This window comes from Rhinolophus sinicus, linkage group LG13 (assembly GCF_036562045.2).
Source record: "Rhinolophus sinicus isolate RSC01 linkage group LG13, ASM3656204v1, whole genome shotgun sequence".
Taxonomy (NCBI): domain Eukaryota; kingdom Metazoa; phylum Chordata; class Mammalia; order Chiroptera; family Rhinolophidae; genus Rhinolophus; species Rhinolophus sinicus.
Genome location: NC_133762.1, coordinates 12,662,540 through 12,786,825, shown reverse-complemented (window position 1 = coordinate 12,786,825; position 124,286 = coordinate 12,662,540). Strand labels below are relative to the sequence as shown.

The window sequence follows — 124,286 nt, the reverse complement described above, 5'->3', positions numbered from 1 at the left end:
CAGTGAGTTGCCTTTTTTTTGCCTAGCAAATTGTCAACACTGAATAATATGCCAAAATCTGGGACCGAGAGAATGGTCAGACAGTCTGTCGGTGAGAATATATTAAATGATGGTGTAATCTTTTAGTATTAGGGGATCTTAATTTTCAAGACCCTCCATTAACAGGCTGATGGGCCAGAAAGTCTTAAAATGGAATTTTGGCACCTCTTTTCAGAGCTCCAGTACCTCATTTTGGAGACTTCTTGTTTCTTAGCTCTAAATAACCTTGGTGGCTTCTTTGGTGTCCCACTTCTTTCCTTGACCTCGGTCAAGAGGTGAGAGCTGAGGAGGCCCTGCCTGGGCCAGAGGTGTTGAGGACGGAGTTGGCTGGAAGCCTGTGGCCTCTGCCTGCAGACTCAATACTGAAGTGGACCCTGCACCCACCCTTGCTGCTGCACACCTCCGGCTTGCCACTTGGGGCTCTGGGCTCTGCATTTGATGGAGGAGGCTGGCTGGACAAGAGTCCATGAAGGGCTGTCCTCTGTTGCCTCAAGATGCCTTCCAGAGCCCACATTTTCCAAGAAACCATCTTTCCAGCAAGTCCTGACCTGAGTGGCCAGAAGAACCTTCTCAGAGTGAGGAGAGGAAATGGAGGGCCAAGTAGCCAGTAGTTGAGGCTGCTGTGATAATGTCCCTAGCATGAGGTCACCTTGCAGAGCTGGCGATGCACAAGAGCATCTGGAGGTCATACCCTTCCGCCTACAGCAGCTCTGGCTTTGAGGGGTGGGAGGCAGCCTCCACACAGCTGACACCGCAGATGTTAGGTCGCTCCCTGGCTCTGACCTCATTTATTCATTCATTCTTTCCTTTTCTGAGGCCCTCATCTGCCCGGATGCTGGATATAACTGTCCCCTCAGGAGTGCCCACTCTGCCTCTAGGGGCTCCCTGGGCAGTGGGGGAGACTGATGAAGGCAGCACAGTGGGAGCCCCCAGGAGGGAGTGCAGAGGCTGTGAGCAGCCAGCACCACCCACAGGCCTGTCACCTGTGCCCTTCACCACAGCCTTGAGGACAGAGCCCGCTTATCCCCTCCCAGTGGGGACCTGAGGCCTGGAGACCTTTGGCTAGCCCAAGGTCAGGTGGCAGAGCCAAGCCCCGCATCCAGCTCTTCTTAAAAATTCTGCTTGGAACAGGCTCTGTTCAATTCCTCAGGCCCTGGAGCAGACGCAGAACATGGAAGGGGCCACCTTCTTCAATTCAGCCTCCAGCTTTTCCAGAACCCCCGGAGAACACCCGCCTACACAGGGCAACCTCAGGAGGATAGAAGCACGCGGACTTGGCCTCTGGCAGCCAGAGACACGGTGACTGCAAAGCTGCTTGCTCTAGGCTGGGCCTGCTGGGAGCCCTTTGTGGGCACAGAAGTCACCACCACCGAGGAGAAGGGGAGTGGACGAGTCCACCAGGGAGTATCACCCTCTGGAGGGCCCTGGAAGGATTGGAATCTGACTCTCCAGCTGTCTACACCCTTTCCCACCGATAGAACTTGCCCAGAGAGCTGACGGGTCCTTGCTTTTCCCTCTAGGGACAGGGAACCCACTACCTCATAGGAAGAGCAGAAACTTGGACAGCCTACTCTGTGGCAAGGGCTGTTCCAGGAACTTCCACATAATTTACTTCTTGGATCCCTCCAACAACCCTGGGAGGCAGGAATGTGATGTTAGCCTTTTTATGCAGAAACCAGAATTCAGAGAGGTTATGTAACTGCCCAAATCCACACAGCTGGGAAGCTGTAATAAGTAGGGTAACACATCTCGGTTTGCCCTGAGGAGTCCCACTTTACATCTGCTGCCCTGGTGTATTAGTTAAGACAGCGGCCTTTCATTCTCCAAAGTGCTCCAGTTTGGACAATAAAATACAAGGAATCCAGGTCTGTGCTCTTTCTCGACAATCCAACCTCCTCTCCTAACCTCCTTTTTCCATCCAGAGCCCCAGGGACCACCTGCTGCCATCTGCTCAAAACTTCAGGCCCTGGGGCACGCTCCAGGGATAGAAGCTGTAGAATTATCGGCCAGCACAGCTGAGCTGCGGTTTTTCTCCAGAAGAGGAAGCGGAGGCTGTGGTCCATGCCTCCTTGCTCTTCTTAAGAAATTGCTGCTTCTCCTCCTCCAGCTTGGAGCTGCTCTGAGCTCCCGAGCCCACCCTATCCTTGGGAGGCTCCCAGAGGCCCAGCCGAGGCTCTGCATCTCTGAGTGGCAGCCATGGGGCTCAGCAAGCCCTGGGCTCCCACCCTGGCCAAGGCCTCTAGGCAGAGGACAGCAGCCTGTGGGCTGTTTATGGAGCTGGGGGGAATCCCTAAGAGGTTCCAACAGCCACTTCTCCTTCAGTGCAGCAGCTACGGCCCCCGCGTGGCCTAAGACAGGGTTCAGAGAAGCTGGCAGGTGGGACGTGCTTGGGGACCCAAGTCCTGAGCGACGTTGCTAGGGGCTCTGTGGGCTCGGCCCTCGGTTGCTGAGAGGCAAGGACTCAGTTTTTACAGCTGTGCAGGGCACCACCAAAGCTGCTACAACAAGCACGCTTGGCCATTAGAACGCTCCTGCTTTCCAAGCACTCATTCTTCTGTTCTTCCCAGCCCCAGAAGGGCTTTCCTCAGCCAGACTCATGTTCTCCGTTAGCCGGAGAGGAAGGAGGGAGCGAACAAAACCCCACAGTGGTTGTACTGGATTGCTGGAACCCCCTGGGCAGGGATGAGAGCCTGAGGCGGGTCCCTGTGGCCTGAAGGTGTGGAAGGTGGGGTTTTGTGTCATCGCAGCATGGTTCCACCATCCACGAGGTGCAGTGACCATCCGTGGCTCAGGTGGCCCCTAGGCCTAGGCCTGCTTAGGATGCGGTTCGCGCCAGTGGGCCTCTGTCTGTCCCTGTGGGTCCCACCCATGGGGCCTGGCACATGGGCTGCAGGCCTCACTCAGCCTGTCCTGGCCCCACGAAGTTCAGGCCCTGGCCCTTTGTACCCAGCTCTGGGTTGGAGTGGAGCACGCGGGTCCCTGCTTTCTACGGGAAGAGCCTTCAGGGGCAGAGACCAGAGCTGTGAGCCTTGGTGGCAACCTTTACTGCAGTCAGGAAGAGTGACGCGCCTCCATTAACACTGACATCCCAGTCTGGAAGGAAGCACTTCTGAGGAACTGAGACTAATGGCTGGCGTCCTGCTCGCACCCAGCACTGTTGGGCCTCTCCCACGGCGAGGGGCCCTGAGCCTCTCGTGACCCGGGAGGCAGTAACCCTGCTAACCTCAAGACAGAAGCGTGAGTGTCTGTGGTGGCCGTGGTTTAACAGTTAGTGCCAGAACGAAGGCCGCCCACGTGAGCTCCACTGCAGCTCACCGACTGCACGATTGCATGTGCGCTGCAGATGGACCGCACTGCAGCCGTCCCCTCGGTCCCCAGCCCCCAGCCCAAGGACCGTGTTCCTGCTGAACGAGCTGAGTGACCTTTGCCAGCTCCGGGGCTTCTCTGAGCCTCGATTTCTCTTCTGCAGAATGAACGTAATGCCAGGTCCCTGCCTCCCGAGGAGGTCGGGGCACCCTTTTGGTCAGATACTCTACAAACATTTGGTGGCCTGAACATGGACACCCCGGCATGGCCCCTGCCCTCTGCAAAGTCACAATCAGTCAGGTAAACAACCAACACTCCCTAATACCTTGGGAGGACAGAAACAGAAGGGTGTTGGGGGTGCTGTGGGAGCCCCCAGGTGAAATGTGGTCCAGTCTGGGGGTCACAAGAAGTGAAGTTGGAGCCTTGAAGAATGAGTTGAGAACAAGAGGAGACTCCAGGAGAAAGGGAAGCACAGAGGTGAAGGGCTGGAGATGGGACGGAGGAGGGTCTGTGAGGGGACCTCCCAGGGCAGGACAGGCTGAGAGGTAGAACAGCCAGCCGAGGTGGCCCTGGCTGGGGAGCGTGGACTGTCCCAACGGAAGGCACTGAAGCAGGAGACAGACACGATCTGATCTGAGTGTTAGAAAAATGGCTCTGACCACAGCGTCAGGAAAGGATTGGAGGGGGTGAGGCTGGATGCCTGCACACAGGCAGCTGGCTCGTGTTTGTCCAGTGAGAGACGTAGCAGCTTTCAGGATAACAGGGACAGGAGTGGACAGATCCCACTGGCCAAGGCACGGGTAAAGGGTAGGGGCAGGGCTGTCCACGTGCTTTGAAGACGTCCAGGGAGGTGGTGGTGCTGCAACAGTGACACCACAGTCCCCGCCCCTCCCAGGCAGGAGGCCCCTGTCCAGGCGCCATTTCAGCCCCTGGGCTAGGATCTCCTACAGTATGGGGTGTGTGTCTGCACGTGTGTTCTCTGCAGCCCACGCGGCCTCCTCCAAGCTTGGCAAGTCATTCCTCAAACGACATACCTCCCCACACACACAGAAAAGCCAACTCTGTGCCAGTTTATTTTTTACTTAAGAGCATGTGGTGAGTGCTCTGCTTATTGACCTAGAAAGTCATCCACAGCGTGTTGAGCAGGATGGGGGCCCACGGCCAGCACCCCTCCCATCCTGGGACCCTGGGTCCCACATGGGCTGCAGGGAGGGCCGTGCATACTACACTGGGTGCTCAGCAGGTGTATGTCTTGTAAAATGCAGCTCTACTTTTTTTTAAACCAGGCTATGAACAACATGGCTAGTGAAGATTTTATTTGTAACTTTACCTCTGTGTGTGTGTCTGTGAGAGAGAGAGATTGCTCACCAAAATATTAACGGTGATTTTTACTTTTCTAAATGCCTTGACTTTTTATAACAAGCTCTGTATCATTTTTATAATCAGAATAAAGCAAGGGGACAGCACCTGGGCCACTTTGGAGATCCCATTCCTGAGGAAAAAGCGGTGCTTCCCCCCAGGGCCACCCTCCTCACACAGCAGGTACCTGACAACATTGGGTGGGTGGGTGGATGGGTGAGTGGGTAATGAAGGAAACCATTGCATCTGCCCAGACTGTCCTCGTGGAGAGGATGGGGCCTGGGGCCTGCTGGACCTGAGGCTCTTGCAGCCCAGCAGGCAGGGCCAAGCCTGTGGAGCATGGGGTCAGGCCGGGTCACTGAAGGCTTTGCCCTCTCACCACTTCTGGCTTCACCAAGACAAACAAAAGTGATCTTCTGCTTGGCCTCCACATTTCCTTTTGTGTGCGTGCATTGATGTTTTTGGTTATTAGTGTCTTATGTGTTCTCAGAAAGCTAGGATTTCCCCATGTATTGATTCGATGATGCACCATTGACCACGTACAATCACCAGCGTCTGTTTTCAGCTCCCTGGTCTCCTGTGTATCGAGTCTACGCCCATGTAGGGAAGGCTTGGGAGGGGGGCCAAGATGCATGCTGGGGTTGCAATTCAAACTTTAGTCATTGCTACCTGTGCAGCTCTTCAGATCCCAGGTGAGAGGGCAAAGGCCCCAAGTAGTGGTTCTCAACGGCTTGGGCAAGACTGGAGGGCTGATAAAACGCAGCCTCGGAGCCAGCAGGTCTGGGGTGGGGTCCAAGGTTCTGCATTTCTAACCCGCTCCCTGCTGATACTGCTGCTGCCCGCCCCTTCAGCCCACATTTTGAGAACCATTGCCCACTGAGGAAAGGGCACTGGGTGTCAGCCCTCAGTGTGAATGCAAACCTCAGCGTCTGCGAACTTTCGCCTTGGGCTTTGGGTAAGGTGTCCTCCTCTTTCATCTTTGGTTTCCTCCATCCAAAGTTGGGTGAATTGGGACTTTCTGAAGGGTGTTTAAGAATGTGGATGTGGAACAGCCTTGCTTGGTGGGAGTCGTTTGCAGGAAGGCGTCTGGTGTCATGAGGAAACCAGGACGCTAAAGCTGCTTCCAGCACTGAAGTACATCTTAAAGAGAGAGAGACAGCCCCAGGGAAGCAGCAGCAGCAAAACCACCATTCCCAGCAGGTACTTGGCCAAGTCAACTGGAGACAAAGGAACCTCCTTAAAAATGGTGGAAATGAATGTAAGCTGACATTTCCCAAGCCTTGCCAGCCTGTGGGGTCAAGTGAGGTCACATTACCTCCAAAATTTCCCCGAGAGCAGAGTTCTTTCTCCCTACCAGGCCAGGCAAATGCCACTTCATGATATGGTCCGTTGGGGACCCTCAGACAGGGGGCCTAGGGGGCCATGTGTTACAGAGCCTTTCCAAAAAACACCATTTCTGTGTTTACTTAGAGCCTGCTCTGCCTAGACCCAACAGGACCCAGCTGCTGAGCTGGGAACACAGTCTCAGAACAGGATGGGGCCAGCCTCCCCCGGCTGTGAGTTCACAGGCAGGAAAACTATGGCTCTGGAGTCAGAGTGCTTGAGGTCAAAGGCCAGTTGGGTCAATTTATAGTGTGACCTTGAATAAGTCACTTAACTCCTCTGTGGCTCAGAGAGATCATAATAGCATAACTATGGAGTTGATTGTTACGAGGATTTCACACAATAATGCATGATCAGCGTGTAGCCATTATCGCACAGACACACTCTGTGTATTTGTTGTTTGTTGCATAAATTTGTGACTGGTGAATAAACTGGACGTAGTTCTCAGTGCGTTCAGCCATTCTCAATCCTTTTATAAAATCTCTCAAAAAAAGAAGCCTCCTTCAGGTATGGCCACACCCAGCTATCCAGCCATTATAAGCATCCAGATTCTGGGGTTCTGGAGACTGGCAGGCGGCACCCCATAACATAATGAGATCTCAATCCAGACTGTAGGAGCCCCTGGAAGATTGAGGGATGGACACAAGAAGGTGCATAAACCCCCAAATTGTACTATGCACTAATTTTGTGTCTGCAGATTTCTGGGAGAAGGACCATGACTTTCATCAGAAAGGCTAAAGATGGCCTCCGCAGGCTCCCCAGACAGTGCAGCCACTCCCAGACAAACTCAGGGCCTCCCCGAAACCTAAGCCACTGGGACACAGATGGGAGCAGCTCAGCTCTGCATCTCTCTCTGGGCTTCTCTCTCTGGGTGAGAGTCAGGGCTTCTCCAAAGTGAAGAGGGGATTCAACAATAAAATGGTGAGAGCACATTAGGAAGTGTAATACCCCAGTGTATATGATGTGTAATATGACAATTGGCCATAATAATAAGCTGCCTGCAATCTTATCAGGGAGACGAGCCTCATGGCGGAGCGCGCAGATCTGCCCTTTCACAGACCAAGCCAGGGGGATGGCAGAACTGGCCGTGAAGGTGTGTGCGGACGCCACGGTGCAGCACCTGCAAACATGGCCAAAGGAGCTGCAGGATGGGTGAGTGCAGGCTCTGTCGCTTATCAACCAGATGAGCCCTTCGCTTCTCTATGCCTCAGTTCTCCATCTGAGAAATAGGGTTCTGTGGGACGGTGGTGGCCGCCTGAGCTGTCTCCCTCCCAGGATGGCTGTGAAGAGCCATGAAAGTGGGTAATGTGTTTGGTGTCCGCTTCAGCAGCAGCTGGGCCGAGGTGGCCTGGCACTTCCTCCCTGGGTGCATCCGTCTGATGGGGTACTTGCTTCCAGTACTTCCCAGAGCATGACAAGCATAACCGTCATCATGCTTTACACACTCCTTGCTGAGAGCAGGGCTACCGGGCCGTGGGTGAGTGGGATGGGGCAGGCATGAAGGGCAGTGGGTCACTCCTCCTGGGAGGGCTAGGGTTGGTGGTTGCCTCCCCAATGCTGCTCAGAGTTTCTCAGGGGAAGGACCACAACCCTTCTTCTCCCTGAGGGCCAGCAATGGGAAGGGGGCACCTCATGCCACGGACAAAGACCTTCCTGCCCTCAGAGGAAGGCTACCCTGATCCCCAGGCCCCAGTCTGGGGTTGGCATCTCCAATTTTTCAAGCCTAATTTGCTCTGTGATCTTGGGCGAGTCATTTCCCCTCTGTGGGCCCCACCAATACAATGAATGATCCCATTTGCCCACCCCCTCAGACGTTCCAAAACTATAAAATGTTCAGAGCCGTATCCTTTTCCATAATCAGAGCTGCGTTCCTTTAATTTGACAAAAATGCGAGTGGCCCTGGTAGATGAGTCAGCAGTCCTCAGCCCCAGACCTGTACACCCACGTGGCTTTGGGCACCAGGGGCAAGTCCTACCAAGCCCCCCAGAATCAGAGTCTCTCTCGGCCTCTGGGCGGGCAGCACCTGGAGATTTTTAAGAGGCTACCAAGGAAAGGAGCTCAGACTATAGAAGGCAGAGGAGGGGAGAACACAGACTCTTCCCCACCCCAATACCTGACACAATGAGTCACAATGACAAAGTGTTTATGAAACGAATGTGCCAACAAACCAAGGGATAATCCCCACAGCAGTGGCCTCCAGGCCCTCTGTACTCATGGTCCTGGTTGCACTGGGTGTCGGACTAGAACACACTCCCAGCTGGGGGTGCAGGGTGTTTCAGAGATGGCAGGAAAGGGAAGACCTGTAGCCCCTAGCAAGGGGGGCCTCGACGGGGTGACTCTCCTCTCCCCTCCTCCCTGCACATTTGAGGGTAAGGCAGGCTGGTTCCTGTATTAGAACGAGTAGGGTGACTGCAGGAGTTGCTAAATTAACTGAGCAGGATGGGAAGAACATGCAAAGCCACCCTGCCTACTACCAGGAAAGGGAAGGAAATCACATGAGGGCACAAGCTGAAAGGGATCAAAGGCAGCATCCTTGCCACTAATGGCTTCAGGATAGAGACAAGTCAGTGAGAATATGAATCGGATATAAAAAGAGCACAAGGAAGAGACCATTTAAAAACAATGTCAGGAAATGCAAAGAGAGCTTGCCGAGGGGAAGATGCACATTAAAGACCAAAGCAGGACCACTGCACATCTAAAAACTGAGTTACGCTATGCTGCACATACATCTGAAGACCAAATTAGTAGCAGAGAGAAACTTGAAATCATCACAATGAATTCAGAGAAAAAGGACAAATACTTTCAAACAAGAGAGAAGATGATCGTCATGGAACCCAGACCTTCCAACACACGTGGGGGCAGAGTCCCTGAAGTCGATTATCCAACAGCTAAAGCAAAAGAATATTTCGAGAAACTCCCTGGAACGAAGGAAGAACCGAGTGTACGGACTGAGAGGGCACAAGACATGATCAGCATCAGGAACAGACTGAATCAGCTGGGTTACTGAAAACTCTTGAGGCACCAAGAGGAAACTCCAAGTCACAAGTCACCAACAAGGGGAGAAAAAGCCGTCTGGCCTCTGATGTTTCCACAGCAACCGTCAATACCAGAAGACAAGGGAGCTGAGTTGTCAAAGTTGTGTGGAAAAGCGGAAACCAAGACTATTACACCCACCAAGGTTGTTCCAATTCATGGACAACATGGAAAAGGTCAGGGAAAAAGAGCACCCATGAGCCTTTTTGAAACAAAAATTACTTGGCAATGAAATCTAGCTACCCTTTAAAAAAGGGTCAGCTTTTTTTTTGAAGGTATAATCATGACTCATACAGCATAAAACGAATACATGTCAACATTGCATTTAACTAGTCGAATAATTAGGGAACCAGTAATCTGTTCCAGGCGGTTCAAAGGAAAACTGGACCAGCATATAGATCCCTCGGCAGGTAAGGAATGCTCACGTGATTGTCCATGGACGTGCACAACTGATCTGTAGCCGCAGGGCAGCCATCATTGCGTTGCACTGGACGAAATGCGCTTACGTTTCTGTGGACAAGGATAATTTGCATTGCCACGAGTTTTCTACAACTTAGATTCGCCCAAAGACCAAAAACCACCATGAAAAGCATGGGTGCCTACATCCAGGACACCCAATAGTCTCTCTCCTTTTTTTTTTTTGGTCCATTTTTAAGTCTTGTCACTTTTTCCTGAACAACGAACAAGAGATGACTCCAGATGCAAAACTCTGGGACAAAATGTGCTTAAAATACGCGATGGAATCTGTTTAAACGCAGGACTGAGATAAAATTCTAGGAGAATTGTGGTTGCAGAACAGAGTAGAAGTGTTGTAAATCTTGACCAAGTGAACATACTGGAATCAAAATCAGGAGCTGGGGGAGGGTACGCAAGGGAAGTAGTCACCTTTTTCATCCCAAGAAATGAGTGAGCCTGCCTCAAGTGAACCAATTACTCTTCTCCCCCAAGACTCCAATCTCTTAATGAGTTTCATAATCTTTTTTCTTAACGTGAGAGAAATTCATTATGAACTAATCTCTCTTGTGGAGAGTAAAAATTTATCTAAGAGTCAGCAATTTTTCTGCCTTTTTTTTTTTTTCCTGTTAAACTCAAGAAAAACCAAATACTTTTAGTTTAAAATATAGCAGATGTGGTACAACCCCATCTTTTAAAACTATTTAGACCTACTCACCTTTCTCTCTACCTGTACCCCTCTCCAAAGTTCTCTGTGTATAGATGACATTCACCAAATGTCAATGCTGGATGGTGGGTTATATTATGTCAAGCATCTACTCTATGCCAGGAAGGTCTACGTACTGGGAAGACAGCAGAGAACAGAATGAGTGAAAATCCTGCCCTGCAAAGCGGCATTCTAATGGGGGGAGTTTGTTTCTTCCTTTGTTGTACTTCCCTGTATTGCTTGTTTTGTTTTATTTGAGAATGAGCATGTATTGTTATAAAAACAGTGGTTCTCTCTCTCTGTCTCTCTGTCTCTGTCTCTTTCTCTGTCTCTCTGTGTGTGTGTCTCTCTCTCTCTCTCTGTCTCTCTCTCTCTCTCCCTCTCTCTCTCCCTCTCTCTCCCTTTCTCCCTCTCTCTGCCCCTCTATCCTCCTCTCTCTCTCTCTCTCTCTCTCTGTGTGTGTGTCTCTCTCTCTGTCTCTCTCTCGTCTCCTGAAGAGCCAGTGTTGAGAGCCACTGCATTTTAAGCTATATGAATCGTTGATATTTTAGTGTAAATAAGATTTTCAGGAAGACAGTGTGAGGGTCTGCAGGTCCCAGCTGGGCGGCTAAATCTTGGGAAGAGCTAAAGAGGGAGTCCAGTCCCTCTCAGCTGGAAGAGCCACTGAGCTTGTCTCCTGAGCCCCTCTTGCCAGAGGTTCCTGTCCCGTGAGATAGATGCCCATTCTAGCTGGCACTGGACCCAGGCAACAGGGACCCAGCCCAGCTTTGTTAAGTACCTGGGACGTGCCTGGCCACGGCTCTGCTCCCTGAGCCCCATCTGACTCCCATCACCCTGATCTCTCACTCCCACCTCTTGGCGGAGCCCTGCCTGCTGCCCCTCTCCATCTGCACCCTCACTGCAGCCACACTGGCCTGAGCTCCCCTTTCCCTCACCACCCGGCCTTTGCACATGCTTCTTCCTCCACCAGAATACCTTTCTTTCCTGCTCTCCTTCCCTCACCCCCAGATCCCTTCCCTTCCCTCCTCTGGAAACCTTTCCTGCCATACCTCCGAATGCCGAAGGTCAGGCCCCTGCCACTCGCTAGGAGCACCCCCGTGGCCCAGTCCCCCATGAGGCCTTGGCGCTGGGGAGGCAGGAAGGCACCTGGGGGGGTCTGGGCCTTGGCCTCTGACCTGCGGGGCCGCGTCAGCCAGGTCCTTTGTCCTCGCTGACTGTTTCCTCCTCTGAAAAATAGGGACATGCTGAAGTCTTCTTCATGGGGTCCTGGAAAGGAAATAAAGAATACAATTATATTTTCATTTTAAGGTTTGTTAAAAGAATGACAGTGAGATATGAGCTTAAAGGAGGAGGGGGGGAAATGAAAAGGGGAAGTCATCAAGTCAGGGAAGAAAAGTGAGAAAAAGTTTAATTGGAAAAAAAGTCTAACTTTCCTAGGAGGACAGAGGTTCTCTCTGGATTCAGCGGAGGGTCTGTGTGCGCCCCACTCCTCGCAGAGCCTCGGGAAACGTTGTCCCACAGTGTCCACCAGAAGTTCCCCCCAATGATACTCTAGTCACATAGAGAGATCAAGGAGCAAACAGCGTCAGGGCAAATCCCCAGCAGCAGGGGGAGACCTGAGGTCGCCTCTACCCGCAGCCCTGCTGGGTGAATCTCGGGGCAGGCGGGGGTGACGGCCAGGGTTGTCACCACTGTCACCTTATGTGCCTCCTCCTCCCTCAGGAAATAGTGCTGTGAACTCTTCCCCTCGGGTGTGTCGTCTGTGGGGGCGGCCTGGGAATCCGCAGTTCGGTGCACCCCAACACCTACATGGAGCAGGTGACTGCGCCCCTGCTCCTCCCTGCTCCCCCCAGGGCCCCTCCTCCACCCAGCCCTACCTCCAGTGTGCACCCCACTGCTTCCCAGGGGGCAAAACTGGACGTCACAGTCACCTTTGCTGGAGGCTCACTCTGTACCAGGTATTCATTTCACCTGTGATGGGTCAGTTGTCCTCATTTTACAGATGAGGAAACAGACCAAGAACAGGGAATGAGGTCACTCAAGGCCACACAGGGATTGGCAGGCACACCTGGCACTGTGCCCCAGCCCCAGTGCCAGGCCAGGCACGGAGCAGTGCACACAGGGGGCCCTGAGTGAGGACGCTGGGGCGGGGGATCTCAGGGACGAGAGCCTCCCCCACCCAGGCATTTGTAGCAGCCTCAGGGCACAGGATGGGCAAAGCACCCACATGGGGCACATGGGGGCACAAGAGCTGCCCCTCCCATATGAACACACCAGGCCTTGAACCCCTCCCCCCACCCCACTGGACATGCAAACTAGTTCTGGCCTTTTGCTGAGACACGCGGTGTGATGACCACCCTGGTCCTGCATCCCTGTGCCTGCCTTGTGCGTAGGAGAAGTTCCCCCAGGGCTGGGCTCTGACCGGCCCCACAGAAGGGACACTGGCCTCTCACCCAGTACTGACCCAGGCCTGCAGCAGAGCCAGCCAGTCCCCAAGAGTCAGCTCCCCAAAAAGAATGTCAGGAACCACCAACAGGGCTTTCTTCTTTCCAGATCTGGGGTTGGCTGGTTGGGTTTCTTTGGGCAGTGCTGGGCTCCAGTCCTGGGTGCAGAAGGTACAAACCCGGTCTGGGCAGATTGTTACACAAATCAAAGGAGGAAGCAGAGCTTGGGGAGCAGTGGGATTTTGGGGCTCCCTCGCAGGGAAGAAGCTGATTGAGGAGCACACACATACACACACTCAGACACCCCACTTCCTGCAGGAGGCCTTGAGGGGTTCAGGGAAGGGCTCACTGACTGCCCGGTCCCAGGGAGATGGGTCCAGTTACTGCCCCACCTGCATTCCCGGAAGTCCATCAAGAGAATCTGTGAGCTCAGAGTCCAGTCTGAACATGGGGTGCCCACATAGTGACCCCCAGTGATGCAGGGACATCCTCGGGCCTCCTCTGTGCCCACAGCACCTTGGACGCCCAGCCCAGCCCTGGCCCTTCCGCATGGTAGTGTCTCCTTAACCATGAGCTCCATGCCAGCAAAGTGGGTCAGGGTTACCGCCTCTCCCCCAGGCACCCAGCACAGAGCCTGGCACATCATAGACGCCCAGTGCTGTGCAGCATGAACACCCCACATGCCCTACCAGCGATGAGCTGGGCACAGAGTAGTGCCTGCCTGGCCGAGGAGCCCCCCAAGCAGGGCCTGTCCTTGGGGATGACAAGTAAGGGGGCTCCACCATTAGCACTCCAGATGGAGCTGCCAGCAACAAATCGATAAGCGGGAAGAGAAAGAAATGGAGAGAGTCCACCCACCCCGCCTCCCAAACTTGAGGCTACGGGGCCTGAAGGGCTAGGGTAGAGGACCCCCAGCCAGTTTCCTTCAATGCTGGATATATTACACAGCGTTCCTAGACGGAGGGTCCAGCTTTTTGCCTCCTGTTCAGGAGTTTTTAGCTAATTGATTTAAGGGCTCTTATGTTGAGGATAGGCAATTCTAATAAGCATTTGTGGAATCTCCCTGGTTTCAGACACAAGGCTTCATGTGTCCCCGGCCATCTCTGCTCTTGGTGAGTTTTGCCTGCGTTTGTGCACAAAGTGAGCTCATTAAAGGAAGAGGCCCATAGCCAGTGCCTGCTCTCTGACCTGCGAGGGATGGCATCTCCAGTGGCGGCATCAGAGATTCGACAGATTCCACCGCAGAAGTGCATTGAGCTCCCTGCAAACACCAAGCAAGGTAACACCGAGTCACACAACCCATGGTTGTACGTGCCCAGCAATGCCTGGCAGTTGATCACCAGCGTGTTTTCATTTTACTCCAGCTTTCCCCACCCTTCATGAGGGGGGGCTGATAATCAGCCTGTTTCCACAGCTCCGGATGGTCTGCTCTGATAAGGATCCGGGTCAGGCCACCCATTGCTCAGTGGCAGTGCTGAGAGCAGGCCTCTGGGCCTTTGCACACATGTCCCTCTGCCTGGGGACCCCTCTCACTGTCATCCTTTAAAAAGAGATGAAATCACGACTATCAGACATATAAAAATGAACACATATTAAAGAGTCCAATGTTACTCCTAAATCAGTGAGGGAACCAGGCAGATATTATCTCCATTCCAAAGAGAATGTGAAGAACAGACACATTTATTGATCAGGAATATCGAATGTGCAAATGGAGGCAAAATTGGGGAGGGGGAAGTCAATTGGTGTTCCACAGGACAGCTCAGAATCTGCAGTCAATAGGCGAGAATGATTTTCCATCACTCACAGTTACCTACAGTCTGCAGAGTTTGCCCAATGGCCTTCCGAAAATGTGATCAGATAATCCAAGGAGTGTCCTGCAGAATCGAAGTAATGCATAGCTTTTCCGCAGATGTACAAATATTGTCCCAGCACCCTGACCACCAGAGTCCTCTCTCTGGCCACCTTAGCCCACATGTCTTCCAGGAGCCCTTCTTGCCTCCAGACCCGGGTAGAGCCATCCACTGGGCTCCCCCAGACCCTGAAACTTCTGATCACTGTTGTGTCTCCCCCATCAGACTTACAAGATTCTTAAAACAAGGTGTGCCTTCTCCACCTTTCACTGTGCCTGTTAGAACTCAAGAGACGTTTGGTGAATGAATGAATGAGAACAGAGGAACTGTACAGGACCCTAAAACCATGGGCGCCCCATGGACAGTAACAGACCTGAGTCAGCAGCTGGAGGTCAGTAGGGCTTTGCAAATATGTGTCGGTTTCAAGCTTGAACTTAATAAGGGCTCCTTAGCAATAAGGCTTCAAGAGCCAACAAGCTTAGAAATGCTGGGTTACACACCAACAGGTTGTTTGCTTTTTTTCCTTTTAACCACAGCACTTCTGAGAACCCTTATTATATCAGAATGCTCTATGACTCTCAGAAAGAGAATGCAATGTTCTAGTGTTTTCCGTGCTTATCTGATGGTGAAGCATTTTTTTTCTTTAATGGAACAAAGATGAAGGTTCTGGAGAATCCACACCGAGAAACAGCAGTATAATCCAAGCTGCCTGATTTGCTTAATAACGCATATATTATTATTGCCTGGGTCAGAACTCTGGCTCCAGCGTTAGTGTTCCTGTGACCTTGGACAAGTTCCTAATGTCTCCACAACTCGATTTCTTCGTCTATAAAATGGAACTAGAAAGAACTCGCCTCAAAGTTACTGGGAGGATTCAGTGAGTTACTGTGAGGAGAACACTTAGTTAGCATAGAGCTTGGTACAGTGTGTACTCAATAAATGTTAACTGTGTCATTATTATTTATGAAAACACGAGGTACCACTTATTGACTGCGAGTCTCTGCATCATCTTGCTTGAGGAGGAAGACGAGGCAGAGGAGGATAGGACACTTAGGAGATCAGGTCACTGGCCCCAGGCCTTGCAGCCAGCAAGTGGCTAGGTTCTTGGACCAGGTACAAAGCCCTAAGAACAAGCTAGCCAAGAGCTTGGCATAAAGTAGGTGCTTAATAAAGGCTGGTTTCTCCCACCCTACCACCCTCTCCTTCCCTTCCAGCCGAGAGTCATGCTGGGCCCCAGTCTGAAGGTCACCTCTGGCCAGGGTTAAGGCAGGATGGACAGTGCTTCAGGCCAGGGGCTCCCAGGTGCATGGGTAGGGCAGGGCCCAGGCTGAGCCTGGTTTCCCCCTCCGCCCTAGCTGAAATCCTCCCTTCCCTTTTCTCCCTCATGGCCCTCACACCTGACCCCTCTGCACCTCCCTCAGTTGTTTGGGGATTTGAGAACCCAGGGGTCCCTCCCTTCTCTTCAGCCATCTTGGTGACAGGGCTCCATTCGCAACACAAAGAAGGGGCTTAATATCATTGAATAAATGAAGGAAGCCAGTGCCCTGGGGCTTGAGTGGACTTGCCAGGCCACCTGAGGCTGTCCACAGGATAAACACAGGCCCACACAGAGCCCCACCCAGGCCCGACCAAAAATGCTGCCCCAGCTGAAGGCTTGCTCAGAGAAATGACTCAGCTCCAGTGCTCAGATACAATTTTCATGTTTTATGAACCAAAGGTGTTTTTGTTACAGCTGGGGTGATGAGCCAGCAGCAGACTGTAAACAGAGTGGTGATCTGGTCCAAAACGCTGGGTCTGAGCTCCTGCCCACAGGCAGGGCCGCTGAGGCTGTAAACGTCTCCAAGGCGGGGCCTCCTTCACGCCCAGCTGAAGCCAGCTCCTTGCTTCAGCCCTACAAATAGCATAGACCCCCCGCCCCCCAAAGTGACACACTCACCCGAGCCACTTCCTTCATTGAGGAGGGAGGCGCGTGACAGCCAGACCTGTAGCGTCAGGGGCCTGATTCTGTCCTCCCCAAAGGCCTCTGGCGGCTGGGAGACTATAAGCCTTCCATGGGCCCTTGTCCTGGGCCTCAGAATCTGGGGGCCCAGCGCTGAGCCACGGGGATGGGATGGGGGTGAACCACCACATAGCAGGGAAGATGTCCCTCCCCCTCAGCAATAACAGTCATGCTTAGGGACCATGACACATGCTCTGAAACAGCCAATAAGGTGAAATAAGGAGGGGGGTATTTAATCCTCCCTGAGTGCTCAGAGGTAAGGGCTGCAGGAGGTGGGCCAGTACCGCCCGCTCACTCACCCCCCCTGCCCACAGTCTGCATTCATTCTGTCATTTATTAGGCGCTTTCTAAGGGCCCACCTGTCAGCTAGCTTTACCCCAGGCTTTCCCGTCTCAGCAAATGGCAGCACCATCCTCCCAGCTACTTTGACCAAAAAGAAGGTACCATCTTTGATCCCAGTTTTTGTGATCCATCAGCAAATCCAGTCCGCTGTACCTTCACTACACATCAAACGTCAGCCCACTGCTCAGCCACCACCAAGGCCAAGCTGCTCACCTCTCACTTGGACACCATAGCAGCCACCTGCTGGACTCTTGACCCCTCCACCTTGGCCTCTAAAATCCATCTCCAACACATCAGAATGACCTTGTCACAGCATCATTCTGACCATACATTTCCTGTCTTCAAATCCTCCATTGGGTCCTACCAAATTTTAAAACTTTTTTAAAAATTAAGCAGCCCCGCTTTGGCATCAGGCTATAAAGAGATGAGATGAACAGAAAAAGGGCCCAGAGGCAAAACTGCATAAATGAGAACTTGCTATGACAGAGACGCGTCCCCAACCAGTGGGGAAAAGACAGGTTCATCTAAACGATGTGGAAACAAGTGGTGATCCATATGGAAAAATTAAAATTAGATCCCCACCTGCCTCCATACCTACAACTCCAGGTGGATTCAGGGCTTCATGTGAATAACAAAATTTTAACACATTTAGAAGAAAATCTAGGCGAATATTTATTTTTATGGCCTCAGAGTAAGGAATTACTTTTTTAATATATTTTTTTGTTGTTAATTACAATATGCATAGAAAAATGCACGTCATGAGTGTGCAGTGCAATAAAATCTCACAACGTGAACCCAGCTTTGTACCCTGTATGTGCCTCGGCAAAGAAATGGGACACAACCAGAAACCTGTAAAGTCCCTCATGCCTCTTGATAAGAAAGGATATCTTAGGTATGAAAAGCATCAGCCTTAAAGGAAAAGATTAATGAGCTTGACATTCACATTCTAATCTTCAGTTCAACAAAAACTACCGTAAACAAGATTAAAAGATGTGCCACAATCTGGAAGGAGATTTTTGTAATACATACAACTAGCAGGAGTATGTAAAGAACTTACGCAAATCAAGAAGAAAGACAACCATCCCCACAGAAAATTTAGCATTAAGTTGTGAACAAAATACCTCATGGAAGAAGAAACCTAGATGGCCAATGATCATGAGAAAAGGGCTCTACCTTGCTGCTATCAGAGAAATGGAAATCAACACAACAGTGACATATGTCTCACCCACATATCTTGATAAAAATTTAAAAAAAAAAGACTTGCCATGTTGGTGCCCAAGATGAGATGATAACTGAGCCTCGCCTGCCGTTCTGTTTCCGTTCTCTGGCCCACGCCCTCCTCCGTGCCCCATGGCTCCTCCTCGCAAAGGCCTGGACTGGTACAGTAGCCTCCTCTTTGGCCCCTGGCTCTTGTTCCCCACTCTGCACATGGCCTGAGAGGCTTCCTTAGCCTAGTACCGTGCTCACACCGCCTCCCTATTCACAAGCGTCCAGCAGCTCCCCACAGCTCCCAACTCTTCAGCCCAAACCCGTAGTGGTCAGTCTTCTACGAGTTACTCAAGGGAGTAAAACAGCTGTGACTAGGTTCACGGGTTCTGTGGGCCAAGAATTTGGACACGGCCTAGAGGGAACAACTTGTGTCTGCTCTGTGACATCTGGGGCCTTCGCTGGAAGACTTGAAAGTTGGGGGCTGGAATCCTGAAGGTTCCTTCACTCACAGGGGGTGATTGGTCAGCAGAAATCTTAGCTGGGTGTTGGCTGGAACTTCTACACGTGGCCCTGCCATGTGTCTTGGGCTTCCTCACAACATGGTGGATGGGTTTGGGGGGGAGGGCGAAAGAGAGAGAGAGAGAGAGAGGAGCCTTACCACCTTTTATGCCCTAGCAGTAGAGGCCACACATTTTATTCATCAAGGCAGCCACAAAGGCCTGCTCAATTTCAAAGAGAGGGGAAATGGACCCCACCTCCGGTGGGAGAACAGTAAGGTTGGAGAAGACCACATGGCCGTTTTCAGACAGTACTCATAGGAAAATAGTAATATTTCGAGCTGGAATGAGTCAGGGCAGGATCGCAGCATGCCTCGCACAGGAACCTCTCAGGTCATGTGCAGAGTGGGGAACAAGGCAGGGAGGCCAGCGCCAGGGCCACTGCACCAGTCCAGGCATTTGTGAAATGGGGCTACTGGGCAGGAGGGGAGCGCTCAACAGAAAGCCCGGAATTGCAGGCAAGGTTATCTCAGCTTAGTCACCAGCGCGGCAAGTCGTTTTCCTTCTTGGAACTTACCTTTATCACTTGTAAAATGAGCCCAAAAGTAAATAGAGGCGCTTTCTTACTCATATTGTGTACCCTTTGAGAGTCTGATGAAAGGAATGAACCCTCTCCTCAGGAGAATAAAGATGCACTCAGGCACATACATGGAAAACTGGCCTGAAAGCTTCAGAACCTTCAGAGTCAGCCTCGCCCTGTGTGTTAGGCTGGGACCTCTGGCCCCGAATGTCTGAATCCTGCCTGCACTCCTTACCAGGGAAGAGACACTGGGCAATTTACTTGCCCTCTGTGTGCCTCTGTTTCCCCACCTGTAGCAGTTAGGAATGCACTTGGCTGGAGGTAACAAAGAACCCCAACATTCAGTGACCACAGCAAAATGGAAGCTCTGTTTCTCTTGCCTGGAAAAGCCCAGATGTGTGTGGTTGGCGGTGCTCGTTCAGGAGCTCGGACAGAGGATCTTTATCTCGTCTCATAGAAAATCCCTTCGCCCTGAAGACCCCCCCTTAATCTCATTTCTCGGCGTGGAGACATGTGGCCACCCCCTCATGAGCGCGGGTGACGAGTGGAGACTGAGCAAAGTGGTTCTCAGTCAGGCCAGCATTGGGCTCTGCAGGATGTTTGCAGATGTGTGGGGACGGTTCAGGCTGTCGTCGTGATTTAGCACCTAATGGGAGGGGCTGCTACCATGCATGGGGCAGTCTCACATGAAGAGTTTTCCCCAAAAAATGCACAGAGCCACCCCCATTGCAAACCTCAGGAGCATTTCTGGTCTCTGCAGGTCTCTGTAGCAGAGGCAACGCGAAGGAAGGTCTGGGAATGAGGAGAATCAGCTCAGCCTACCCGTGGCCTCTACCACCATGTCCACCTCTGGGCTGCTCTGAGGAGACTGGGGCATTGCTCAGGTCAGTGCACAGCAAATGCTGGGATCCCCTGAAGGTCAAGAGACTAGAGATGAGGTAATCGGAGACCAGAGCATCCAGGGGCCCTGCGAGGAGACACTGCAAAGAGCCCCCCACAGGCCTGGGAGGTGGACGCGTGTGGGACAGAAGGTCTCTGCTTGTGCTCTGGTTTTCCTTGGAGCTTCTTGCTTCCTTTGAAGCCTGCCTGGCACTCAGGGGCTGCTCAGGGTGCCCTGCTACATCCTGCCATGTCATGCCACATCCCTCCCTCAGTCCCTAAAGGGACCCTGACTCAGCAGCAGACGCAGCAGGGCAGGTGAAAGGAAGTGGGGGAAACGTCATTGTTGCTTGTCACCACGTCCGTCCGCCTGGCCCAGTTCCCGGCAGGCAGGGAGTCGGCCCCCTGGTAGGTGTAGACCAAAGCCACAGCTACGCCAGTGGGTCAGCAAGGGGGTTGACAGGACTCAGGGACCCGAGAGGTCTGGATCTGACCCGCGGCCTGAGGGAGCTCCTGGGCTACTCCTCAGAGAGAGCGCGCCCTCATCCCTGCCCTTCCCCAAATTCAGGAGAAACCAATTTTCTCACTTGTCAAACTTGGCCAAGGTAGTTCAGTTCTGGTGACCACAGAGCCCGTGTGAGATGGGCAGTTTCCCACGGGAAGGTGTGGGTCACAGGCTGGGCTCTAGAAGCTGGAAGTCCTCAGGAGATTCCAGTGCCTTCCTTGAGCACTGGCTGTGTGCAGGCGTTGTGCCAAGCATTTTATAGAATTAGTTCATCCCATGCTTGTGACATCGCGGCAGGGGAGGTGTCATTATCCACATTTAATGGGTGAGGAAACTGAGGCTCAGCAAAGTTAAGCCACAGGTCAGCTCCCTTATTGATGGATCAAGCATCTGAGGCCGAGAGAGGAGATGCCCTGTCCAGTGTGGGGACCGTCCTAAAGCCAGGCTGTCCCCCTGGCTGGGCCTGGCTGCGTTGTTGGAGGGTATTGGGACTTGGTTGTGGACACAGGCCAGGGACTGAGGCTCTAATGGATATGTCGGGCCAGCAGGCATGTCCTGGGCACTGGGCCTCCCCAGCATCTGCCCACGCTGCCCGCTGACTCATGGAGCCCAGAACGTCCAAATTTTATAAGGTCAACCCAAGTGCCCTGGACTTTATGCTCTGTACTTGTTACATGTAGGACTGGATCTGCTTCTTCTGCTGGGCCTGTGGGCATGGGGCCACACACGAGCGCTCTGGCTCCTGGACCAACCGTCTCTGGTCACAGGTGACGGCTTCTGGGCCAGGAGTGGGAAGACCAGAGCTCCAGACCCGCCTTCCACACCAACGCCCTGTGCGACCTCGACCTGGTCTCAGTCTCCCTGTGCCTTGGTCTCCTCATCAGAGGAATCCTAACACTGTGATTCCTGAAGGGCAGGGATGGTGGACACACATTTCCTTTGCCCCACCCTCAGCGATGGCTCTTCCATCAGCAATAGCCATTCTGTCCCACCTCTGCGCGGATTCTGCTAGGTTAGCAATGACTGTCTGGGACACTGGGGAGAAAGACTCCATAGCTGTGTGGTGACGGATTAGCAGTGTCTTCCATGAGCAGAACCAAAAGGTGGTGGTACTTATGCTGTGTGTTTACTGTAACTGTGATCCCCCAAGCGTGCTGTCCCAAGTGAACCCTCAAGGAGTTCCCCAAATGCTCCCCAGAGGTGAGGTGCCCTAATAACCCCATTTCTGTGAAGACTTGAGTCCTTGGAGAAACTACGTAGCTCTTGAGAGGGGATTTTGCATTGGTTTATGCTTCTTATAGCCACTTCCTGTCCCAGATAACCGGTTCCAGCACCTGCTATGGGGTTTATCTGTGAGGCCACAACTGCTGCCTTGAGGCCTTCAATCTGAGGATTTCTGTCATGGAGAACAGTGCTCTCGGGCTGCCTACTTTCCTGGCAGTGCCCCTGGTTCTAAATGCCCCATTACCAAAACTCACACCCCCTCATGACCCATTCTTAGCTGACATGCAAATTTAGACCTGGTTTATATGGCTGAGGTGGCAGCCGCCCGGCTCTCCCAGGAGTGCGTTCTAAAAGCAGAAACTGAAGTCTCTCTAATGATGGAATTCCAGACATTGTGGCAGGTTGATGAGGACACATCTGAGGATGTGGGGGTGGCCTGACATTCCTCAAATCAGCCAGGCGGCTGAGTGTCCAGATTGGTTTGACCCCACCTGTCACTGTTTGCTGAGCCCTGAGCAGGTCTGCTGTGTTTCTTCCTGGAACAGACCTGTTTGGCCGCGATAGGTGATTCCACTCTACCGTGCTTCCCAAGCCTTCTGGGTCGTAGGGCTCCCCACCCAGTGCTGAGGCCCAAGGGGAAAGCCCTGTGCTGCTCGTTGGCTCTGAATCGTGGAGACTGACTTGGGGCGGTGGGGCGCATTTTGCAGGGTCCCAGAATTTTCCTGAGAAGGAACCCCGCCCCTACCCAGTACGCTTGTACTGTCCGTACCCCTCCCAAGTGGACGCTGAGCTTGCACTTAAATGCCGCCAGAGACAGGAGGTTCAGTTGAAAAGGCCGGAAATTCTAGGCATCTCTTATTTCTTTGTATTTTTAGGCACATTCAAGTTTTCTACAATTAAGTCATTCATTCCACAAATATCTACTATGTGCCAGGCACTGTTGTAGCCGTTGGGGATGCAGCAGTGAGCAAAGCAGACGAAAACTTCTGCCCGCATAGAGCTGACATGCTAGTGGGGAAAGAAAGGCAGCAAACAAACTAATAAGGAGAATATAGCGTGTGTCCAATGGTGAAAGGTGTTATGAGGACAAATGAAGCAGGGAGGGGGAGGGGGAGTGCTGTGTGTACATTGTAGCATGCCGTAGGCAGTGAAGGTGATATTCCAGCCAAGTCCTGAAAGAGAAGAGCAGGCTAAGGCTTATGGAAGAGAGGTCCAGATAGAAGGAACGGCTAGTGCAAAGGCCCTGAGGTACGAGTGCCTTGAGACAGAGAAAAACAGCAAGGAGGCCAGTGCATTAGAGCCAGATCAGCCAGCGGGGGATTGTGGGGGATGAGATGAGGGTGGGGCAGACGGTGCTTGCATAAGTATGGCTTTGTAATTCAGGAAGCCAAGTTTTTTGAGCAGGAAAGGGTTAGATTCTCGTACAGGCTTAAACCCAGACAAAAAGAATGCCCAAATCCGGTCAGGATGAGCCAGGTGAAGACCACACCAGGAACTGCATGATGGGACCAGCCTTTCTGGAGCTTTAACATGCCTGGCATATCACCTGCAGCCAAAGGGACAGAGTAACTTAGCTTTTGCTATCAATTGTATTGATCTGGGACAACAGAAACCAAATTACTATGTAGGGTAAGAGGCTTAACGGAAAGGGCTGGGCTTCCTGGGGCCTAGTGGGGGTGAGGGGAGAGTGTTAGTGTTTTCAGGCCTGGGTCTGAGGAAGGGTGCCCTCCCCTGCTCCCTGGGGCTTCTGAGCACCTCCCGGGACCCTTGGGAGGAGAGTCCTCGGCAGGCAGGGGGAGTCCCAAGGCACTTGTTATGTAAACCTCAGCATGAGTCAGCCCAGCATCCTGGCCTTCTCGGGGGGCCTGATCCCTGCAGCCAAACCCCAACCTGAGGTGGCCTTCAGAAGGAGGATAGTCAGCTCCCAGAGGACTCCACTCTGTCCCTATCTTCCTCCCCAAACTGTTCCTAGGCCCCTCGCCCAGAAAGCATATGAAGCTCAGACGTGCCCCAGGATATGGTAGCTAAGCTGGGGCCGAGGACTCCAGCTTGAGGCCTGCCTGACCGCTGTCTCTTCTGGACTTGGGGCTACAGGCTGAGGTTGACAGGGATCAAGGACAGCCCGGGATGGGATGAACCAATAGGGAGTAACAGGAGCGGGGGGCGGGGGTGGGGTGACGGAGGCAGGGCAGGAGTAGAGGGAGGTGATGGCCACAGCGGCTGTGCTTTCATCTTAAGTCCTGCCCAGCACAGCCGGCCAGGGCCGTGCAGGGACTTGCAGAACTCTCAGTCCTTCACCAGGGCTGCAAGTGTCATTGTTACAGTCACGGACGGAGGTCGGTATCTTCTAAATGGTATTTTTGGGGTGTGTGCGTTTATTCGCTTTGATACGAGGAGAGGGGAGGCAGGGTCACATGGCCAGGCCGAAGTGTGCCAAACACGTTCACCCAGGACTCAGAGAGGGTTCTGAGGGAGTCCAGGCCCTAAGAGTGACTGACCCCCATGCTCCCCTCCGCCCCAAGACCCCAAATATTCTGCCTAGCCCAGCCCAGCAGGGCAGAGCCACAGTGAGCAGTTATGGCCAGGAACTGGCGGCAAAGAGAATAGTAAGGTCCCTGCCCCAGCCACCAGCCCTTACAGTGGTCACTGGGGTGAGCCTGACACGGGTTCTGATTCTGACGGTCCCACTTCCTGTACATGTGACCTTGAGCAAGTTATTTAATTCGCTAAGACTAAGTGTTCCCATCTGTGAAATGGGCAGTGCTTACTTTAAGTGTTCTTTGGAGGATTATCTAAGACCCTGCATGTAAAGCCCTTAGCGTGGTGCCAGCGTGTAAGTTCTCAGGAAATGTCAGCCACCACGATTATTTTCATCTTCATTACTGTTGGCATGACCACCTGACAATCTACTGTTGACACAGGATCTCACTGCCCAAGTGTGCCTTTGTGTTTATGATTGTGTTGGCACCAAGCAGCCCTTTTTAATTGCTGCTAGTTAATAAGGAAAGGACAGAGGCGGATTTAATGCGCAAATGATGCGTCGAAGCCAAGAGGAGGCCAAATGATGTAACAGCCCACGGTGCAAACAGAAGTGTTGCAGTCATTCAAATAGAGGAAAGTAGTGGGAGAACTGAGTCACCCCCCAGCACATGGCAGCATCCGCAGGCTCGTCCAAGTCAGAAGGGGCCCTGCCCCCCGCTGTCGGTCCCGGGTTGCCACCAGTGGCACTTTGGTTTCAGTCAACTGCCTATTGAATTGTTCAGTCCTGCCTATTGAATTGTTTAAATGAATTGTGTTGGGTTTGTTGTTTTGTTTATATTATGTAAATTTCTCTAGAATGTATTGTTAAGTAAAAAAAAATGTAATATACTACCATTTGATCAAAAAGGGAAGTACTGTAAGAATAGAGAACTAAACTGTGTGCGTGTGTGTGTGTGTATTTTTTTCTTTTTTTGCAGAAACAAACACTGGAAAGATAAATCAGACCTAATAAAAATGGGTACTCAGGTGTGGAAGGGGACTTCATAGAAGGGACAGAGGTAGGAGCAAGATCGCTTTACGTGTATTTTTCTATATAGTTTTGACCGTTGAATCATTTTGGGGGGATGGTTGCATGAGAGCTATTAGGAGGAATGTGTACCTAATGGGGCAGAAATCATTTACCTTGGTCAGCGTTGGGGAGGCCATGAGAGTCTCTTTCCCACAAAGGCAATGAACAAGTCTCAGGTTAGAGACCCGGTATCGGGGGTGAAGAGCCCTGTTGCTTCCCAGACCATCTTCCTAGAAGACTATCTGGAAGGTATTCTCTCTAAGAACAAGAAGGTCAGGAAGACCAACCCTGCCAGGACTCTATGGGAAGACAATTTAGCAAGCACAGTGGTGTGGCCGGCGTCGGGAGATGGCACAGCCACCTGTCCCCATGTGGCCAGACTGCCAGGCACCCCGCAGAAAGCACTGCCCACTGGTGTCTCTGAAATGGGCTCTCGAGCCTCCAGCCCCCAAACAGGCATTAGGGTGCAGGGTGGCAGCTGCCAGCAAGGCCGGGTCAGCCTCCATCAGCCTGGTCCATTCGCCACAGCCGGCTGACCACACATTCTGTATGTCCCGAGGTGAACAAGTTGAGAAACACTGCCACAGAGGACTGTCAGCTGACCTCTGACCTTAGAACCAAGAGGTCAAAGGAGCAGACAGCTTGCGAAATGGGTACAAGGCACCTCGTAGGCCACCCAGGTACCAAACAGCAATGCAGGGGGGCTGGCAGCTCTCTGCCTAGGAAAACAATAGCCCAACAGCACCACAGGAAGAGCTGCAGTGAGGGCAGAGATTTCATCCAGGAAAGCCTGGGTTTAGGGCAGTGTGGAAGTATTAGAAAAGCCTCCACAGCCAGCCCCCTGGAAGAGCATTCCTGCCTTTACACGAGGGAGGCTGTAACGTGATCACACTGGCCATCATCGCTGGCCAGGCTGTGCTGAGCCCTCTACAGGTATCACCTGATCAGCTGGGTAGCTTGTGCCACCTTTTACAGATGAGGAAACTGAGGCCCCAGGAGGTTAAGGCATTTGCCCAGGAGGCATTCAAGCAGTTTCAGAGCTGGATTTGAATCCAGCGCTGGGCTGGTAACCTGCACACTGGACCACTGCCCACAAGGTTTGTGCAGGAGAAGGGGCAGGTCATCGGTTCAGTGGCACGCTCGTTACAGAAGTATCAGCAGGGACTCCTGGGAGGATGCAGGTGAACAGCCTCATCCAAGAAAATGTCAAATGTGAATCAGAGCAGAGTTGCCTACATCACAGTGCCTGAGGAGGGTTCGAGCTGCTCGATTCAGCCGTAGTTCTTCCTCTTCTAGAGGCAGAAAGCTTTCCATTCTCACTCCCGAGGTTCAAACCCTGGATCTTCTTCCTAACTCCCAGCAAGCTCTCAGTTTCCTAATCTGTAAAATGGGGATGATAACGGCCTGCCTTAGGGTTGTTATGAGCCATAAATGAGACCATCAGCGTAAAGTATTTAGCACAGTGCCTGAGACGAATGAGTGACTGAGCACTCTGAGTCTTAGCTGCTGACTCAAAGCACCCCTTGTTGCCAAGTTTTCTGCTAAAGACACCCACATACGTATGGATTAGGGAGAAGCATGTGAGCCCATCCAAGTGGTGGGGCAGTGGGACTCCGGGCCTGGCCAGCCAGCTCTCTGCCTGCAGAGGCTCTGGCTTCCCAGAGTGATGGGTGGCACCCCCTCCTTCCCAGGCCTGCTCAGGAGCCCACAAACCCAATTACTGGCTTATGAAAGTCACTCGATTTCCCCTATTCCCCAAGCCTGTCGGCCACCCGTGTGTAACATGCATGGGGGTCACTGTTTGTGTCTCCTGCAAAGGGCTGTGGGGGGGCTCCCACTCAGCCCCTATGTGACTCTCCACGGTAGTCAGAGGGGCCTTTCAAAAGGGTAAATGAGTAAAATTGTCCAAAAACTGTCCGCTGCTCCAAGAATTCAGTTCCACATCCTGAGAAGCCTGCCACATGCTCCATGATCTAGCCCTTACCTACCCCTCTCAGCTCACCTCTCCCCACTCGTACCCTGCACGCTGAGAAGTGTCTGCTCACCAAGCGCTGGAGCTCACACGGCAGGCCTGTATCCCCCTGGTTTCCCACGCCTGGGACACACTCTCCATGCCTCACGCCTTCACACCTTTGCCTCTTTCTTGAACCTCAGCTCAAATATCACCTCCTCTGAGAGGCCTTCCCTGACCACTGCAGGGGCAGTCGCCCTCCCCCTCCCCCGGGGCACTGCCGTATCACTTTTACATAATGTGAACTTCTCTTAGAAACAGGCTTATTTCCCTGCTGCCTCCCTCTGGAGCACTGGGCGAGGTCCTGCACCCAGCAGGTGCTCAGTCAGTATCTGCGGAATGAACGCATGAAATGCCTGCTGCACAGTCAGCCCTCCACAGAGGTTTTTATTGTCACACATAATATCCCCATCACAAGGTCTCTCGCTCCCCAGCCTCACTCAGGGGCTGCTGGGAACTTCCATGGAAGTCTCCTTCCACTAAAAGGCCCTGGAACTGTCAGTGAGGGGCCCCTCACTGTTTGCCACCCACAGTTCTTTCACCTAGCGTCTCTGGCACCCCTCTCTGCCAAGTGCACCCCCTTAGGCACCAGCGCACGGGCACCTTTAATGTGCAGGTGGCACTGGGCAGCCTGCTCCCCAGGTGTACCTTTCACCCGCCTCCTCCAGGTATTAACTGACTTTTCCCCAGCAATGTTTGTTTTAAGGATTAAAGTTAGTGAAGGAGCCTGTAATTCCCAGAATCATTTGTTCCTTTGCTGGCAGCCAGCACTACATTTGTTATTCCATTTTCCCAAGCCCCTGACAATACCGTTCCAGACACGTCCGTCGGTTTGATAGTATCATCCAACGGAAAACTCTGATGCTTCCTTTCCCTACCCGGCGGGCAGTCTCACTGGCTTCACGGAGGGATCCCTGGGCCCTGTGTTCTCAGCAGCGCTTTCCCTCCTCTCACCTCTCGCATCAGCCTTGAGGCCCATGATCATTTTCTCCTTTTTCTCTGTTTTTTGTTTGTTTGTTTTAAGTACTACCGTGACCCCACCACCATCAGCTTTATCTGGCACAGTCAAGAACCGGGCTACCTCATGTGAGTAAATTTTGAAAATAATGCCTTTCAAGCACTTAAACTTTATACATTTTAAAAACAGTTTTATTGAGTTATAACTGACACACGATAAACTGCATGTATTTCAAGTGTACAACTTGATCTGTTTTGACGTTTGCACACATCCGTGAAACCATCACCACAATCTAGATAATGAACATATCCATCACTCCCAAAAGGTTCCTCCTGCCCGCCCCCCCCCCCCCCCCGCCATCCCCCTTCCCAGCAACCACCGGTCTGCCTTCTAAACACATATTTAATGCAGAGCTGTCTCACCGACTTCCCCACTTGGAAACAGAGTGTGATCAATGTGATTGTTCCTTGATTCAGCATGATGGTTAACATTACTGAAAGCCATGTCCTCAGATGTCGTGAGAGACATAGGACTGTTTGCCCTGAACACTAAATGGCTCCATTGTTGCATTGCCATGCCTGGCTGTTTGGGGTTGGGGAGTTTCTCCCTCGCTGCCAGCTGTCTCGGTGCACAGTTCCCAGCAGACAACTCCTGCCACCTGGCACGCTGCATACCACCCACCTCCTGTGCCATTCCCATTCCTCACTCCAGATCAGTGGTTCTCAGCTAGGGACAATTTTGTTCCCCAGGGGACATTTGGCAAAGCCTGGTGACAATTTTGTGTGTGCTAATGGGTGTGGGGGTGCTGACACCTCGTGTTTTGAGACCAGGATGTTGCTAAACATCCTACAATGTACAGGATACTTCCCACGAAAAAAATGATCCAGCCCAAGATGTCAGTGTGCCGAGGTTGAGAAACCCGTTCTGGAAGACGGAACTGGTTGGAAGAGTCAACAAGAAGTCATGATAATTAGCTGTTTCACTTTTCTGAATCGAGGAAGGAAGGGCAGAGGCTTCCTGGAGCTGCAAGGCCACACAGTAGGACAGATTCAGGAAGACTCTGGCGGTCTCAGGTACCTCCTTCCGGATCTACCTGAGCGGGCTTCCTGGGGAGACACGCGAAGGCCCTCACTAGAGGCCCCAGGGCCCAGCACTCAGCACGTGCTCGATGAATGTCTGTCAGACTAGACTGCACCCAGCTCACCTGTTAGGTGCCCAGTTCTGGGTAGCACTAGCTGGGCATTGAAGGTGAGGCAGAAGACACAGAGGCAGAAGAAGGGAGCCATTAAAGCGACCAGTGAGTTTGGGACTCGGCAGAACCAGTTACTAAAAGGTAAGTGCAGACCCACCCCCTTAACTGGGAGAAGGAGGGCTGGCCATGCCAGGTGCATCTCCACCAAATCCCTTCTAGCTCCTCCCCCCGCCCACAGACACCCTGTTCGCCTGTCATACAAAGGAAGTTTTCCAAAGTGGTTTAGACAGAACTGGAAGGGTCCTGCCTTGGGAAGGGATAGGCGGGCCTGATGTGGCCCGGGGTGGTCAGGACGGACTCCAGGGGTGCTGGAGCTAACTGGTGAAGTGTGGCCATGCTTTATTCGATTTTGCATGACTTTGAGGTTTGATTCTTTTATTGCAAAAGAGATTATAGACATTCTTGAAAATGTGGGTAAGCAAGAAGAAAACAAAAAAGCTCGCAAATCCCACCCTTTCAGAGAAAACACCACTTAATGTTTTGTTGTGCGCCCTCCTTTGCGTGTATGCATGTGGTGTAGACATTTTGATGAAAACCAGGTGTGGGTGCTGCTGCGAAAGCTTTGTTTGAGGAGCCTGAAAGCGGGGAAGAGGTTTTGAGAGAAAGGGACCCCCCAAGAGCATTCCAGCGGGATACGGGGAGTTCCTGGAGTGAGGTTGACCGAGTAGATTTAACTATAGGCCTAGGGTTGCTCTTGGGAGCCTCCCAGGTCAGCCCCAAGTCCAAGGATAAAGAGGCATGGCTGGCTGGCCCCTTCCTCCCTGACCCCTGCTGCGAAGGTGGGAAGCCCTTCATAGCCCCTTCCTCCCTCAGGCCTTACCCAGCGGCCTGCTCCTGCCCACCAGTCGTCCTCCCTCCCTCTTGTCACCCCACGAGGTGTCCCCATCCTATGGACTGCTGTTAGATCTAATAAACTGATCCAGAGGCCCTTGGGCTCCTAAGTCAGGGGACCTGGGCTCCAGGTGCTTTTGCTCCCTCGGCCTTACGGCCTCAGATGAACCCTTGGGAGTGATAAAGAAAATAATACAGGACTTGTTCCAGTGGCTAGCAGTCACCAGACGAGGCAAGCTTGGTACTCTCCAGAGGGCTGTTCCCTCCAGAGGGGTCTCAAGGAGAGTGGCTTCCAAATTCTTTTTAGCAACAGAGTTGTAATAAGATACAATCACACGTGAAACCCTAAAATAGGAGAGGGACAAAGGTGGGAAGCTCAGGGCGAAGCAAGGCCCGGTGCTCACTTGCTCAGTGCTCTCCTCTCCCCTGTGATGCACCTCTGAGCAACACAGTTCAAGGATGCTGCCTCTGCCACAGGCAGCCTTGCCGGGCCAGCCTGGCGGGGATGAACTGGGAACTCCCATGTCTCTGCTGCGGGGTGGTATCCATCTGAGACAGAGCTCGCCCTTCCTCCTCAGACCCACTGCTCCCCTGCAGCCAGCCTCCAGGATGGGTGGGGCACCTAGAGGCAGCCAGTATTGCTTTCTGTCCGGGTTGACCTTTCTTCTAGGCCAAAGGACAAGTGGGAAGGGCACTGAAGACTCCGAGACTAGGTGGGGCCAGTCCTGTCCCACGTTTCCCTCAATGGGATTCTCTTGCTCACAGACTAAGGAGAAACCGTGACTCACTTCCTGCTTCAGACTATAGAAGTATTTTTTCCCAAGAGTGGCTGGCACTGTGGTGGGGGCTACCCCAGGGTGGCCCCTACGATCTTAGCTCCTTGTCAGGGAAAGTTCCCTCTCTCAGAGGGAGCCAACCAGACTTATGTCCCAGCCCAGCTTTCAGGACCCCACATTCTTCTGGAGTTTCCGGTTTTTGCAGCATTTGTAAGGGTGCCCAAATGGTATCTTAGCCCATTAGTTAAATATTATCTCCATTTTACAGAGGGGTAAGTTGAGGCCCAGAGTTAAGTACTATGTCTAAGGTGGCATAATAGAAAAGAGTGCTACAGGGATTTGAAACCAGGTTTGTTGGTTGACTTCTCACATAGTGAGTCCTTAGGAATATTACTTCAACTCTCTGGCCTTGGTTTTGTGCTGTGTAAAATGTAGACAGTGATACATCAAAGGTGCCTAAAGGAAAATGTATTTATACCCACCTCATGGGGGTCGTGGTGAGGAAGAAATGAGTTACATGGGAAGAGCTCAGAACAGCACCTGGCTCCTAGTAAGCACTGGGCGGTGTTCGTTTTTATCATTGTCCCCAAACCTGTGTTAAGGAGGCCACAGGATAATACTGTGCTGCCACGTTATCTCACAGTGAACAGGAAGGGATGGGCAGAGACTGCTCTGTGACCTTGGAATAACCTAGCCTGGGGAGCTCTTGGCCACATTTCCCCTCTTTTCTTTCTCAGCTCAAGCAAGGGCGGCCTCGCCAAGTAGCACAGACGTTTTCTAGGGCAGGAACCCAGGGAGGGAGGGGAATCGGCTGGTATATTCCAAGTACTGGGATCCAGACTCTGCCAAAGCCCCACACCTCTTCCAGGCTCTGAGGCTTGCTAGTTTGGTACCTTGGGCAAATTATTTAAGCTTTGTGCGCCTCAGTTTGCTTATCTGTAAAATGGGATTAATAATGTCAGCTTGAAAGGATTATGTGGATTAAATAATGTACATAAGGAGATAATATAAAGTGACTGGCCTGGTGCCTGACAGGCGGTTGGTGTTAAAAAAAAAAAAAAGTTAAAAGGAGGTGGGCTTGTTCTGCTTATCCACCTGTATATATAGATGCAAATAAGATCGTGGCTTTAACAGTAGGTCCCTTGGTTTGCTGGCTGCTGTGAAGTTCCACTGCAGGTGGGGTGTCCCACGTCTGTCATCCAGGGCACTTACCCAGTCATGCCCAAATTCACGGCTCAGGAGTGGGAAGTGGGGAGAGGAGAGGACCAGCTCCCCCAGAATCCAGCCGAGACTGGGCTCCGAACGACTCAAGCCCTTCCCTACCCAGGCCCCGGGTTCTAAGTTCGGGTCTCCGCGCCGCCCGCCCGGGAGTTAGCTGCGCTAAGAGCCGAGGGCCTGGGTGCGGGCAGTGGGGCCCGGCAGCCCCGCTTCCTACCCGCAGCTACCGCGAACCGGAGGCGACGGGCGCCCCAGGAGGCCGTGAGGCAGCCGCTCAGGCCCCGGCGGCATGGGCGGCGGGACCGGGACCGCCGCGGCCGGGAGCGCGGAGGTGGCGCCGCGCGGGGGAGGGGCGCGGCGGCGGAGGAGGAGGAGCCGGGGCCGCCGCAGCCGCTGACAGGACCGGAGTAAACAAGCCGCGCCGCCGCGGCCCGGCCGCTGCCCCCGCCCGCGCCGGAGCCCGAGCCCAGGCCGAGCCCTGCCCTGGTCGCCGGCCGGGCCGAGGCCGCGCCGCCGCGCCTCCCGCCTCCGCGCGGTGACGCTACTGCCGGGCGCGGGGAGCGCGCCGAGCCCAGGCCCCGCCGCCGGGCTCTCTGCTCGGCCAAGGGGCGCCCGAGCCGCCGCGGCGCTCGCCTGGAAAAGTTTCCCCGCCCGGGCTCCCCAGGGTAAGCGGCGAGGGCGCGGGGCCCGAGGAGCCGGAGCCGGGCCCAGGGGAACCGCTGGACTGGGCCCTCTGCGGGAGGAGCGGGCTCCACGGCCCCGGCGCCCGGCCGGGGAGGGTCAGAGGCGCTTGCGCGGGGGCCCCCGGGCCCGGCTGTCGGAACTGACTCCGGGGCTGGCCGCGAGGGTGGAGCCGCGGGGAACAGGCTGGGTGCCCGCAGCCCACCTGAGCGCGCGCCCGCCTGGGCCCCGGCCCTGCCCGCGCCGGTACTTTTCCGCTGGGGCCGGGGCGAGCCCTCTGACCTCAGGAAGCGCTGCGGGGCCCCTCCGGGGGCGGGATGGGGACAGAATTCCAGAGCCGCCCGGCGCTCCCGCCTCCCCGCCGTCCTCCGGGGGCCGCCGCCGACTCGCCCCCTCCGCGCCTGGGGAGGGAGGAGCAGCTGTTCGGAGGGCGGGGGGGTTGTTCCCGGCCGAGGCCTCGCCCCCGCCCGCACACCTGGGCGGCCAGAGACTCAGGTACGCGACCCGCGGCGCTGGAAGGCCGGCTCAGGTAGGTTCTGGGGCTGCCTTCCACGGAGGCCTGGCCGAGGCCCCTACTGCCCCCGTGGGGTGGCTGGGCTGAGGGGCGGCCTGCTTGCTAGACAGGTCTGACAGCAGTCACTTAGCTCAGAAGCTCTTTCCCGCCGTCCCCTACTCCCTCGCCCCTGGGGGATACAGATCCTCCTTAGGTGGAGGGTGTTGGAATTCTCTCTGACTTGGGCACTGCGAGGGAAATGCGGTGATGTGGGCTAGGAGCGCGGGGCAGCTGCTGGCCAGGTGTGGACAGGCGTAGGAGCGTGGCCACGCCTGACCCTGCTCGAGCGCGGTGGCCCCAGTGTTAGTATTTACTTACTATATCGGGCTTTCACATAAGATTTGATATATTAAAAAAAAAAGAAAGAATTATGTGGCTTTAAAAAAAGTTTGAAAACCTCTGGTCTAGCAGTTTTTACCACCAAGGAAACTGAGGCTCAGAGAGGAAGTGACTTAGATTACACAGCAAATGTGAGTCAACAGAGACAAGTCACAATTTCAGGGGAGCCCTTCAGTGCCTGTAATAGGACCTGGCTTGGTGTCCTTCTGCTGGAAGGACACACTGGATCGAGTTTCCCAGGCAGCTCTGTCTGCACCAGACCCCCAGTGTCTGGGAAGCAGCAGGGGGACCTGGGGGGAGGTTCTGTGTGGGTACCTTGGAGTGGCTGTGTCCCGAGGTTCCTGGGGCTGGGCAAAGGGCTTCTTTGCCTGAAGGAACACAGCCAGGAAGAGCACGCACAGCTCTCTCTGGCCACAGCCGGGAGCTGAGTCCCATGTGAGAGGGTATCACGGGGAGGCAAGAACTGGAACTCAGGGTGAGTCAGAGTCTGGGATGGGGGTGGGGAGAAGCCCATTCATTCATTGTTTTCAGCTCCTGCCCTCTTGGGAAGGGGGTGGTCGTGGCTCCCTCCAGGATGCTGAGGCAGGGCTGTGTGGGGGGCACCAGGGCTCTGTGGGAGCCATATCCCTCCTCCCATGGCTGGGAATCCTGCGCAGAGGGAGCACGCCCTTGCTTGGGGATTGTTTGGTTGTCCCTGAAGCCTGCTTCCTTTCCGGGTGCTGCAAGGTAATTAAATAGTTGGTTAATCACCTTTAAAACCAAGCAGCTGCTCCATCCACAGTCAGGCAGAACCTGGGCTCGACCCAGATGAACCCAGTCTTGGTTTGGGGGCTCCAGCAGGGCTCACAGCACCGTGGTGGTAATGGTGGGGCTTTGCATAACATCTGGACCCAAGAGGCAGCTATTGTGGTGGCAAGAGGGGAGAATAGGCCTCATTCCCATCCTGCTCTGCCCGCAGGGCTCCATATCTTCTGTTGAATGAGGGGCTTGGGGTTCCTTCACCCCCTAAGGCCAGAAATCTGGCTGCCCAGCCAGTGCTCAGACTGGCTTTCTGGAACTTGACCCCTGAGGCATCCTGGGGCTGTGGCTTCCAGGCCCCTCTGAGCCCTGTGGACGCTGCCCCTCGGGGTGAGCAGGAGCTAGCTGCGTTGTGAATGCCTGCTGCCATCAGCTGTCAGGTTATTTTGGTGTAAACTGAAAATACTTCAGGAACTGTGTTGAGTCCCCCCAGCCTGCATGGTAGGACCGCAGCAGGAGCAGAAGTACAGCCCCTGGAGAAGCAAGGGGTTCCCAGTTCCCAGGGCCCAGGGAGCTTAACTTTGCCGCCTGGCAGAATGGCCTCCTTTGGGACTGAGCCATGGGAGTGGTGGGGCAAGTGGGGCCCTGTGGCCAGACACTGTACAGAGACAGGGTACCCCCAGCAGTCCCGCTGGGACCTCCCCGGCTTCTCCCCACCCCAGGGGTTTGGCTTCTGGCTAGTCAGGGGCCCTATGTGGGGACAGTTATGTGGCCCCAGGCAGAGAGGTCCCACTCTCTGTTTGCTGAAGGAAGAAAAACAACACACGGACTATTGATTCAACCTCACCTTGGCGCTCCTGGCTCAGCAGCCAGTGTTTGCCCTGACTGCCCGGCTCGGATTACGCAAGGCTGGTGGGGGCTGGTGGGCGTGGCGCGAGCAAGGGGACTGCTGGGGGCCTCCAGGCCCAGGCCCAGGCCCGGGCGGGACAGCGCTGGGCGGCCCCAGCGTTCCCCAGGAAACAGTAAAAAAGAGCCTGGCCCCCTGACTTTGATGATGGCCGAGGGTCTAGGCCATAGTGGGAGGGGAAGGCACTGCGATCCCTTGTTCTCAGCCCCCAAAGCCCCTATCCCACCTAGGGTCTCCCACTTTTTCTTCCCAGGGGCTGTGTGTCTTTGCAAATAATTCTCTAGAGCTGGGTTTGCTTGGCTGAACCAGGAAACCTCTAGTGAGCTGTGTAGATGCTGCCAATTAAGAAACTTCAAAAAGCCAACATTTTATTCCTTTATAAAATATACTTAGGTAATTTGGAAAGCATACAGTGACACAAAGAAGAAAATAATTACTCGTAATTCTCACCGTCTTGGGAGAACCATTGTTAACATTTTAGTGTGCTTCTAGATTTTGGTTGTGGTTATATACAAATATACGTACATGTATAAATAGTTTTTTAAAAACAAGATGGAATCACATGTACATACTGTGATTCCATACACACCCATCTTTTTTACTTTGATTCTGGCAAGAATTTATTTAGTTTCTGATTTTGAGTGACTCAAGCTGTGATATTCTTCCCACTTCTGTTGAATGTAGCTGGAAAGTGACTTGTGTGCGTGTGGGGGGGAGGGAGGGGTCTATTTGCCCATCTATTCGGCTGACCTTGGGGTGCTGGGTTTTTAACCCTCTCCCCAGAGCCCCTTTTCAGTCCTGAATTGAGCCATGGCATGGGAAGGCAGTTTTATTTTAGCCCAAGGATGTGAGGGACTGACTGTCTTTTCCTTTTTCCCCCTGGTTCCTCTCAGAGCCGTCAACCCTCATCCTCCTGCCGCAGCCCTGCCAGTCTCGGCCCCATGCCCCCGCCAGTCAGCCCCGGGCCACAGGCAGTGAGTTGACACGTGGGAGCCAAGGCCCTGTGACCAGGCCAAGGAAACGAGGGCTCCGGGGTCCCAGCCACTTGTCCGCCCCCCATGGAGCTGAGGCCCTGGTTGCTATGGGTGGTAGCAGCAGCGGGACCGTTGGTCCTGCTGGCAGCTGATGCCCATGGCCAGAAGGTCTTCACCAACACCTGGGCTGTGCACATCCCTGGAGGCCCGGCTGTGGCTGACCGCGTGGCACGCAAACATGGCTTCCTCAACCAGGGCCAGGTAGGTGTTCTTAGCACGTGCTGGCCTAGGCCTATGACATTTCAGGAGGAGGGCGGGGAGTAGAGGCGGTGAGGGCAGGCGTTCTGGCACTGGAACGGGCTTGCCTTCTCGGGCATGTTCTGGGTGCCAGGGAGATGGGCGCAGTGGCTTGCCCTCTCTTTGGGCTTCTCGCATAGGACCAGCATCCCTCAGGAAGGTGGAGTCCCCCTTGGTCCCCTGCACCTTGCTGGGTCCTGGGCAGAGAGCAGATGACCCTCCCCATGCCATTGTGTGCCTCCCCTTGCAGCCTGTCGTCCTCCCCTGTCCCCCCTCCCCTGGAACTGACAGATGGAAAGCCCAGCTCAGTCTCCCTGCTCTGTTGCAGATCTTCGGCGACTATTACCACTTCTGGCATCGAGCTGTGACAAAGCGGTCCCTGTCGCCTCACCGCCTGCGGCACAGCCGTTTACAGAGGGAGCCCCAAGTGAGTGCCGCCCCAGCCCCTCCTGCTGCCACCTCCTCTTCCTGCTCTCAGGAGTGCCTCTCTCTTCCTCCCCCTCTGCCCACACCATCTTTTCCTCACCCCCTCACAGGTACTGTGGCTGGAGCAGCAGGTGGCAAAGCGACGGATCAAACGGGACGTGTACCAGGAGCCCACGGACCCCAAGTTTCCCCAGCAGTGGTATCTGGTATGTTGCCTCCTTGGGTCCTGGGTCCTCCTCTGTAGCTGCACCTACCTCCCCACTGAGGGGTCCCCTGGGTGCGTGAGGCCCCCTCTCATTCTTCTTTCTGTCTGCTGAGCAGTCTCCCCCTAGCCCTCCCGCTAAGCCTGGGGTGCCCTCCCAGAGTTCTTGACACTTCCGCCGAGCCCAGACAACAGTGGTGGCATGTTAGCAGCAGGGGTGGGTGGAAGAGGAGGTTTCGGGGATGTGAAGAGATTCTTCAAGGTACCCTGGCCTCACACAGCCCAGCATGTCTTGTAAGTGCCGGGTGATTGGGGGGGTGTCTCCACAGTCTGGTGTCACCCAACGGGACCTGAACGTGAAGGAGGCCTGGGCCCAGGGCTACACGGGGCGCGGCATTGTGGTCTCCATCCTGGACGACGGCATCGAGAAGAACCACCCGGACTTGGCAGGCAATTATGTGAGCAGGTTGTGGGGAGGCGGCGATCCCCAGTGAGCGTGTCTAGGGGTGGCCCCGTTCTGCCAGCCAGCTTGCTGAGGCTGCTCCCGGCAACAACCACATGCTTTCCAGGACCCTGGGGCCAGCTTCGATGTCAATGACCAGGACCCCGACCCACAGCCTCGGTACACACAGATGAATGACAACAGGTCAGAACCGGCAGTGCCTGGCCTCCGCCTCCCTCCTCCCCTTCCGCCCAGGGGGAAGGGCGGAGCCTGGTTTCAAACACATGCTGCTGTCTTTCCCGCAGTCCTGGTCTGACTGGGTCTCTATGGGAGGGTTTGCTCAGAGCAGAGGTAGCCACAGCCTGAGGAGCATGCGGCAGGGTGCTGTGCTCCCACGTGGGACAGAGGTCATGGGTGGAGTGGCCGCTGACTCTTCTCAGGCTGCACATGCCAGGCTCTGTCCACCATTAACGCTGTGCTTTTGGTCCTGGCAGGCATGGCACACGGTGTGCGGGCGAGGTGGCTGCGGTGGCCAACAACGGCGTCTGTGGCGTGGGTGTGGCCTATAACGCCCACATTGGAGGTGGGTGTGGGCCTCGGCCACCCTGTTGTTGGGAGGGGTTTCTCTCTGCCCACTTCCCATCTGGCCAGTGCCCATTTTCCCACTGTGGATCCTTTTGACCACATGGCTATTCCTTAGAAGATTCTTAGCAACTCAAAGAGCTGAACCACCCGTGCTGGTGGCCCTGTGCTGTGGGGTGGTGAGTGTTTCTTAGCAGGAGCCGCCCGACAACCTCACCGCCCACTCTGAGGCCTGACACGGCAGGCCTTCACCCGCACACTTTTGGAAGCCCAGAGATGTGCTCTGGCCCAGAATGTGTGGGTGAGGGCAGGGGTGTTCTCCTTTTCCCCTCCCTGGGTCTTGTCTTAGAGAGACAGAAGCAGGCCAGGCAGTTAGGGGTTTAAGGTGTCCCAGCGCCAGCCTGTGCCCTCCCCTTCCCATCCTCTGGGTGCAGGGCTGGGTGTGCTCCAGGGCTTGCCCCTGGTAGCTGAACCCACGTAGCATCCCTTTCCCCGCCCCCCTCTGCGGCCAGGGGTGCGCATGCTGGACGGTGAGGTGACAGATGCGGTGGAGGCACGTTCGCTGGGCCTGAACCCCAACCACATCCACATCTACAGCGCCAGCTGGGGCCCCGAGGATGACGGCAAGACCGTGGATGGGCCAGCCCGCCTTGCTGAGGAGGCCTTCTTCCGGGGGGTCAGCCAGGTGAGGCGGGGGTCCAGGCCCAGTCTCTGGGGGCGTGCTGGGCACTCTGTTTTCCATAGTTTTCTGCCTTGTGTTTTTCTGTTCCTGTTTATTTTTTTCTTTGGTTTAACCTTAATTTTACACAAAGCATATTAATTAAAACATTAAGGCACTCAAAGGACAGAAAAAGCACAAAATAATTTAAAATCACCCATAATTCCACTACCTGGAATCACCACTCTGAGCATTTTGCCGATGCTCCAGGTCTGTTTTTTGTGCGTAGACAGACACACTTGCATGTATACCTGACCCAGCACAGGCCTCACCTGGGGTGGGGGGTAGATAGAGGGTCCCTGAGAACAAGGCCCTAGCTTTTCCAGTCTCCACCAGTGTCTCTTCCCATCAGGCCTCCCCCAAGTCCTGTTCTCCAGTGACCCCAGCCCACTCTGTCCACAGGGCCGTGGGGGGCTGGGCTCCATCTTTGTCTGGGCCTCGGGGAACGGGGGCCGGGAACATGACAGCTGCAACTGCGACGGCTACACCAACAGCATCTACACGCTGTCCATCAGCAGCGCCACGCAGTTCGGTAACGTGCCCTGGTACAGCGAGGCCTGCTCCTCCACACTGGCCACCACCTACAGCAGCGGCAACCAGAACGAGAAGCAGATCGTGAGTTTCGCCCAGGAGCGGGCCGGGGTCTGGGCTGGGGAACAGGGCTGCTGGCTGGCTCCGCCCGAACCCGTCTGCCGCCCACGTCAAGTGGCTGGGTGACAGGGGCTCCAGCATCATGGACTGGGAGCTGGCGGGGCTCTTTATGACTCTTGGGGGCCATGGAGCCTTCTCGGAAACCCCTGAGAAATACAGACTCCCCTAAAAACGGTGGTTGCCCTTACTGATCTCCAGTGCCTGGTGCCATCCCATGTTCCTTGGGAAACAGGCCCAGAAAGGGCCAGACATAGGCCTATCTGCAGCAAGGCCACAGGGGCCGGGGCCCAGGGGCACTGGCCCTGACTCGCCACGCCAGCCGTGGTGCCAGGGCCTGTGGCTAGAGGGAGGGCAGGCAGGTCACCTCCCTGGTCCCCTCCACCCACCACTGTTCTCCGGGCAGGTGACCACTGATTTGCGGCAGAAGTGTACGGAGTCGCACACGGGCACCTCGGCCTCTGCCCCACTGGCAGCTGGCATCATCGCTCTCACCTTGGAAGCCAAGTAAGCGACAGGGGGTGGGGGGCTGAGGGGCAAGTCTGTCCTCATCAGTGCCCTGTGCAGGGCAGCCCTCGGTCCCCAGCTTCTCTGCACAGACCCTGACCCCAGCCTTCCCTGCTTTGCAGTAGGAACCTCACCTGGCGGGATATGCAGCATCTGGTCGTCCAGACCTCGAAGCCGGCGCACCTCAATGCTAACGACTGGGCCACCAACGGCGTGGGCCGGAAAGGTGGGGACCCCACTCAGTGGGCTGGGTGGGGCGCGTGGATGAGGGACACCCTGTGCCTCCCAGCTCACCCGCCTTCCCCACCCACAGTGAGCCACTCGTATGGCTACGGGCTGTTGGACGCGGGTGCCATGGTGGCCCTGGCCCAGAACTGGACGACAGTGGCCCCCCAGCGGAAGTGCGTCATTGACATCCTCACGGAGCCCAAGTGAGGGCCGCACCCGGGCTGGGAGGGGGCGGGTGGGGCCTGAGGATGCAGGGGGCGCCCGGGGGTCCCTCTGGCCAGGCTGACGGCCGGCACTGCTGTCTGCGCAGGGACATTGGGAAGCGGCTGGAGGTGCGGAAGACTGTGAGCGCCTGCCTGGGGGAGCCCAGCCACATCATGCGGCTGGAGCACGCGCAGGCACGCCTCACCCTGTCCTACAATCGCCGCGGTGACCTGGCCATCCACCTGGTCAGCCCCATGGGGACCCGCTCCACCCTGCTGGCCGCCAGGTGCTTGCCCTGTCCCCTGCCCAGCCCGTCCCCATGGCCGCGTGCGTTCATTCATCCACTCACACAGCCCGAGGGCCAGCAAACACTCTCCGTGGGGACACTCGGCATTTTGGGAAGGATGATTTTGTCCTGTGGGAGCCCCATATTGCAGGAATCCCTGATTCCACCCACCAAGTGCCACATCTGTGTGCCTTCCCATGCGCAGTACCCTTGCATATTTCCAGAATCTTCTGGTTAAGAACATCTGGCCTCCTGGGAATCAGAGCCAAGAGGCATTTCCAGCCCAGTGTGGGGTTGGTGCTGCACTGGGGGAGGGTGTGTGGTCCTTCTGTGGTGGGCGTGGTGTTCCCAGTGGGGTCCCCCAGAGGCCTCAGACGGCTGTGTGCACCCCGCTCCCCCAGGCCACACGACTACTCCGCAGATGGGTTTAATGACTGGGCCTTCATGACAACCCATTCCTGGGACGAAGACCCCTCTGGCGAGTGGGTCCTGGAGATTGAAAACACCAGCGAAGCCAACAACTACGGTATGGGTGGCACTTGAGGGCTGGGGAACCAGGAGGACAGCCAGCAGGGTCTGGATGCCCCCTCACTCCGGCCTCCTTCCCTACCCGGAATAGGGACGCTGACCAAGTTCACCCTTGTGCTGTACGGCACGGCCCCTGAGGGGCTGCCCACGCCTCCTGAGAGCAGTGGCTGCAAGACTCTCACATCCAGCCAGGCCTGTGTGGGTCAGTAGTGGGTGCTGTTGGGGTTTGGGGCTTGAGGCTGGACGTCAGAGGGTGCCTGTCCTGAATGCCAGCTCTAGGCAGAAGAGGGGTCTGGAGGGACACAAGGGCCCTTGGGTGACACGGGTCTGTGGCTGGGAGCTCCTGGGGACGGGGGACTGGGCTGCCCTGGTCCTGGGCTCATTGCCCCAGGGCTGTGGGCAGCTTCGCCAATGCCCGCCATTTCTCCCATGCCCACAGTGTGTGAGGAAGGCTTCTCCCTGCACCAGAAGAGCTGTGTCCAGCACTGCCCGCCAGGCTTTGCTCCCCAAGTCCTCGACACGCACTACAGCACCGAGAATGATGTGGAGATCATCCGCGCCAGCGTCTGTGCCCCCTGCCACCCCCTGTGTGCCACCTGCCGGGGCCCAGCCCCCACAGACTGCCTCAGTTGTCCCAGCCATGCCTCCCTGGACCCTGTGGAGCAGACATGCTCCCGGCAAAGCCAGAGCAGCCGAGAGTCACCACAGCAGCCGCCCCGGCCACCCTTGGTGGGGGAGGCGGAGCCACGACCTCGGGCAGGGCTGCTGCCCTCACACCTGCCTGAGGTGGTGGCTGGCCTCAGCTGCGCCTTCATCGTCCTGGTCTTCATCACCGTCTTCCTGGTCCTGCAGCTGCGTTCAGGCTTCAGCTTCCGGGGGGTGAAGGTGTACACCATGGACCGTGGCCTCATCTCCTACAAGGGGCTGCCCCCCGAGGCCTGGCAAGAGTGCCCATCTGACTCAGAGGAAGATGAGGGCCGGGGCGAGAGGACCGCCTTTATCAGAGACCAGAGTGTCCTCTGACGAGCGCCTGTGGCCGCCCCTTCAAGCCCCCCCCTCCTTGGGCACTTTTTAATTCACCAAAGTATTTTTTTATCTTGGGACTGGGTTTAGAGCCCAGCTGGGAGGCAGGAGGGGCAGAGACAGCTTCCCACCCTACTCTTGGGCCTCCTGGCTGCCTGAGGTGGGGCCCCAGGACCAGCTGGGGGACAGGGGAGGGCCTCACCCCTCCCCAGTACCCCCTCCATGTGGAGAAAGGAGTGAAACCTTCAGGGCAGCTTTCTAGGGTCATCCAGACCCCAGCCAGAGTTCCTTGCAGAGTGAAGAGGGGTAGCCCTTTTGGGATTCCTGGCTCGGCTGCAGCTCTGGCCCCTTCCCTGTCCCTCTAAAGCAATAACGGTCCCCATCCAGGCAGCAGGGAGGCTGGCCTAGGGGGGATGTGAAGGAGGAGGCCACCTCTCCAAGGGCTTGTGCATCCCTGACCCGGACCCCCACCTCTGGTGACCCTCAGGCAGAAGCAGTGATGGAAGGAAGGGACCAAGGCCAGGCAGGTGCTTCCAGGGTGTGCGTGTGACACATGTATGTGTGTGTGTCCCTTTCACTACAGCTGGTTGCCCGCTGAGCGAGGCTGGCCCAGGTGAGCCCCACGCTGGCGTCCTGACCGTCCTCCCCTCCCGCCAGGGCCCAAGTCCCTGTTTTCTGAGCCCTGGGCTGCCTGGGCTGTTGGCACTCAGTCCTGGAGCCCCTGGGTGGGTGGTGGGGAGGGACGGTGGCCCAGCCGGCCTCTCCCGCCTCCCACCCGATGCTGCTTTCCCCTGTGGGGATCTCAGGGGCTGTTTGAGGATATATTTTCACTTTGTGATTATTTCACTTAAGATGCTGATTTTTTTTTCTTTATTTTTTTTTTGTTTGTTTTTTGTATTTTTCACGGGGGTAGCAGCTGGACCACCCACCTTCACACGCCCACTGTCCACCCTGCTGTTCCCCCGGCTGCCCTGGCCCTGAGGTGTAGGGGGGCTACAACATGTTGCTGGGGAGTGAGGAGAAACTGAGCCCCAGGTTCTGATGAGGCAGGCCAGTTAGGCCCTAGGAAAGGGGGATTGCTGTGGGAGAGGCGAGCGGTTGTCCGTGTTTCAGATGGGGCTCGTGCCAAGGGCTCATGGGTCACTGGTTCTCCAAGTGCCAGGGGTGGGCAGGCGGTGGCACTGTGCCCCCTCCAACACTGTGCCCTGGCGGAGAAAGCACTGACCTGCCCTGCCTCCCAAGTTCCCCTCTTCTGACGTGCCTTTTGCACCCCTCCCATTAGGACAATCAGTCCCCTTCTGTTTGGGAGCCCCCTTTCCTTTCTCTCCCCGAGCCCCTCCTGGCACCCACTCACCTGCCCAGGGGTGCCCTCTCACCCCCACCTCCTTGTGGCCAGCCCGGCTGGTTTTGTAAGATACTGGGTTGGTGCACAGTGATTTTGTTTCTTGTAATTTAAACAGGCCCAGCATTGTTGGCTCTATTTAATGGACACGAGATGATGTTAGAGGTTTTAAAGTGATTAAACATGCAGACTATGCAAACCAGGCCTGGTCTCCAGTATGGTGCTGCTGTTCTTTCCAGGACCCTGGAACTGCATCCGGGGTGGAGGTGGGGCTGGGAGGGCATGAGATGCCCACTGTGATGTCCTGCCTGCCTCAAGATGGGCCCAAGTAAGGGCTTCAGAGTCTGTCTGCTGAGGGGTTCCAGGGCCTCCTTCAGCAAGCAGGGGGCGCAGAAGGAGACAGCAGCTTGGAAACAAGCCCCAGGGGTTGGGACAAGCTGAGTACATCCACCCCCACAGCACTGGTCTCAAGCAGGGTGGAGAATAACAGCCTGTGTTGTGTCCCCATTGCCCAGGGTCTCCCTTGACTGAAGTAAGTGGCCTGGCCTCCAGCTGTAGGGCCAGGAAGGCCTGGGTGCTCTTTGCTCTTGCTGGAGAGAGCCTGAGTCCCGGAGTGTAAACTCCTTTCCTCTCCACTCCCCAACCGCACCCCTCAGGTTTCTCTTGGGGCAGGAAGCCCCTGCCTAGGGTAAGGGAGTGGTGATGGTCCATTAGGACTTGCGCGTGAGAAGCAGGCCTCTCCCAGGTAGACGAAATTTTATTCAAATAGAGACTGGTGTCTGAGCTCGTCCTGGGGAATCCATGGAGTGGGGAGGACCTGGGCCAGGCTCTGCCTTACTCTCTGGGGTTACCAGGCTGCTGCTAGGACTCCCCACCTGCCACTGGACCCCCAGGCTCAGAGGCCCAGCTTCTGCCCGCAGGCTCACCCTGTGCCCAGGCACCAACCCTACCCCCCACTCTACCTCCCCCACCCTCCTGTGTCCCTGTCCCAGGCCCTGGGGAGTGCTGGCCCAGGCTGCCCTCCTCCGGCCATTCTTCCCCTGCCCCTCCTCCCTTCCGTTTCCGTGGCCTTGCGGGCAGGAGACAGTGGGCAGGGGGGCCGGCAGGCTGGAGGCTCCTGCCCGCCCCTTCCCCTTCGCTGGCCCGCCCCAGGGCCTGGGCCAACTGAAACCACCGGAGGAGGAAGCATCGAATCAGGAACTGGCCGGTTGGCTGGGCCTGACTCGGTCCTAGGTGGCCCCCGGAGCAGCTGCCCCAGCAGTAACTCCTGCCAGAGGCCCAGGAGGCGGTGGGCAGGGGCCAGGCAGGCGGACACCAGACCAGGTGGGGCAGGGGTGGCCGTAGGCTCAGGGCCCAGGCTGTGGCTGCCTGGGCTGCCCTCTGGCTGGGGCAGGCTTGGCCCTACCAAGGGCCCTGGGTACACACGCCCCTGCAGCGGGTACTGGGAAGGGCCCAGGGAGGGAGCCTCTGGGTGGTTCCTGTTCCAGGGCTGGGAAGGGGAACCCTGGCACCAGGCCTCAGCCTGGGACACAGGAAGCAGTGAAGGCCAGTCCCAGGCCAGGCCTGCGTTTTATACCTGCGGCTGCATTTCAGCAGGATAGGCCCCCACCTTCTGCCTGTCTGCAGCTCCTGTTGGCCCCAGCTTCCCTGCCCTACCCCCATGTCTCCAGCAATGGCCTGTCTTCTCTCTGTTCCCAGGACTGCGCTATGGGCTTCTCTTCGGAGCTGTGCAGCCCCCAGGGCCACGGGGCAGTGCAGCAAATGCAGGACGCCGAGCTCCGGCTGCTGGAGGGCATGAGGAAGTGGATGGCCCAGCGGGTCAAGAGTGACCGGGAATACGCAGGGCTGCTGCACCACATGTCCCTGCAGGACAGTGGGGGCCAGAGCCGGGGCGGCCTTGACAGCCCCATCAGCCAGGTGAGGTTCCGTGGGGCCTTAGGCCTCCTCACCTCCTTCCTGCCCTTGCCCCAGGAATTCCTGAGTGTTCCTGGGATATCTGCCTGCCCCTTCCTTTTCCGAAGCCCCCTGGGGAGGGTTGGAGATTGGACAGGCCCAGGCCTGGGAGCCATTGCCCTCTGCACCCTATCGCTCCCCTACTGCCGCAGTCCTGGACAGAGATCACCAGCCAGACGGAGGGCCTGAGCCGGTTGCTGAGGCAGCACGCGGAAGACCTGAACTCGGGGCCCCTGAGCAAGCTCAGCCTGCTGATCCGGGAGCGGCAGCAGCTGCGCAAGACCTACAGCGAGCAGTGGCAGCAGCTGCAGCAAGAGCTCACCAAGGTGGGTGGGTGGCCTGGGCCTCCACCAGGTCGTTTGTGCCTGCATTTTGAGCCTAAAAGGGCTGCTTTTGCACAAGGGCCCCTGGATTCACAGGGAAGTGGAAGTCCTGACCGCAGGGCTGCCCCTAGGGCCTGCTCCAGTCCTGCCGCAGCTTCCTTCCCGCCTTGCCCCACTTGGGCTGGCCTGTAACAGGGTCTATCGTGTGCATTTTCTGTCACCCTACTGTGTGCCTGGGCAAAGTGTGGGGTGGTCCAGCCATTGCCTGGGAGGATCACGGGATCTGTGACTCACCTCCCAAACCAGCTGGCTCTAGGGGCTGAGCGACCGAAAGGAATGAGGGCTAATCTGTCTTCCCTTAGCCTAGGTGGGCCCCTCCATGGGCCCCCAAGACACCACAAGACAGTGGTGTGGCCCTAACAGAGGTTAAAGACTACGGCTGTGAAGTCGCCCTGTCTGTATTTGAATCCTACCCAGCTCCTCAGTCTAGAGGCTGTGTGATTAGAGCTATATATGTGCTTCAGCCTTAATTCAACGTGTTGGTCAGCGCCCCCCACCCCCACCACCCCATTCAACCAGCGCAAAGCCTTGCCTTGCCACGGACCCACAGCGGCCCCTGGTGGCCAGTCTCCGCCACGCCTCTCTCCCCCCAGAAGCTTATCTAAAAACAGGGTGGGCCTGTGTTTATAGGTAGTTTTACTAGGACACAGCCACGCCACTTGTTCTCACATTACCTATGGCTATGTGTTCTCACATTACCTATGGCTATACTATAGAGTTACGGTGGCAGAGCTGAGTAATTGCAGCGGAGGCTGTATGGTCCATAAGCCTAAAATGTTCGCCAGCCAGCCCTTGAAGAAAAAGACTCATCTAGTCTATACATTTAGCTCAGTTACAGACACGGAAACTGAGGTTCAGAGGAGAGGGATGGAACCGGCCCAGAGTATCCCAGTGCATACGCAGGGGAGCGGGGATGAGAACTCTGGTCTCGATCATCTGTTGCTCCTGCCACCAGGAACCATTTGCAGGACTCAGTGCAAAATGAAAATGTGGGTCCCTTGTCAAAGATTATCGAGAGTTTCAAAATGGCTTCAACAGAGCATTGCAGCAAGCACAGAGCCCTTCTAAGTGTGGCGCTCTGTACACAGACCACACAGGCCACACACCTGCAGCTGGGCCCTGCCTGCCACCACATACCCTTCGAGGCCCAGGAGGGGCAGTCGTAGCCACCCCGTCCGCTCTTCGCCTCCCTCAGGGGCTTGGCGTCTATCCCGCTCCTCTGACCCGAACCTCAGCAGCAGAGGTCAGGCCCCAGAAGGCTCCAAGGTCTTCTTGGAGACCGGGCTTGGATGTGCTGCCTGTGTCCTGCAGGACCTGTCCAGCACTTCACCTTGGGCAGGACTCTCCCACGCCCTGGGGGACCTGCTGAGCACACTGTCTTCTCTCCACCCAGACCCACAGCCAGGACATTGAGAAGCTGAAGAGCCAGTACCGATCCCTGGCACGGGACAGTGCCCAGGCCAGGCGCAAGTACCAGGAGGCCAGCAAAGGTAGGTGGCTTCCCTCATCAGCGGGGAGAGTCCCAAGCCAGCCCCACGTATCCGTAGGCGCCCAGGCCGCTGTGCTGCTACCCACACTCCTGTCCTCTCACCTCCCAGACAAGGACCGCGACAAGGCCAAGGACAAGTACGTGCGCAGCCTGTGGAAGCTCTTCGCTCACCACAACCGCTACGTGCTCAGTGTGCGGGCCGCACAGCTGCACCACCAGCACCACCACCAGCTCATGCTTCCGGGCCTGCTCCAGTCGCTGCAGGACCTGCACCAGGAGATGGCGTACATTCTGTGAGCCAGGCCCCACCCCACCCCGTCACCCTGCCTCCTCACCCAGGGCCAAGGTCCATATCTACCCTCTAAGATTGTTCATGTTAGTGGAGAGAGAAAAGAAAGTCAATAAGTAAAACAGAAAGCGTGTTAGAAGTGATAAGTGCTGTGGAGAGAAGTAAAACAAGAAAGGGGGATGGGGAGGTATTCCTAAATAGAGTGGTCTGAGAAAGCCTCAAAGGTACAGGAGTGAACCAGGGGATGTTGGGAGAAAGGCGATTCCAGAGAGAGGGAACAGCAAGTGCAAAGGCCCTGAGGTGGGAGAGTGCCCGAAATCGGAATAGCAAGGAAGCCGGCATAGCCTGTGCGGAGTGAGGGAAGGGCCGAGACAGACAGGAAGCCTGAGGAATCCAGGGGCTGCTGGATGATAGAGGGTCCCACAGGCCATTGTGAGGACTTTGTCTGTATTGAGAATAGACTTCATGGGACAAGGACGAGGGCAGGGAGACCAGACAGGAGGCTGCTCCGGGAATCCAGACCACAGCCCACGGCCACTGAGACCCTATGGAGGGAAGAAATGATCAGGTCCTGGATGTATTTGAAGGTGGAGCCAGTGGGATTTCCTTACAGACCGGAAGTGGGGTGTGAGAATGAGGAGTCAAGGATGACTTCGCGGATTTGGCCTGGAGCACCTGGAAGAGGCACCAGCCACTAGCTTATGTGGAGAAGGCTATGGGAGAAATGGGTTCAGGAGACAAGAAAAGGCATTCTGTTTTCACCCAGTGGAGTTTGGTGTCCAGTGGGACGTTTTGAGTCGGTGGATAGATACTTGCAAGTAGAGCCCTGGGGAGGTGCTAGGACTGGAGACGCACATGTAGGGTCACATCGATGGCTTGTGTGTGTTGGAACCCCGGAGCCTTGCTGTTGGGCTGGCTGCTCAGGGCAGGCACGATGGTAGCTTGTGTTTAACTAGTACGTCGTGTGTACTACACACTCTGCACACAGATCTCACTGGGCCCTCATTACAATTCCCAGCACCCCTATCACACATAATAGGAAGTGAAGATCAGAAAACACTCAGTCATTTGCCTGTGGTTATTTGGCGGGTAAATGATGAGGTGGGGGTTCAACCCCAGGGCTGAAGTCCGAACCCATTGTCAGGGGCCTCGAGCTCCCCAGCCTCAGGCCCTGCTGACCAGGGGTTCTGTCTGGGGCAGGAAGGAGATCCTGCGGGAATACCTGGAGATTAGCAGCCTGGTGCAGGACGAGGTGGTGGCCATTCACCGGGAGATGGCTGCAGCCGCCGCTCGCATCCAACCCGAAGCCGAGTACCAGGGCTTCCTGCAGCAGTATGGGTAAGCCCCTCCCTGCCCCTGCTGAGCACCAGGGATGCTGCTTGTTCACTGACAGGGTACTGCCCCCACCGCAGGTCCACTCCTGACGTCCCACCCTGCGTCACCTTTGACGAGTCACTGCTTGAGGAGGGTGAACCCCTGGAACCCGGGGAGCTGCAGTTGAACGAGCTGACGGTGGAGAGCGTGCAGCACACGTGGGTGGCGTGGCACGGGGCCAGCCGTGGACGCTGTCCACACCCAGCTGGGGTCGGGTGTCCAGGCTTGGCTTGGCTCTGCAGGGGTGCACTGAGGGGCCGGCTCTAACACTGCCCTTCCTTCGAGCACAGGCTGACCTCAGTGACAGATGAACTGGCTGCGGTCACAGCAGTGGTGTTCAGCCGGCAGGAGGTGGTCACCCAGCTGCAGCGCGAGCTGCGGATTGAGGAACAGAACATCCACCCCCGGCAGCGGTCAGTGGGTCCCACCTGCTGTAGCCTCGTGCCCACTCCCCGCCCCACACACCTGCCCTGCAGCCAGCTGCAGGCTGAGCCCTCTCTCTGCCCCTCCCACGTCCCACCTGCCTGTCTCCTTTCAGGGTTTACCTGCTGGGCAAGAGGCAGGTATTGCAGGAGGAGCTCCAGGGGCTGCAGGTGGCACTGTGCAGCCAGGCCAAGCTGGAGGCCCAGCAGGGTCTCCTGCAAGCCAAGCTGGAGCAGCTGGGCCCCGGCGAGCCCCCGCCCGTGCCGCTCCTGCAGGATGACCGCCACTCTACCTCCTCCTCGGTGAGTGCCCTACCGCCTTCCGTGGTCACTTTGCCGCCAGCCCAGGCTGTGTCCTCATTTTCGCCCTCCCCCTCCCCAAGCCTGGCCACCCGCTGACGTCTGTCCCTGGCCTCAGGAGCAGGAACGGGAAGGGGGAAGGACGCCCACCCTGGAGATCCTTAAGAGCCACATCTCAGGAATCTTTCGCCCCAAGTTCTCGGTGAGTGGCGCCTGTCCGGGCCTGCACCTCTGCCCTTCTCCAAGGGGTGGACCGGGCCAGGGGTCTCAGACATGCTCCCACTGCACCCCGCCCACATGGTGTTCTGGTTAGCCCCTGCGTTGCCCTAAAGAGGAGGCTCTATCCACGCCGCTTTTATTGGGGTGCCAAGCACCGATGTCCCCAGATCCTGCCACCCTCACACCCCCTTCTTCTCTGCTATCATATGTGCTGAAGGGACTCACAGCCTTAGTGACCCCATGGCTCTCCCTGCTTCAGGAGTGGTTGGGGGGCTGCAGCCTGGTGGAAAAGGCAAAAGCTTGGTTTGGGACCAGTCAGCCGGCCCCCCATCCCAGCTGTGCCTGGGCCAGTCTATGGTCTGCTCTAGAGGCCTACACACCGCTCTCCCTGCCCCTCGAGTGGTTTGGGGGACTGAGGGGCATGTGAAAGACACCCCACTGACCCCTAGCTGGCCTAGTGGCCTCCCCTGATGAGCTGGCTGACTGCCCCCCCCTCGCTCCTCTCTGTCCCTGCCCAGCTCCCCCCACCGCTGCAGCTCGTGCCAGAGGTGCAGAAGCCACTGCATGAGCAGCTGTGGTACCACGGAGCCATCCCACGGGCAGAAGTGGCTGAGCTGCTGACGCAATCCGGGGACTTCCTGGTGCGGGAGAGCCAGGGCAAGCAGGAGTATGTGCTGTCTGTGATGTGGGATGGCCAGCCCCGGCACTTCATCATCCAGTCTGCCGACGTGAGTGGGGCGGGACCCGAGCCCACCCCGCCCCACCCTTGCCTGTCACCAGAATGACCTTGAGAGGGTAGGAAGCAAGGAGCTGCTAGTCTTAGATGCTAGTCAGAGCTGCAAGGGGCCATAGAGACCACTTAGTCCCTACAACAGAACAGGCGTAAGTAGCATGGGGAGCAGGTGTGTTGGGCGCCATGAGGTCGTGCCTTCCTGCAGTCTCTCTGCCTCTCGTCCCAGGCAGGCCCTTTCTCCCTGCTACTCTCCCTCTCCCCTCCCAGGGCTCAGGCCCCCTCAGCAGTAGAGGCTGCTGACCCCAAGTCACCCTACCCTGCAGAACCTGTACCGACTGGAAGGTGATGGTTTTCCCAGCGTCCCCTTGCTCATCGACCACCTGCTGCACTCCCAGCAGCCCCTCACCAAGAAGAGCGGTATTGTCCTGAGCAGAGCTGTGCCCAAGGTGAGCCTGCACCCCGCCGGCCCACACCACCTACCACAGGGTTTGGGGAGCACGGCTTCAGGCCCACAGAATCAGGGCAGGAGGGGCTTTCCAGGTCTCTGGTCTACGGTCTGGGTACCAAGTGACTCCTCACTCTCCAAGGGGGCAGCTTCCTCCTAGGTTTGGAATCCCAAGGCCACTCCCATTCCACAGGCTGGCGCTCACCCAGCAGGACCCCTGCCTGGTCCCTGAAGTCATCTGAGTGTAATCCAACCCCCATTTTACAGACTAACAAACTGAGGCTCCACGAAATGAAAGATGAAGCCTTGGTAGGGGACGCGTGGTCCTTCCCAGGGCATAGCATGCCTCTGTTTCGCTGACTTCTGACCCCTCGCCCCTCGCCCCTCTTTCCCCCAGGACAAGTGGGCGCTGAACCATGAGGACTTGGTGTTGGGGGAGCAGATTGGGCGGGTGAGTTGAGCGCTCTGCCAGCCTCCTGGCTGCCTGCGTGCCTGCTCCGCCCCCACCCCCAGCACTGCTGCTTTCCAGCCCACCTCCCGAGTCACACCGAGGCCCCCCTCAGATAGCTCTTCTGCCTGCCTGTCTCAGTCTGAGTTCCAGCTTGTACCCAGCTTCGCTCCTGGCCACCGCCATACACCGTCCTGCAGGAAACTGCGGGAAAAGTACCTGCCACCAGCATCCCCACCCCACCTCACCCCACCAGCCCTTGCCTCCCCAGGGAGCTCTCGTGTGTATGGGGAGACGTACTCTGTTTCTGTGAGCTATAAAACACCTGCTTAGGAAAGAAGTCACTTTCCTGAAAATTGCATTGCTTTTCCAACCCAAGTGAAAGTCATTTTTGGATTTTCCATGTCACTTCTCTCAGTGAATGTGGCATGTCAGAGGTGGCTTTCCCTGCCTGCTCGGGGAGGGTACCTGCCCGGTTCCCCAGCTGGGGGTAAACTAGAGAGCCTGAATGAGCAGGTCTTATTGTGGGCACAGTGGGTGAGGACAAGTGGGGACAAGGTGGGCTGTCCCCTGAGACAAGGGGACTGTGGTCCAGGAAGACGGTTAGGAGCCCAGGACCATTTCAGGGGAACTTTGGCGAAGTGTTCAGTGGACGCCTGCGAGCTGACAACACCCTGGTGGCCGTGAAATCGTGCAGAGAGACACTCCCGCCTGACCTCAAGGCCAAGTTTCTGCAGGAAGCGAGGTAGGTGATACAACAGTCATGGCGGTTGTCCCCACGAAGGGCTGCGTGTGCCTGGCGCGATGTACAGTGCTTGACTTTTTTGGTGTCATGGGGTCCCACAGCCCTCCGTGCAGGCTGTACCCCCACCCGCAGGGCAGAGGGCTCAAGGCTCAATCAATGACCCACCTGAGGTCTGCTGGTCTCAGAGGCCACGCTCGTCTCTTCTGCTGCCCTTCTCCCATCCTCCCTTGGGTTCCCTGGGGATCCCTGGGGTGCCCGGGGCTGGGAAGGGGAGATGGAGCCCCCAAGGTGGGAGCCTAAGCAGCAACACCCTCCAGGATCCTGAAGCAGTACAGCCACCCCAACATCGTGCGTCTGATTGGTGTCTGCACCCAGAAGCAACCTATCTACATCGTCATGGAGCTCGTGCAGGGTGAGTCGCGGGGACTGATCTCCAGCGGGGGGGCCCTCAGCCCAGCTGGGTCTGCACCCCTGCATAAGGCTCAATAAGGCTTCCCTGGCCCGCTCCCAGGGGGCGACTTCCTGACCTTCCTGCGGACAGAGGGCGCCCGCCTACGGATGAAGACTCTGCTGCAGATGGTAGGGGATGCGGCTGCAGGCATGGAGTACCTGGAGAGCAAGTGCTGCATCCACCGGTGAGTGCGGGCACGGCCCTGTGCCGCCCACGCCAGCCCCCAGGGACCCCGTGCTGTCACCCCGTGCCCCGTCTCCCAAGGGACCGTGAGTCCTGGGCAGGGAGCGGCCCTTGTTCATGGCTATGTGTGGAGTGCCCAGCTCAGGGAGGTGACAGGTGCGGTGGCTGATGGCTGAGTGAGCTCTTTTCCTGCTTCATCCAGGGACCTGGCTGCTCGGAACTGCCTGGTCACGGAGAAGAACGTCTTGAAAATCAGTGACTTTGGGATGTCGCGGGAGGAAGAGGATGGGATCTACGCCGCCTCGGGGGGCCTCAGACAAGTCCCCGTGAAGTGGACTGCACCCGAGGCTCTGAACTACGGTACCTGGGCCCTGTCTACGCTGGGCTGCAGGGCTGAAGCTGGGCGTGCCTCTGGCTGATGGACATGGGTGGCCCACTCACGCTGCCTCACCTCCTTGCAGGCCGCTATTCGTCCGAGAGCGATGTGTGGAGCTTTGGCATCTTGCTCTGGGAGGCCTTCAGCCTGGGGGCCTCCCCCTACCCCAACCTCAGCAATCAGCAGACTCGGGAGTTCATAGAAAAAGGTAAGGCAGCCCCACTGCATGACAGCAGCCCAAGCCACACGCTCATCCCAGTGCTATACCCGGACTCTTCCGGGTCCCCTAACCTTCCCACTGGGGCAGAATAGGAATAATCCGGTAGCTGCCACGAAGTGTGCCAGGCCTTCCATTACTTCATTTACGTCTCACAACAGGTGAGGTAGGGATGAGTATGGGGTAAGCATGCCCATTTTGCAGAAAGAAAAACTGAGACAGAGGTCATACAGCTAACGCATGGTGGCTTTGCAATGAGGACCTCTGTGTCCTTGGGGCTCTCTGGGAGAAGAGTGGCTCCTTAGGAGCAGTGTAGCTTCAGCAGCTCCTCTTACTCACGGTTGCCTTCGGGGGCTGCCTGGAGGCCTCAGACTCCCTCCTCATGCCAGGGTGCCATGCCTGTCCTCACAGGGGGCCGCCTGCCCTGCCCCGAGCTGTGCCCTGACGCTGTGTTCAGGCTCATGGAGCAGTGCTGGGCCTACGAGCCCAGTCAGCGACCCAGCTTCAGCACCATCTACCAGGAGCTGCAGACCATCCGAAAGCGGCATCGGTGAGGCTCGGTCCGCTTCTCAAGCCAGTGGCTTCTGTTGGCAAGATTATACCTCCTCCCCAGCTCCAGCTCACACCGTGGGACGGCCCTTCACAGTCCTGGACTCCGGCCGCCGACATCCATGCTGCCAGGGGGGATGCAGCTCCGTGTCTGCTGTGCGTCCCCATTCCTGCCAGGGCCTCCTCTTCCGGGCAGAAGTAATAAAACCACTGTGGCCGTCCAGTGCTCTTGGCACGTGCAGTCCTCTGGAGGGCAGGTCTCAGGAGTAGAGGGCCTATGCTGCGTCCGTGGGGAAGAACAGGGCAGAACTGACGTGGTTCGGTAGCCGTCGGATGTGAGATGCGGGGGAGAGGGAGAAAAATCAGGACGATACACGGGCTCTGACCAGATGGTGGTATCCTTCCGGAAACAGGATCTCACGCAGAGGAGCAGAGCTGCGGGAGAAGGGTGAATTTGGAGATGTGTTTGAGGGGCCTGCGGGGATGTTGAGTGTGACATATAGATCTGGAAGCCCAGACGGAAGAAAAGGCTGGCACTTCAGGCCCGAATGGCATTAGCTTAGAGAGCAGCTGACACTACGGGTGTGTCCAACAGTCACATGAGATTCAGGAGAGAGGAGAGAGTTAAGAAAAGATAGAGCTCCACTCAAAGGAGACGAGTAGCTGAAGGGAAAGGAATTGCTTCTCAAGGAGTTTATCTCTCAGACAAGCTTACTGAGCAATGAGGGAGCAGAGCGTGAAGCCCTCCCCTCCTCCCCTCAGTCCCCCTGAAATCTATCAAATTATCTGAAACTTTTCTGGCAGCAACAGTGAAGGTCAAGAAGTATGAACAAAATGAAAAACAGAAACAGGAAAGATGTGTAGCATCAAAAAACAAAGCAGTAAGAACCTGGTGGCAAAATGGCTATCCCTCCAGAAAGTTGGGGAATTAGCTGACATCTGTTTTCAAAGACATAAAAGCCCTATAACTTCTTTAAACAACAAGAAGAAACAAGTTAGAGTGTGACTAAATGAAAATATTAAGGAGTCAAATCGTATCTCTATTGGAAGTGGTAAAAAGCAGAACTGAAGAACTTCTGCTTCTGGGTAGGATGTGGTAGGTTTCTGCAGGCACCACTCCCATTGCCACAACCAAGGGGAAAGAAATAAGATTAAAATCATTGTTTTTAAAGAGAATGGAGAGCGGTGGAAGAAATAAGAACTGGACAAACAAAGATATCAAGGAGGAAAGGGCCCCTCCCAGGTGAATTGATGATGGGCGACTGTTTTCTTCCCTGAGACATTTGCTGATTTGGGACATCTCTAATGATCAAAATTGCCCCAAACAGAGAGGCTCTTCTGGGGAAAAGAAAAATTAACTGTTTCTGGGGCTTGCCAGGACTGTGCTATGGATTGGGCACAAGAGGAGCCCAAAATGCAATGCTAGTTTTCCCCATGGAACATTTGATGAGTTCTGGAGCCATGTGGGCAACTGGGAAGGGGCTGGGCCAGGAATGGCAAGTCCCACAGTCTTGCAGTGTTTAGGAGGAGGGGGCCTGAAACAAATAACTGGTCTCCCCCTCAAGATATCAGCCAGATCTTGAACCTTTGTGGATTGGGAGGCTAAAGAGCTAACCCCCAAATCACCGAAGAGCAGAACTTGAATGGCTGGGAGAGACAGAGACTGGCCAGGCTTTCAACCCCAAATCCAAGAGGGCCACTCCTAAGCGACAGGGATACTCCAGAGGAGAACTGAGTTTTACCAAAACTAACTGCCCCAACTCAGCTCAATGCTTCGTTCCATCCAGCTGACGAGCTTCTCTGGGGTGGGGGATAGGGAAGAGGAATAACATCGTCTGAAGTCCCTACCCTTCTTGTATACCCAATATGCAGCATGCAAAGAAAAATTATAAGACGTGCCAAAAAAAAAAAAAAAGAAAGAAATAGATCAACGCACAAGAAAAACAACAGTAGAAGCAACCCCACAGATGATCCACATATTGGAATTGGCACACAAGGAATTAAAACTAACTGATTAATATGTTAAATGGAGAAAAAAAATGGACAAAATAGGTGCAAGCATGGAGAATTTCAACAGGGTTGGAATCTACTTTTTAAAGAATCATAGGAGCAAGTAGAACTGAAAAATTCCATGTCTGAAATTACAAACTCATTGTATAGATTTCACAAAAATTCATTGAACTAAAGGATAAAGATTGGGCACATCAGAAGACAGAATTAGTGAACTTGAAGATAGATTAATAGAAGGTACCTAAACAGAAGTAGAGAGCGAAAAACAAAAAAGAATGGGGGAAAAAAAAGAGCCTAAGAACCATGTGGGACTCCAATATATAATTAAATTTCCAGAAGGAGAGAGAGAAGTTAGGACCAGAATAAACTGAAAATGAGCCAAATGTCTATATGGCAATGAGAAAGAATACACCACTGATACACGCACCAACACTGATCAATCTCAAAGACATGTTGAGTAAAGAAGCCACACATGAAGGAACCCATACTTTTGATTCCATTTTATGAGATTCAAGGACATGCAAAACTAAACTATAGAGAAGTCAAAACAGTGGTGTGTCTGAGGGGTATTGATGGGAAGGGGTGTGAGCGTGGAGGGGAACAGCTCAGCCACGGTGTCCTTACAAACTTGCATGTCTCTTCCTGGGCCATGTGGCAAGGCTTGAGCAGTCTGACATGAGTCTTGACACAATGCACTACAGTTACTCACGGAGCAAGGGGACATAAGCAGCCTAGAAAGGAACCTCCTTACCCTATCTTGTGGGACATGGACACCAGGCCATTTCTCATCCATCTTCCTACTTTCAGTTGAGTTCAGGGCTTTCCATCTGGCCCCTCCTCAGAGAGTACAGCCACGGCTATACAGCTTCTTGGCTGTAGTTTGGAGTTGGCTTCTTAGCCACAGAGTGACGTGCTCCCATACCCTCTGTCATCCTGTCATCTGGTCCCTTCGGTTCATTGTCATTCTGTGGGACTTACGGATGCAAGAAGCTGATCCATGCTGGATCCATCAGGGCTTGTTGTCTCCTTGCTGCTGAGTCTATGGAAGTGTGGCAGCTGCATCACGATCCTTGTGGCCGCCACAGTGCACTTGGGGACTGCTCGACTTCTTGACAGAGGGGAACTTTCTGCGGTGATGGGAATGTTCTGTGTTTTGGTCTGAGTTGTGATTATACTCATGTATACATTTATCAAAACTCATCAAACTGTGCACTTAAGACTTGTGCCATATCCTGTAAATTATATCGTGATTTAAAAAAAGAGCTAGCAGAGAACAAACAATGCTCTTGAACATTAAGAGTATGATTGCCAAAATGAACCATTCAACAGAAGGGTTGGAAGATAAATTTCCCAGAACACAGAGCAAAACACAGAGACACAGAGGCTGATGAACCCAGCCTCGGCCTAGCACCTTAATGCAGGCATTTAGTTAGTAAATAAACCTAGAAAAATATTCCTGGTGGTGATCCAAGAAATGGGAGTTAAAACAGTGAGATGGCATTTTAAATCTGGTTGATAAACCAAAAAAAAAAATGTTTAAGCGCTTTTCAACAATTTGTAATCGACAGTGGAAACAGGCACAGCCCTTTTCCGGAGCAGAATGCGGGTATCACCAGTTAGAGCCGTCCTTCTCTTTTGCCCAGGTAACCTCACTGCTGCGAATTTGTCCTGAGGTAGTAATTTAAAAGGAAGACACATGGGAAATTCATGGAGATGTTTGTTGCAATATGGTTTATTATGCTGCAAAAGTACAGACAACCCAGACGCCCAATAAAAGGAGAACCACCAGGACAAATTAGGTGGTGTCGTACTCGCTGGGTGGCCAGCAGGAAAGGGATGGTGATTAAGCACCGCACCGACAGGAGGCAGCACCCCTTTGCCTGACACTGTAGCTGCATGAAATTGAGGATTTACCCAGAGCTGACTGAGCAGGGCGGGCCCGGAAGACGTGCTCCGCCGCTGCGCTGGTGCAACGGAGGAGGAATGTTTCCACTCGTGTTTGATAACGTGCTTACTCTCGTAAGATTCAGACAAAATAAAGTCGCGCACCCCATGTTCGCGGGCCCGCAGCGCGCCTAGGCCCGGTCGGGACTGCGGCTGCGCGCTGAGACCCCGGTCCGCGGCGCTCTGCGCGCGGGAGGCGCGGGGCCGGTCCGGGAGCCGGGGCGGGGCCGCGTGGGACCAGGGAGCAGGCGGGGCCGGGGCGGCGCGACCGCCCCCCGCCCCGCACGCTGCTCTGCCGGCGGCCGCTAGAGGGGGGCACGGGCGCATCGGAGCGTGCCAGAGGCCCTGGCCCCGCGGGAGCGCGGCTGCGGTGCGCGGAGCGGGGCGACGGGTGGGCGGACGGCCGCCCTCCTTGCGTCGCTGCCTCGCGCGGGTCTTCGCCCTGGAGATGTGAGGGGCACCGCGAAGCCGGCAGGGCCCGGAACGGCGCAAGGCCGGCTGCTGACGGTAACGCGCGGGACTGTCGCGTGGGAGGGCACGGCTGTCCAGCCGCGGCCAGGCTTGGGCAGCGAGAGCGCGAGCGGCCCCTCGGGGTCGGATGCGGCCCGCGCTTCCGCACGGGGTAGAAGTCCGGGTGCTGGGACCGGCGGAGTGGGGAGGGACGGCGGGTGGGAGGCCGACCCGGCACAGGTGCCTCCTTCCCCGGTGACCCAACTGTTGTCTCTCCCCAGCTCCACCCACTTTGGCTTGGAACCAGCCTCCAAGGGCTAAAAATATTGCCCGGAGGCTCCTGAGCGGAATCAGATCGCGCTAAGTAGGACACAAGGCATAGGCGACAGATCTCCTGGGCCTCGGGCCGGAGGGAGACTAGGCGGCTGCTCCCCTCACGGTGGGCCGGTAACTGCGGCCTCCCTACGCGGAGCAGGCAAGTAGGGGCCCGGGCAGCGGGCTCTGGTCGTCTGAAGTTGCCCTACAGCCTAGCAGCCCTGCCTGCCGTGTCCCTACCTAGGGGGTCTTCAACATCAATCACTCTTGGCTTCCCAGGGGGTCCTCTAAATGCTGTATAACCAGAGACTGAAAGTTAGCCACTGCAGAATCAGAACTAACGGAAGACAGACTCACTCTATGGTAGAAACAGAAACTGCTTCTTTTTAAATTCATTCTGTATTTCTTAATGATAGAAGGTCTGTGCCAGGCACTGTTTCTGCTGAGTACCAGTCTGATCCAAGAGGGCAGGGAGAAAGCCTCTCCTGTCAGTTTCTTTGGGCTTTGGTTATACGTTTTAAATCAAAACAGCGCTTTATTCCTCTGAACCTAGGAGCACATGGTGGAGAAGCCTGGATACCCACCTCCTTTGCCCGATTGCACCTTTCTTGTAGGTAAGCTCTGAGAAGCTGGTTATAATCAGGAGGGTGTGTGGTAGTGACCTCTGGAGTCAGAACTGAGAAGTTTGTTATCTGCTCGTGTTTTTTCATAGCATCAGCCTAGGGAGAGAGATTCATCTTCACCCTAGAGGAGAGCTGCTACCAGGCCGAGGCAGGCCCAGCCTGTGTCTCAGCCAAGGGAATAAGCTCTAGGTGTGGTCAGGGTCCATAGCCAGTGTCTGGATTCGGTGCTAAGAAGCTTGATTTTCTTGGGAGTCACGCAAATAGGGGTTCCTGCTCCTTGGGAAGCAGCCGCAGGAGCGCGCTGGGGTGCTTGGTGGAAAGACCCCGAAGGGGTTTTGCGTGCTGGAGCTCCATATTGTGTCCTTCCTGCCAGGTGTGTGTGGAGGTCAGTATGAAGCTGAAAAAGCAGGTGACGGTGTGTGGGGCTGCCATCTTCTGCGTGGCTGTCTTCTCCCTCTACCTCATGCTGGACCGAGTGCAGCATGATCCCGCCCGGCATCAGAGTGGCGGGAACTTCCCCCGGGTGAGTCACGCCTGGCAGCTGATGTCTTCATATACATCTGGAGAGTCATGTCAGCTCAGGACAAGAACATTCCTGCCCAAGAGGCAGTTTTTCTAGAAACCCAAAGCTAAAAACAATGACACAAAGGAAGAAGGAAGGGGCAAATGGCACGATGGACGGACGGCTGTTCTGTCTCCTGAATGCCTGGCGACATTGCTAATGGATTGTGCATCTGTCCCCCTGAGCCCGGATGCGTCCTTGTCAGTGCTCCATGCAGGCAGCGCCAACTGTTGAGAATAGGCATGTGGGGTGAAACCTTTGTCACTCTGGTGACAAAGCCAGAGGGTGCGGACTGCAGTCCTCTGTGGTGATTCGCGCCTCTTCCCTGAGCTGACCAGAGCCGTGTGGCCCTATAGGTTCATGGTTCTGCCTTCCGCTGAGGAGGGCAGGATCGCAGGCTTCAGAGGTGGGCCCCAGCAACGGTCCTCCCTGAGGAGTAAGGAGTGGCGGGTGACCGCTTTCTGTTTTTCCGGCAGAGCCAAATTTCTGTGCTGCAGAACCGCATCGAGCAGCTGGAGCAGCTGTTGGAAGAGAACCATGAGATCATCAGCCACATCAAGGAGTCCGTGCTGGAGCTGACCGCCCACGCCGAGGGCCCGCCCGCCCTGCTGCCCTACTACGCGGGCAATGGCTCCTGGGTGGTGCTGCCGGAGCCCCGGCCCAGCTTCTTCTCCATCTCCCCTCAAGACTGCCAGTTTGCTTTGGGGGGCCGGGGACAGAAGCCAGAGCTGCAGGTAAGTGTTGGGGCTGGCAAGGACCCACGGTAGCCATGTGTGGACACTGAGCTGCTCTTCCGCCTGGCAGATGCTGACCGTGTCCGAGGAGCTGCCTTTTGACAACGTGGACGGCGGGGTGTGGAAACAAGGCTTCGACATCTCCTACGGGCCCCACGACTGGGACACTGAGGACCTGCAGGTGTTCGTGGTGCCCCACTCTCACAACGACCCAGGTGAGGGCCAGCAGGCCCCGGGGCTGGCTGCGCAGTGGCCGTTCTGCTGGCAAGGGAAGGGAGGGCCAAGGTGGCCTCCTCAGCGGACCCTGTGTTGGCCTCCAGGCTGGATCAAGACCTTCGAGAAATACTATGCGGAGCAGACCCAGCACATCCTCAACAGCATGGTGTCCAAGCTGCAGGAGGACCCCCGGCGGCGCTTCCTCTGGGCCGAAGTCTCCTTCTTCGCCAAGTGGTGGGGCAACATCAATGCCCAAAAGAGAGCAGCAGTGCGAAGGCCAGTGCCAGGGAGGCGTGGGAGGGCTGTCCTCTGGGCCTCGGGGGGGGGGGGGTGCAGGTCTTGCCGGAGGCTGTGGGTGCATAGTGGCAGGAGACGTGAGGGAAAGCATGGCAGGGATGATGAGTGATGGTGGAGCGGCTGAGGAGAAGGCAGGAGCTGGGCTGAGGGTCATCTGTGTTTGGAGAAATGAAAGTTCCGTGAGCACAAGGGGAGAGGAAGCGTGGGCCTGGCTCCTGGGCGCACAGGTGGCGTCCAGAGGTAAGCAGGGCCAGGCGAGCACGGAGGTTGGCTGGCAGGAGAGGGGGTGCATGTCTGTTCCCTGGGTCCTGGGTTTGGGTGAGCCCCAGTGAGGCCAGTGCACACAGGTCCCAGCACCTTCTGGCTCGCAGGACTGGGCAAGGGTCCCCACCCCATGCTGACAGTGAGTCCTTAACTCCAGGCTGGTGGGAAACGGGCAGCTGGAGATTGCGACGGGAGGCTGGGTGATGCCAGATGAGGCCAACTCCCATTACTTTGCACTGATTGACCAGCTCATCGAGGGACACCAGTGGCTGGAGAAAAACCTCGGTGAGGCCAGGCTCAGGAAAGGGAGTCAGCCCCAGAGCTGGGCCCAGAGGGCAGCAGGGGGCTGGAAGGTGCAGGGATTGGCGGGGTGGTTCCTTTCTACACTAATTCCCCCAGCGAGGGCCCGGTGTGGTGGCGGGATGGGCGCTGAGGTGATCAGGGCTCTGGCTTCCTTGCCCCCGCCCAGGTGCCACCCCGCGCTCGGGCTGGGCGGTGGACCCCTTCGGACACAGCCCCACCATGGCTTACCTGCTGCGCCGTGCCAACCTGACCAGCATGCTGATTCAGAGGGTGCACTATGCCATCAAGAAGCACTTTGCTGCCACCCACAGCCTGGAGTTCATGTGGAGGCAGACCTGGGGTAAGGCCAGGTCGGGGGGAGGGAGTACAGCGGTAGTTCTCACAGGGGAAGGGCAAGGGTCTCAGAGACAAGACCCCCAGGTCCCTCAGAGCAGACCGACAGGCACTGGTGCAGGCCGCCTGAAGCTCTGTCCTCCAGGTTACGTGGGGCTCACGTAGCCCGCTGGCCTCTGTGGGGCCTGCTGTCACTCCCGAGGGTCTGAGCATGCCACCCCCTGAGGGGGTGCCTTCCTGTGTCCTGACCCTTGGCCTGCACGTCCTCTGCGGCCTTCAGTCTAGGTCGAGCCTCCCCGCCTGTCAGGGCTGCCTGTAGCCGGAGCAGATGGCCACCCTGCTGGCAGCCCTGTGCCCAGCTCCCGCCACTGCTGGCCGGGGGCTGACTGCCGACTGTGTCATCTGCAGACTCGGACTCCAGCACCGACATCTTCTGCCACATGATGCCCTTCTATAGCTACGATGTCCCCCACACCTGTGGCCCCGATCCCAAGATCTGCTGCCAGTTTGATTTTAAACGCTTGCCTGGCGGGCGCATCAACTGCCCTTGGAAGGTGCCGCCCCGTGCCATCACAGAGGCCAACGTGGCCGAGAGGTACTTGCCCCGAGCCCTGGGCTCTGGGCTGGGCTCTGCTGCATGGGGGCTTCGTCAGGTGGGGGGTGGGCGCAGGCGGTGCATTCCGGCCCACAGCCGCTGTGGTGGCTGCTCCTTTACAAGTGTCCCTGGGAAAGTGGAGAGGCTCTAAGGAACCACCTTTACCAGAATGGTTTTCTTTTCCTAAATGACCATATTTTCCAGCGTCCGAACACACTGTCAGAGCCGGGGGGCTGACTCAGAGGTGAATAATTCCCAAATTGGGTACAGCCCCTTCCAACATTTAGCCTAACACGCCTTCATTAAGCAACGGCGTCCTGCGATGGCTCGAAGTCAGCTGGGGTCCTCAGTATTCCGAGACCCTGGAACCCAACCATGTGCACATTCAGTCCTGCCCGGCAGCCTCCAGCCTCTGAGAAAGCAGGCCCGTTCCCTTGGAGAGAGTCACTAGGGACCCCTAACATGTCACTGTTGCTGAAACAGGCCCCCCGGGAAAGTGTAGACTAAGAGTGATCCAAAACAGGGCTTTTGCCAGAAGTGGCCTGGCCTCAAGAATATAACGAGTTGAACTGGTTTTCATGTTGCAATTCTCCGATTTCCATGATGTCCAAGAGGTGAAGCATGTGACTAAGGGGGAAGAAAGTGGTCTTTTGTTTGCAGAATCCAGAAATGTAAATGCTGATTCCAAGCGAGCATCGCGGGCTGTGGCTGCAGGATTTTTCTTAAAGCAGCCGCTGTGACCAGCTGCCAGCCAGGTCTGCAGTGAGCAAGTCGTGAGAGGAACTTCATTTTCTCCTTTGCAAGCCTTCCTAGGCTGATAAATTAGGGGCAAGTGTGTTCAAGGAGTCTTCTCTGGAGAACAAAATAGAAAAGCAAAGCTGACTAGCACGGTTAAGTAGATTAGTGGCTGGGTGAACTGTGTGTGATACCCACAGCACGCCAATTAGTAGGTTGGTCTAAAGTGAGAAAGGGGCTTTTTTGATACGCCACAAGACTCTGTGTCTCTATTGATTTTACCAGTAATTTGGATGAAAAAGAAAAGAAACGTTTATATATAGTTCGTATTAGGTGCCAGGCCCTATTCCAAGTTGTAACAAATACTCATTTATGCAGTTCAGTGTAATTCTCCTGACATTCTGATGGTATTTACATTATCCTCATTTTGTGGAAGCTGAGGCCCAGAGAGGTTCAGTCACTTGCCCAAGGGCACTCAGCTAGTCCATGCAGAGCTGGGATTTGTGTAGTCTGGCTCCCGAGTCCGGGCTCCTCACTCCAGTGCTGCATCACTAACGGGAGGGGGGGGGGCACAATGCAGCTGGAGTGTCAGGATCAGATCCCAAAAGATCTCCGCAGTTTGGGATGCGAGTCAAATCTAACCAGAAAACATTTATGAGATACAGATTTAAGGTTTCCACCCTTAGCTTCTGAAAACAGAATAAGAATGTTCAGGATGAGAAACGACCTTGAGAGTCTCGTACAGAGAACACGGCAGCTGATACCAGTGCTGTGGGGTGACTGTGGGGCTGCCAACCCTGCCAACCGTGGGGAACACACCCTGCTCCCATGGGAGCACCGGCCGGACCTGGGGTGTGGTTCTGTCTTGGCTTGTGCATTGGCCCACCCTGGACCCCGTATCCAGCGCTGGGCCCTCATTCTGAGAGGCGCTGGCAGAGGGGCTGCTCAGACACCTGCCGATGAGCAGATTCTAGACTGTCGTGTAGGGACCAACTAGGTGGAGGAGCTGGGATTGTAGCCTGAAGCGTGGGCACGTCTTCAGTACATTTGAAGGAGCACCACGGGGAAGGAGGACTGATCTGGTCTACGTGGGGTCAGGGATTTGAAGCCCTGCGTGCACACGCCTAGCACAGGAAGAGCTGTCTGCGTGTCAGAACTGTCCAGGGAAGGCTGGGCTCCTGGGACAGGGTTTCCCACCTCAGGAGGTGTGCACCACAGGCCGAGTGGCTCCTTGGCGGTGATTCTGCAGAGGGCCTCTCGGACGGGCTCTGCTCAGGATCCCGCCGTGCTGAGATGCACGCTGCTCCATCCCACCCACAGGGCAGCCCTGCTCCTGGACCAGTACCGCAAGAAGTCCCGGCTCTTCCGAAGCAACGTCCTGCTGGTGCCCCTGGGCGATGACTTCCGCTACGACAAGCCCCACGAGTGGGACGCTCAGTTCTCCAACTACCAGCGGCTCTTCGACTTCCTCAACAGCAAGCCCGACCTCCACGTGCAGGTGCGAGGGACACCGCACACCAGAGCTCTCAGCAGGGCCGCAGCCCAGCCCGTCCCCTGAGGTTCCGTGCTCCCCGCTCCCAGCTGCAAAGCAGGGGCTTGGTCCCCCCTCTCTGTCAGAATTCTTTCCCAGGCTCCCACCCTGTGTGTGAGGTCCAGAGGGTGGGACCGATAGTGACCACCCTGCGTGTAGGCAGGATCCGCCCCTTGCCCCGACTGCAGCACAGCTCAGTCTCAGGAGGCTCTGGCACTGATGGGAGTGGGTTTTGGGGTCCCCACAGGCCCAGTTTGGCACCCTTTCTGACTACTTTGATGCTCTGTACAAGAAGACGGGGGTGGAGCCAGGGGCGCGGCCTCCAGGCTTTCCCGTGCTAAGTGGAGACTTCTTCTCCTATGCGGACCGGGAGGACCATTACTGGACAGGCTATTACACCTCCCGGCCTTTCTACAAGAGCTTGGACCGAGTCCTGGAAGCCCACCTGCGGTGAGACCCGCCCCGTTTCCGCTTCTGGGCTGGAGGGAGTTGAGCAGCCTCTGGGGGTTATGGGGGGGCTGGATTGGCTCCGAAGGGAGTAGAAAGCCATGGAGAGCAGGGCAGGTGGAGAAGTGGTGGAAACAGTGGTGTCGGCAGGCACTGACCTGTCTCTCCGGGCAGGGGGGCAGAGATTCTGTACAGCCTGGCTGTCGCTCACGCCCGCCGCTCCGGACTGGCCAGCCAGTACCCGCTGTCAAACTTCGCCCTTCTGACGGAAGCTCGGCGCACACTGGGGCTCTTCCAGCACCACGACGCCATCACTGGCACTGCCAAGGAGGCAGTCGTGGTGGATTATGGGGTCAGGTGGGAGCCCTCTCCCCTCCCTGTCCGCTCCATGCCCCCTTCTGTCCCAGAGAAAGGCCGTGCGGGGTGGTGCTCAGCCTGCGGAGGGCCCCCCGGCAAGGCAGACAGGCCCGTCTCCCGCCCGCAGGCTGCTGCGCTCCCTTGTCAGCCTGAAGCAGGTCATCGTGAACGCAGCTCACTACCTGGTGCTGGGCAACAAGGAGACCTACCAGTTTGACCCTGAGGTGCCCTTCCTCCACATGGTGAGCCCCACTCCTGGGTCTACTGGGGATCCTCTGGTGTGTGTGGTCCCCCCCCAGAGCTCTGTATGAGGGTGTTTCTCCTCCCTTCCTTCCCCGTCCTGGGCTGAAGACCTGTGCCCAGCAGCCAGTGGTCCCCACCCGGCATAGGCGCAGGTGGGAGGACGCAGGACTCTTGAGTCAGGCCGAGCCCCTAATGGCTTCTCCCCACACACTTATTTCTAGGATGACACCCGCTTAAATCACGACGCCTTGCCAGAGCGCACAGTTATCCAGCTGGAGTCCTCACCCAGGTGAGCCGGATGGGCCAGGCACACCTGCCCACCACCCGGGGACTCTTGGCCCGGCCACTGTCCCTGCCTCTGCCATCCAGGACCAGGCACCTCCTGAGTAAGCCCACCTTCCACCCCCAGGTATGTGGTGCTCTTCAACCCACTGGAGCAGGAGCGGCTCAGCGTGGTGTCCCTGCTGGTCAGCTCGCCCCGGGTGCGTGTCTTTTCGGAGGAGGGTCAGCCGCTGGCGGTGCAGGTCAGCGCGCACTGGAGCTCTGCCACTGACATGGTCCCTGACGTCTACCAGGTGAGGCGGGCTCTGCAGCGGGCTCTGGCCTGGTCCTCTGCTGACCCTTGGCCTCTCCCCTTCAGCACCAGCCACCCACCCGTGCTTTGCAGCCCTGCTTACTCCCCGGGTGGGGCGGGTGTCCTAGGGAGACGGATTGCCCAGAGGACAGTCACTCGTGGGATTTGAGTCTCCTTGAAGAAGGAGAAGGGAAGATGAAGGTCGGCATAGTGATGATGAGAGTAAGAATGGCGGTTACAGTGCCCCATCCCTCATTCATTCAGCTGCTCTTGTTGAGAGCTTAGTGTGTGGTTACTTCCTAGTTTTTCAAATATCATTTGACACTCATAACAGTCTGATGAGGGGTGAGTAATGCCACCTCCACTTTCAGAGGAGGGGACAGAGGCCACGGTGGGTACAGCTGCCTGGGCTCCAGGACTGGAATCCCAGGCCTGCGTCCAGAACTGACGCCCAGGCTGTGGTCCGCGCTTCCTCACGCCCCTGTGCCCACAGGTGTCCGTGCCGACCCGCCTACCAGCGCTGGGCCTGGGTGTGCTGCAGCTGCAGCTGGGCCTGGATGGGCACCGCACCCTGCCCTCCTCCGTGCGCGTCTACCTGCACGGCCGGCAGCTGGCCGTCAGCCGGCACGAAGCATTCCCACTCCGCGTCATCGACTCGGGCGCCGGCGACTTCGCCCTCAGCAACCACTACATGCAGGTCTGGTTCTCAGGCCTGAGCGGGCTCCTCAAGGTAAAGGGCCAGGGTGGGAGCCAGAGGAGGGCGTGCGTGGCGCTGGGCCCAGACCCGGGAGAGGGCACCTGGCTCGGCTGGGCTCCGAGCAGACAGCAGGGGACGCTGGGCGTGGCTTCTTGGGGAAGTTCGTCCGTGCCCTCCCGGGGGCAGGCCTGACATGTGGGTGTGGGGCCAGGGGTCAGGGCTGTGTTTTTTGGCAGAGCATCCGAAGGGTGGACGAGGAGCAGGAGCAGCGTGTGCACATGGAGTTCCTCGTCTATGGCACCCGCACATCCAAAGACAAGAGTGGAGCCTACCTCTTCCTGCCTGACGGCGAGGCCCAGGTACCCTAAAGAGACCTCACAAACCCCAGCGGGCTCGAGGCTTCACTGACGGGGGGCACCAGGAAACCTGGGAGCTAAGGCCATGACGGGGAGTCGGGCCTGCTTGCAGGGCGGCCAAGCCTGCTGGGGCCTCCTGTGCTGCGTCTGGGAGCAGTGGCCCAGGAGCTCCATCTGCCGGCCTGGGCCTGCCGGGAACTGCTTCCCTGTGCCACCCTGGGCTGGTGCCTCCCTGCTTTGCCCTCTGTGCTGTGGGTTCAGCTGCCACCTGCTCTTTCTCCAGCCCTACGTCCCCAAGGAGCCCCCCGTGCTGCGCGTCACCGAAGGCCCTTTCTTCTCAGAGGTGGTGGCGTACTACGAGCACGTTCACCAGGCAGTCCGGCTGTACAACCTGCCAGGTGCGCCCCCGGAGGAGGAGGGTCCACGCAGGCTGTGGCACGCTCGTCCTCCTGCCCGTCCTGTCCGTGCATCCGGTCCCCACAGATTGTCGTTGGAGACGGGCGATGCTCAATGAATGCTCTTGGAGCGGAGCTTGTCCCGACATGTGGGGAGGGGCCTGGGGGTTGGGCACGGCCTGTCCTGCTCAGACTCTCAGGCTCTCTGTCCCTGTGCCCAGGGGTGGAGGGGCTGTCCCTGGACGTGTCGTCCCTGGTGGACATCCGGGACTACGTCAACAAGGAGCTGGCCCTGCGCATCCACACAGATATTGACAGCCAGGGCACCTTCTTCACGGACCTCAATGGCTTCCAGGTAATTCCTGGGGCCCGGGGCCGTGAAGACCCCTCGGAGCAGAACTTGGACTGGTTTTGCCTTTGTCACTAGCACCGGGGTGCTCTGCTCTGATGGAGAAGAAAGAATCAGGCGAGAGAATCAGGGACCCCTTCAAACTGGGGACCCCTCTGGGGTCCAAGTTGAGGGGGCAGATGCCCTTGACCGGCTGGCCTTGCCCCACAGGTGCAGCCCCGGCGGTATCTGAAGAAGCTGCCCCTGCAGGCCAACTTCTACCCCATGCCAGTCATGGCGTACATCCAGGACGCCCAGAGCCGCCTCACCCTGCACACTGCCCAGGCCCTGGGGGTCTCCAGCCTCCACGATGGTGAGTGGGGAACCGAAGCTGTGCAAAGGGTAAAGGACAAGAAAGGGAAGCCCACCCCGCGCCCGAGCCTCTCCACTCCGCAGGTCTCCCCTTCCTTCCATGCTTGGAGAAGGGGCGAGCCGTTAATAGCACCCGTCAGTCACACACAGGCGCTGGAGGAAGACACATGCCTGCTGTCCCCCTCCCCTGATGCAGGTGCCTGGGGGATGGGTTCCCTAGTGCATCTCCTCAAAGAGGCATCAGAATATGGACCGGGGATTCTCAGCTGAGGTGTGCAGCCCCCTTCTGGCCAGAAGTGGGACAGGGACAGTTGGAAAAGGGCATGGATATTGTATGTATTTGTGTTGAATATAACATATTTAGCAAAGGAGAAGAATACGTACTGTTTCCTACTCGTAGTCATTAAAAGAGAGAATGACATTCATAAGAGTCAAAACAAGGGCCCCAGGAGCACTGGCCTGGAGCTGGTCACGCCAGCAGCCCAGGTGGCTCTGTGTCCTCAGGGTAAGTGGACAGTTTGTACTTGGCCTTCAGGCCTTCAGGCCTTCTGTCTTCCTGAAGAAGCTTCCATGCAGGGGGAGCCCAGAATGTTCAGTCCAGGCTCTGTGGGGACCAGTGGCGAGCACAGTGGGGGCCTGACTTCCAACTAGAAGGAGTGGGGCTCTGCAGCCCCTTAGCCCAGGGCCACCCCAGCTGTAGAACTTTCCCTCGGGGTTGTCTGTGCCATCGACTCCTAACCGAGCCCAGTGTCCCCTCTTGGTTCTCTCTGCCCTTCTGGGAAACAGCAAGCGTGCTGAGAAATGATTGTTTTATATGTGCGGGGTCCATTTTAAGATTTTCGTCCATCTTTTTTGTGATTACTCAAGGTAACTAGACTGAGGAACCACCCAAGTCAGAACCAGGGCTGGGGCAGTGGGAGGGTGGGTAGGGCCATCGGTGTGGGCTCCCCTCAAGCGATTCTTAGAAAAACAGGCACTGGGAAAACCCTCATCCCAACATGTCTGCTTTGCGGTGAGCCCTGTCCCGAAGTATGTTTAGAAAACAAAGCCACGGAGATCATCTGCCATCTCTTTTCCCCAGGACACCCCCAAATGACACCTAATTTGAGCCTCTGCCTGACTTCCCATCTGGCGGTCTTCTTTGCAGTCCTCCTTTTGACTGACGAGGGGAGCAGAGCTGGAGTCTGTCCCCACATAGAGCAAGGGCAGGAGAGCGTGTGTTCTAGTCACGGCAGAACCTGCGCAGCCTGAGGAAACCCGGCCTCGGCAGCAGCTGCTGAGAGCTGTGGATGGCAGTTTTGTGTTTGCTTGTTGAGTTTGTGTGGCCCGTCTAGACGCAGCTCCCTGCCCGGGCACCTGGCCCGGCCCCACTCCTGAGTCACGGAGCAGGGCAGTGACCTGCCAGGGTCAGCCTGCCCTCTCCGGGCCTCTGATCTCCATTTAGGCCCCTTCCAGCTCTAATTTCCATGGCTTCCTTATCTCCTGAGTGACTCAGCTTCCGGCCAGCCCACTGGGCTTTTCCCCCAGGGCCTGTAGTTGGGGTTCTTCCAGAGGTCGCTGTCTGCTTGGGGATGGGGGAGGCAAGCTGGGGACTCACAGTTAATGTCCCCAGGCCAGCTGGAGGTGATCTTGGACCGGCGGCTAATGCAGGACGACAACCGGGGCCTAGGCCAAGGGCTCAAGGACAACAAGAGAACCTGCAACCACTTCCGCCTCCTGTTGGAACGGCGAACCTTGGGCAGTGAGGTAAATTGTGGGCCTCCCTCCTAGGGAGCCAGGTCAGGCCCATCCCTGTGGGCGGCCCTGGGGTGCCAGCCTAGAGCTTGAGGAGCAGAACCAGAGGTAGGCGGGAAGGGCGAGAGTGCGGCTTGCTTCCTGGGTTGGGGGGAGTGACTCTGACGCTCTGAGTCTCCATGTCATGCAGCCCGTGGCCGGTGGCCGGTGCCCTCTCGTGTTCACCTCCCACCTTCCTCTGCCGCACTCCGCATCCCCCTTCCCCTCGGCCGCTTGTTCTCCAGTCCTGTACGCCAGGCCCGCTCATCTCATGGCTCTCCTTGCCCCCAGCAGCCTTGCCTTTACTCCAAACGGGCAGTTGTATTTAGGGACTTGGTCTTTCACAGCAGTAGGACCAGTAACCGAGAGGTAAGGGCCCGGCCCGTGAGGGGGGTTAAACTAGCGTTAGAAGTTGTGACTGCAGTTGGAGCCTGCAATGATGGACTCCGTCGCCCGTCTCTGTGCCTCTAATAGATCCTGGCTCTGGCTGTGCTCTACAGCATAAGAGGGACACAGTGCATAAGACACTGATGCTGCTCTCTACTTGACTCGTGGGTAGGGGTGCGGGACAAGCCACCATGTGTGAAAATAGGAGGTAGATAATGGGCACATCCACTGGCTCCGAGGAGCCAGACAGCATTGTGGGCCCAGGAGGTCAAGGACAGCTTCCTGGAGGCGGTGCCATCCGAGCACAGCTTTGATGAATGGGGGTCTGATCTACGCACCTGACCCACGGCATAGGGAGGGAGGCAGGAAAGACCAAGTGAATGGGGAACAGTGAGTCTGCTCAGACCAGAGCTGCCTGTCCAGTGTGGCAGCCACTAGCCCCACGTGGCTATTTACGTTAATTAGAACTAAAGACAATAACTGGTTCAATTCTTCATACTAGTCACAAGTGGCGAGCAGCTACCATATTAGTGTGGACATCCGTATTTCCATTATTGCAGGAAGTTCTACTGGCCAGCGCTGCGCTAGCTCGGGGGGTAGGTTGGCACCATAATGGCCTTGAATGCCTGGATAAGAATCTGGACTTGATCTTGGAGGCCAGTTATGGATCTGAGCCGGGAGGGACATTGTGGGGACTCTGCCCTCAGCCTGTCACTCTAACAGCAGGGTATGGTGGATCTGCTTGGAAGAGAGACTGGAGGCAGGAGGGACAGTGTAAAGGTCATTCAAGCAGGAAATGGTGGTGGCCTGAACCTAAGCCATGGGAGGGAGAAGTCGGGCATGGATGGGAGGACAGTGCAGCTGGGACTGGACGTCCAGGCAGAGGGAAGTGAGCGGTTCTGGGCAATTGGAAAGAGGGTGGCGTTAGGGACAGAAATCCAGAATATGGGAAAGCAACTGTCTCGGAGGAAGGTCAGTTTTGGCCCATGAGTGTGGCGATCAGGTCAGCCATCTAGGTAGTCTCAGCACAGCTGTGGGGACCACTAGGCCCAAGAATCAGGGCTGGTGCTGTGGCTCGGGGGTCATTTGGAACCACAGGGTCAGTCGGACGACCTTCTCCCTCAGAGGCCCATAGGCCGTGGTGAAGCTCACATCTGTCTGTCTTCCATCCTCTCTGCACTGAGAATATCTGTGTGATGGGAGCTGTTGCTCATGACAGTGTCATGGAAACAAAAACCCAAAAAAGTCAAAGACAGGTCCTAGTGAAGTTGCCCTAAGTTGTGTGCGATGGGAGGTGGCCACTCTTGCAGGGTCCTGGGCAACCCTTGTACCCAGACCCCTCAGGGAGGCTCTTCCAAAGGAACCCACCTGGTTGTACTTTTACCCCACTCTAACCCTCACCCGGCTCTGTTCCCTCACCCACACGTCTGGCCCACTTTGCAGGTCCCAGATGGCCACTCTACCAGCTACCCGTCCCTCCTGAGCCACCTGACCTCCACGTCCCTGAATGCCCCAGCACTGGCCCTGCCCGTAGCCAAGAGGCAGACCCCAGACCCCGGTCTGCGCTCATTTCATCCTCTGGCTTCCTCACCGCCCTGTGACTTTCACCTGCTCAACCTGCGCACGCTCCAGGCTGAGGTGAGTGTCCTGCTCCACCCTATGCTTTCAGGACCAAAGTCTGGCCTGTCTTCCCCAGACTCCTCCCTGTCCCAGGGCCACCTTCTGGACAATACCTTTGTACTGTCTGTCACCCAGGACGATACCTTGCCTTCGGCAGAAGCCGCACTCATCTTACACCGCAAGGGTTTTGACTGTGGCCTTGAGGCCAAGAACTTGGGCTTCAACTGCACCACAAGCCAAGGCAAGGTGAGCAGGGCCCAAGTGTGGGAAGGGAGCCCCTGATGAGAGGAAGTTGGGTCAACAGGGTGACAGGGGATGGCAGGCATGAGAGAGCTTGGGGAGACTGCAGTGAGGTCAGGCAGTGACGGGGGTAAGAGGGTCACCCTGGGGCTCTTTAGAGAGAAAGGGGGAAGCTGTTGACATGTGTTTTCAAAGCCTGGCAGGGGCAAGTGCTAGATGAGGCATAGAGTTGGAGAACCTTTCCCTGGGTGGAAACCTCTATCCAACAAAGTAAACATGACCAGCAATAACTAAAAGCCGTCATGCTGTGACTGTCAGCGCTGGCCCCCGTTTAAGCTGGCACTGATAAACGCCTCCATGTGCTAGGTCCGTTGCTGGGCAGCAGTGATTCAGAAGTGAACCAGACACGGTCCCTGCTCCCAGCTCAGTGCAGTGGTTCCCACCCTGGGGTCCATGGGTAGGCTCTGGGGGTGAGCACATCTCGGGGACCCCAAGATTGAATGCAAATTCACATGTGTACGAAGGCACATTGCTGCTGAGGGCCACAGCCTCTGTGAGATTCTGGAAGGGGTTCCAAGTTATGTGGAGGAAGAGCTGCCTCATGTGGCGTGTCAGCACCCAGCACAGCCCTGCACGTTCTCTCCTCTGCACAGGTGGCCCTGGGGAGCCTCTTCCAGGGCCTGGATGTGGGCTTCCTGCAGCCGACCTCCCTGACTCTGCTGTACCCTCTGGCCTCGCCCTCCAACAGCACTGACATCTACTTGGAACCCATGGAGGTTGCCACCTTTCGCCTCCGCCTGGGTTAAGGCTCCCTGTGGCCTGAAGAGAAAGTTCGTCTACAGAGACTGCCTCTAACACAAGGTCGGGTTGGACAAGCCGCACTGGCTATCCTGTCCCGATCTACCTCTCAGAACTGTGACAGACTGGGCTCTGCCCTCATTTCCTGTTTATTGTTGCTTCTGCGTTCGGGGGCAACCCACAGCCCAGTGTTGGGTAGCTAGGGCAGATGCTAGTGAGATCAAGAAGACAAGGCCCTTGGTCAGAATGGGCAGGGCCAACCTCTGCTTTGGGGTGCGTGGCTGCCCACTTGGGCACAGGCTCAAGCATCCATCCTTTTCCCAAAACAGGATGGAGAAGAAGCAGGAGAGGTAGTGGAGTCTGAGTGGGTAACAGCTCAGCGTCCGGGTCACTATAGGTGAGAGCTGGCTCTAGGGGAATCCTGTGGTTATGTAGGGACTGTCTATCCTGGCGTGACGAGCAGGAGCCGAGGGACGCTGAGAGGAGGGCCCAGAGTTAGCAGTGGGGTGGAGGCGTACAAGGAATCACCGCTTTCTGTGATGGCTCCACTCTGAGTGCTCCCTGGCCTGCACGCCCTGGCCGGGGGCTGCAGCGTGGTGGAAGGACTCACTAGAGACTGTCATGGCTAGAGGTCATAGGACACTTCAGGTACAAACCCCCCATCTCAAACTGGGCACGTGGTCTGTGTGTTGTTTTGTGGGATGGTGGCAAGGGCGTGGGGGGTCCTCCACCTACCTGACTCCTCTTTTGTTCCTGTACTCTGTACACCACTGTCCCCGAGAGCTGCTTCTGATCATGGGGGTATTTGAGCTTTTCCCTGGAAAGAAAGTGAAGCCTCCAAGACCCCATGTGTGTGGGCAGCCGGAGAAGGCTTTCCGCACCATCCCTCCAGTCAGGCCACGAAGCTTATGGTCCACACATCCGTCTACAGAAGTCGGTTCCTGGACAGGGACCAGGGATTGTGAGTAAAGCAGCGGGCACTGGCTGTTCATCAGCCTTCATTTCAGCTTTGATTAATAGAGAAACATTTATGATAGTCCCTATAGATGCTGAAACGATATTCAGCAAAATGTACAATCTATCCCTTATTAAAACTCTTAGGAAGTTAAGCTTAGCAAGAAACATCCTAATCGAGATAAAGGTCTCAATCGGAAACCAACAGTTAATGGCATTCTAAAGGGTCAGACACCGCAGCACTCCCATTCTGTGAAAAACTAGCCAAGGACCTCCTATTCTTTGGGGAAGTCCCGGCACTACTCACCCCTGCAGTCTGGCAGATGAGGGAGACAAAAAAGTCACAATTGACTTTGTAGACGACAGGACAGCCGACCTGTACAATCTCAAGCCAGTCAACTGCAGACCTGTTAAGCGCAGTCTGTAAGGTGACCCAGGTGATACATGGTCCTGTACCAAGGCAGCCCCTAGGTTCCATGTATCCCAGTGGGATTGGATACTCTGGAATTTGGCAGGTTCTAATGTTCATTTGGAAGAGTAAATGTGTGAGAATACTCAGAGAATCCTGAGTAATGAGGAGTCGGGGGTGGCGGTGTTAGGTGGGTGCCCGGCACTTGTCCTACGGGATTTCCCAAAGGACTACCAAGTGACCATGATGGTCAGTGTGACATGGAGTGTGAGCAAAGGGACTAACGGAACAGATGGGAGTTGTCCAGACACAGACCCAGCTATACGGAAATGTACTACAAGATAACAGGAGTATTTTAAGTGGGGAAAAGATGGATAATTTAATAAACAGTACTTTAAGACAACTGGCTGTCTATTAAAGTAAGAGCTACATCTCTACCTCACAGTTTACAAAATCAGTTCCAGAGGAGGGCAAAAAAAAATTAAACTACAAAATTACTGAAGAAAATACAGGATATTTTTATGCCTCTGGTGTAGGAAGGTCTATTCCAAACTAGCACGAAACTTAAAGGATATAATGAGGGAAAAGATAGAGAATTTACCACAAGAAAGTGTTGAAAGTCTATATGTGATAGAAAACACTGAAATTAAAACAAATGACAGATTTGGGAGAAAACATTTGCAGCACTTAAAAAACTGGTGAGTATGATTACTTTAGGAGAAAAGCTTGCTTTGGGATCCTTAGAGAAAGTCACCGGGCTTGCTAAACAGCTCCCTAAAGGTTTAGGAGTGACACAAGAGAGTTCTTCCAGACCATGCAGGCTTGGCGCTGCCAGCCTCAGAGAGAGTCCTTCTGTATCATCGTGGAAGAAATAGGAGGATCTGTGTGAAGTGCTTAGCATAGAGCCTATACAAAGAGCTCAGTAAATACGAGCTGTGATCGTATTCATAAAGGATGCTGAACAATTACATTGTAGCAGCTGCTGTTTGCTAGTATAATTTGTAAGCAAATGCTAAGGGATAATCTGTGAACCCCCTAGGGAATTAGCAGAATAAAGTCAATTACCTTTGGAGGTCTTAGATGTACAATGAAATTATTCATCTGCCAGGAATGACAGGTTTAATCCTACACACTGGTCTTTTAGAACTTAGGTAACACAGCATTGCTCAAGGAGTGCTCCAGGATCCGCAAGAGTCCAGCTTTCTGGCCTGTCCTGCCTGGGGCTGCTAGTTCAGTCAGGGGCTGGAATGAGGGTCTAGGGAGCACAGCCACAGCCCCCTGAGACTGATGTGACAAGAGCAAGAAAGACAGCTTCCTGTAGTACATGGAAGTTCCTGGGCACAGCCTATTGAACCAGTCTCTGGGAGTAGGGGCCAAAGAATCACATTCTAACGAGCTCCCAGGTGATTCTTTTGCACATGTAATTTTGAAATGGGCCTACAATTTTAAGGCAAGCAGCAACCCTTGACCATGGAGCTCTGGCACTGAGGCCTCAAAGTTCTGAGAGTTCCAATCAAAACTGGAACCAGGACCCAACATAAGCGACTTCAACCACTGGAAATGGATGGAATTCTTTTCCTCCCTGCATCTCTCCTTCCACCTGGAGCCATCTGTTTCCATGAAGAAGGGAGGGCTCTATGGCCATTGGAACCACGAAGAGGAAGGCAGATTCAAACTGTCCTCCCATGCAGGGTGAGCCAGGCCCAGATTTGGCTTGCGTGGTGGGTGAGTATAACCTTTAACACCCTTGTAGAGAGTGACATCTTTAACTTGAAATTGACCTGCTCACCATACTCTGTCACTGTGTTTAGATGATGACACTCAGGCCCTCAGAGAGGGGGAATCACAGTCTGGGTAGGAGGCTTAGCACCAAAATGAGATCTCCAAACATCTTTGTTTTCCCCTAACAAAAATATGTACAAAAAACACTCTTCAAGGGGCAATTCACATAGTTGGATTTGTCTTAATTCTCTTAGGAGAGACCAGATTCTTAATAACAAACCTCAATTTTACTTAAAGAGTCAGTGAGAAATCAATTCAGTTGCCAGCACCAAGTGGGTCTGCAAAGAGCCCCTATCCATTTTTGCTCCTGACTTTGGATCTCCCTGATTGAGACTAAACCTGAACTGGAAGTGAACTCTACCTAATTAGGTAGTCCAGGCACAGGAAGGCTACGTGGGGGTGGGGATGAGGACGTCTCAGAATGTGGGATACAACAGGGTTGAAGATTTAAGACAGCATTGGGTGTGGAAGCTGTGAGAAGCTAGAAAGATGGGGGTTTCCCTGTCTGCCTAGAGCAACTAAAGGAGTAAGCACAGCTCCACTGCTGCCGCCTCAACTCCTACTGCCTAAGAATGCTAAGTGAAATATTTAAAATGTAAAAGCATTCTAATTCTAGGCCAGAAGCAAAATTTTTGATTGCCGGCCCAGCAAAAGCCAAAGTGAGCATACATGTAAACCGGGAGGTACCCTATTATCACAGACTTAAGGTAGTAATGATGTCTTAATGTTAATTTCTTGATGTGGATGGTTGAAGTACAGTTATACAGAATTTCTTTGTTAAAATACTGAAGTATTTAGTTAGGGGTGAGGGCATCAGGTCAGTAAGTTAATCTCAAGTGGTTCAGGAAAAAAAGTAACATCCTGTACTTTCAACTTTTCTGTAAGTTTCTGATTGTTTAAAAAAAATTGTGAATTTTAAAAAACATACTTTCTGTATTGGCTCAAACAGGTTATCTAAGGAGGCCTCAGACTAATAATCCAAATCCACTGGCCCCTTCAGACGTGGTCTTTACTATGTCCTGTGTGGTTAGTGACCTCAATTGTGCTCACTCTTCCCTGGTTAAAAGGCCCAGCAGCATGGCAAAGAGGGATCCTCGTCCTGATTCTGTCACTATTCCATCTATTTGATCATTAACAAGTCTTCCCACCTCTCCCAGCTGCTGCTTTCTACTCTGTAGAATGAAAATAATCCCTACCTTGCCCATCTCATCTGGTTATTACAAAGAACAGATGAGGTTTGTAAAACATCAAGCACCTTGTGACAATCCTTATTCATCCCAAAGGTACGGAAGGGGTTAATGTTTGTTAAATGTCTTGAAACTTAAATTTTAAACCACTTAACTTCAGACAGATTTCAAAACTTTGGTAAATATTTTAAGAAGAAAGTTTTTTTGAAATCCTGTAACCCCACCCCCTGAAAAACTAATTAAAAAAAAAACCAGAAACCAAAATTCTCAAAAATGTACCATACACCCTGGTCTGCCTTTAGAGGATTACTCTGAAGTTTGTTTATCCGTATATACGGGACTGTCCTGAAACGCGTTTTCTTGGAGTCATCTTTTTGGTGCCTTTCGCCTCTTCCTGCAGAAATTGCACTTAGGGCCTTTGGGTGAATAACCATCGTGGTACAGAACGAAGCGGCTTTGAACTAGCAATTTCCCTGTCCCCCAGACGTACTCTGTTCAAAGGGCTAATAAGCCTTTCTGGCTCACCAGCGACCAAAACACCCATCAGCTGGTGACCCTCCACGCAGATGCCTGGCAAAGCAGCGTCGCCTCTCCCACACCCCGCCCCCTACTCGGCTCCGTGGGCGGGGCCCAGGGCCACTTCCGGAGGCTCCCGGAAGTTCCTGTCGCTTAGCAACCAAAGGAACCCACAAGATGATAGGACTGAGATCCTTAGTGGGGTGCGACCTGCACTGTAAGGGACTAGCAGTCCCCCACCGGCCATAGCATGGTGCTGCTGGGGTCTCTCCCATGCTCAGCTGGAGCTGCCAGTAAGGCGGTGGCACTGCTTTCCAATACATCTGTAACCCGGTCCAAGTTCTTAACAAGACTACCACGTTTTGAGCACCTATGTGTCAGGCTCCATCAGGCACGTCAAGTAATCTAACCGTGAGAATTACACAACCTTTCTCGGTGATAAGGAAGCCAGGCTCAGAGGGGTTGAGGTCCTTAACCTGAGGGACCTGTTTCAGGGGGCAGGGCAGGTATCCCACCTACCGGTTCCCCACTCCAGACGCTGGAGGAGAAGCAGCAACTTAAACCTTTACCCAACATGCTTTATTTTCCATAGCGACTATAAACCAGTGGTTATATAAGCTCATGTCGCTGAGAAGCCAGAGATTCCACTATGCAAAATGGCAAACTGACTGGAGGCCTTGATGGGCAGTGAATGCATTAGAAGTGGATGGGGTGCATCTGTCTCCCACAATCCAGAGCTCAGCTTAGTTGGCAGGAGACCTTCAGAGTGAGAAAAGACAAGTATTTTTGACTACTAGGCTGAGCGAACCAGAGACGAGCTTGGGAGGCAGTGAAAGGCTGGAGCAGGACTCCTCTGGCCTGGGCAAGGCTGGAGTCTGCCACTTGATGGCTCCAAGCACTGCTCAGAGTGTCAGCCCCCGCTCCTTAAACAGCTGCTTTAGAGCCTCTTCCAGCTGCTGGTTTGTTCCCTGAAGCCCCTTCACCACCTGCGCCGCCCACTCGAAGTATTCCTGGACTCGGTGTTCGGACCATCCTGCATTTGAATGGACAGAGAACTGCTCACGGGACGTCTAGGACAGCTCAGGATTTTGCCAGCTTCCTGGAGGGCTTGGTGCAGGGCCATGAGACGACTTCTTGATGGTATGATTTGTCACAAAAACTTCCCTTTGACCCAGTTATAGATCAGAGTGATCTACTAGGATTAGTTTGGAGGCTTTAACAAGAACACCCAGGTTTCTTTCAGGGGAACTGACCAACCTGTGCCTCCATAAGCAGAACCCCCCCCCCCCTTTCCCTCAGAGCAGGTGGAGGAGCCTACCCTCTGGGGTGCAGCGATTCAGGTCCCTCAGATTGTACAGCTTGTCTGCGAGCTTCACCAGCTTGGCCCCTGGGCTGCTGTGAGGTGCCTGCTCCACCTGCAGCCGCTTTCTCTCCATCTTGGGCAGAGTCTTATCATCTGTTACTTCCTCCACCAGACGCCGGACTTGGGCCCCAAAGTACTGCTCCACCTCGTCAAGGGTGGTGTCTGTGTCCTCCACTGTGTCATGGAGCAGGGCTGCCTAGAAACAGGCTTCCACTCAGCCCTGTGACGCCAGCCGAAGGGTGCCCAGAGCTGGATGGGGCCCAGGATCCCCCTTCCCCAGCCTCCTGGCAGAGGAGGAGGAAAGTTACCTGTAACACCACGACGTCAGTGATTCCCGCCTCGTGGGTCAGGATCCGAGCAACACCTGACGGGGCAAAGGAGGAAGTCAGACCGGAGGGGGTCCCAGGGCAGCATGTTGTAGATTTTGTAGCTGGTGACCTTGGGCAAGTCCTTTACTCTCTTTGGGTGTCAACCATACACAGGGAACAGTCATGCCCACAGCTCCGGGTCGTTTGAGGTTTAAACACCAACAGCACCTGGCGCAAAGCTTGGCACAGAGTAGGTGCTCAATGAAGTGCACGCCCTCCGCCCTCCCTTCCCGGTCCCCACCCCCTAGACGCCGCTGCGGTTGCTTCTCGGGCGGTGCACCCACCGATGGGGTGGTTGATGTACGGGGTCCCTTCGGGGTCCATCCGCCGCTGCCGTCGGTGCTTGCGAGCCGCGAAGTCGGCAGCTTCTAGCAGTTGCGCCGCCTCAGAGCCCATCGCGCAGGTGGGGCGGGCGTCTGCTGTCCTGAGAGTCCGGAGAGCCCCCAGAAGCCCAGCTGGAGCGTCCACAGCGCCCCCTGGCGCCGCGGAGGCCCGGAGATTGTGGCGTCTCGCACCGATAGGTGCTTGGGGATGCCATCCTGGTGAGAGAGAGCAACTGTGTGTGGGGCTACCCTCAGCAGCGCGGCCCCTGGTTCAGTGCACTCTGCTGGGGGCGCAAGAAGAACATGACCTGGCTCTCTGAGAGCCTACAGTCTGAGGGAAGGAGGAGGACAGAGAAGAGGTAAGACATTGGCCTCACAGTGTGCTGAGTCCGGCAGCAAGGCACAGGGGCAGGAACTGTCTTCTTTGCTCTCAGGTGCTGGGACAAAATTTGCATTTCTTTTTTGTGCCATAGTGTTCCTGCTTCAAAGCTTAGGCACCTGCTGTGGGCCCTGGGGTGATGTGTGTCACCACTGCTGTTCTGGGAGCATAAAGTTGTCAGGCCTCAGCTAAGGCACTGGAACAACGCTTAACACTGCTGCTGGCCTGCTGGAGAAATTCCTTGTCTCAGGGGATGGCAGCTATGAAGTATGAGGGGTAAGAGGACCTGGAGATCCTAGAAGAGTTTTTTCTGTGACATGGGGTCGACAAATTGGTAAGTAAACGCCAATCACACAGGTAGCTTTTGTGCTTTGGCTGGTCGGTGGCAAGGGGCTCCTGCTGCACTCGGGCTGAATTTGAGACTCTGCACCAGGTCAACCTATCCAAGCTTCCGTCTCGCCGGTCCTCAGGTGAGAACTCCAACCCCAGAGCTACGGGAGCACTTCCCTGGAGTTCCAGGATTTGGGGCTGTTCCTAAATTCCGGGTTGGAAGGTTTGTAGCTTACAGACTAGTGGGGAGACAGACCTCAAATAAAATCAGTTCAACACAAGATTAGAAACAATTCTGTGAAGAAGGAGGCTGTGAAAGCGGAGCCATGCGTGTGTTGTGGGCAGGGGTCAAGACTGAGAGGATCTTGTAGTTCGTGGATTACACACATTATAGTCAGGGTTTCCAATCCTGAATCTGTGCATGGATGGCTTCAGGGTGCCTGTGAGCCCCCTGAATTTGTGTTTACCAATTATGCATTTATCTGCGGAGGGGCCCTGTAACCCAGAGGCTACACCTCTGGGTTAGAGAGAGCCAGCATCCTGATACGGCGCCCTTTCCCATAGGGGCCCGGGCCTGCTCCTAGCGCTGGGCCTATACAGCCTGCTGCTCGCGGCCCTGGTAACTGTAGACGTCGTGCACTTCTGCCGCGGTCGGGGCCTGGGGGGGGGGGGGGGGGGGACGGGCGCCGTGGGCCTCCGCCGCGCGCCCCCAGCAGGTCTCAGCGCAAACACGAAGTGCTCCCGTTCCTTCTCTGCGCCTGCGGAGCCGGCCGGCGCCCCGCCCCTTGCCGGCGCCCCGCCCCTTGCCGGCGCCCCGCCCCCTGCCGGCGCCCCGCCCCTTGTAGGCGCGCGCACGCCTTGACCCTGACGCAGGACTGGGGCGGGGCAGCAGACGGCGGATTCCGAAGCCTGGACGCGCCCGGCCCCAGAGACTGCGCCTGTGCTGGCCTAGGTCGTCCTCCGCGATGACAGTGAGTGATCCAGGGACCCCCGAACCCCAGCCCGCTATCCCCCCACGCCATCACCACTTCGCACCTGCTCTGAGCATTCCCTGGCCGCCTCCTCCCCGAGTCTTAGCCCTCTATGGGGCTCGTCCCCGACCTCCAGCCTCCTCTCCCCAGTTCCCGGGCTCTGCCCTGAGCCCACCTCAGACGTCTCCACCCCGTCCCTCCACAGGCCAGCTCAGTGGAGCAGCTGCGGAAGGATGGCAACGAGCTTTTCAAATGTGGGGACTACGAGGGCGCCCTGACGGCCTACACGCAGGCCCTTGGTCTGGGCGCGACGCCTCAGGACCAGGCCATTCTGCACCGGAACCGGGCCGCCTGCCACCTCAAGCTGGTAAGGGGGCCGGCAGCTCTTCCCCAGGCCTTTGCAGGTCCGGGTTTGCCCATCTTGCTGCTATATGGGCCTTGGCCGGACATTCACCTTCCTAGGCCACCCACACCTCTTGGATTTCTTTTGGGCCTTCAGGTAGTGGGGGACCGGGTGACTGGAGAACAACCTGCTGCCCTGTTACCGCCCAGAAAAGGAGATGAGCAGTCTCTTAGGCTCTTGTTTTACCTCTTACAGGAAGATTACGACAAAGCAGAAACCGAGGCATCCAAAGGTAGGGAACGTGCCCTGTGTGGAGCTGTGGGGCTTCTGTGGAGGGCAGAGTCTTGGACCTCACATTCTCCTCCTTTCGCCCCTGAAACACATCTGCCTTCTTTCTTTCCCACTTTCTCGGGCATTTCCTTTTCTGCAGCTCCCCTCACCTTTTCTGAGGCTGAAGTACTGAGCCCCACCTCCATCCCCCCACCTTCCTCTGGCCCTCAAGATCTTTCCCTCCTGCTCTTGCCTGGAGACGGTGGCCTCATGGGTGCTGACAGAGTTCCCGTTTGTGCTCAGCCATTGAAAAGGACGGTGGGGATGTCAAAGCACTTTACCGGCGGAGCCAGGCCCTAGAGAAGCTGGGCCGCCTCGACCAGGCTGTCCTTGACCTGCAGAGATGTGTGAGCCTGGAGCCCAAGAACAAAGTTTTCCAGGAGGCGCTGCGCAACATCGGGGGCCAAATTCAGGAGAAGGTATGTGAGTGACTGAGAGAGAGCATGGCGCTGACTGGTGGTAGAGGGACACTGGGAAAGGGACCTGGGTCACAGGTGTAAGCACAGTTCTGCAGAGAGGAGGTACTGATGCTACATGAGCTTGTAGAGTGATGCTCAGCCTTGCCAGCGGGTAAGCAAAGCAAACTAAAATAACAGCAAAGTGCTGTTTCTTCTGGGTGTGTTTGATAAACATTTAAAGTTTATACACTTTTCTAGAAGGAAGGAGGCAGACACTTAAGTGGTGAGATAGGGGGACATGGGCCCGCTCATGGCTGTTGGAAAGGGTATAAGTCGGTACAGCTCCTTGGGAGAGTACTTGAGCACATTTCTTAAAATTCTAAATGAGCATATCCTGTGATCCAGTATGTTTACTTGTCTCTCTTTGCCCGGGTCCACGAGCAGGAGTGCGTATGTTTATTTCGGCCTTGTTAGTCTTAATGAAAAACTTGAACTTGCCTAAATGCTCAGCGTAGGGGAATGGCTTAATCAACTGGGTGATGTTCTTACTACAGAATCGTATGTTGTGATCAAAAGTGGGTACGTCCACATGTATAGACATGGAAAGCTGATACTTGTTAAATGAAAAAAAGCAAAATATACAATAACACGTATAGCATAATATCATTTATGTTAAAACGATCCCCTGCACACGCACACAAAACAATACCATATTTTTCTGTTTGAGTACCCTTGGGTATGTAAATATGAAGAAAAATAATTTAAATGATACACATCAAAATGATGACCCCTGGGGAAAGGAATGGGATGGCGGGGGTGCTTTTTAAAGGAGACTTGACTTCTGTTAATTTTTAAATCAAGCATTGTTTGTGTGGCACGTATATTTAAAAATTAACGTAAGGTGAAAGATTCTAAAGACTATCATGAACTATAGCCAAACTTAAGTTAACCAGATAATTTAGTGTTAAGGTGCTGACATAATGGAAGCAAGAAATACGATGGTGAATACCTTATTGAAAGGTTGAGACCTGGGAAGGCAAATTGTGTTCCTCTCACTGTCAGGTCTATTTGATTAGCAGGGTCTGCCTGGAGCCCTATATTAAGAAGGATAAGGAAGCAGGTCATCTGGGCCTGGCAAGAGACTGTGCTGTGACTGATTAGTCATGCCTGCCATGCAAGAGGAGGAGGGGGGCACAGCATACATGCTAGGGTTGTGCCACCATCCATGCCCAGGACTGGGGGGTAGTAGAGGGCCTGGGTGATCTTGTTCATTCAGATTATTTTTTTTGAACTATCAGAAAGAGAATGCTTGACTTAAACGGAGTATTAGCAACTGCCCCTGAAGCGCTGGCTCCCTTGCTGGAAGTATAAATGCTGAGTTCAGTGCCACAGATGGTGCTGCATCCATGCTGTCACAACATAGATGGGAGTGGGTAGCCTTGTGGCTAACAGGATGCCTCCCCTTCTGAATGGCACTGCCCTCAGCATGGGTGCCGCCCCTGCTGCCCAAGCGGGAAGTTACTCAGAGAGGAAAATAGCCATGGGAAGTTCAAGAGAAGCTGTCGAGCGAGTCTGTTCCTGCCCGAGGTAACTTGGTGCCAGCCGTAAGCCCAGACATCCTTGCGGTGCCACCCAGGGATAGGAGCCGTGCCCCAGGAGGAGCCGGAGAGGACAAAGAGGGGCTGTGTTGTCTCTGGCTGAGAGAGGTGATTCCTTCCGTGCTTTGTCGGTTTGTCACAGGTGCGCTACATGTCCTCGACGGATGCCAAAGTGGAACAGATGTTTCAGATCCTGTTGGACCCACAAGAGAAAGGCACTGAGAAAAAGCAGAAGGTATGGGGCCTGGGCTGAGCGAGGGAGAGCTGCACTCCTGGGTCACAGAGTCCGGGCAGGGGCTCAGAGGGTCTGGGGCCTGAGTGAGCCCGGGAGAGGGAACCAGTGTGCACTGAGCGCCGTGTCGGCCAGGCCCTGTGCAGGAGGTGGATGTACAGAGGGGACTCAGGCACTGTCCCTGCCCTTCAGGCTCTGCCAGGGACTCAGGACCCCACGCTGAGAGCAGGCTCTTCCCTCTCCTTACAGAGGAAGACACTGAAGTTTAGAGAGATTCAATTTGTGGCCAAGGTCACTCAGCTGTTGAGTGGAATCCGTGAGGGCCAGAGAGCAGGGCCTCTGCCTGCCTGGGCCTGTGCTCCATGCCATGCCCATGTTCCACGTGTGTCCTTTGACATAGGCTTCTCAGAACCTGGTGGTGCTGGCCCGGGAGGGAGCTGGAGCTGAGAAGATCTTCCGGAGCAATGGGGTGCAGCTCTTGCAACGCCTGCTGGACACGGGAGAGACGGACCTGATGCTGGCGGCTCTGCGCACGCTGGTCGGCATTTGCTCTGAGCACCAATCACGGGTAGGTGAAGGGTGTAGTTACTGCTTCAGTCCGTCCATCTGTCCATCCATCCACCCGTCCACCCTCATCTTATTCCAAAAAAAATCCCTTAAGGCAGCGTACAAAGAGACATGTAGGGAAATGAAAAATTTAAAATTTAGGCTCAAACATGATTTGGGACAAACTGGGGCCAGGAAAGAGCAAAGCCACCCACTGATACCTGAGCACTTGCTTTCCTGCAGCTGCTCACGAACACCCCTGGTCACTGACTCACTCACTGTCCGTGTGGTCAAAGCAAGCTTGGTGCTAAGAGCAGGGCACCTGTCTTTCCCTGACAATCTGATGTGCATTTCCCCGGAGTGTGGGGGATCCTCATGGTGAGTGACATGGTCAGTGATGGCCCACAGCGTGTTTACTGTCAAGACAGTGACCAGATATGAATGGCTTGAGTCTGAAATGACTGTCAGCTTAGACGTGGGTGTCCAACACACACACGTCTGTGAGAACAGCCCTGCCCTGGCCGTGTGGAGAAGTCCGCAGCCCAGCGCTTCCTGAGCTGGCTGGACCCAGGGGACAGGGACTTGGGCCTTGCTTGCTGTGAGAGGAACCCACAGTTCCCAGGTCCGGGGTGGAACTGTGAAATCTGTGAATGCGCTTAACGCAGACTATACTTCTGGGTCTCCGCGACTAAGATGGTAAACCTGTGTGGATGCCGTTGACCTCCTTCAGCCTTGCTGCCCTCTCCCATGTGACCTGCAGGGGCTTCCAGCTTAGAAAGGGGGCGGCGAGGCCTGTGGTCCGTTCCATGCATGTCCACACCCCTCAGGGGTGGCACTGGGGAGGGACCAGGTGTCCTCGGCCTGGTAGGGCTTTGTCTAGGCTTGTGTGTCTCCTTCCTGGGGAGACAGGAGCCAGAATGGCTGCTCTCAGGGCCATGGTCTTCTCTGACGGGAGCCGAGGACAGGGGAGGGGAGGTAGTGGCGGCTCCTTCTGGAATATTTGCTGTCCAACAAAATAATGTAGGCATTCCCCCGGTCATAGCCTCAGGCAGGCCACACTGTCTTCCCTTGGAGCTGCTCCTTCCCTGCAAAGGTTGTCTGCCCTGGCCACACTCACAACCCACAGTTAGGGGTCTCTGTGGCCGCTCCTCACCAGCTGGGGGCTCTGCCCACCTCTCTCCCACCCAGACAGTGGCGACCCTGAGTGTGCTGGGAACTCGGCGGGTCGTCTCCATCCTGGGCGTGGAAAACCAGGCTGTGTCCCTGGCTGCCTGCCACCTGCTGCAGGTGATGTTTGAGGCCCTCAAGGAAGGCGTCAAGAAAGGCTTCCGAGGCAAAGAAGGCGCCATCATCGTGGGTGAGCGGAAGCAGGACTGTGGGCCATTGGGTGTTGCTGTCATGGAGGGGAAAGGGCTGAGCCAGCCAGGTCTTTCGGGCTCAGGCTTGCCGGTACAGGTTTTTCAGGAATACGGCTCGGTGACAGTGTTTTACTCTAGAGTCTCAGCAGCCAGGGTTCAGTGAAGGCTGGAGCCCAGCCCAGAGCCCAGCATCCAGGTCGCCCTCCCTGTGTCTCCCTGGTCTCTTGGGGAAGTTCAAAGGTCACATGCCTGGGCCACTGTGGAACCCACTAATGTCTTCTTGTTGCCAGATCCCACCCGGGAGCTGAAGGTCCTCATCAGTAACCTCTTGGAGCTACTGACTGAGGTGGGGGTCTCGGGCCAAGGCCGAGACAACGCCTTGACCCTCCTGATTAAAATGGTGCCCCGGAAGTCTCTTAAGGACCCCAACAACAGCCTCACTCTCTGGGTCATTGACCAAGGTAGGTGATACTGCTTTAGAAATAGAAGGAGCCTGGGGGTATGTGTGGCATCTTGCTCGGGTGGCTGGGCCTGCTTATCCCCAGGGGTGGTTGCACCCAGCCATGTGCCTGCACTGACGTGTACCTGTGGCCTGCCCCTTAGTTACTCAGAGTTAGGCCCTTAGCCGTGAACAGGGACACATGCACACACAGTGAACAGGTTAACGGGAGCCTGGGTCAGCTCTCTGTATCTGAAGCTTTTTTTCAGCGAGCGGGTATTACTTCTGTACTCAAGAAAAAATATTCAAGTTTAATATCTAAATTCATACTGCTCTTTTCCCCTGAAAGATAAATAAGGAAGCTTGGCAAGAGTCTCTGCATGAGCACGTCTATTGGGTGCTCACCTTCCTTTGTTACCTCAGTGAACCTGGGAGGTGTGACTGATTTTCCCATTAGTTTTACACATGAGGAACCTCAAAGCCCCAGAGCATTTGGCCCCCCCGCGGCCTCGTCCCCTCCGCGGCCTCGTCCCCCCCGCGGCCTCGTCCCCACTGCGGCCATCTGCACCCTCCAGCCTTGTCCACCTGCTTTGCTGCGCGTCTCCCAGAGACCTCTTCCCTTTGCCTGTTGGGTTAGTGTCCTGCTTCTAAAGAGGGTGTCTTTCCAGGTTTGAAAAGGATTCTGGAGGTGGGGGGCTCGGTGCTGGAGCCTCCTGGGGAGCTCACGGTGACGGCAAACAGCCGCATGAGCGCCTCCATTCTCCTCAGCAAGCTCTTCGATGACCTGAAGTGTGATGCCGAGAGGGAGAATTTCCACCGACTGTGCGAAAACTACATCAAGTAAGCGGGTCATCCCATCGCCCACTGCCAGGGGTGCCGGCCAGAGCTCTGCTTCCTTGGGGAGGGCCAGCAGGGCCAGAGTGCTCCCAAGGCCTCTACCTCTTGATCCACAGTGACCTTCCCAGGGACCTTCTTTCTCAGATCAGTTCTCTGTAATGCCACGGAGGCCATCAAGCACCTACTGTGTTTACTGAGCACTTCCTATGTCTCTTCTGACCCAGCAGTGCGATGTGACAGCCATACCTTAAGGAGCTTACAGCTGGGCGATGACAAATTATGGAATGAGCAGAATAATTTTAGATCTAAATAATAAGTACAGGAAAGGAGATGAACAGGGTGGTGTGTGAAAGTGGTGTGTCTTCCAGGAAGGCTGGCATGGAAGCCTAGAGAAGGAAGTGCTGTCTTGGGGGACGGCCTCGTCCTCCCGCTGGTGGCTTTTCTTGCTGTTCTTCCCAAGTAGTGCAGATGCCTGGCCAGTGGAGGGGAAAGGAGATACGGCCTTGGTGTGACAGCTGTCACTCTGTGCCCCCCAGGAGCTGGTTTGAGGACCAAGGGATGGCCGGGAAGCTGCGGGCCATCCAGACGGTGTCCTGCCTCCTGCAGGGCCCATGTGACGCCGGCAACCGGGCCCTGGAGCTGAGTGGCGTCATGGAGAGCGTGATCGCTCTGTGCGCGTCTGAGCGGGAGGAAGAGCAGCTGGTGGCAGTGGAGGCCCTGATCCACGCGGCCGGCAAGGCCAAGCGGGCCTCGTTCATCACTGCCAACGGCGTCTCGCTGCTCAAGGACCTGTACAAGCGCAGCGAGAAGGACAGCATCCGCATCCGGGCGCTGGTGGTGAGATGGGGGGCTGGGCCGGGCAGGCAGGCCGCCACGTGGGGGTGCCCGCTGGCTGGTGTCAGGCTGCGGGGACAGCACACTCGGAGGAAGTGTGGGAGTGCAGGGCCTTGTCCAGGCCGGAGGCACGGGCCCCGGCTGCTCCTCCCAGAGGGCTCTGGGTCGAGTCAGAGAGGTGAGCCTCAGACGTCTCTGCGGGACACCTGACAGTGCAGGCAGCACGTGCTGCCCCTGGAGACAGCGGGGAAGCTGCGGGGCGGGTGATAGAGTCTGGAGGGCTGGCTGGGCCAGGCTGGTCAGAAGGGCGGAGAGGCTGGGCCTGCAGGGGGCCCCAGGAGCTGGTGGTTGGGGTCTGTCTGGCCTCCATGAGCCCACGGCAGCCGTGCACCTTGGGGCACTTCGTCCTGGGTTTCTACATCCCATAAGGATCTTGGCCTTGGCTGAGGTACCTGTCTTCTCCCCACACACGTCTTATCTCCACCAGTAAAGCACTTTTTTTTTGTATGACATGGACAGGAACAGAGCAAATCCCAGGACAGATCAGGACGGACAGCACAGTGGCCAGTGTGTCAACCTCTCACCCCAGTAGATCATTTTGCTGTGAAATGCTCTAGGTGGTAGCCTGGCAGGGGTGCGTAGCCTCCAGAGAGCGTGGCAGAGTGCCAGGGAGGGAGCCGACGCCAGGTGTGCAGGAGCCCAGCTCTGCGTCCATCCCCCAAGGCCAACAGCTGGCTCTTGCCTCTTCTTCCAGGGACTCTGTAAGCTCGGCTCGGCCGGAGGGACTGACTTTAGCATGAAGCAGTTTGCCGAAGGCTCCACTCTCAAACTGGCCAAGCAGTGTCGCAAGTGAGTCATTTGGCGTTGCTGTGGCTCCCTACCTGTCAGCTGGACCCCAGCAGAGGAGGGTCTGCGTGGAGGGTGGGGTCTCCTCACGGCCCTCCTCTCCACCAGGCAGGCCCTCCTGGTCCTGCCATGTGACCTGCTTCCCTGTGTGGAGGGTGTACCCAAGCTTTGGTGTTGCCCCCTCGGTCCCGGTTTGCCCCCTCACCCCCACATGACGGCCTCCCACTGCCCTGCGTGTCCCCAGGTGGCTGTGCAATGAGCACATTGACGCCAGCACCCGGCGCTGGGCGGTGGAGGGCCTGGCCTACCTCACCTTTGACGCAGACGTGAAGGAGGAGTTTGTGGAGGACGAGGCCGCCCTGAACGCTCTGTTCCAGCTCAGCCGGGTACCTCCTGCTTCTGCAGGCCTCTGGGGACACCGTCTGGGATTACAGCTCAGCAGGCTTGCGTGGCCCCGGGGAGGGAGGGAGGGCTGGCAGCCTGAGTGGCCTCTGTGGCGTGGGCATACTGGCCCACACCAGCCGTGTCGGAAGGACAATCTCTGGAGGACTTGGGGAGGTCAAGTGTGTGAGCTCCCAAAGTCTGGGGCCAGACTGGAGCCTGTGGACGTCCCAGACCCATCCTGGTGCCCAAGTGGTTCAGCCGAGGGTAGAATTGGGGGCCTGGGCAGCACTGACCCCAGTGCTGCTGTGCCCCGGGATGGCCCACTCACTGTCCCCCTGCTCCTGGCAGTCCGAGGAGAGGGCAGTGCTCTTTGCGGTGGCCTCGGCACTGGTGAACTGCACGAACAGCTACGACTGTGAGGAGCCCGACCCCAAGATGGTGGAGCTGGCTAAGTATGCCAAGCAGCACGTGCCTGAGCAGCACCCCAAGGTAAGGGAGCCGCTCGAGCGGGTTTGGGGGCCTCTGCAGCGTTGGGACCTGTGGGTCTGGGGTACCCACAGCAGATGAGCCTTCCTTCTAAGTGGGTCTTTTCCTTGTTTTCGTGTTCATCAATTTGTGCTGTGAGGAGGGTCCCCTTTCCCTGTCTGTTCGACTGAGGCCCCTCTGCTAAGCTGCCTCCTTCCCCAGGACAAACCGAGTTTCGTGCGGGCTCGGGTGAAGAAGCTTCTGGCGGCGGGCGTGGTGTCGGCCATGACGTGCATGGTGAAGACCGACAGTCCCATGCTGACAAATTCCTGCAGAGAGTTGCTGTCCAGGTGAGCCCGCCTCGCAAGCCTGCAGGCTGCTGCCGTCACTGCAGAGGGAGCCGTCCTGGTGCTGTGGGCCTCTCGGAGCGGGGGCCACTGCTTGGCTGCCTTCCTTTCCTGAGCCCAGAAGTCGAGCATCTGCTGCCAGAGCCCTGGGCCCACTCCCACCACCACCACCGCCTTCTCCCCGCAGGGTTTTCCTGGCTTTGGTGGAGGAGGCAGAGGACCGCGGCACAGTGGTTGCTCAGGGAGGGGGCAAGGTGAGCTAATGGACTCCTTCCTTGTGGTCTATAAAACATGAGTTAGTGGTCGCTATGCCAGATGTTGGTATTAGATGTGGAAAAGCCTATTTAACGGTCAGCAGGGATATGCTCCTGCTGAGTGAGTGATGCTGATGAGGGCGGGCACGTCGTGTGCTGAGGTCCTGAGTTCTCTTCCTTTCTGTGTGTCACTGACCCCCATGGCCCCAGCGCCTGGCACAGTCCACGTCTAGTCTTTAAATGTATTTCAGGAAGTGTTTGCGTGGCTTAATGGGCGATCTCAGAGAGGTGACGAGGGTCTGAGCAGGGGGTATCGGCAAGCCTGGGGCGTGAGGAGGAGAAAGGTGAGGGCGGCACAGTCAGGGCATCAGGGTCTGACCACTTGGGCCTTGTGCTCCCGAGCACATCTTGGACACTGCAGGGCTTCTCCCTACAGGCTCTGCTCCCGCTGGCCCTGGAAGGCACTGACGTGGGGCAGACAAAGGCAGCCCAGGCTCTCGCCAAGCTCACCATCACCTCCAACCCAGAGATGACCTTCCCTGGAGAGCGGGTGCGTGTCTTCCTGCCCCAGCCCTGGCCTCTCCTCCACCGGCTCCCTCACTGGGCCCTGATGGCCTCTGACCTGGGCTGTGGCTCCTCCTTAGGACCGACAGGAACTGGCAGCTTTGTTGAGCCCCAAAATGGGGAGGGCACCCTTCTCTTGGGGTGGACCACCACCTGCAGGGTCGGTCGGGTCAGTGGGGGCTGGAGCGAGTAGCCCTAACAGGTGGGGTGCGTATCGCAGATCTATGAGGTGGTCCGGCCCCTTGTCTCCCTGTTGCACCTCAACTGCTCAGGCCTGCAGAACTTCGAGGCGCTCATGGCTTTAACGAACCTGGCGGGGATCAATGAGAGGCTCCGGTAAGGCTCCTTGGGACGTGGGCTGGAGATTATCCCCAGTACAGTGCTTTTCAGTTTGGAAAGCACTCTTCACTCATTGCTGTACCTGAGCGTCACTGTGAGTCCACTGTGTCATACAGGGGAGGAGAAGGTTCCCTGAGGACGAGGCACTGGGCGGTAACAGCACAGGCTCTGGAGTCAGACTGCCTGGGTTCGAGTCCTGGTTTCTCTGGTTACTAGTGTGTAACCTTGAAGAAATTACTTAGCAGTTCCATGCCTCAGTTTCCCCATCTGAAATGGGATGGTTATAGTACCTACCTCATGGCATAGTGGTGAGGAGAATTAAATGAGAAAATGCGTGAAAAAGCACTTAGTACGAAGGTGCCTGGCTCCCTGGCTCCCAATCAGTACGTATTAGCTCTTATTACTGATTGTGAACTTGGCTACATTACTCTCTACGCAGACTTGGGTTCCTGGTCTGCCAGGTAGTCATGATAAACACACCTGCACCTTCACCTTGGGGCCGTGGGGAGGATGAAGTCAGGTAGCCTGAGAGCTGGGTCAGGGTCCCCAGCACTCTCGTCTCCCGACTCCTAGTTTAGAGCATTTTTGGCCCCATGCTGGAAACCGCCGCAGTGCACACGTGGTGCAGGGCGGTCGTCGGGCATTGCCCAGGGCTGGACTGATGGGGACACGGGTGTGGTCTCTGGGATGCAGAGGTCCCCGTGATGCTGACCCTCCCACCCTGGGCTCCGCAGGCAGAAGATCCTGAAGGAGAAGGCTGTGCCCATGGTTGAGGGCTACATGTTCGAGGAGCATGAGATGATCCGCCGGGCAGCCACGGAGTGCATGTGCAACTTGGCCATGAGCAAGGAGGTGAGGGCTGGGCCCGGCCAGCCTGCGCACGCGCCCGCACCCCGGGTGGGCTTGGCCCAGCTGACTTGGTCCCCTCTTGTCTGGCCACAGGTACAGGACCTCTTTGAAGCTGAGGGCAACGACCGGCTGAAGCTGCTGGTGCTGTACAGTGGGGAGGACGACGAGCTGCTGCGGCGGGCGGCCGCCGGGGGCCTGGCCATGCTCACCTCCATGCGGCCCTCGCTGTGTAGCCGCATCCCCCAAGTGGTCAGCGCCTCTCCTCTGCGGGGAGGGGAAGTGTCCTGGAATCCCCAACATGGTGGCGGTTGAGGGGCCAAGTCCCAGGGGGGCTGGTGTGCCCCCTGCCAGGGTTCATGACTCCTCTTGCTCAGGGGGTCACACTACCCTGTTTCTTGCAGACCACACACTGGCTGGAGATCCTGCAGGCTCTGCTTCTGAGCCCCAACCAGGAGCTGCAGCACCGGGGTGCTGTGGTGGTGTTGAACATGGTGGAGGCCTCACGAGAGATCGCCAGCACCCTGATGGAGAGCGAGATGCTGGAGATCCTGTCAGTGCTGGCGAAGGGCAAGGAGGACCCTGTCACAAGGGTGGCCGCGGCTTGCCTGGGGAAAGCAGTGGAATATGGGCTCATCAAACCCAACCAGGATGGAGAGTGAGGGGCTGTCTCACGCACACGCTGCCTGTTGCAGCACAGGGAACGAGGACATGCAGCTTTGGCTGGTAGGGGCTGGGATGCTGAGCACTCTGGTCTCTCCTCCCCAGTTGCCCTGTGATGTCCTGTCCTGAGTCAGAGGTCACATTCATGGTCACATTCATCACCGCCCTGCTCTGCCAGCACTGCCTCCAGCCTCATGCCACAGGGCTTCTCCTGTACTACTGTAGACAGCTGGGAGTGGGGCAGGCACAGCCTAACTCAGCCTGTGGGTTCCGGCATCGGGAAGGGCACACGAAGCAGCCTCACCAGCGATGACGAGCATCACCCAAGCCTGCTAGCAGGACTGCCCCGACCCTCTAATAAAAGTGTGTGGAACTCACCACCAAGGTTGCCCGTCCCATCCCCGCATGGAGCACTGTGAACTGCGCCCTCCTTAAAAAAAAAGTGTGGAACTCAAATGTGTGCCCCGTCCGTGGCAGGGAGAGCTGACTGTGAGCCAGTCTCTGCAGCAGAAACTGGGCGGGGTCAAGTGCACAGCGGAGCCACTTCTACGGAAGGAATCCCACGGATCCCCCACCCTGGCCCACTGAGCTGTGTAATCGTGTTGGAGGCTCAAGGGTTAAGCTTGAACGCTGAGTTTAGGGTAAATACTGGCCCTTCAACACTCGTCTTTGTATTGAGAATTCTCAGTGACCTCCACTCAGGCAGTGCTCGGGTTCTGGGTGGGTATGTAGCCCGGGTATGGACTCTCAGGGAAAAAGCCCGCGAGAAACTCGTGTCTGAGCTGGTAGGAGGAGCAAAGCCCAGTCGGGCTTCCACGCCTGCCTGCTTCCGCTCTGCGGGCACAGCCCAGCTAAAGCTCATTGGTTCAACAGGGGTTAAATGACAGGTCGCCAGCCAATGGGAGTTAAGGCCCGCCGCGGCGCCTGCCTCGTACGGCTGCTTCCGGTCGGGCTGCAGTTTTGCGAGTGTGAGGTAGAGAGACTCGGGGTGGTGAGGTGCTCGGGTCTGCAGGGTCACTACTGGCCAACCCTTTGTCGGCTCTTTAGGAGTGTCCCCTAAGTGCTTCTAATACGGACCCCGCGCCTCCCGGGTTGTGCGGGGGCGGGACCTTCTGGTCCGCCTCAGTCCCGGCCCCACGCCCACACGAGGGTTCATCTTCTTCGCGTCCCAGGCCGCAGTGGCCCGGCATAGGCCTCGGAATAGGCTCCACGGAGCTTGGGACGGGCCGCAGCAGGCACAGTTGTCACCAAGGTGAGCACTGACGTGAGGCTGGCAGCTGGGAATTGTGACGCCACCGCACTCGCCGGCTATTGGCCCGGGGGTGGCTGCCACAGCCAGTGGGCGCCTCGGCCAGGGCGCGGACCTTCCGACTTTTTCCCCTGGCTTCTGTCAGCCGGGTCCTGGGCTGGCAACCCCTTCCTGGGCGGCCATTCTTTCCACCCTCGGTACTGCCGCTCGGAAGTTGCTGCCTGAGGGGCCGAGGGCACAGGATCGAGACTAAGGTCAGAGGCCCCCGGTGATTGGGATTGGACACCGAAAGGGTTGGGAGCTGGGGCGGAGTTAAAGAGCTTTGGTATAAAGAGAGACCCAAGATGTGAGTGTAAAGGCTTGAAAATGCTTATGAAATTCTGATAGAGCCGACCGTGCAGTACTGAGAAGGGGGCGTGGCTCTTGTCAGTCACTAGACCGTGTGTCTCTCGAGGGTGCGTGAGCTCCTCAGGGCAGACAGCCTTCCTCATCGCCCCTCGTAAGAGATCAGTAAATGCTGGTGTAACGAATAAATGACTAGATGGGCTTCAGTTGAGCCTGTGTTTATATAGGTCTCAGAAAAACAGTTAAGAATCCATGGTCACTTTTATCAGCTCTAAGTACTGGATTGAATAAGCTAATACCGTGTGCTCATCTCGGTGTGTGCCAGCCCTTGAACCCTTTATTTGCATCTATTCCGAACACTTCCACACGATAGGTGCAAACATCTCCCTCTCCTACTCCCTTTGTAAAACCAAAGAAACTGAGTTGGACTCAGAGGGTGGACCTGGAGTTTAGCCCTCTGCCCCTCTGGATTCTAAACTGTGAGATTGTGTAAGGGTTACTTTCTCTTACTGTCACATGGGGACAATTCTAGTTCCCAAGTTCCCATGGGATAATGTGCCTGACACTAGGAATGTGGAGCTCAAGGGGCTCAGGTCCTAGTCCAAAGCCTGAGGGCGAGGCCTGAAAATCTTTCCTGCCCACTTTGTGAGCCTGAGCGTGCCTGAATCAGAAGGGAGGACAGGGAACAGGCCCCACTCTAGACAGCTCAGAACCCTCCTAAATCTGGTAGGACTTTAGCCCAGGCTCCCTCTCAGCGAAAGGGCGGATGTCATCTGGCTCTGTGGTTAGGAGGGTGGCACTTTCCCCGTCTTACAGATCAGGCCGCTGCGCTGTCGGATCGGGCTGTCTGCGAGGATCTCCCCGCCTTCCCGTCCCGCCTCCACCCAGCAGAGGCGCTGAGGGCATGTCGGAGGCGCGCCCAGGGGCCTGGTTCGGCTTCGGCTTCTGCGGCTTCGGCCAGGCGCTGGGTTCGGGCTGCGCGCGCCAGGTCCACAGCCCCGAGCCGGTGCGCGCGCCGCAAGTGGACGCCGACATCTGGCGCGTGAGCGCGAGCTGGAGCTACACCGCCTTCCTGAGCCGTGAGTGACCCTCTCAGGGCCCGGCCCCGCCCCCGCTCTCCTGTCACGCCCCGTGCTCAGGCCACTCTCCGCTCGTACTCGTACAGGTGCGGGCCAGGTGCAGCTGTCGGGCTCCACGAGCGGCGCCGCGGACGGCTGCCGGGACGCGTGGGCCTCGGAGGCCCTCCTCGTACTGCTGCGGGACGGTCGGGGGCCTGGGCCCGGGGCTGAGCTGCAGGCCTGGGCGCCCAGCTCGGCGCTACGCGGGGAGCCCCTCTGGGCCCAGACCGTGGTGCTGGAGGCCGAGCGGGAAGACGGACCGGGCGGTGAGACCCATAACCAGACGCTGCCCCTGCTGCCCTGCGCCCGCGCCTACGTGAGCCCGCGGCCGCCCCTCTACCGGCCTCTGGCCCTGGAGCTGCGGGCGCGCCGGCTGGAGCTGGGTGCCGAGCACTCGTTGCTGCTGGACGACGTGGGCCGTGTGTACTCCTGGGGCGGAGGCAGGTGAGTGGGGCGAGACCAGGTGCAGGCCGGTTGAGCTTTATGCAGGGGTGGGAGGTGAGCAAGTGAGGGTAGGTGAGTGTGACTGCTGGAGGAAGGGCAGGGAGACCCCTTGATGTGACTGGAGCTGACTAGGGGTTCCCTTGCTCAGGCATGGACAGCTGGGCCACGGGACTCTGGAGGCAGAGCTGGAGCCCAGGCTGTTGGAGGCGCTGCAGGGCCTGCCCATGGCTGAGGTGGCCGCCGGTGGCTGGCACTCTGTGTGTGTGAGCGGTGAGTGACTAGCGCATCTCCAGACATCGGGGTCTTGTGGGCTCCAAACCCTCCTTCTTCCTGTTCCAGTGTCTTGATAATAATTAGCTACTATTGTTAGTGAATTTTTAGCATTAGGGTTGTTGCTCCAACAAACTGTAGTGTGTGGAGGCAGGGGAGGGGGGAGCTCCAGGAAGAGGCCTTCCCCAGGACCTGCAGGGGGTGGGGCTGAAGGAAGGGGAGACCATGGGAGAACTTCTAGGGACACATTTCTGAAGTGTGTGCATGTCTGGTAGGATAGGGGAGGGGACAATTTAGGAACAAAGGAAAAAAGTGAAAATGGAGAGGAAGGTCCAGCAAGAGACTTCCTTTGGAAAAAAGGGTGACCTGAAGGCACTTTAGGGGGAAGGGGACCGGTTAAGACAAGGACACTGCTGGATCCTGAGGGAGGCCCTCTCCCTGGAGCACTAACTTGGGCAGGGCAGGCCTCACTTGACTCCGGGGAGCTAGTGAGGTGTAGGGGGTTTGGAGGAATTCAAGGCGGGGGAGGCTCACAGTCTGTTTAACGGGTCCCCTTTCCTCTCTTTCAGAGACTGGGGACATTTATATCTGGGGCTGGAATGAATCTGGGCAGCTGGCCCTGCCCACCAGGAGCCTGGCGGAGGACGGGAAGACAGTCGCGGGGGAAGGTGAGCCTCAGCTCTTGACTTGCACACGTTTTTGTCACTCCTGACTACAGTGCTTAGAAGCATGTGACACCCTTGGGACCCCAGGACACACTGCAGGACTTTGAGCCTCTCATGGGAGGGAGGCTCTCAGGCTCATGCCACTGTCACACTGCACTGTCCATACCTGTGTCCCCTCCAGCACTTCCTGGGAAGGGAGGGGTTGTGAGATCAGCTTTGGAGCGAGAGAATAACGTACTTCATAGAGCTGTTGTAGTCACTGAGTTAATGTACAAAAAAGGTTTAGACGAACGTTCAGTAACGCTTAGCCATCGTTACCGTCGTCATTCCTTCTCTGAAGCCACTGGACTGAATGAAGATGGTTCTGAAGTGAAGGGAACCGCTGCGGCTGAGACTGGAGCCCCTGCCGCCTTTATAGCCGTCCAGCCCTTCCCAGCTTTACTGGATCTGCCCCTGGGCTCAGATGCAATCAAGGCCAGCTGTGGATCCCGGCACACAGCAGTGGTGACAAGTGAGTGGAGCTGGGTGGGCTGGTTCAGGATGGAGCAGGAAGTCACTCCACCCCGCTCTCTAGCTTCTGCCTGCAGAGAAGGCTGTGGCCACCTGAAACACTACTATTTTCAGTGTCTTTGATATGCAATGAGTAGCTGCCTCACTCAGCAAATAGAGCCCCAACCTCCACCTGGCTCCAACAGTGGCTCCCAGCCTGTCAGGCCCCAAAGGTTCTTTCTTCTGGAGGCAGGCAGCCTCTGTGCACAGGCAGATTTGTCCCCGGCCGGCCTTTTCATCTGACTGCAGGGCCTGCCCAGCCCAGCTTCTGAGAGTCCTGCACTCAGTGACAGATGCAGGCAGAGCACTTGACATATAGGAAGGTAAACTTGTTCAGTCTGGATCCTTTCCAGCCCAGATATAATCAGACAGTTGTTAGAGAGAGAGGGACTGCCGTGCTATGCCAAGCAAACGTCATGACAATTTACAGTGTGCAAGCCAGGCTAGACAGATGCCTTGTCAAAGAGCAGTGGTGACAGCCCTTTACTGTCCTTTTCGTTGCAGGAACGGGAGAGCTGTACACGTGGGGCTGGGGTAAGTAAAGGCTTTGATTTTTGTGATGCTTAAACCAAGAGGAGAAAAGATGTGGGAGTGGAGGGTAAGTGACAAGGACCATACTGACACATGGGAGGACCGGGCCTGAAGAGCTGTGTATTCCCTTCCCTAGAACAGACCCAGGCACACTCAGGAGGTCAGATGATATCCGTACTTCCCGTTGACCTTTCTGAGAACCTTTCTTCTCAAGGGAGTGTTTAGCCAGCATTTATGAAACATATTTTGATCTGGTACTGGGTGGAGAAAAAGAGAAAAGGAAACTCCATCCTCTGAGCATCTGGGCTTAGGAGCAGGGAACCGGGAGGGGCACCCGGCCTGGGGGGACTGGTGGCTCCGCCTCTTGCAGACCCCCGGGCTTTGCCTGACCTGAAGGCTATGACGCTGGGCTCCTGAATTCAGGGGGGTGCCCAGCATCTGGGGTGCCCAGCATCTGGGTCGATGGGCTGGTTTTCCTTCTTGGAGGGGAGAAGCCCCGAGCGCAGTGGAATGGATAGCCAAAGGTCTCGTTTCACTGCAGGTAAATACGGACAGCTCGGCCACAAGGACGTGAGCAGCTGGGATCGACCCTGCCGTGTGGAATACTTTGTAGATAAGCAACTCCAAGTAACGGCTGTGAGCTGTGGGCCCTGGAACACCTACGTGTATGCCGTGGAGAAAGAGAAGAGCTGACATATACAGATGAGGGCCTAAAATACGTGTGCAGTATAATAAAAAGTTACAGAGCTCATACCTGTAAGTTCCCACCCAGGTCAAGGGAAACCACTGCCAGCACCGCAAAGGCCCCACATGTGCCCTCCCCATCACAGCCTTCTGGCCTCACCTTCTACTTTGTCCTCACGTTAGGAACACCCACAGAGCTTTGGAGACCATCACAGACAATGAAATCAACCTCAGTGCGGAGCCTGGACAGCAGGAGGTTTTAAAGCTCCCACATGCCCACCCAGCCCAGGTGATTTGGACATAGTGCCAAGATTGGGCACCACTGGAGGGCCCCTTTCCTTAGCCATGTACCTATTTTCTCTTAGAATTGTATCCCACTTGTAGGCATCCTTACACAGTACAGTTTAGTTTATCCGCTTTTGGACTTGAGGCAAATGGAATCATTCTGCATACGCTCTTTTGTGTCTTGTTTGCTCAGTGGGCACTGCACAACCCATCTGCGTAGTGCCCTGCGGGTCACTCGTTGTTCTAGGGTGTTCTGTTGCATGAATATACCTCAATTAGATGTTCTTTTGTTGATGGTCATTTTCTTCTCTGTTTTGATAAAATACACATAAAAAATGTACCATCTAAGCATTTTTAACTGCACAGTTCAGGGGTGTTCAGTACGTTCCTTCTGTACATCCATCCCAATGATTCTTCTCATCTTGTGCATGTGCAGCTCTAGACCTGTTATACCTACTAGGCAGGAGCGCCCCGTGCTTGCCTCGCCCCTACCCCTGGCAGCCACCACTATGCCTTTTCTTACGAGTTTCACTATTCTAAGTACATCATGTAAGTGCAATGATACCGTATTTACCTTTCTGTGTCTGGCTTATTTCATGTAGCATAATGTTCTCAAGATTCACCCATGCTGTAGCAGGTGTAGGGATGTCCTTCCTTTTTAGGCCTGTAGAATATTCCACTGTATGTATACACCACATTTTGCTTACCCACTCACCTGATGGGCACTGGGTTACTTCCATGTCTTCGCAAATGTGAATAATGCTACTGTGAACATGGGCGTGCAGGGATCTTCTTGAGACCCTGTTTTCAATTCTTTGGGTGTATACCCACAAGTGGAATTGATGGGTCATGTCATACTTTAATTTTTAATTTTTTGAGGAGCCTACATACTGTTTCCCATAGCAGTTGTTCCATTTTACATTCCCACCAACAGTGCACAAATGTTCCAATTTCCACGTCCTCGTTAATGCTTGTTTCAATTTTTTTGATAGTAGCCATCCTATTGGGTGTGAAGTGGTATCTCGTAGCATTGATTTGCATTTCTCTAATGATCAGTGATGTTGAGCTTTTTGGCCATTTGTGTGTCTTTGAAGAAACATCTATTCAAATCATTTGCCAATTTTTTTGCTTTTTAAAAATTTATTTTTAAAAATTGAAAAATACACATTACACGAAACTTACCATTTTAACCATTTTTAAAATGCCCACCCCACCCAGGTGACAGCCCAGTTCACTGTTAATAGCTATTGACGTTGTTGTGCAAACAATCACCAGAACGTTTTCATTTTCCCAAACTGAAAATCTACTCATTAAACAGCTCCCCAGTCCCCCTCCGCCCAGCCCCGGGCAACCACCTTTCCATTTATCTGTAAGTTTGACTACTCTAGATAGCTCTTACAAGTGCAATCACACAGAATCTGTTGTTCTTATGACTAGCTTAGGTCACTTACCATAATGTCCTCAACGGTCATCCATGCTGTAGCATGTGTCAGAATTTCCTTTTCAATCCACTATGTGTAAATACCACATTTTGTTTATATGTTCATCTGCTGACGGACACTTGGGTGGCTTCTACCTTTTGGCTTCTCTGAATAATGCCGCTAGGAACATGGGTGTGCAAACATGTTTTTCAAGACTCTGCTTTCAGTTCTTTTGTGTATATACCTAGAAGTGCTATTGCTGGATCACATGGTATTGTCACTTTAAACTTTCTGAGGAACAGCAATACTGTTTTCGATAGTGGCTGCACTATTTTACATTCCCACCAGCAATGCACCCGTGTTCCAGTTTCCCCACATCATCACCAACACTTCGTATTTCTGTTTTTTTGGTAGCAGCCATCCTGATGGGTGTGAAGTAATACCTCATTATGGTTTTAATTTGCATTTCCCTAGTGATTAGTGATGTTCAACATCTTTTCATGTGCTTGTTGACTATCATCTGGAGAAATGTCTATTCAAGTCTTTTGCCCATTTTTGAATTGGGTTGTCTTTTTGTTGTTGACTTGTAGGAATTTATATTCTGGATACTAGACCCTTACTAGGCATATTTTCTGCATTTTTTTCCTATTCTATGGGTGTCTTTCCACTTTCTTGATAGTCCTTTGACACACAAAAGTTTTAAATTTTGATGAAGTCTAGTTTACCTACCGTGTTTTCCCCAAAATAAGACCTAGCTGGACATCAGCTCTAATGCGTCTTTTGGAGCAATAAGTAATATAAGACCCAGTCTTATAATTAGAGCTGATGGTCCGGCTAGATCTTATTTTCTGGGGAACACGGTATTTTTTATTTTGTTGCTTGTGCTTTTGGTGTCATGTTTAAGAAATGATTGCCAAATCCAAGGTCATGAAGTTTATACCCCCATGTTTTCTTCTAAGAGTTTATAGTTTTAGCTCTTATGGATCTTTGATACAGTTCAAGTTAATTTTTGTGAATACTGTGGCAAGTGTCCAGCTTCATTCTGTTGCTTGTGGATATCCACGTGCCCAGCACCATTTGTCAAAGAGGCAATTCTTTCCCCATTGCATTGTCTTGGCACAACTGTCAAGGGTGGGTTTATTTCTGGGCTCTTTATTCTATTGATTTGTATGTCTTGTTATGCCTTTGTCCCACCATTGTGGTTACTCTGGCTTTGTATTAAGTTTTGAAATCAAGAAATGTGAATCTGCCAAATTTGTTCTTTTCAAAGATTGTTTTGGCTGTTTGGATCCCTTGCAATTCCGTATCAATTTAAGGATAAACTTTTACATTTCTGGGAAAAAAAGGCCATTGGAATTTTGATGGAGATTGCATTGAATCTATAGGTCAGTTTGGAGAGTATTACCATCTTAACTATATAAAGTCTTCAATCCGTAACCACAGGGTGTCTTTCTATTTACTTAGGTCTTAATTTCTTTCAGCAATCATTTGTAGTTTACAGTGTACAAGTCTTCTATCTTCTTGGTTAAGTTTATTCCTAAGTATTTATTCTTTTTGATGCTATTGTAAATGGAATTGTTTTCTTCATTTCATTTTATCATATTAATTACTAACATATAGAAATACACTTTTAAAAAATATTTTTCAAGTACATTTGACATACAGTATTTGTTTCAGGTGTACTACATAGTGATTAGACATTTCATATAACTTACAAAGTGATCACCCTGATAAGTCTAGTACTGACACCCTACATAGTTATTCCAATAGTATTGACTATATTCCCTATGCTGTATTTTACATCCTGTGACTATTTGGTAACTACCAATTTGTATTTCTTAATCTCTTTACCTTTTTCGCTCATCCCCCAACCCCCCCTCCCAGTTGGCAACCATCAAAATGTTCTCTGTAGTACGTATGAGCTTTTTTCTGTTTAGTTTATTTGGTTCAGATTCCACATATTAATGATATCATATGATAGTTTATCTTGGTCTGACTGCACTCAGCACAGTACCCGCTAGGTCCATCCATGTTGTTGCAGATGGCAAGATGATATTCTTTTTTTATGGCTGAATAATATTCATTCATGTATGTATATATATGCCACCTCTTTTTTATCCATCCCATTGGTGGACACCCAGGTTACCTCCGTATCTTAGATACTATAAACAATGCTGCAGTGAACATATGGATGCACGTGTCCCTTTGAAGTAGCATTTTGGGTTTCTTCTGATAAATACCCAGAAGTGGATTACTGGATCCTTCTTTGTTTCTTGTTATAGCCTTTGTTTTAAAGTCTATTTTGTCTAGTGTAAGTATTGCAACCCCAGACTTTTTTTTCTTTCATTTCCATTTTCACAAAATACCTTTTTCAATCCCTTTCAGTTTTGTGTGTGTTTTTTAAATCTAAAATGAGTCTCTTGTAGATAGCATATGTAAGGGTCTTATTTTCTTATCCATCAGCCAGCTTATCTTTAGATTGGAGCATTTAATCCATTTACATTTAAAGTAAATGTTATGTACTTATTGCCATTGTATTATTCATATTTTTTATCTTTTTTTCTTTCTCCTTAAAGAAGTCTCTAACATTTCTTGTAATACTGGTTTGCTGTTGGTCAACTACTTTAGTTTTTTGTCTGGGAAGCTCTTTATCTGTCCTTCGATTCTAAGTGACAGGGTTACTGGGTAATCTTAGTTGTAGGTCCTGGCTTTTCATCACTTTGAGTATTTCCTGTCATTTACTTCTGGCCTACAACACTTCAGTTGAGAAATCAGCTGCTAGTCTTATGGGAGCTGCCTTATAGGTAACTGCTTTTCTTTTGCTGCTTTTAAGATTGTCTTTAACCTTTAGCATTTTAATTATGATGGCTCAGTGTGGGCCTTTTGGGGCTCATCTTGTTGGGGACCCTCTGAGCTTCTTTGGCTTGTATGTTTATTTCCTTTGCCCGGATAGGGAAGTTTTCCATCATTATTTCTTCAAATAGGTTTTCTATTGCTTGCTCGCTCTCTTCTCTTTCTGGTGCCCGTGTGATGTGAATATTCGTACACTTGATGTGGTCCCAGAGGCCCCTTAACTAGCCTCACATTTTTTGGATTCTTTTTTCTTTTTCGTGTTCGAATTGGATGTTTTCTGCTACCTTAAGTAAATTGCTGATTCTATCCTCTCCATCTAATCTACTGTTGATTCTTTCTAATGCATTCCTCATTTGTGTTACTATAGTCTTCATTTCTCACTGGTTCTTTTTTATGATCTCTATCTCCATTTTTATGTTTCCTGTCTCTTTGTTGAAGTTCTCACTGAGATTATTGAGCATACTTGTAACCAGAGTTTGGAACGGTGCACCTGATAGATTGCTTCTCTCCATTTGTTTAGTTCTGTTTCTGGATTTTTATTCTGTTCTTTCATTTGGGACGCGTTTCTTTGTCTCCCCATTTTGGGTGCCCCCGTGTTTGTTTCTTTGTATCAGATAGAACTGCTGTGTCTCCTGGTCTTAGAAAAGTGGCCTTATGTAGTGGGTGTCCTACGGGGCCCAGTGGAGCGGTCTCCCTGGTCACCTGAGCTGGGTGTTAGGTGGGTCATATGTGTCCTCTTGCTGTAGTTGAGCCTTGGTTGCTATTTGCACATCAGTGGGAGGTACTGACACTTGTGATTGGTTGTGAGGAGTGGCCATGACTACGTGGGGGAGCTGCGGTCCAGTGGCTGACCCTATAGAGCAGGATTTGCTTTAGCGGGGCGCTGGTGCCTGCTCTCTGCCCTTTGAGTGTGTCATCCACAGAGGCCGCTGGAGGGTGCTCTGGATCTATCCAAGTGAGCCAATGGACATCCTAGCCCCGAGGTGTCCTGGGAGGGGCCCTTGCCACAAGCCAACTTTAACCACAGTCTGTGCCCTACCCAGGTCTACCTGGCATGAACCACAAAGCACTCTGCAGATGGGAGCCACCCGCGCTGTGCTTGGAGGTGCCTCGAGAGGCCAAGCTGAGAACTGAGGCCAGTTGCTACTAAGCTTGGCTTGGTGCAACTTATCAAGAGGTACTAGACACACTGAGGCCAGGAGCTGCTTGTTTGGATTTTGTAGCCTTTGACAGATTTTAGGAAAGTCCACAGCATAAGCCAAGACAGTCCTTTTGTATGGAAAAGCCACTGAGAGTGGCTCCGATGGGTCAGCAAGTTGGGTGGAGCAGGGTCACAGAGACGCACTAGGGCAGTGCAGACAGTGAGACCCAAGTTGATGAACACTCAGGGGGAGTGGGGAGAGTGTAACAAAGGAGCAGTGCATTCTTCCAGCACTTCTGTCTGGGACAAAGCTGCCCATACAGCACTCGCCCTGGAGCCCGACAATTCATTTTCTCCTCAGGTGTCCCTGGAACCTTTCGACTGCTGCCCAGCGCTGGAGCTCAGAGCAAGAGAAGTCGTCAGTGAATAAGTCCGTGTGTGGGCCTTCAAGAGGAACGTCCCATCTCACATCCGGCGCAATCTCCGGCTTCATCCCCTCCCATCTCCAATCCCTATACTCACCTCCTCGCATCTCTCAGCGCAACCTGTTGGATCCCATCTCCCATGCGATCTCAAATCCCACCTGGCATCGTCCATCCCATCCAACATCCCATCACATATGTCCTATAGCCCAACCAAAATAAATAGATAGAGAGGAATAGCTAGATAGACACAGAATTAGATAGAGAGGAATAGTTACATACATACAGAACTAGATAGAGAGGAACAGCTAGATAGACACAGTAATAGATAGAGTGGAACAGCTAGATAGACACAGAATTAGATACAGAGGAATGGCTACATAGATACAGAATTAGATAGAGAGGAATAGCTAGATAGATACAGATTTACACAGAGAGGCATAGGTACATAGATACACAATTAGATAGAGAGGAATAGCTAGATAGATACAGAATTAGACAGAGAGGAATAGCTACATAGATACAGAATTAGATAGAGAGGAATAGCTAGATAGATACAGAATTAGACAGAGAGGAATAGCTACATAGATACAGAATTAGATAGAGAGGAATAGCTACATAGATACACAATTAGATAGAGAGGAATAGCTAGATAGATACAGAATTAGATAGAGAGGAATAGCTAGATAGATACAGATTTAGACAGAGAGGAATAGCTACATAGATACACAATTAGATAGAGAGGAATAGCTACATAGATACACAATTAGATAGAGAGGAATAGCTACATAGATACACAATTAGATAGAGAGGAATAGCTACATAGATACACAATTAGATAGAGAGGAATAGCTACATAGATACACAATTAGATAGAGAGGAATAGCTACATAGATACAGATTTAGACAGAGAGAAATAGCTACATAGATACACAATTAGATAGAGAGGAATAGCTAGATAGATACAGAATTAGATAGAGAGGAATAGCTACATAGATACACAATTAGATAGAGAGGAATAGCTAGATAGATACAGAATTAGATAGAGAGGAATAGCTAGATAGATACAGATTTAGACAGAGAGGCATAGGTACATATATACACAATTAGATAGAGAGGAATAGCTAGATAGATACAGAATTAGATAGAGAGGAATAGCTACATAGATACAGAATTAGATAGAGAGGAATAGCTACATAGATACACATTAGATAGAGAGGAATAGCTAGATAGATACAGAATTAGATAGAGAGGAATAGCTACATAGATACAGATTTAGACAGAGAGAAATAGCTACATAGATACACAATTAGATAGAGAGGAATAGCAAGATAGATACAGAATTACATAGAGAGGAATAGCTACATAGATACACAATTAGATAGAGAGGAATAGCTAGATAGATACAGAATTAGATAGAGAGGAATAGCTAGATAGATACAGATTTAGACAGAGAGGCATCGGTACATAGATACAGAATTAGATAGAGAGGAATAGCTAGATAGATACAGAATTAGATACAGAGGAATAGCTACATAGATACACTATTAGATAGAGAGGAATAGCTAGATAGATACACAATTAGATAGAGAGGAATAGCTAGATAGATACAGATTTAGACAGAGAGGAATAGCTACATAGAACCACAATTAGATAGAGAGGAATAGCTACATAGATACAGAATTAGACAGAGAGGAATAGCTACATAGATACAGAATTAGATAGAGAGGAATAGCTACATAGATACACAATTAGATAGAGAGGAATAGCTTCATAGATACACAATTAGATAGAGAGGAATAGCTAGATAGATACAGATTTAGATAGAGAGGAATAGCTACATAGATACACAATTAGATAGAGAGGAATAGCTAGATAGATACACAATTAGATAGAGAGGAATAGCTAGATAGATACAGATTTAGACAGAGAGGAATAGCTACATAGAACCACAATTAGATAGAGAGGAATAGCTAAATACATACAGAATTAGACAGAGAGGAATAGCTACATAGATACAGAATTAGATAGAGAGGAATAGCTACATAGATACACAATTAGATAGAGAGGAATAGCTTCATAGATACACAATTAGATAGAGAGGAATAGCTAGATGGATACAGATTTAGACAGAGAGGAATAGCTACATAGATACACAATTAGATAAAGAGGAATAGCTACATAGATACACAATTAGATAGAGAGGAATAGCTAGATAGATACAGAATTAGATACAGAGGAATAGCTACATAGATACACTATTAGATAGAGAGGAATAGCTAGATAGATACAGATTTAGACAGAGAGGAATAGCTACATAGATACACAATTAGATAGAGAGGAATAGCTACATAGATACACAATTAGATAGAGAGGAATAGCTACATAGATACACAATTAGATAGAGAGGAATAGCTACATAGATACACAATTAGAGTGAGAGGAATAGCTACATAGATACACAATTAGATAGAGAGGAATATCTAGATAGATACAGAATTAGATAGAGAGGAATTGCTAGATAGATACAGATTTAGATAGAGAGGAATAGCTACATAGATACAGATTTAGACAGAGAGGAATAGCTACATAGATACACAATTAGATAGAGAGGAATAGCTACATAGATACACAATTAGATAGAGAGGAATAGTAGATAGATACAGAATTAGATAGAGAGGAATAGCTACATAGATACAATTAGATAGAGAGGAATAGCTACATAGATACACAATTAGATAGAGAGGAATAGCTAGATAGATACAGATTTAGATAGAGAGGAATAGCTACATAGATAAACAATTAGATAGAGAGGAATAGCTACATAGATACACAATTAGATAGAGAGGAATAGCTACATAGATACACAATTAGACAGAGAGGAATAGCTACATAGATACACAATTAGATTAGTAGATAGATACAGAATTAGATAGAGAGGAATAGCTACATAGATACACAATTAGATAGAGAGGAATAGCTACATAGATACACAATTAGATAGAGAGGAATAGCTAGATAGATACAGATTTAGATAGAGAGGAATAGCTACATAGATACACAATTAGATAGAGAGGAATAGCTACATAGATACACAATTAGATAGAGAGGAATAGCTACATAGATACAGAATTAGACAGAGAGGAATAGCTACATAGATACACATTAGATAGAGAGGAATACCTAGATAGATACAGAATTAGATAGGAATAGCTACATAGATACAGAATTAGATAGAGAGGAATAGCTACATAGATACACATTAGATAGAGAGGAATAGCTAGATAGATACAGAATTAGATAGAGAGGAATAGCTAGATAGATACAGATTTAGACAGAGAGGCATAGCTACATAGATACACAATTAGATAGAGAGGAATAGCTACATAGATACAGAATTAGATAGAGAGGAATAGCTACATAGATACACATTAGATAGAGAGGAATAGCTAGATAGATACAGAATTAGATAGAGAGGAATAGCTAGATAGATACAGATTTAGACAGAGAGGCATCGGTACATAGATACAGAATTAGATAGAGAGGAATAGCTAGATAGATACAGAATTAGATACAGAGGAATAGCTACATAGATACACTATTAGATAGAGAGGAATAGCTAGATAGATACACAATTAGATAGAGAGGAATAGCTAGATAGATACAGATATAGACAGAGAGGAATAGCTACATAGATACACAATTAGATAGAGAGGAATAGCTACATAGATACAGATTTAGACAGAGAGGAATAGCTACATAGATACACAATTAGATAGAGAGGAATAGCTACATAGATACACAATCAGATAGAGAGGAATAGTAGATAGATACAGAATTAGATAGAGAGGAATAGCTACATAGATACACAATTAGATAGAGAGGAATAGCTACATAGATACACAATTAGATAGAGAGGAATAGCTACATAGATACACAATTAGATAGAGAGGAATAGCTAGATAGGTACAGATTTAGACAGAGAGGAATAGCTACATAGATACACAATTAGATAGAGAGGAATAGCTACATAGATACACAATTAGATAGAGAGGAATAGCTAGATAGATACAGAATTAGATACAGAGGAATAGCTACATAGATACACTATTAGATAGAGAGGAATAGCTACATAGATACACAATTAGATAGAGAGGAATAGCTAGATAGATACAGATTTAGACAGAGAGGAATAGCTACATAGATACACAATTAGATAGAGAGGAATAGCTACATAGATACACAATTAGATAGAGAGGAATAGCTACATAGATACACAATTAGATAGAGAGGAATAGCTACATAGATACACAATTAGATAGAGAGGAATAGCTACATAGATACACAATTAGATAGAGAGGAATAGCTACATAGATACACAATTAGATAGAGAGGAATAGCTAGATAGATACAGATTTAGACAGAGAGGAATAGCTACATAGATACACAATTAGATAGAGAGGAATAGCTACATAGATACACAATTAGATAGAGAGGAATAGCTACATAGATACACAATTAGATAGAGAGGAATAGCTACATAGATACACAATTAGAGTGAGAGGAATAGCTACATAGATAAGGAATAGCTACATAGATTTAGAAGAGGAATAGCTACATAGATACACAATTAGATAGAGAGGAATAGTAGATAGATACAGAATTAGATAGAGAGGAATAGCTACATAGATACACAATTAGATAGAGAGGAATAGCTACATAGATACACAATTAGATAGAGAGGAATAGCTAGATAGATACAGATTTAGATAGAGAGGAATAGCTACATAGATAAACAATTAGATAGAGAGGAATAGCTACATAGATACACAATTAGATAGAGAGGAATAGCTACATAGATACACAATTAGATAGAGAGGAATAGCTACATAGATACAGAATTAGACAGAGAGGAATAGCTACATAGATACACATTAGATAGAGAGGAATACCTAGATAGATACAGAATTAGATAGGAATAGCTACATAGATACAGAATTAGATAGAGAGGAATAGCTACATAGATACACATTAGATAGAGAGGAATAGCTAGATAGATACAGAATTAGATAGAGAGGAATAGCATAGATTAGAAGTACATAGATACAGAATTAGATAGAGAGGAATAGCTAGATAGATACAGAATTAGATACAGAGGAATAGCTACATAGATACACTATTAGATAGAGAGGAATAGCTAGATAGATACACAATTAGATAGAGAGGAATAGCTAGATAGATACAGATATAGACAGAGAGGAATAGCTACATAGAACCACAATTAGATAGAGAGGAATAGCTAAATAGATACAGAATTAGACAGAGAGGAATAGCTACATAGATACAGAATTAGATAGAGAGGAATAGCTGAATAGATACAGATTTAGACAGAGAGGCATAGGTACATAGATACACAATTAGATAGTGAGGAATAGCTAGATAGATACAGAATTAGATAGAGAGGAATAGCTACATATATACACAATTAGATAGAGAGGAATAGCTACATAGATACACAATTAGATAGAGAGGAATAGCTAGATAGATACAGAATTAGATAGAGAGGAATTGCTAGATAGATACAGATTTAGATAGAGAGGAATAGCTACATAGATACAGATTTAGACAGAGAGGAATAGCTACATAGATACACAATTAGATAGAGAGGAATAGCTACATAGATACACAATTAGATAGAGAGGAATAGCTAGATAGAAACAGAATTAGAGAGGAATAGCTAGATAGATACAGATTTAGACAGAGAGGAATAGCTACATAGATACACAATTAGATAGAGAGGAATAGCTACATAGATACACAATTAGATACAGAGGAATAGCTACATAGATACACAATTAGATAGAGAGGAATAGCTACATAGATACACAATTAGATAGAGAGGAATATCTAGATAGATACAGAATTAGATAGAGAGGAATTGCTAGATAGATACAGATTTAGATAGAGAGGAATAGCTACATAGATACAGATTTAGACAGAGAGGAATAGCTACATAGATACACAATTAGATAGAGAGGAATAGCTACATAGATACACAATCAGATAGAGAGGAATAGTAGATAGATACAGAATTAGATAGAGAGGAATAGCTACATAGATACACAATTAGATAGAGGAATAGCTACATAGATACACAATTAGATAGAGAGGAATAGCTAGATAGATACAATTAGACAGAGAGGAATAGCTACATAGATACACAATTAGACAGAGAGGAATAGCTACATAGATACACATTAGATAGAGAGGAATAGCTAGATAGATACAGAATTAGATAGGAATAGCTACATAGATACAGAATTAGATAGAGAGGAATAGCTACATAGATAAACAATTAGATAGAGAAGAATAGCTACATAGATACACAATTAGATAGAGAGGAATAGCTACATAGATACACAATTAGATAGAGAGGAACAGAATTAGATAGAGAGGAATAGCTACATAGATACACAATTAGATAGAGAGGAATAGCTACATAGATACACAATTAGATAGAGAGGAATAGCTACATAGATACACAATTAGATAGAGAGGAATAGCTACATAGATACACAATTAGATAGAAGAGAGGAATAGCTACATAGATACACAATTAGATAGAGAGGAATAGCTACATAGATACACAATTAGATAACAATTAGATAGAGAGGAATAGCTACATAGATACACAATTAGATAGAGAGGAATAGCTACATAGATACACAATTAGATAGAGAGGAATAGCTACATAGATACACAATTAGATAGAGAGGAATAGCTACATAGATACACAATTAGACATAGAGAATAGCTAGATAGATACAGATTTAGACAGAGAGGAATAGCTACATAGATACACAATTAGATAGAGAGGAATAGCTACATAGATACACAATTAGATAGAGAGGAATAGCTAGATAGATACACAATTAGATAGAGAGGAATAGCTACATAGATACACAATTAGATAGAGAGGAATAGCTACATAGATACACAATTAGATAGAGAGGAATAGCTACATAGATACACAATTAGATAGAGAGGAATAGCTAGATAGATACAGAATTAGATAGGAATAGCTACATAGATACACAATTAGATAGAGAGGAATAGCTACATAGATACACAATTAGATAGAGAGGAATAGCTACATAGATACACAATTAGATAGAGAGGAATAGCTAGATAGATACAGATTTAGACAGAGAGGAATAGCTACATAGATACACAATTAGATAGAGAGGAATAGCTACATAGATACACAATTAGATAGAGAGGAATAGCTAGATAGATACAGAATTAGATAGAGAGGAATAGCTACATAGATACACAATTAGATAGAGAGGAATAGCTACATAGATACACAATTAGATAGAGAGGAATAGCTACATAGATACACAATTAGATAGAGAGGAATAGCTACATAGATACAGAATTAGACAGAGAGGAATAGCTACATAGATACACATTAGATAGAGAGGAATAGCTAGATAGATACAGAATTAGATAGGAATAGCTACATAGATACACAATTAGATAGAGAGGAATAGCTACATAGATACACAATTAGATAGAGAGGAATAGCTACATAGATACACAATTAGATAGAGAGGAATAGCTACATAGATACACAATTAGAGTGAGAGGAATAGCTACATAGATACACAATTAGATAGAGAGGAATAGCTAGATAGATACAGATATAGACAGAGAGGAATAGCTACATAGATACACAATTAGATAGAGAGGAATAGCTACATAGATACAGATTTAGACAGAGAGGAATAGCTACATAGATACACAATTAGATAGAGAGGAATAGCTACATAGATACACAATTAGATAGAGAGGAATAGCTAGATAGATACAGAATTAGAGAGAGGAATAGCTACATAGATACACAATTAGATAGAGAGGAATAGCTACATAGATACACAATTAGGTAGAGAGGAATAGCTACATAGATACACAATTAGATAGAGAGGAATAGCTACATAGATACACAATTAGATAGAGAGGAATAGCTAGATAGATACAGAATTAGATACAGAGGAATAGCTACATAGATACACAATTAGATAGAGAGGAATAGCTACATAGATACACAATTAGATAGAGAGGAATAGCTACATAGATACACAATTAGATAGAGAGGAATAGCTACATAGATACACAATTAGATAGAGAGGAATAGCTAGATAGATACAGAATTAGATAGAGAGGAATAGCTACATAGATACACAATTAGATAGAGAGGAATAGCTACATAGATACACAATTAGATAGAGAGGAATAGCTAGATAGATACAGAATTAGATACAGAGGAATAGCTACATAGATACACTATTAGATAGAGAGGAATAGCTACATAGATACACAATTAGATAGAGAGGAATAGCTAGATAGATACAGATTTAGACAGAGAGGAATAGCTACATAGATACACAATTAGATAGAGAGGAATAGCTACATAGATACACAATTAGATAGAGAGGAATAGCTACATAGATACACAATTAGATAGAGAGGAATAGCTACATAGATACACAATTAGAGTGAGAGGAATAGCTACATAGATACACAATTAGATAGAGAGGAATATCTAGATAGATACAGAATTAGATAGAGAGGAATTGCTAGATAGATACAGATTTAGATAGGAATAGCTACATAGATACAGATTTAGACAGAGAGGAATAGCTACATAGATACACAATTAGATAGAGAGGAATAGCTACATAGATACACAATTAGATAGAGAGGAATAGTAGATAGATACAGAATTAGATAGAGAGGAATAGCTACATAGATACACAATTAGATAGAGAGGAATAGCTACATAGATACACAATTAGATAGAGAGGAATAGCTAGATAGATACAGATTTAGATAGAGAGGAATAGCTACATAGATAAACAATTAGATAGAGAGGAATAGCTACATAGATACACAATTAGATAGAGAGGAATAGCTACATAGATACACAATTAGATAGAGAGGAATAGCTACATAGATACAGAATTAGATAGGAATAGCTACATAGATACAGAATTAGATAGAGAGGAATAGCTACATAGATACACATTAGATAGAGAGGAATAGCTAGATAGATACAGAATTAGATAGAGAGGAATAGCTAGATAGACATAGATACACAATTAGATAGAGAGGAATAGCTAGATAGATACAGAATTAGATACAGAGGAATAGCTACATAGATACACTATTAGATAGAGAGGAATAGCTAGATAGATACACAATTAGATAGAGAGGAATAGCTAGATAGATACAGATATAGACAGAGAGGAATAGCTACATAGATACACAATTAGATAGAGAGGAATAGCTACATAGATACACAATTAGATAGAGAGGAATCAGATTTAGACAGAGAGGCATAGGTACATAGATACACAATTAGATAGTGAGGAATAGCTAGATAGATACAGAATTAGATAGAGAGGAATAGCTACATATATACACAATTAGATAGAGAGGAATAGCTACATAGATACACAATTAGATAGAGAGGAATAGCTAGATAGATACACAATTAGATAGAGAGGAATTGCTAGATAGATACAGATTTAGATAGAGAGGAATAGCTACATAGATACAGATTTAGACAGAGAGGAATAGCTACATAGATACACAATTAGATAGAGAGGAATAGCTACATAGATACACAATTAGATAGAGAGGAATAGCTAGATAGATACTAGAGAGGAATAGCTACATAGATACAGAATTAGATAGAGAGGAATAGCTACATAGATACACAATTAGATAGAGAGGAATAGCTACATAGATACACAATTAGATAGAGAGGAATAGCTACATAGATACACAATTAGATAGAGAGGAATAGCTACATAGATACACAATTAGATAGAGAGGAAATTAGATAGAGAGGAATAGCTAGATAGATACAGATTAGATAGAGAGGAATAGCTACATAGATACAGAATTAGATAGAGAGGAATAGCTACATAGATACACAATTAGATAGAGAGGAATAGCTACATAGATACACAATTAGATAGAGAGGAATAGCTAGATAGATACAGAATTAGATAGAGAGGAATAGCTACATAGATACACAATTAGATAGAGAGGAATAGCTACATAGATACACAATTAGATAGAGAGGAATAGCTAGATAGATACAGAATTAGATAGAGAGGAATAGCTACATAGATACACAATTAGATAGAGAGGAATAGCTACATAGATACACAATTAGATAGAGAGGAATAGCTAGATAGATACACAATTAGATAGAGAGGAATAGCTACATAGATACACAATTAGATAGAGAGGAATAGCTACATAGATACACAATTAGATAGAGAGGAATAGCTACATAGATACACAATTAGATAGAGAGGAATAGCTACATAGATACACAATTAGATAGAGAGGAATAGCTACATAGATACACAATTAGATAGAGAGGAATAGCTACATAGATACACAATTAGATAGAGAGGAATAGCTAGATAGATACAGAATTAGATAGAGAGGAATAGCTACATAGATACACAATTAGATAGAGAGGAATAGCTACATAGATACACAATTAGATAGAGAGGAATAGCTACATAGATACACAATTAGATAGAGAGGAATAGCTACATAGATACAGAATTAGATAGAGAGGAATAGCTAGATAGATACAGAATTAGATAGAGAGGAATAGCTACATAGATAAACAATTAGATAGAGAGGAATAGCTACATAGATACACAATTAGATAGAGAGGAATAGCTACATAGATACACAATTAGATAGAGAGGAATAGCTAGATAGATACACAATTAGATAGAGAGGAATAGCTAGATAGATACAGATTTAGACAGAGAGGAATAGCTACATAGATACACAATTAGATAGAGAGGAATAGCTACATAGATACACAATTAGATAGAGAGGAATAGCTAGATAGATACACAATTAGATAGAGAGGATTAGCTACATAGATACACAATTAGATAGAGAGGAATAGCTACATAGATACACAATTAGATAGAGAGGAATAGCTACATAGATACACAATTAGATAGAGAGGAATAGCTAGATAGATACAGAATTAGATAGGAATAGCTACATAGATAAACAATTAGATAGAGAGGAATAGCTACATAGATACACAATTAGATAGAGAGGAATAGCTACATAGATACACAATTAGATAGAGAGGAATAGCTAGATAGATACAGATTTAGACAGAGAGGAATAGCTACATAGATACACAATTAGATAGAGAGGAATAGCTACATAGATACACAATTAGATAGAGAGGAATAGCTAGATAGATACAGAATTAGATAGAGAGGAATAGCTACATAGATACACAATTAGATAGAGAGGAATAGCTACATAGATACACAATTAGATAGAGAGGAATAGCTACATAGATACACAATTAGATAGAGAGGAATAGCTACATAGATACAGAATTAGACAGAGAGGAATAGCTACATAGATACACATTAGATAGAGAGGAATAGCTAGATAGATACAGAATTAGATAGAGAGGAATAGCTACATAGATACACAATTAGATAGAGAGGAATAGCTACATAGATACACAATTAGATAGAGAGGAATAGCTACATAGATACACAATTAGATAGAGAGGAATAGCTACATAGATACACAATTAGAGTGAGAGGAATAGCTACATAGATACACAATTAGATAGAGAGGAATATCTAGATAGATACAGAATTAGATAGAGAGGAATTGCTAGATAGATACAGATTTAGATAGAGAGGAATAGCTACATAGATACAGATTTAGACAGAGAGGAATAGCTACATAGATACACAATTAGATAGAGAGGAATAGCTACATAGATACACAATTAGATAGAGAGGAATAGTAGATAGATACAGAATTAGATAGAGAGGAATAGCTACATAGATACACAATTAGATAGAGAGGAATAGCTACATAGATACACAATTAGATAGAGAGGAATAGCTACATAGATACACAATTAGATAGAGAGGAATAGCTACATAGATACACAATTAGATAGAGAGGAATAGCTACATAGATACACAATTAGATAGAGAGGAATAGCTACATAGATACACAATTAGATAGAGAGGAATAGCTACATAGATACAGAATTAGACAGAGAGGAATAGCTACATAGATACACATTAGATAGAGAGGAATACCTAGATAGATACAGAATTAGATAGGAATAGCTACATAGATACAGAATTAGATAGAGAGGAATAGCTACATAGATACACATTAGATAGAGAGGAATAGCTAGATAGATACAGAATTAGATAGAGAGGAATAGCTACATAGATACAGATTTAGACAGAGAGAAATAGCTACATAGATACACAATTAGATAGAGAGGAATAGCTAGATAGATACAGAATTAGATAGAGAGGAATAGCTACATAGATACACAATTAGATAGAGAGGAATAGCTAGATAGATACAGAATTAGATAGAGAGGAATAGCTAGATAGATACAGATTTAGACAGAGAGGCATCGGTACATAGATACACAATTAGATAGAGAGGAATAGCTAGATAGATACAGAATTAGATACAGAGGAATAGCTACATAGATACACTATTAGATAGAGAGGAATAGCTACATAGATACACAATTAGATAGAGAGGAATAGCTACATAGATACACAATTAGATAGAGAGGAATAGCTAGATAGATACACAATTAGATAGAGAGGAATAGCTACATAGATACAGATTTAGACAGAGAGGAATAGCTACATAGATACACAATTAGATAGAGAGGAATAGCTACATAGATACACAATCAGATAGAGAGGAATAGTAGATAGATACAGAATTAGATAGAGAGGAATAGCTACATAGATACACAATTAGATAGAGAGGAATAGCTACATAGATACACAATTAGATAGAGAGGAATAGCTACATAGATACACAATTAGATAGAGAGGAATAGCTAGATAGATACAGATTTAGACAGAGAGGAATAGCTACATAGATACACAATTAGATAGAGAGGAATAGCTACATAGATACACAATTAGATAGAGAGGAATAGCTACATAGATACACAATTAGATAGAGAGGAATAGCTACATAGATACACAATTAGATAGAGAGGAATAGCTACATAGATACACAATTAGATAGAGAGGAATAGCTACATAGATACACAATTAGATAGAGGAATAGCTACATAGATACACAATTAGATAGAGAGGAATAGCTAGATAGATACACGATTAGATAGAGAGGAATAGCTACATAGATACACAATTAGATAGAGAGGAATAGCTACATAGATACACAATTAGAGTGAGAGGAATAGCTACATAGATACACAATTAGATAGAGAGGAATAGCTAGATAGATACAGATATAGACAGAGAGGAATAGCTACATAGATACACAATTAGATAGAGAGGAATAGCTACATAGATACACAATTAGATAGAGAGGAATAGCTACATAGATACACATTAGATAGAGAGGAATAGCTAGATAGATACAGAATTAGATAGAGAGGAATAGCTACATAGATACACAATTAGATAGAGAGGAATAGCTACATAGATACACAATTAGATAGAGAGGAATAGCTACATAGATACAGAATTAGATAGAGAGGAATAGCTACATAGATACACAATTAGATAGAGAGGAATAGCTACATAGATACAGATTTAGACAGAGAGGAATAGCTACATAGATACACAATTAGATAGAGAGGAATAGCTAGATAGATACAGAATTAGATAGAGAGGAATAGCTACATAGATACACAATTAGATAGAGAGGAATAGCTACATAGATACACAATTAGATAGAGAGGAATAGCTAGATAGATACAGAATTAGATAGAGAGGAATAGCTACATAGATACACAATTAGATAGAGAGGAATAGCTACATAGATACACAATTAGATAGAGAGGAATAGCTACATAGATACACAATTAGATAGAGAGGAATAGCTACATAGATACACAATTAGATAGAGAGGAATAGCTAGATAGATACAGAATTAGATAGAGAGGAATAGCTACATAGATACACAATTAGATAGAGAGGAATAGCTACATAGATACACAATTAGATAGAGAGGAATAGCTACATAGATACACAATTAGATAGAGAGGAATAGCTACATAGATACACAATTAGATAGAGAGGAATAGCTACATAGATACACAATTAGATAGAGAGGAATATCTAGATAGATACAGAATTAGATAGAGAGGAATTGCTAGATAGATACAGATTTAGATAGAGAGGAATAGCTACATAGATACAGATTTAGACAGAGAGGAATAGCTACATAGATACACAATTAGATAGAGAGGAATAGCTACATAGATACACAATTAGATAGAGAGGAATAGCTAGATAGATACAGAATTAGATAGAGAGGAATAGCTACATAGATACACAATTAGATAGAGAGGAATAGCTACATAGATACACAATTAGATAGAGAGGAATAGCTAGATAGATACAGATTTAGACAGAGAGGAATAGCTACATAGATACACAATTAGATAGAGAGGAATAGCTACATAGATACACAATTAGATAGAGAGGAATAGCTACATAGATACACAATTAGATAGAGAGGAATAGCTAGATAGATACAGAATTAGATAGAGAGGAATAGCTACATAGATAAACAATTAGATAGAGAGGAATAGCTACATAGATACACAATTAGATAGAGAGGAATAGCTACATAGATACACAATTAGATAGAGAGGAATAGCTAGATAGATACAGATTTAGACAGAGAGGAATAGCTACATAGATACACAATTAGATAGAGAGGAATAGCTACATAGATACACAATTAGATAGAGAGGAATAGCTAGATAGATACAGAATTAGATAGAGAGGAATAGCTACATAGATAAACAATTAGATAGAGAGGAATAGCTACATAGATACACAATTAGATAGAGAGGAATAGCTACATAGATACACAATTAGATAGAGAGGAATAGCTACATAGATACAGAATTAGACAGAGAGGAATAGCTACATAGATACACATTAGATAGAGAGGAATAGCTAGATAGATACAGAATTAGATAGGAATAGCTACATAGATACAGAATTAGATAGAGAGGAATAGCTACATAGATACACATTAGATAGAGAGGAATAGCTAGATAGATACAGAATTAGATAGAGAGGAATAGCTACATAGATACAGATTTAGACAGAGAGAAATAGCTACATAGATACACAATTAGATAGAGAGGAATAGCTAGATAGATACACAATTAGATAGAGAGGAATAGCTAGATAGATACAGAATTAGATAGAGAGGAATAGCTACATAGATACACAATTAGATAGAGAGGAATAGCTACATAGATACACAATTAGATAGAGAGGAATAGCTACATAGATACACAATTAGATAGAGAGGAATAGCTACATAGATACACAATTAGATAGAGAGGAATAGCTACATAGATACACAATTAGATAGAGAGGAATAGCTACATAGATACACAATTAGATAGAGAGGAATAGCTACATAGATACAGAATTAGATAGAGAGGAATAGCTACATAGATACAGATAGAGAGGAATAGCTAGATAGATACAGAATTAGATAGAGAGGAATAGCTACATAGATACAGATTTAGACAGAGAGGAATAGCTACATAGATACACAATTAGATAGAGAGGAATAGCTACATAGATACACAATTAGATAGAGAGGAATAGCTACATAGATACACAATTAGATAGAGAGGAATAGCTACATAGATACACAATTAGATAGAGAGGAATAGCTACATAGATACACAATTAGATAGAGAGGAATAGCTACATAGATACACAATTAGATAGAGAGGAATAGCTACATAGATACAGAATTAGATAGAGAGGAATAGCTACATAGATACACAATTAGATAGAGAGGAATAGCTACATAGATACACAATTAGATAGAGAGGAATAGCTAGATAGATACAGAATTAGATAGAGAGGAATAGCTACATAGATACACAATTAGATAGAGAGGAATAGCTACATAGATACAGAATTAGATAGAGAGGAATAGCTACATAGATACACAATTAGATAGAGAGGAATAGCTACATAGATACACAATTAGATAGAGAGGAATAGCTACATAGATACACAATTAGATAGAGAGGAATAGCTACATAGATACACAATTAGATAGAGAGGAATAGCTACATAGATACACAATTAGATAGAGAGGAATAGCTAGATAGATACAGATTTAGACAGAGAGGAATAGCTACATAGATACACAATTAGATAGAGAGGAATAGCTACATAGATACACAATTAGATAGAGAGGAATAGCTAGATAGATACAGAATTAGATAGAGAGGAATAGCTACATAGATACACAATTAGATAGAGAGGAATAGCTACATAGATACACAATTAGATAGAGAGGAATAGCTACATAGATACACAATTAGATAGAGAGGAATAGCTACATAGATACACAATTAGATAGAGAGGAATAGCTACATAGATACACAATTAGATAGAGAGGAATAGCTACATAGATACACAATTAGAGTGAGAGGAATAGCTACATAGATACACAATTAGATAGAGAGGAATAGCTACATAGATACACTATTAGATAGAGAGGAATAGCTACATAGATACACTATTAGATAGAGAGGAATAGCTACATAGATACACAATTAGATAGAGAGGAATAGCTACATAGATACACAATTAGATAGAGAGGAATAGCTAGATAGATACACAATTAGATAGAGAGGAATAGCTAGATAGATACAGATTAGATAGGAATAGCTACATAGATACACAATTAGATAGAGAGGAATAGCTACATAGATACACAATTAGATAGAGAGGAATAGCTACATAGATACACAATTAGATAGAGAGGAATAGCTAGATAGATACAGATTAGATAGGAATAGCTACATAGATAAACAATTAGATAGAGAGGAATAGCTACATAGATACACAATTAGATAGAGAGGAATAGCTAGATAGATACAGAATTAGATAGAGAGGAATAGCTACATAGATAAACAATTAGATAGAGAGGAATAGCTACATAGATACACAATTAGATAGAGAGGAATAGCTACATAGATACACAATTAGATAGAGAGGAATAGCTAGATAGATACAGATTTAGACAGAGAGGAATAGCTACATAGATACACAATTAGATAGAGAGGAATAGCTACATAGATACACAATTAGATAGAGAGGAATAGCTAGATAGATACACAATTAGAGAGGAATAGCTACATAGATACAGAATTAGATAGAGAGGAATAGCTACATAGATACACAATTAGATAGAGAGGAATAGCTAGATAGATACAGAATTAGATAGAGAGGAATAGCTACATAGATACACAATTAGATAGAGAGGAATAGCTAGATAGATACAGATTTAGACAGCTAGGAATAGCTACATAGATACAGAATTAGATAGAGAGGAATAGCTACATAGATGCACAATTAGATAGAGAGGAATAGCTACATAGATACAGATTTAGACAGAGAGGAATAGCTACATAGATACACAATTAGATAGAGAGGAATAGCTACATAGATACAGATTTAGACAGAGAGGAATAGCTACATAGATACAGAATTAGATAGAGAAGAATAGCTAGATAGATACACAATTAGATAGAGAGGAATAGCTAGATAGATACAGAATTAGATAGAGACGAATAGCTACATAGATACAGATTTAGACAGAGAGAAATAGCTACATAGATACACAATTAGATAGAGAGGAATAGCTAGATAGATACAGATTTAGACAGAGAGGCATAGGTACATAGATACAGAATTAGATAGAGAGGAATAGCTACATAGATGCACAATTAGATAGAGAGGAATAGCTACATAGATACAGATTTAGACAGAGAGAAATAGCTACATAGATACACAATTATATAGAGAGGAATAGCTAGATAGATACAGAATTAGACAGAGAGGA

The 124,286-nt window shown here is 52.0% G+C and overlaps 6 protein-coding genes and 1 long non-coding RNA gene across 25 annotated transcripts; 5 read left to right on the top strand and 2 right to left on the bottom strand.

Moving 5' to 3' along the window:
- Positions 1-9,427: 9,427 nt before the first annotated feature.
- On the bottom strand, positions 9,428-14,038 carry LOC141568297 (uncharacterized). 2 transcript variants are annotated; one of them, XR_012491419.1, is made up of 3 exons: positions 13,912-14,038; positions 11,329-11,545; positions 9,428-9,630 (listed from the first exon to the last, which is right to left on the bottom strand). It is a non-coding gene; the product is annotated as an uncharacterized LOC141568297 (long non-coding RNA). The 2 variants fall into 2 exon arrangements; XR_012491418.1 differs by having other exon boundaries at positions 11,455-11,545.
- A 15,598-nt stretch (positions 14,039-29,636) lies between these two features.
- On the top strand, positions 29,637-44,232 carry FURIN (furin, paired basic amino acid cleaving enzyme). 6 transcript variants are annotated; one of them, XM_074318144.1, is made up of 16 exons: positions 29,637-29,660; positions 36,516-36,857; positions 37,222-37,320; positions 37,430-37,525; positions 37,851-37,979; positions 38,091-38,167; positions 38,458-38,546; positions 39,058-39,230; positions 39,666-39,878; positions 40,318-40,418; positions 40,541-40,644; positions 40,732-40,849; positions 40,957-41,136; positions 41,538-41,662; positions 41,756-41,866; positions 42,104-44,232. In XM_074318144.1, exons 2-16 carry the CDS (start codon positions 36,681-36,683, stop codon positions 42,685-42,687), a joined length of 2,376 nt encoding a protein of 791 aa, XP_074174245.1. In that variant the 5' UTR covers positions 29,637-29,660; positions 36,516-36,680; the 3' UTR covers positions 42,688-44,232. The 6 variants fall into 6 exon arrangements, with proteins under 6 accessions (XP_074174245.1, XP_074174246.1, XP_074174248.1 ...); XM_074318145.1 differs by lacking the exon at positions 29,637-29,660 and adding an exon at positions 32,803-33,069 and having other exon boundaries at positions 40,544-40,644; XM_074318147.1 differs by lacking the exon at positions 29,637-29,660 and adding an exon at positions 32,803-33,069 and having other exon boundaries at positions 41,756-41,862.
- Positions 44,233-44,387: 155 nt separating this feature from the next.
- Positions 44,388-54,828, top strand: FES (FES proto-oncogene, tyrosine kinase). 2 transcript variants are annotated; one of them, XM_019716098.2, is made up of 19 exons: positions 44,388-45,352; positions 45,728-45,946; positions 46,135-46,308; positions 47,759-47,855; positions 47,964-48,147; positions 49,344-49,481; positions 49,556-49,675; positions 49,808-49,930; positions 50,056-50,242; positions 50,358-50,441; positions 50,977-51,186; positions 51,515-51,637; positions 52,034-52,087; positions 52,711-52,829; positions 53,147-53,241; positions 53,341-53,464; positions 53,666-53,823; positions 53,925-54,047; positions 54,468-54,828. In XM_019716098.2, the coding sequence occupies exons 2-19, from the start codon at positions 45,737-45,739 to the stop codon at positions 54,608-54,610; spliced, it is 2,466 nt and encodes an 821-aa protein (XP_019571657.2). In that variant the 5' UTR covers positions 44,388-45,352; positions 45,728-45,736; the 3' UTR covers positions 54,611-54,828. The 2 variants fall into 2 exon arrangements, with proteins under 2 accessions (XP_019571657.2, XP_074174243.1); XM_074318142.1 differs by having other exon boundaries at positions 54,446-54,828.
- A 3,678-nt stretch (positions 54,829-58,506) lies between these two features.
- On the top strand, positions 58,507-75,870 carry MAN2A2 (mannosidase alpha class 2A member 2). Of its 6 annotated transcripts, XM_074318136.1 has the most exons (25): positions 58,659-59,066; positions 59,291-59,484; positions 59,878-59,938; positions 60,321-60,470; positions 60,986-61,243; positions 61,314-61,458; positions 61,564-61,735; positions 62,178-62,305; positions 62,490-62,663; positions 63,065-63,251; positions 65,307-65,484; positions 65,765-65,967; positions 66,139-66,321; positions 66,449-66,563; positions 66,786-66,853; positions 66,974-67,139; positions 67,632-67,868; positions 68,072-68,194; positions 68,475-68,589; positions 68,808-68,941; positions 69,146-69,287; positions 70,899-71,032; positions 72,890-73,084; positions 73,202-73,312; positions 73,960-75,870. In XM_074318136.1, the coding sequence occupies exons 4-25, from the start codon at positions 60,339-60,341 to the stop codon at positions 74,110-74,112; spliced, it is 3,453 nt and encodes a 1,150-aa protein (XP_074174237.1). In that variant the 5' UTR covers positions 58,659-59,066; positions 59,291-59,484; positions 59,878-59,938; positions 60,321-60,338; the 3' UTR covers positions 74,113-75,870. The 6 variants fall into 6 exon arrangements, with proteins under 6 accessions (XP_074174235.1, XP_074174239.1, XP_074174234.1 ...); XM_074318134.1 differs by lacking the exon at positions 58,659-59,066 and adding an exon at positions 58,507-58,634 and having other exon boundaries at positions 72,890-73,312; XM_074318138.1 differs by lacking the exon at positions 72,890-73,084 and having other exon boundaries at positions 58,656-59,066; positions 73,116-73,312.
- Positions 75,871-79,509: 3,639 nt separating this feature from the next.
- HDDC3 (HD domain containing 3) lies at positions 79,510-81,154 on the bottom strand. 2 transcript variants are annotated; one of them, XM_019716104.2, is made up of 4 exons: positions 80,968-81,154; positions 80,624-80,679; positions 80,271-80,511; positions 79,510-79,985 (listed from the first exon to the last, which is right to left on the bottom strand). In XM_019716104.2, the coding sequence occupies exons 1-4, from the start codon at positions 81,077-81,079 to the stop codon at positions 79,855-79,857; spliced, it is 540 nt and encodes a 179-aa protein (XP_019571663.1). In that variant the 5' UTR covers positions 81,080-81,154; the 3' UTR covers positions 79,510-79,854. The 2 variants fall into 2 exon arrangements, with proteins under 2 accessions (XP_019571663.1, XP_019571662.1); XM_019716103.2 differs by having other exon boundaries at positions 79,510-79,711.
- UNC45A (unc-45 myosin chaperone A) lies at positions 81,118-94,686 on the top strand. 3 transcript variants are annotated; one of them, XM_019716096.2, is made up of 23 exons: positions 81,118-81,365; positions 81,480-81,661; positions 81,743-81,855; positions 82,608-82,686; positions 82,892-83,053; positions 83,285-83,321; positions 83,603-83,778; positions 85,498-85,590; positions 85,988-86,155; positions 87,322-87,490; positions 87,782-87,952; positions 88,599-88,770; positions 89,304-89,604; positions 90,356-90,450; positions 90,692-90,833; positions 91,180-91,320; positions 91,519-91,646; positions 91,831-91,897; positions 92,334-92,447; positions 92,682-92,797; positions 93,535-93,652; positions 93,743-93,898; positions 94,051-94,686. In XM_019716096.2, exons 4-23 carry the CDS (start codon positions 82,681-82,683, stop codon positions 94,306-94,308), a joined length of 2,790 nt encoding a protein of 929 aa, XP_019571655.2. In that variant the 5' UTR covers positions 81,118-81,365; positions 81,480-81,661; positions 81,743-81,855; positions 82,608-82,680; the 3' UTR covers positions 94,309-94,686. The 3 variants fall into 3 exon arrangements, with proteins under 3 accessions (XP_019571655.2, XP_074174240.1, XP_074174242.1); XM_074318139.1 differs by having other exon boundaries at positions 82,280-82,686; XM_074318141.1 differs by having other exon boundaries at positions 81,743-82,686; positions 83,460-83,778.
- A 125-nt stretch (positions 94,687-94,811) lies between these two features.
- On the top strand, positions 94,812-100,734 carry RCCD1 (RCC1 domain containing 1). Of its 4 annotated transcripts, XR_002136201.2 has the most exons (9): positions 94,994-95,561; positions 96,720-96,982; positions 97,069-97,465; positions 97,614-97,735; positions 98,305-98,403; positions 98,741-98,911; positions 99,454-99,483; positions 100,022-100,236; positions 100,348-100,734. XR_002136201.2 is itself a non-coding variant. In XM_074318148.1 (8 exons), exons 2-8 carry the CDS (start codon positions 96,808-96,810, stop codon positions 100,171-100,173), a joined length of 1,146 nt encoding a protein of 381 aa, XP_074174249.1. In that variant the 5' UTR covers positions 94,812-94,950; positions 96,720-96,807; the 3' UTR covers positions 100,174-100,734. The 4 variants fall into 4 exon arrangements, 3 of the variants coding, with proteins under 3 accessions (XP_074174249.1, XP_019571672.2, XP_019571673.2); XM_074318148.1 differs by lacking the exon at positions 94,994-95,561 and adding an exon at positions 94,812-94,950 and having other exon boundaries at positions 100,022-100,734; XM_019716113.2 differs by having other exon boundaries at positions 100,022-100,734.
- Positions 100,735-124,286: the final 23,552 nt, after the last annotated feature.

Coding starts and splice junctions, on each gene's coding strand:
- FES (XM_019716098.2), top strand. CDS start 45,737: ATGGGCTTCTCTTCGGAGCTGTGCAGCCCCCAGGGCCACGGGGCAGTG. Junction 50,442..50,976: donor TCTTTCGCCCCAAGTTCTCG/GTGAGTGGCGCC, acceptor GTCCCTGCCCAG/CTCCCCCCACCGCTGCAGCT. Junction 51,187..51,514: donor TCATCATCCAGTCTGCCGAC/GTGAGTGGGGCG, acceptor CCTACCCTGCAG/AACCTGTACCGACTGGAAGG.
- HDDC3 (XM_019716103.2), bottom strand. CDS start 81,079: ATGGGCTCTGAGGCGGCGCAACTGCTAGAAGCTGCCGACTTCGCGGCT. Junction 80,512..80,623: donor CTGACGTCGTGGTGTTACAG/GTAACTTTCCTC, acceptor GCCTGTTTCTAG/GCAGCCCTGCTCCATGACAC. Junction 79,712..80,270: donor GAATCGCTGCACCCCAGAGG/GTAGGCTCCTCC, acceptor CTCACTCTGAAG/GTCTCCTGCCAACTAAGCTG.
- UNC45A (XM_019716096.2), top strand. Junction 90,451..90,691: donor CTGGCCAAGCAGTGTCGCAA/GTGAGTCATTTG, acceptor GCGTGTCCCCAG/GTGGCTGTGCAATGAGCACA. Junction 91,647..91,830: donor TGCAGAGAGTTGCTGTCCAG/GTGAGCCCGCCT, acceptor TTCTCCCCGCAG/GGTTTTCCTGGCTTTGGTGG.
- MAN2A2 (XM_074318134.1), top strand. CDS start 60,339: ATGAAGCTGAAAAAGCAGGTGACGGTGTGTGGGGCTGCCATCTTCTGC. Junction 60,471..60,985: donor GTGGCGGGAACTTCCCCCGG/GTGAGTCACGCC, acceptor TTTTTCCGGCAG/AGCCAAATTTCTGTGCTGCA. Junction 68,942..69,145: donor CGGACCTCAATGGCTTCCAG/GTAATTCCTGGG, acceptor CTTGCCCCACAG/GTGCAGCCCCGGCGGTATCT.
- FURIN (XM_074318144.1), top strand. CDS start 36,681: ATGGAGCTGAGGCCCTGGTTGCTATGGGTGGTAGCAGCAGCGGGACCG. Junction 40,419..40,540: donor GCTCTCACCTTGGAAGCCAA/GTAAGCGACAGG, acceptor CCTGCTTTGCAG/TAGGAACCTCACCTGGCGGG. Junction 41,867..42,103: donor ATCCAGCCAGGCCTGTGTGG/GTCAGTAGTGGG, acceptor CCATGCCCACAG/TGTGTGAGGAAGGCTTCTCC.
- RCCD1 (XM_074318148.1), top strand. CDS start 96,808: ATGTCGGAGGCGCGCCCAGGGGCCTGGTTCGGCTTCGGCTTCTGCGGC. Junction 97,466..97,613: donor TACTCCTGGGGCGGAGGCAG/GTGAGTGGGGCG, acceptor TCCCTTGCTCAG/GCATGGACAGCTGGGCCACG. Junction 99,484..100,021: donor GCTGTACACGTGGGGCTGGG/GTAAGTAAAGGC, acceptor GTTTCACTGCAG/GTAAATACGGACAGCTCGGC.